General features: G+C 58.7%; 1 protein-coding gene across 3 annotated transcripts; it reads left to right on the top strand.

Annotated features, from left to right (window-relative positions):
- The first annotated feature begins 2,794 nt into the window (after positions 1-2,794).
- Positions 2,795-64,882, top strand: PLXNA1 (plexin A1). 3 transcript variants are annotated; one of them, XM_070360231.1, is made up of 33 exons: positions 2,795-3,006; positions 6,922-8,170; positions 9,373-9,555; positions 16,185-16,325; positions 16,956-17,056; positions 17,259-17,382; positions 17,511-17,664; positions 17,862-17,961; positions 19,317-19,431; positions 21,880-22,080; positions 23,608-23,704; positions 23,774-23,967; positions 24,055-24,206; positions 24,603-24,723; positions 24,979-25,115; positions 26,797-26,964; positions 27,268-27,361; positions 27,503-27,742; positions 27,822-27,965; positions 28,107-28,341; positions 29,995-30,137; positions 31,185-31,441; positions 31,925-31,991; positions 34,363-34,509; positions 34,733-34,892; positions 35,293-35,396; positions 35,575-35,671; positions 35,956-36,146; positions 36,255-36,424; positions 38,036-38,248; positions 38,483-38,633; positions 62,367-62,566; positions 64,254-64,882. In XM_070360231.1, exons 2-33 carry the CDS (start codon positions 6,935-6,937, stop codon positions 64,318-64,320), a joined length of 5,904 nt encoding a protein of 1,967 aa, XP_070216332.1. In that variant the 5' UTR covers positions 2,795-3,006; positions 6,922-6,934; the 3' UTR covers positions 64,321-64,882. The 3 variants fall into 3 exon arrangements, with proteins under 3 accessions (XP_070216332.1, XP_070216333.1, XP_070216334.1); XM_070360232.1 differs by having other exon boundaries at positions 62,367-62,531; positions 64,254-64,310; XM_070360233.1 differs by lacking the exons at positions 62,367-62,566; positions 64,254-64,882 and adding an exon at positions 39,531-42,545 and having other exon boundaries at positions 2,802-3,006.
- Positions 64,883-121,896: the final 57,014 nt, after the last annotated feature.

Here is a 121,896-nt window from a genome sequence, read left to right as displayed (position 1 = left end):
ACAGCGATTCTGAGCCCAGGCTCACCACCACTGGCCAAGAGTGGGCCAGGAAGCCCAAGGAAACTGCAGTCAGGAAGGCTTCCTGGAGGCAGAGGGCACTTTGGGCCTTGAGAGGTTGGCAGTAGTCGGGGCCCCCGGCCAAGGGCACAGCAGGGGCGCAGGCCCAGTGGACCCGGGCGGGGGAGGCCGGCGGCCGGCTGGGGCCCTGTCTGCCGCTTCCAGCAGCTTGTTGAATGCCTGCACCTGGGCTTTCTCTGGGGACTCCCTCCCCGAAGCTGCCCTCACTCGGAGAGCTCCCTGCGCCAGTATGGCCCTGAGAGGCTCTACTCCTGGCTGCAGTGACTGGTCCTTGGGGGCCTATGATCCAGCCCGCTCATGAGGGTCCATCCTGGGACTCCTCCCAGACCTGTTGGGCAAGGAGCACCCGGAGCTGCCAAGGCCATCAGGCACAGAGGCCACCGTGGGCGTGACCTCGGGCAGCAGAGCCCAGGGATGGGGGTCGGGGGGAGGATGTGCCCTGCCCCCTGCAGCTTCCCTGACCCCCTGGGAGCTCAGGTCAGGTGAGACCTGTCCGCTCGACCACGGGGCCTGCTGGGGAGGGAGGGTGGGGCGGGGGGCCTCCCTCAGGGCCTGCACCTGGGTGAGCCCTGCTTCTGCTCTGGGACATGGCTCGCTGTGCACCCCTCCATCTGCATCTCCTTGACGCTGCCCCCTGGCAGACCCCCATCCTCTCCCCACCCAGTGACCAGAGTAGGCTTCCCAGAGGCAATGGTGACTGCAGCCACCCTGCGTGCCCAGTGGCGGCCAGCGCTCACCCTTCATGGCGCTGCACACTCAGTAGCTCTGTGTGAGCGTGTGCACACACCGTGGGAGTGGGGTGGGAGGGTGTGAAGTGAGCCCCTGGAGGATCTGCCCAGGAGGGTCCCTCCCTCCTCCGACCCTTGCGGAGAGGCCCCCAGAGTTCCTTCTGCACAAAGCTCTGAGGTAGAGACACAGAAGCGGTTGCGAAGGAACGTGCGCATTTGGAAGCGCCCCCCCGCCATCTCCAGTGGATTTGATTCTGGCTCTTGCAATTGTTTCCCGCAGCCCCACACACTGCCTGCCCTCTCAAATGGCAACAGAAGCGAAACCCACACAGGAAACCCAAGGAGGAAGAGCCCAGTGCCCGCTGACTCATTTCCCTCCGTGTGAGGGGACGGGGCGGTGGTGGGGGGCTGCCTGGGCTGCAGCCTCCAGCCCACAAGGTCCCCTTCTCTGCTCCCCTCTCCATCTGCACCGGACTGGCCTCCCGGGGGCAGAGACCCTGTGCGGGGCTCTTGGGAGCAACAATTATTTGCCATTTTTGCTCCAACGCTGTGCGTGTTGGGGTTTCTTTTCTGGGTCCCTGATGGATTGTGGCCTTGTTGATTCTTGGGGATCCCTCCTAAATCCTGGCTACGCAGCTGTTGTCAAGTGTACAGGTGTTGTAAATATCTTGTCCTAAGGCCTGGCTTACCTTGGTATTTCCTCTGGTAACTTTTAGTGAACAAAAATAACCAACATGAAGGTAGTCAGATTGACCCCTATTTTCCTTTATTTTTGACAGGCTGAAGAACTCCTCTGGTGGCCAAGGGTCATAAAGACGACCAGCTCTGCTGTCTGGAGTGCCTTACCCACCGCCTGGAAGGATGGCCCTGCGTGATGCTGAGTATCATGTCAGGAGTTCTTCGGGGAGGGGCCCGCAGGTGACAGGAGTTGGGAGCAGGGAGTGGGGCTGGGGGCAGCCAGGGACATTCCGGAGGCTGAGCGGGAGGGGTGTGGTCCCAGGGCAGGCTCTGAGAACGGGTGGGCCTGCTGCGCGCAACCAGCCACGCTGGGATCCGCACACCTTCCGGTGACTCCGGCCACTGGGTTGGGCCCCCACCACGCAGACCGCGTCCCCACGTCCCCAGATGTCGCTCGGCGGGCAACATCTCGTGCTAGACCCACAGGAGATGGAGAACAGCAGCTCGGAATCCAGGACTCAGCCCCTGGAGGTGGGGAGGGTCAGAGGTCGCCCGAGCCTGCGGGGTCCCTCTCCTGCGGGTGACCGCCTGGCTCGCGGCCATCCGGCGGCCGCGGCTCCGCCCCAGCTGGTCTCCCCCCGCACTCCGGCCCCGGGCCCTTCAGCCGTCCCCACGGCTCCTGCCGCCTCGCCTAGCCCTGACCAGGTGCCCGCGCTCGGACCCACCTTCGGACGGCCCCGGGTCGCGCGCACTGCTGCGGGGGCGCGGCCACGGCGACCGCCCCTGCCCTGCCGACTCGTGAGCTCGGATTGGCGACCCCCGCCCGGCGCGCCCCGGACCTTCCCCAGCCAGCTCCTACGTCCCGACCCCCGCCTCGTGCGCCCCCAGCCTAGCCCCGTGACCCCCGCTCGGCGCGCCCTGGACCTGCCCCAGCCAGCTCCTACGTCCGGTCGCCCCCCGCCTCCTGCGGCCCCCTGCCCGGGGACCCCGCCCGGTGTGCCTCCCGGACCCCACTCGCCGCCCCCAGCGCCTCGCTCAAGTCCCCGCACCCAGCCCGCCGCCTCCTCCCGGACCGCGCGCCCGGCAGCCCTATGAGGATCCCGGGCCGAGACCGCCGTTCCGGATCGCGGCCGCATCTGGGTCCGGTTCCGGGGCAGCGGCTGCCGGCGGCTGCGTTGCCCTTTGCAGCGTGCGGTGGGCATAGGCCGGCGGCGGGGATCGAGCGCCCCCTGGAGGCCGCCGCCGGCCCCGCCCCCGCGCAGGCCCCGCCCCGGCCCGGCCCCCAGGGCGGCGCATGCGCGCGGCGCTCCGCGGGCGGCGAGAGCGAGGCCGGTCCGCATCCGCGCGCCTGGCGCCCCATTCATGCTGGGCAGCGGCGGCGGCCACGCAGCGGAGCCCGGGCGCGGCGGCCTCGGCCTGGGCGGCCTGCGCGGCTTCAGCGGCCCCGCGGCGGGGCAGGGGCGGGCGGCGGCGCGGGCGGCGAGCTGCGATGGCCGGCGGCGGGCGCGCCCCGGGGCAGCCTGTGAGTAGGGGCTCAACTTTCCCCGCGGCGGGGCGGGCGGGGGTCCGGCGATGGTCCAGCGGGGGTCCAGGCTCCGGGCGGCTCCGGGCCGGCCTCCTCGGGGCTGCGGCCGAGCGGCGGGGAGGGGGCATACGGGGGTGGGGGGGCTGCGGCGCGCGTGTCCGCGCCCTCGCGTGTCCCTGCGGCTCCCGCTGGGTTCACGCGTGTCCGGGCGCGGCCGCGGCGCCGGCGTTGAGCCCGCGCGTCCCCGCCCGGCCGGGATGGGACCCTGGCCGCCGAGCTCGCGGGCCGCGCCGCCTCCTCACAGCCAGGCGTGGAGAAAGTTCGCTGCAGCGCTGCCGGGAGGGCCCTTCGGCCGGCCCAGGTCACCGGAGCGCGCTGGACGTCCGGCGCCGGCAGGCCCGCGGGGTCGGAGTGGGCGCCGGTCCGCCCAGGCCCGCAGGCCCGCGCGGGCTGGGAGGGGCGGTGCGCCAGCCGCGCGCCCGGCCTCCTCGCCGCCCCGCGCGGGGCCTCTCCAGGGTCAGTCGCTTCCCGTGGCCGCTCCGAGGGCTCCTGCGCGGCCCTGGGCCTGGTGGGCGACGGGGCTGGCTGCCGCGGGGCGCGATCGGGCGGCCTCGGGGAGGGGATTGCGACTCCGCGGACCCACGCCCGTTCCGAGACCACAGGGACAGCCCAGGAAGGGGGCGAGAGGAGCTCCGGCGGCCGTCTAGGGCCTGGAGCTGCCCCTGGTTAATCTGTGGGGTGCTGGGGCCACGCCCCTTGAAAGAAAGAGGGGTGTGTGTTGGGGGACGTGGACCGAGCCTTCAGCCCCGGAGCCTGGAATCCGGTGGTGCGCCTCTCCGCGCTGCCCCACCTCTTTCCGAGCCAAGGCCGGTTCTCAGGGTCTGCGCGGGGTGGGCTGAGCCTCGCTCCTCGGGCCCTGGGGAGCTCGCCCAGGCAGGTCCCCTGGCGCCCTGCTGATTTGGGGTGTGCAGGGGAGACCAGGTGCTGCGCCAGGGGCGAACTGGGAAGCCAGTGATTTCTTTCAGGCCCGGCAGCAAGTCGGCCTGGGAGGGGGCCCGGGAGTCCCCAAGTGGGCATTTCAGGTAGAGGAGACGCCGCTGCAGAGGCCTGGCCAGCCCCGGTGTGGCTGAGGTTGTGTGCTTGGGGGTAGGGGACGGATGAGAGCTGGGAACCAAGCCGACTGCCCTTTGCCGGCTCTGCCGTGGTTGGTGTGTTATAAGCCCCTCCTCACGCCAAGGAACATCTCCGCATGTGAAATGGGGTCGGGAGGAGAGGATAACTCGGGGGAGCCCGGGAGCAGGCACTTTTCCTGAGGAGCAGGACTCGAGTGCCCCGGATCCCGGCCCCCGGCCCCCTCAGACAGGCCTGGAGGGGAGCAGGCGGCTTGGGACCACCTCCGGGAGCCTGTGTGGGGGAGGTGGGGTGACGGGGCAGCTCTTGGCTCCGGCTCTGACCGACAAGGCACCCCTGGGTAGGACGCCGTGTCTTCTACGTCCCCCATGCCTCAAGCTGTCCGAGTTCCGCCAGGGTCCAAATGTGGCTGGGGAGTTGGCCAGTGGGGTGGGGGAGATTGGGGCCGTCCCTCTGGGAAGAAGCCTCTGAGGGCCTTTGTTTCTCAGGGCGCGGAGCGGCGGTGGCCGCGGGCCGGCAGAGAAGCGGGCGGCGCGCTCTCCACGCCCTGGCGGATGGCTGAGCCGGTCCTGTGCGGGCGTGGAGGCCGCCGGGCCGCTCCCTGCCCTGCTCACCTCCCGTCGGCACACCCAGCCCTGTGCCCCAGGCAGCTTCTCCCTCCCGGCCTGGCTCTGATTGGTGCTGCGGGCACCCTCTCTGCCCTCTGCGCGGTCCAGCAGGTTCCACCCCGGCCTTTGCTCCTGCTGCTCTGCGCCCGGGGTGCCCCTCCCCCGCCAGCGTCGGGCCTGGTCCTTGACCAGCAGGTGGAAGGGCCTCCCCAGACCCCAGCGCGGGCCCAGAGCTCGCATCTGTCAGGGCTCCCCTCCCCCCGGCCGGCATGGCCCTCCCCAGCAGCCGCTCTGGAATGAATGCATTTTTTCCTGGGCAGAGCAGAGGCCCGTGGGAGTCCAGGTCTCCGTAGGAGTGTGCACAGCTAGCTGGGTGACCTTGGGTCTATCTGAGCCACGGCCCCGTTCCTCGCGGGTAGGGGGAGTCCCCAGCTGTCTTTAGTGGCCCCTGTGAGGGGGTGGTCTCGACGCCCCCTTTTGCTGGCTGCAGCCCCGTACCCCTGACTGGTCCTCTGGGCAGCCCTGCTGGGGGAGGGGCAGCAGGCCCCCAGCCAGGCTGGCGTTTGGATGGCGCTTCTTCAGCTGGGTCCCTCCTGTTTAATATAAAAAGTAGGGCCCGTAATTGCATTAGGACGTGTATAATTACCCGGAGGAGGGGAGAGCCCAGCCCCGGGTAATTGCAGGCCTGCTTTGAACTGATACACCGTGAGTGATTCATGTTTTCTTTGGAGTTCGTAAGCACTCAGCCCAGGCCCTGCCGAGTCCCGAGGAGCCTGTTCTCCAGTTCTGCTCTGCCCTGGGCTCCTGAGCTGGAGGCAGGGGCTGAGGAATCCTCTCCCTGCCGCCTGGGAGGTCCCTGGCGGCCATAGTTGTTGGGGATGTTTGGGCAGGGAGTGAGGGGGTAGCTCACAGCCTGTGGGCAGGGTCCTGCGGCAACAGTGCCTGGTGCCCTTCCTGTGGGACGCTGGCCAGAGCTCCCCCCCTTTCTGGGGGCTCAGCATCCCCCCTCAGGCCCCCACCCGTCACCCGTGGAGTGCTGACCAGCACCCCCACCCCTCAGTTCTCGAGGCTCAGCATCCCCGAAGGGAAGAGGGTGTGGGGAGTGAGGCTGGGGTGGGCAGCAGGGCCCAGTCACTCACTCACATGGGCGGGTCCTGGGCTGGCCTCTGGGGCTTAGGCAGCTCTCGTGCTGGTGGGGACAGTGTCTGGGGACAGCTCGGGCCTCAGACTACAGAGGTGACAGACAGCTGGAGAGCTCGTGGCTGCTGCCCTCAGCCCGCAGGTCCGGGGACAGCTGAGGCGGGACCCTGACTAGGCACCCTGGCCTGCTCGCTGTCACCCGGGAGAGGAGCCTCGTGGTCAGCACTGCACAGACGGGGAGACCCTGGCCGGCGACCCGGTCAACCACGTGGCTGCGGGCCCCAGAAGCTACACGTAACCTGGAGTGTGGCTGCCAGCTGCCGGGCTGTGGGGAGATGAGATTGTTTGCGAGGAGGCAGGGCCGGGGCATTGGCTGGGGATGGGAGGTGCGTGCCACCCCGCTGCTGGGGGAACCGTCTCAGAGAAGGGGGCGGGGCCGGGGACGGAGCCGGGCTCTTAGTGAGCAGGGCTGGGGGCGGGGCGAGGTTCGGGGGCGTGGTCTCTGAGAGCAGTGTGGGGGCGGGGCGGGGGTAGGTGGGCGGGGATGGGGCGGGGTCTCTGAGAGCAGGGCTGGGGGCGGGGCCAGGTGCGGGACGTGGCTGCGAGGAGCCTCGCCTTCTGCAGGGACCACACGAGTGTTCTCTACTACCTGTGAGCAGCACTGTCCAGCCCACAAGGCGCTTGGGCAGAGAGGTGGTCACCACCATGGGAGCTTGGAGCCAGGAGCCTTGCTCCCTGGGGGGCGTGGGCAAGCCCAGGTCTGTCACCCACCTCCTGGTCCTGGGTCCCTATATCTTCTCCGCCCGGCCACGGACCGGGCACCGGTGGAGTTCGCATGGCCCGCGCTGCCTGTTGGGGTGTGGGGCTCAGTATAGCTGCTCCCGGGGCTCCAGGCGGGGAAGGGCTCTCCCTTGCCCCTCTGGCGACTCCCGGAGGGTCAGGCCGCGCCCCACGAGTGGGACATCCCAGCGGAGGATGGGCACTGGAGCTCGGTGATGGCACAGGTGACACGCCCTATCCCTCGTCCCTGCAGGGCTGAGGCTCCTATGATGCGTGGCCCCGCAGGACCTGAGCGCCTTGGCCCGAGGCCCCGGCCCGTCATGCTGCTGCCACGTCTGAGCCCGCGGGCTCCGCTGCTGCTGCTGCTGATCCTGCTGCTGCTCCTCCTGGGGGGTGCACCCCAGGCGGGCGGGGGTCCGCAGCCCCCTTTCCGCACCTTCACTGCCAGCGACTGGGCACTGACCCACCTGGTGGTCCACGAGCAGACAGGCGAGGTGTACGTGGGCGCTGTGAACCGCATCTACAAGCTGTCGGGGAACCTGACGCTGCTGCGGGCGCACGTGACGGGCCCGGTGGAGGATAACGAGAAATGCTACCCCCCGCCCAGCGTGCAGTCCTGCCCGCACGGCCTGGGCAGCACCGACAACGTCAACAAGCTGCTGCTGCTCGACCAGCCCGCCAACCGCCTGCTGGCCTGCGGCAGCGCCTCCCAAGGCATCTGCCAGTTCCTGCGCCTGGACGACCTCTTCAAGCTGGGCGAGCCGCACCACCGCAAGGAGCACTACCTGTCGGGCGTGCGCGAGGCGGGCAGCATGGCCGGCGTGCTGATCGCTGGGCCGCCCGGCCAGGCGCAGGCCAAGCTCTTTGTGGGCACGCCCATCGACGGCAAGTCCGAGTACTTCCCCACGCTGTCCAGCCGCCGGCTCATGGCCAACGAGGAGGACGCGGAGATGTTTGGCTTCGTGTACCAGGACGAGTTTGTGTCCTCGCAGCTCAAGATCCCCTCGGACACGCTGTCCAAGTTCCCGGCCTTCGACATCTACTACGTGTACAGCTTCCGCAGCGAGCACTTTGTGTACTACCTCACGCTGCAGCTGGACACACAGCTGACCTCGCCCGACGCTGCTGGTGAGCACTTCTTCACGTCTAAGATCGTGCGGCTGTGCGTGGACGACCCCAAGTTCTACTCCTACGTGGAGTTCCCCATCGGCTGCGAGCAGGCGGGCGTGGAGTACCGCCTGGTGCAGGACGCCTACCTGAGCCGGCCGGGCCGGGCCCTGGCCCGCCAGCTGGGCCTGGCCGAGGACGAGGACGTGCTGTTCACCGTGTTCGCCCAGGGCCAGAAGAACCGCGTAAAGCCGCCGCGGGAGTCGGTGCTCTGCCTCTTCACGCTCAGGGCCATCAAGGAGAAGATCAAGGCGCGCATCCAGTCCTGCTATCGTGGTGAGGGCAAGCTCTCGCTGCCCTGGCTGCTCAACAAGGAGCTGGGCTGCATCAACTCGGTGAGCACCCCGCCCCGCTGGCCCGGAGCACGAAGCACGGCCGTCTCCCGGGTCGGTGCTGCGGCCGGCCCATCCCTTGAGAAAACAGGTGATGTGCCCGTGTCCGTGTGCCCTTGCGGCCGTGGACAGAGCCCCCGCCCTCGTGCCTAGCACTGTTCTGGGCTCTGGCTGGCCGGGCCTTGTCTCTTTTCACAGATGAGGTCACTGAGAAGTGAGGTGATGTCCAGGGTACGTGGCCAGTAAAGGGCGAGCTGGGGCCAGACCAGGGTCAGGCGGGCAGCAGGCACATCCCCTCTCAGGGTGCCGTCTGGAGGCTCTGCTCTCTGCTGCCCTGGTGCCTGGCTGTGCGCCTCACCTGGGAGGGCAAGAAGCTGGGGGCCGCTCAGTGCCCATTGGCCTGCACTGTATGTCCTGTCTCTAGGCCCTGACGGGGCCAGCTGCTTTTTGAGGAGTGTCTGTTGCCCTCCCCCAGAAAGGACGGTCTTCCACAGGAGACCCCAGACTCGTAGGGGGTAAGGGCTTGTTCGGAGGGCCTCCAGCGCCTCTGCTGCCCGGGGCTCCTGGTGGCCCCGGGAAAGCCCGCCCGTCTCTGGCCGGGGAGCGTCGGGCCTCCTCAGTGCGGCGGGAGACTGCTGGCGGGTGCCTCGCTGCGGCCCCTGTGTGCTCCACGTGCACCCCCTTCTTGGGCACGGCCCCCACCGCTCCTCCCATCTGCCCTGGTCCCTCCCACCTCGGCCCCCAGCCAGCATCCTGGACCCGCCCCGCCCCCACCCCCCACAAACCTCAGCCGGCCTGGAGCTGCCTGACCCGTCCCCTCGCCCGCCCTCCCCGCCTGGCTCCGGAACCTGCACCATCGATTGCTTCCTTCCCCTGCAGACGCCTCCTCGCAGCCGGCCCCTCCCGCTGCCTATTAGGTGTCACCCCGCATCCTGTCCTGAGTGAACCACCCCAGCTCCCCACGTGCCCCTGGCACGCACCTGTGTGCCCCTCACGGCTCCCTGTGCCCCCGTGGTGGGGGGCGGGGCCTGGGCCTGGTGGGCGTGAGAGGTGCCCTTCACCCCGGGCTCCTGCTACTTAAGCAGCTCCCAGGGCCTCCGTCTCCCCACGACCAACCGCAGCTGTGCCGGCTACCCCCAGCCCCGCACGGCCGCAGCGTCTCCCCGCGGGACGGCCTGGGCCTCACCCCCCGCCTCCTTCTCCAGCCCCTGCAGATTGACGACGACTTCTGCGGGCAGGACTTCAACCAGCCCCTGGGCGGCACGGTCACCATCGAGGGGACGCCCCTATTCGTGGACAAAGACGACGGCCTGACCGCCGTGGCCGCCTATGACTACCGGGGCCGCACAGTGGTGTTCGTGGGCACGCGCAGCGGCCGCATCCGCAAGGTCAGCACAGGGTCATTGCCGGGGCGCCAGCGCCTGTTCCACGTGTCCTGGTGCAGAGGGGGCCCCAGTCCCCGGGACCGTTGTCTCCTCGCGCTCCCTGGGCGCTCCTGTGTTCAGCACGTGTCGAGGTCCGGGCTGGGCGTGGGGGCCTGGGGGCGGGTCAGGCCTATGGCAGCTTAAGGCTGACAGGGCCTGTTGGCCTACAGGCCTGCCCACCCACGGAGGTGACCTCCAGAAGACCGTGGGGGCGGGGGCAGGGCCAGCCGGGCGGCCCCCTCCACCCCCGCCCCCCCTGGGATCGGGTGTCGCCGAGGCAGCACTCTGCCCAGAGACACAGGGCCAAGGGCAGGGTGAGGCTGGCTGCCCGCCCGCCCCTGGCTACAGTGAGCCTGTTGGGGTGCCCTATCGAGGGGGCAGCTCCCTGGCCCCTCCACGGGCCCAGCCTGGGGGTGCGCAGGGCGGGGGTGGGGGCGAGGGCCAGGCGGGGGTGGGCATCCTGGGGTGGCAGCAGCCCCGGCGTCAGCATTGGCTGGCTGGGTGGGTAGGGACCCGCCCGGGGAGGGCTGGCTGCCGTGGGCGTAGCTCCTGGGGGCCGGAGGGTGGGGGTGCCTGGAGCCCTGAGGGTCAGTGCAGGGGTGGGGCTGGTGGATGAAATAACAGCTGGCGGAGGCTGCCTGCTGACCCAGCTTGGCCCGGGGCTCCGGGTGGGGGCTGGGCCCTGACTCTGCTTGCTCAGCCCTGGTACCCAGGCCTAGGGGGCGGGCAGGTCCCTGGTCCCTACCACGTGCGGTCTGCTGGCTCTGTGGCCTCTGGGCAAGGCCCTCTCCCAGCGCCGGCTTTTCCACCCGTGGAAGGAGCCGTGGGCCTTGGGCCCTGGGGGCTGTGCCGAGGGCACCCCGTGCTGGGTGCTGCGGGGTCCTGCCTGTGGCACTGTGGGGTCGGTGCGGGGTGGCAGGCCCACCCCGTGACCCCCTGTCCTGGCCCTACCTGGGGGGGCCTCCAGCAGGGTTCTGCCTGCTGTCCTGGGCTGGGGGGTCAGCGGAGAGGGCCCACAGACCCCGTGGGGGCACCCTGGGGAGCCGTCTTTGCCCTCTGCCACAGGAGCCCAGCTGGTGTGGGGCTGTGGGTGAAGCCTCAGGAACTCATTCCTGCAGGGCCCTCAAGCTCATCGCCTGGCAGAAGGCTAGCATCTGGGGCAGAGGGGCCCCTCCTGGTGGCCGGTGAGCTGGTGGGCAGCTGGCCAGGCAGCGACTTTGCTCAAAGGCCACCCCGTGAGGCTGGGAGGACAGGTTGGTCCAGTCCTGCCTCCCTCTGCTGCGTCCCGGCCTCACCCCTTGCCCCCGTCCCGCTGAGGGAACCTGAGGCCCCGAGGTGGCTCTCAGAGCGGCAGGACCCCATAAGCAGGTCCCACGTCAGGAGCAAGGAGGTGATAGCTGAGGCCCCCGGCTGCACTCCCTCCCCGCCTTCCGGGGCCAGTTGCCCACTGTGGCCCTGCTGGCCTTGTGTTTCACGCGGGACGGATGGCGGCCTTCCTGAGGGTGTGGGGTCTGGCTGCACCCAGGGCTGCGAGTTGGGCTGGTCAGGGGGTCTGTCGTGGAGGCATGACCCCCACGTGCCCTGCGTGGACCAGCGTGCACCTTCGGGGGGCCTCTCTCTCAGCCTCCCCGTCCCCGCCGGGGCTGGGGCTGCCTGGGCATGGGGGAAGGGGCTTCTCGTCCCCATGCTGGGCCTGGCCCTCTGTCCCTGCACCCGCCGGCTCCTTGACCTGCAGTTCCCACCTGAGGCCTCCAGCCTCGACCCCCTCAAGGGGCTCTGTTCCCGGCCGCCCGCCTCTCGCTGACCTGGCCTTTGGCTGCACATTCCTAATTCCTGCCCCTGCCTGGCCCCTCCCGCGTCGTCCTGATCGGGCCTGGGGGTGGAGGTGGCTGTGGTCCAGGGCCCGTTGGCCAGCTGTGCCCGTCCCCACAGGCTCCCAGTTCCCTCCTCTGGGTCTGGGAGGGCCGGGCCTGGGGTTCAGTGCAGGCCTGGCCCCCTGCCCTGTCTCCCCGCATTCCCAGAGCCCGGGCCTGGGGCCCCTCCCCGCCTCTGCCCGGCCTGCTGCGCTGAGATGGACACGCCCCGTCCTCCCCACAGCTGGTCCTTCCTGGGCTTTAAACAGCGACTCCGGGAGCTCTGGGGACGCGGCTGGCTCCGGGCCACCTCCAAACGGCGTTGTGTAAAATTGCAGCCTATTAACTGAAGAGCTGCCAACAGGAGCTGCCATGGGCTGGCTGGGGTGCCCCTGGGTCCCCGCCCTCCCCGCGCCCTGCCTGCACCTGCCCCCACCCCCGACCCCGTCCCCTCCTGCTCATCTCCAGACCCACCAGGAGTCCTCGAGTTGGCCCAGGTGCCCGAGGCAGGTGGGGGGGCCTCCGGCCCTGGACTCCTGCCAGGGGTGCCCCCCACCCTCCCCAGCCACGATGTGGGCCTGGGGGGGGCACCTGTCCTCCCGGGGCTGTGGGGCCAGGGCCAGGCGGGGACACAGCCGAGCCCTGCTGCAGGGGTCCTTCAGGGTGGAGGGGCCACCGCTGCATCCCCTGGCAGCCCTGGCCCCTGCCCCACACCCCCGGGGAGAACCCACCGTGGGCCGCTGGGACAGGAACGCCCCTTCCTCTCCAGGGGCCTCGTCTCCAGAAGCTGCTCTGGGAAAGGTGGCGGCACCTGCTCCCCGCCCCAGCATGCTGCACCTGGGATACCCTGAAAGCTGGGTGGCTGTGGGGGGACCCTGCCTCCAGGGTGGTCCGGCAGCCCCTCCGCGGGGCCCCAGTGCAGGCCTTGCAGCCTTGTGCTGACCGTCTGTGAGCATCCGTGGGGCCCGTGCTCCTCATAGCCAGGCCTGTGCAGGATGGGGTGCGGGAGGTGTTCCGGGGGTGGGAACAGGGGGCTCACAGGTCAGAGGGGCCCTCGCCGTGCGGGAGGGATTGGGCCTGTCCTGCGCGTGGTAGACAGATCTCTGGGCACCCTGTGGTGGGCAGCATAGACCACAGAGGTCTGGTCTGGGGCTCCCAGTCGTTCTGGAAAGTAGGGTCACTGCGTCAGCTGCTGTTGCAAGGGGGGTGGGTGCAGGGCTTGCAGCAAGGACCTCTGGCCAGATGGTCACCGCTGCCTGCCCTTGGCATCCCTGGCCGTGGCCCCTGCCTGTGAGAGGAGGCCCAGCAACTTCTGCAGCCCCCATCCCAGCTCTGTGCAGCCTCCACAGCCGAGGGCGGACTCTGCGGGCAGCTGTCCCCTCCTCCCTTGCAGGGCTCAGCCTTGGGGGGCCCCCCTCCACGCGCCACCCCCGTCGGAGCTGTGAAGTTGTTACTTCTCAGTGCGGTGCGTGGGTCGTCTGCAGTCAGACGAGGAGACCGAGGATCAGGGAGGACCACTGCTTGTGGGCTGGTCTGTGTGTTGAGAATCGAGGACAGGAAGCATGAGATTCCTGGGCCCCCGCTCCCACCTCACCAGGTGTGTCTGGCCCAAGTACAGCCCTCAGGCCTCCTGCAAGTCCTGTTTTAATTACCTAATTACCACCAAGAGGAAATCGCTAATTGCTTTTTCAGTATCAGATTCCTTCTGGCCTTCCTGAGAACGGACCGGGACGGGGCCTGGAGCAGCCCCCAGCCAGAGCAGGGGGTGCCAAGGTGGCCCGTGAGGGGTGGGAAAGGTCCGGGAGCAGGCCTGTCGGGGGCCTCAGGCCTGACCAGCAGGGAGGTGGGGAGCAGGGGCCGCTGTCCCCTGGGGACAGGGAGCAGGCTGGGCTCCAGCGTCTACAGGAGGAGGGCACCCATGCGGTCTCAGCCCCGCGGCCCACTGCCTCTTCCTCTGCTTGGAGACCAGGAGGGGTCAGCCAGGGTGCCCCCGCTTCATAGCAGGAATCGGGTTGTCTTGGGTTGGGCGGGACAGGGCACTTTCCCCTCCTGAGAGGGCCAAGTCAGGCAGCCCCCTGCCTCCAGGCGGCGAGGGCGCGTGCCGGCCTTGGCAAGCAGCCTGCATGGCCCAGACGTCCTCCCAGGGCCCCCGCCCGCCCTTGGCCCGGAGAATGGACCCTTTGTTGGCTCTGGGCTGGACGGACAGCTGACCTGGCCGGGCCGTCAGCTGCCTGCCCGCAGCCGCTGGCCAGGGCCTCATGGCGAGGGGTGTGGGGTCAGCTGGCTGGAGGGGCCCCGGGGCCGGGGTCCCTGTGCAGGACCTGCCTGTGCTGTGCCCTGGGCTCCGGGGTCCTGTCGGCCGGGACGCTGGGATGGGGCCAGCCTGTGTGGCCGTCTCCCCCGAGCTCCTGCAGGCCTGCTGCCCCAGCGGGTGGCCCTCGGGTGGCAGCTGGAGGCAGGGGTGTGTGTGTCCTGCCGTCCTGCCAGCTGGCTGGCCCCGTGCCTGCCCCGCACGCCCCTTCTCCCTGGAATGCTCCCCTGGCGGCCGGCCACCCCCTCCCCTGCTTTGCCCCAGGTGCAACTGGCGGTCCCGGCTCCTGGCTTCTCGGGCAGGTCGGGGGACATGGGATTCCCTTTCTGTGGGCTCCAGGGCCCGGCAGCCCTAAAATCAGCCCTGGCGGCTCGTGCGGGCCCCAGGACTGGCCAGAAGCCCTGACTGGCACCCGTGGGCTGGGCCCCTGCTGAGCCTGGCCAGGGGGTTGCCCAGCACGCAGTGTGGGGGCACCTGCCTCCCCAGCACCCCCGGCGCTCTGCGCCCTCCAGAAACGGGGCAGCCTCGCGTGTGTAAGGGCCAGGGGCTGCCCCGTGCCGGCAGGTGGGTGGTGGACGGCGCCTGGCGGGTGGACAGCTGGACAGGCACGCTCCGGCCGCAGCTGTTGGCAGCCACCTGTTGGAGTCGGTCAGCCCGTGGCTGTGGGCCTGGGGGTGGTGGCATTCCGGAACCTGGCTGGCTGCGCCCCCACCCCCGCTCCAGCGTGCACCCCCCATGCGGGCCTTCCCTGCAGTGTCTCCCCCATCCCCCAGGGTGGGCGCCCCCAGGCCTCACCCACAGCCCGGCCGGTATTCTCTGCCCTGAGAGGGGAGGGTCAGGGCGTCTGCAGGGAGAGCCTGGGGCCCAACACTGGCCCGGTTCAGCACCCTCCCGAGGGCTCCCTGCCCAGGTCCGGGTGTGGTCAGTCAGGCCAGGCCCAGGCAGGCCTCCCCGGGGTCTGGGGGTGGGCGGTGCATCTGCAAGGGCCCTTTGCATCCCCGGCGCCCTGCCCTGCCTCCAGCCGGCAGTTCCCCACCGCCTGGCCGCATTCCAGCCTGGGCCTGTCAGCCTGGTTGGCTGGCTCTGGGGGTTTGCTGTGGGGCCTGCTCGCCCGGGCGCCATCTGCTGGGTCATTTAGTCCCTGAGTGGCTGTGGGGTGGGGGACAGGGGGATGCTGAGGGTGTGTGGAGGGGACACAGGGTATGTGGGGGGGACGCTGAGGGGGTCGAGGGGGGGATGCTGAGAGGTCGGGGGGGACACTGAGGGGGTCAGGGGGGACGCTGAGGGGTCGGGGGGGACACTGAGGGGGTGGGGGGACACTGAGGCAGAGTCCGCACAGTCAGGGCACGTCTGGGCTGGGCTGGGGCACAGGCCGGACTCCTGGCCTCCTTGGCCTGGGGCTGCCTGTGGGGTCCCCTCCAGGCCCAGCCTGGGGGATGAAGGCTGGGCTGCTGTGGCCCCCCGCCCTGGCTCCCCCAGGCTGTTTGGGCAGCTCTAGGCCCAGTCCGGCCCCCCAACCCCCCCACAGCCCAGCTGGACTCGCCTCTTCCGGGTCTGGTTTGACTTAAGCCCGCCCGCCTGGCGGGGCAGCAGCTGAGCGGATGTGGGGGGGCCGCGGGCCCTCAGGAATGCGGCACCCCCACCCCCATCCCTCCCTCCCCTCCCCCTGCCCCATAGCCTCCGCCCGGGGACGCCCGCCCCCGTGGGAGCTGGCCTGAGCCGGGGGTGTCTGCCGGCCAGTCAGGCCCGCCCCGCCGCATCCTGTGAATGAGGGGCAAGGAGCAGGGCTGCTGGGCCGCGGTGGAGGTGGGCCGAGGGCCCCACGCGGCCTGGGAGGAGCCCCCAGCCCGGAGCCAGCCCTGCGGGCTGGACCTAGCCGGCAGGACGCTGCCCCACGGGTCCTCTCTCTGGAAAGCCCCTTGGGTCTCTCGCTGTTAATTAAATACATTTGTTTGGTAAAAGCAGCTAAAAATACTTGCAGCCTTGCGAGCGGCAGGGAAGAGCTGGCTGATTAGCGCCCAGCTTGTTCGGGGCTTGGGATACCTTTCAGCGCCGGTGCCATGCCTGCCCCTCCTGCCTTCTAGCCGGGGTGCCCCCCTCTTGGAGCAGCCCCTCAGTCTCCTGCCCAAGGCGGGGGGCCCTCTATCTGCACCGGACATCCACGTGTCTCCTCCCCTCTGCACAAACAGCCCTTCCCCGGGACGCCGGCCTGGCCCGCGGCCCCTGCCTGGGCTGTGGCCCTGGAGACGGGGGTGGGGCGGTTGCCGGGCGGCACTGGTCTGCCCCTGGGGACCCCCGCGCCTGGGCTGTGGTCTGCGCCGCCTGACGAGGTGCTCCAGGTGCAGTGGTCCTGCCAGGCTCCTCCGGGAGGGGCTGGGGCAGGAAGACCCCCCCGACACACACGCACAGCGTGGGTCTCGTCCCCACAGATCCTGGTGGACCTCTCGAACCCTGGCGGCCGCCCGGCGCTGGCCTACGAGAGCGTGGTGGCCCAGGAGGGCAGCCCCATTCTGCGTGACCTGGTGCTCAGCCCTGACCGCCGGTACCTGTATGCCATGACAGAGAAGCAGGTGGGCGCCCCAGGAGCTGGGGGGGCTCACCAGCCCGCCGGACCTCCTCCCTGACCGACTGGGCACCCCTGGGGATGAACGCCCGATGAATGCCTCCAGGCTGGGGGCTGGCATTGGAGGGGGAGCGTCCGGGGTCCCTGGCTCCTGGCTCTGGCCTGGCCGCTTCCTCCAGGCCACGCGCTGTGCTGCTTCTGCCCAGCCTGCCTGGAGCCCGCCGCTGCCCTCTGCCCCGCCTGCTGACCCCTGGCAGCGGGAGCAGCAGGTGAGGCCAGGCCTCTGTCCCTCCTGGCAGCTGCCTCCTCCTTTGCCCCCCGGCCCTGGCCCCCGCCGTCACTCCGCCTTGGGAGCGGCCGAGGTCGGGGTGAGCAGGCCCACCCACCTCCCGGCTGAGGACTGGGGCCTGTGGCTCCCTCGGGAATGTCGGGGCGCAGCAGGGCAGGAGGGACCGGGTGACTCCCAGGACGGACAGAGCCGTCTCCCGGGCCCGCTACTGTCTGCAGAGAGGCAGGTCTGCGTGGCCTGACTTGGGCAGGACTGCGGTGACCCTCGAGTGGATGAGGCATAAGGAGGGCCTGAGACGGGGGCTCCCGGTGTCTGGGGGCGAGCCTGACTTCAAGGGTCCTCCGCCAGGTGACGCGGGTGCCCGTGGAGAGCTGTGTGCAGTACACGTCGTGTGAGCTGTGCCTGGGGTCCCGGGACCCCCACTGCGGCTGGTGTGTCCTGCACAGCATGTGAGTCTGGCCCGGGCAGCCTCGCGGAGAGTCTGGAGGCCCTGGCCTAGTGCTAACTCCCCTGGGTCCGGTTGGGGGCGGTGGGCATCCTGTGAGCTACCGAGTGTCGGAGGCCCAGCACCCCCGGGCCAGGACAGGGTGCAGGGTGGCCTGGAGCCCCTCTGGCCTCCTGCCCGAGCCCAGCCCACGCCCCCGCCTGCAGCTGCTCCCGCCAGGACGCCTGCGAGCGGGCCACGGAGCCCCAGCGCTTCGCCGCTGACCTGCTGCAGTGCGTGCAGCTAAGCGTGCAGCCTCGCAACGTGTCCGTGACTACATCTCAGGTTCCGGTGAGTGCGGCTGCCCGTGGTGGGGCGGGGCGGAGCCCTGGGTGGGCGGGGCCCTGGGTGGGGCGGGGCCCGGGGCGGGCTGGGGGTCCCCCTGGGCTGCTCACCCTGTCCCCTGCCCCACCCCCCAGCTCGTGCTGCAGGCCTGGAACGTGCCCGACCTCTCGGCCGGCATCAACTGCTCCTTCGAGGACTTCACTGAGTCTGAGGGCGTTCTGGAGGACGGCCGGATCCACTGCCGCACCCCCTCGGCCCGGGAGGTGGCGCCCATCACGCGGGGCCAGGGTGAGGCCGCGGGGCCCTCCAGTCGAGGCGGGGGGCCTTGGTCAGTGCAAGGTGGCAGGGGAAAGACTGCAGCCAGTCCCCGCCCACTGGGGTGGGCGCTGGGCCCCTGGTGGAGGGGAGGGTCCTCGGCAAGGCCCTGCGCTGGCTCCCGGGGCCAACGTGGGGCCCTGGTGACCCGGCTTGTGCTGCTTGCGCAGGAGACCAGCGGGTGGTCAAGCTCTACTTGAAGTCCAAGGAGACGGGCAAGAAATTCGCGTCCGTGGACTTCGTCTTCTACAACTGTAGCGTCCACCAGTCGTGAGTGTCCCACCCCACTCGCAGCTTCTCAGGCCTGACGCCCGGCGCTCAGGAGGCAGCGGGGGTGTGATGCAATGATTCACCCCCTGTGCGCCGTGGGCACCAGAGTGAGGCAGGGCACTAGGGTCGCTGCTGCTTTGTCTGGGCAGGAGACGGCCGGCCAGGGGTGGGCACTCAGGACCTGGCGCCTGGGGGCAGAAGGATCTGGTCCCCGGGGTTGGGGGGCCACTGGGGCGTGGCTGGCAGGCCATGGGTGCTCTCCTGGGGCTTCAGAGGAAGGATGGGAGACGCTGAGGGCCTGGCTGTGTGTCCCCCTGGGTCCGGGCACGTGGGGCAGGGTGCCCAGCCTGGGCGGGGTCAGCCTTGAGCCAAGGCCCTGGGTTTTCAGTTGTGTCTTTGCGGACTAACCCACAGGCTGACACCCATCTGGCGGCTCACGGGCGCCCACTGGGGGCCTAGGTGTTGCTCCTCCATCGAGGTCCGGCCTCCCCGTGCTGGGCAGGCTGGGATCTTTGGGGTGGGGGCTGTGTTCCAGAGGCTGGGAGGGGGCGAGGCGCTGTGTGGAGGCCGAGCCATGGGCTCCCTGGAGTTGCAGCTGAGGGTTCAGGGCGGGGCTCCGTGGCCTGTCCAGGCCCCCACCCGGCGAGCCTTGTTCCAGTCAGGGAGCCAACTTTCACTGGGGCTGTCCCACCTACGCTTAAATCTTAGTTTATTAGGAAGAGGTGGGATTTAAGACATGCCTCTCAGGACGCCCCTGGTAGTTCGGTGGTTAGCACCACGCTCTTAATGCAGGAGCCTGGGCTTGGTCCCTGGTCGGGGAACTAGACGCCGCATGCTGCCACACAAAGATCCCAAGTGGTGCGGCTGACACCCTGTGCAGCTGGGTGACGGGTAATCGAGAGAAGCCTCTAGTAGTTGCTCCGTCGTGTCCGACTCTCTGTGACCCCGTGGACTGTAGCCCACCAGGCTTCTCTGTCCATGGGATTCTCCAGGCAAAAGTACTGGAGTGGGTTGCCATGCCTTCCTCCAGGGGATCTTCCCGACCTAAGGATCACACCTGGATCTCCTACATTGCAGGCAGATTCTTTATCATCTGAGCCACCAGGGAAGCCCTAAAACTATATATTAAAAAAAAATTACACAAGAATGTGCCTCCCAGCTGCACTAAATACGTTTTCAGTGTTGATAGTTGAGTGGCCTGGTGCCGGCTTCAGAGGATTCTGTCCTTGAGAGGGTCTGACGGGGCTGTGGGGGGAGCGGGGTGGGGAGCCCCGGCAGGCAGTGAGCAGCTCTGGGCAGCGAGGCGCAGCCCCAGGGTGGGTGGGGCCCCGCCTCACCGCCCGCGTCTCCCGCAGCTGCCTGTCCTGCGTCAGCGGCTCCTTCCCCTGCCACTGGTGCAAGTACCGCCACGTGTGCACGCACAGCGCCGCCGACTGCTCCTTCCTAGAGGGCCGCGTCAACGTGTCCGAGGTACGGGGCTGTGGGCTGGCGCTGGAGGCACAGAGGAGCTGTGTGCGGGGTGCTGGCCAGAAGGGCTGTCCCGCCTGGGACTGTCGCCGGTGGCGTTGGCTGGGGGTCACCTCTTGGGGGCTACACGCCAAAGGCATGTCCATGCACAGTGGGGGCAGGGGCCGTCTGTCCAGCATGCTGGTGGGGGGAGGGAGTTCCATGAGGACGGGGGCTGGGCTGAGTTGCAGGTGTCTGGTGGTCTCCAGAGTCACCGTGAGGCCGCATGGTCCTTGACGGTCACTGGGGGTGATAGCTCTGGGGCTGGGCAGAGCCCTGACTTTGTTCCGGGCGGTGGGGCTGGACTTGCCCAGGGAGGAGGACGAGCCAGTGTGGACCCCTCACAGAACCTGCCCTGGCTGCCCTCGCCCACCCCGCGCCTCGTGGGCCTTGGCTTTTCCACTTCCCAGTGAGGATGCACGTCCAGGACAAGCTGGCAGCGGGTGGAAGGAGCCGGGAGCAGGCGGGCATCCGGTGGAGTGGGCGAGTGGATGCCCCAGATGTGCAGCCTGCCCTGGGGGCCGCCCGTGGGCTGAGCCAGCTGGCGGTGGCCGTATAATGACGTGTGAGGGGGGCCCTGGTCCTCACAGGCCGGCCCTGATCACACTGCCTGTCTGAGCTGTTCTGCAGAGGGTGCCCCCCAGGGGTCCCCCAGCAGGGCGCCTGTCTGGGCTTGGCCGTGGACACAGAGCAGCCGGTGTAGACCCTGCTCAGGCCGGGTGGGGGCAGGGGCAATCGGGGTCAAGGGGCCTGTTGGAGGTGGGCTGACTTCAGGGACGCCCCCTCTCAGCTGATCCCAGGTCACGTGGGGCTGTCCCTAAGGAGTGTCAGGTTGGCTTCCAGGGTGACCCCCCTCCCCTCAGCGCGTGCTCAGGTCATGGGGGCCTGGGTCCCAGCTCCCCAGCGCCTTCCTGCCTGCGATGGCGGCTCAGGGTCCTTGCACTTCCACATCTGCTCAGTTGTCTTCAAGGGGGCCACCAGTGCAAGGTGGGGAGGGGACGGCCTGGCGGGGGTCTCATGTGGAGCCCCTGACAGAGGGCCGCCATGCTGTGGGAGTGGCCCATGCCCAGGCCCGGGACTGCCCCCGTCCAGCCTCCGCAGCAGTGGGGCGTGGGGGGTTTCACACCAGGGTCATGTGCCCTGCCAAGGCCCGTGACTGTGGTGCCCCCAGCAGCAGGATGGAGGGCCATCGTCCGGACGCTCCCTTGGTCTGTGTGAGGGGACGGGCAGCAGCAGTCGTGGCCCCTCGTTCGCGTGTGGACCCGGACGGGGCTGGGGAGGGCTCGTGTCCACACCGCTCGCCTGCCCCCAGCCTGGCCTCAGCCGCTCAAAGGGCTTGCGCCAGGCCCGAGCCGACCCCTCTCTGGGGCCAGGGTCCTGAGAGGCCAAGGCCACAACGAGGCTCTGGCCTGATGGGGGTGGTCTGTGCCCTGAGACCCCCGGGGGACAGCAGCAGCACTTGGCTCCTGGCCGCAGAGGGGGTGAGGTAGGGGATGGTGGGAGCGGGGCCCTGGGGCTCCTGACAGCACTGGAGGGGCAGTGGGGGCCCCGGGCTGGGGGCTGGGCACTGCTGGCTGCTGTGGGCATGTGCCTGCTGGCCGCTGCTGTGGGGCTGTGGCCTGAGCTCCACACGCTCTGCCGGCCAGTGCCCGCGTGCCAGTGAGTGTGCCGTCAGCACCCACGTGCCGGCCAGTGCCTGTGTGCCTGTCTGCCCACGTGCTGGCCAGTGCCCATGTGCCAGCCAGTGTGCCAGTCAGTGCTCGTGTGCCAGTCAGTGTGCCCATCAGCGCGCACATGCCAGCCAGTGCCCGCGTGCGTGCCTGTCGGTGCCTGCGCGCCAGCCAGTGTGCCAGTCAGTGCCCACGTGCCGGCCAGTGCCCGTGTGCAGGTGGCCCCCGGGGCACCTGCAGACCCAGCCAGGGGTCAGCCTGCCAGGCCTGCCCTGCTCCCTCGGTGCCCACAGGGGCCCTGGGAACCTCTGCAAAGCCAGCCCTGCCGCCTCGGGAGCTGCCTGTTTTCAGCGTCTCTATTTAAAGCTCCTTCTGCGGGGCTCCCGCGGGCCGGCTCCGGCTCCTCCACGGCCTCGCCAGCGCTGCTGCAAGCAAGCCGGGCCGTTGCATCAGTTATTGTTGCTGAAACGCTGGCCCTGGGGGCCGGGCTGTTTTTCTGCCCGCTCTGACTATTTTTACCTACTCCCCGGGCCCCCGGCCGAGAGCTCGTGCCTGCTTCTGCCTCAGGGGCCTGTCGGCTGCTCCCAGATGGGGCCCCTCTGGTGAGGGTCCCAGGGGCAGGCCTGCCCAGGTCGTGGTGTGCCGCTGGCATGCCTGTGTGTGGGGTGGGCGTGCGATGCTAGATCGGGCCCCGTGCAGCCGCCCTCCGCCTCCAGCCTCAGCTGCAGCCTTGTACCCCCAGGACTGCCCACAGATCCTGCCCTCCACCCAGATCTACGTGCCGGTGGGCGTGGTGAAGCCCATCACCCTGACCGCCCGGAATCTGCCGCAGCCGCAGTCGGGCCAGCGGGGGTACGAGTGCCTGTTCCACCTCCCTGGGGGCCCGGCCCGCGTCGGCGCCGTGCGCTTCAACAGCTCCAGCCTGCAATGCCAGAACTCCTCAGTGAGTCCGCTCAGCGCCAGGGCGCCCGCGGGGACCCTGTGCTGTGGGTTTCTGCTTTAGCAAAAGGGCTCCGTGCAGGGAGCGCCCTGGTCACCCCCTCAGGCCACACCAGCCCCTCAGCTGGGAGGTCCCAGGTGAGCAGGCCGCAGGGGCCACTCCCAGAGCCGCCCTGATGCTCGGAGGGAGCTTGTCCATCTCAGACGTGGGTGAGGGGCCTGGGTGGGCTCAGGGCACAAGGGACATCCCTGGGGGCCGAGGTCAGGGAGACAGCACCAGCTCCTTTGAGGTGTCCTGTGTCAGGACGTGGCCGCCGTGCGTGGTGGCTGGTGTGGGCAGCCGCCCTTCAAGCCTCCCGTCTGACAGGGTGACCTTCCAAAGGCCTTGGATTGCATCCTGTGAGTTTAGTGATGGTGGTGTCCACAGAGCTAGAACCTCGTTGTGGGAGAGGGGAGAGGGCTGACTTGGCGGTCCTGAGGCGGTCTCCCCATCTGTTCAGGACGGCAGTGGGCCTCCTGGCACGGGTCAAGGCCCTGAGTGGTGGGTGGGTGCCTCTGGGTCATCTGCCAGGCCCCCAGAACCTAGGGGAGGGGCATGAGGTCCGAAGTCAGGGTCCATTTTTCTTGGCTCTGTCCTGGCCAGGTGGGCCTGGGGCCCAGGGGTCAGCATAGTCTCAGGGCAGGTTGGCCGTCGGCTGGCGCCTAGGGTCCCCACGCCTGCCTGCCTGCCTGGCCAGTCCCGTTTTCTGTCTGCCTCCTTGGCTTCTGTGGGCCCCGCCCTCCGCCTGTCTCTCACTCTGGCTCCCCTTCCTCCCTGTGCCTCCCCAAGCCCGCTGTCTCTTCTCCCCATCCCTGGGCCTCTGTCACCTCTGTCCACCACCCCCCCCCAACCCCTCCAGGCCCACATTTGTCTTTCCTGCAGCCCCATGTGAAGGGAAAAGAAAGCATCGGGGAGTTTGATAGGATCCAATTACATTCCTGCAGATAAGATGATGATGAATTGCCCTGGGACAGAGCGCAAGTCTTCAGCTGAGAAAGTGGGACACAGCTGGGCTCCCCGGGAGGGCTGTGTCCCTGAGCCCAGCCCAGCCTGGGGGCGCTTGGGGGGTGCAGCCCTCACGAGGGACACATATGTCACACTCAGGGCAGTCCCAGGGGAGGGCTTGTTGCGCCCGCCTGGAGATGAGGAAGTGTCCTTGACGTGTGCCCAGGGAGTGCGGGGGAGTCCTGGCGTCCTAGTGGGGGTCACCCTGGAGGCTGTGGTCCTGTGGCTGCTGGAGGGCGGGGGTGGCAGCCGCCTATGTGCAGAGGAGCGGCTGGATGGGGGCAGACACTTGGGCCCTCGGCTGGCTTGGGCGGGGGTGTGGTGGGGATGGATGCCGGGACGGGCGGGGGGATGTTGGGTGTCGGGGTGCAGATCGGCCCCCAGACCCTGTGCTGCCAGGCCTGCCACCAGTGGCTGGTGCTGGAGGTGGCCACGAGGGACACGCAGGCCCGGCTGCGTGGCCTGACCCTCTTCCTGCCGCTGCAGTACTCCTACGAGGGCAACGACGTCAGCGACCTGCCTGTGAACCTGTCCGTGGTGTGGAATGGCCACTTCGTCATCGACAACCCGCAGAATATCCAGGGTGAGCCGGGTGCAGGGCGGCCTGGGGGGCGGGCCTGCGGGCGGCCACTGACCCCTGTCCTCTCTGCAGCCCACCTGTACAAGTGTCCCGCCCTGCGGGAGAGCTGCGGCCTCTGCCTCAAGGCCGACCCTCGCTTCGAGTGCGGCTGGTGCGTGGCCGAGCGCCGCTGCTCCCTGCGTCCTCACTGCCCCGCAGACTCGCCTGCCGAATGGATGCACGCTCGCCACGGCAGCAGCCGCTGTGCCGATCCCAAGATCCTCAAGGTAGGCGCGCCCCCAAGCCTGTGGCCCGGGGTCGGTGGGGGGGCTCCGACACCCGGCCATCGCCCCAGCTGTCCCCTCTTCCCACAGATGTCCCCTGAGACGGGCCCGCGGCAGGGCGGCACGCGGCTCACCATCACGGGCGAGAACCTGGGGCTGCGCTTCGAGGATGTGCGGCTGGGCGTGCGCGTGGGCAAGGTGCTATGCAGCCCGGTGGAGAGCGAGTACATCAGCGCAGAGCAGTGAGTGGGGCGCGGCAAGAGGGTGGATGGGGCCTGCGGGGCGGGGCCTGCAGGGGTGGGGGCGTGCCCTGCGGGGCGTGCACGTCAAGGTGCTGTGCAGCCCAGTGGAGAGCAGAGTATGTCAGACCCAAGCAGCAAGTGGGGGCGGGGCCTGCGGGGCCATGGCAGAGTGGGTGGGGCCTGTATGGGCGGGCCGGACCTGTGGGGTGGGGCCAGATGGTGGGAGGGGTAGAGTGGGCGGGGCCTGTGTGGGCGGGGCAGGGGCAAGGTGCTGTGCAGCCCAGTGGGTAGCGAGTATGTTAGCGCCTAGCAGTGAGTGGGACGGGGCCTGTGGGACGCGGCCGGCGATTGGGTGGGGCTGGTGCTGCGGCTGCTGAGGCCCCCGCGTGCCCACAGGATCGTCTGTGAGATCGGGGACGCCAGCACCGTGCGGGCCCACGACGCCCTGGTGGAAGTGTGCGTGCGGGACTGCTCCCCTCGCTACCGCGCCCTGTCGCCCAAGCGCTTCACCTTTGTGGTAAGCCCGCCCTCCTGCCCTGCGACCTCTCCTCCCAGGCCCCAGGGGACAAGGGGCCCCCCCAACAACTCGTCCATGGAGGTGGCCCGGGGTTCAGGTGACCTCGAATGACGGCCCCAGCCCCGCGCTGCTCATCTCCAGGGCCTGACTCAGGGGCCCCTTTGCACATGGGACCCTGCCTGTGGGCGCCGTCCCAGACCCAGTGCGCACAGACCTGGGCTTCTCGGAGCCCCAGCCCGTCCCTTCTCTTCCCAGACGCCGACCTTCTACCGCGTGAGCCCTGCCCGCGGGCCCCTTTCGGGGGGCACCTGGATTGGCATCGAGGGCAGCCACCTGAACGCGGGCAGCGATGTGGCGGTGTCGGTCGGCGGCCGGCCCTGCTCCTTCTCCTGGTATGTGGGGACCCCAGGCTCGCCCCGCCTGCCCTGGGTGGCGGTTGGTTCAGATGGCTGGGCGCCCCCTCCGTTGCCTGGGAAACAAGGGGGACTGTGGCGAGCCTGGCTGGGGTAATCACTATGGAAACCTAGAGAGGAGAAGGTTACCATGGAGACAGGCTTCCTCCAGAGCAGGTGGGCGGGGCCTGGGTGGGCGGGGCCTGGCCTGAGGGGCGGCCGCCGAGCCCTACCCTGGGCTGATGCCCCCAGAGCACAGCCGTTTAGAGAAATTCTTAAGAGAGAGAAAGGGAATCTTAACAAAAGCCGGGAGCCTTGAAGTGGATAATTTTAGATTAGGGATGATAATGGAGCGAGCCTTTAAATATTTTCCTGCGGTAATTACCCGTTATCAGACTAATTATTGGTGTTTGCAGCCTGCCGCGTGCGGGCCTGGCGGCTGTGGTTGTAGGCACTGAGGGGACAGGCAGGTGCAGGCGGTGACCGGGCTGGCTGCCCCGTAGGGTGACCCAGCACCCCCACTTCAGCAGCCCGTTTCGCCAGCTCATGGCCCAGACTTGGGATTAGCCTGTTTTCAGATCAGAGACGATGGGGGTGGGGGAGTGAGTGCATCGTGTGTGTCCTTCCAGGAAGCAGGAGCCCTGAGCGTGGGGCTCTGACCCTGAGCGTGGGGCTCTGGCCCTGAGTGTGGTCCCTGAGTGTGAAGCTCTGACCCTGAGCATGGGCTCTGACCCTGGGTCTGAGCCTGAGCGTGAGGCTCTGGCCGTGAGCGTGGAGCTCTGGCCGTGAGCGTGGAGCTCTAACCCTGAGCGTGGGGCTCTGGCCATGAGCGTGGAGCTCTGACCCTGAGCGTGGGGCTCTGGCCATGAGCGTGAAGCTCTGACCCTGAGCGTGGGGCTCTGACCCTGAGCATGGGGCTCTGGCCCTGGGTCTGAGCCTGAGCGTGAGGCTCTGACCCTGAGCGTGGGGCTCTGGCCGTGAGTGTGGAGCTCTGACCCTGAGTGTGAAGCTCTGACCCTGAGCATGGGCTCTGACCCTGGGTCTGAGCCTGAGCGTGAGGCTCTGACCCTGAGCGTGGGGCTCTGACCCTGAGCGTGGGGCTCTGGCCGTGAACATGGAGCTCTGACCCTGAGCGTGGGGCTCTGACCCTGAGCATGGGGCTCTGGCCCTGAGCATGGGGTCTGGCCCCGTTGGTCGGACATTGAAACTGTGGGGTCCGTCCAGCTAGCCAGCCCTGGGCGATCGATGGGGCTGTCACAGGGCTGCCTTGAGGCCCAGTGAGCCCCTTCCTGCCCAGCAGGCCTGCTCCTGGTGCCTGTGGGCCTGGCTCTGTGGATCGAGACACAGCCAGATTCATCAGCTGACACCACAGAGGAGGCAGATGCGGGGGTGGGGGTGTCCCCTAGAGAGGGAGCTTGGATCCCAGACCCGCCTCTCAGCTGGGGACGTACCGCACAGGGGCACAGACAGCACCTGGCCCCTGGCAGGGGCTGACGGGGGAAGTGACTCCCACAGTCCTCAGCCGCCTGGAGGCAGGGCCCGCAGTGGCCTGTGTCACGGGGAGGCAGGTGAGGCCGGAGTGGGACGTGGCCAGTGACATGCCTGCAGCCTGTGGTGGTGGAGCCTGGATGCTCAGGCAGGTTGGAGGCGCCTCACTGCCCCCGCCCCGCCGCCCCTCCAGGAGGAATTCCCGGGAGATCCGGTGTCTGACGCCTCCGGGGCAGAGCCCGGGCAGCGTCCCCATAGTTGTCAACATCAACCGCGCTCAGCTCACCAACCCCGAGGTCAAGTACAACTACACCGAGGACCCCACCATCCTGAGGATTGACCCTGAGTGGAGCATCAACAGGTCAGGGCACCCCTGGGGGCCTCCCCCCTGCTCTAAGCCCCGCAGCCCTTGATCTGCCCACCCTGAGCCCCGCGACCCCAGTCCTGAGCCGCCAGAGACCAGCACGTGGCTCGGGGCCCCTGCTGCCGGCTCTCGGCTCAGCCCTCACGCCGTCCCGCCACCCAGCGCGGTGCCAAGAGGCTTTAGCCCTTGACCACCTCTTGGGAGGCCAGGTGGGGTGTCTGTGCCTCCCGTTTGTGCTGGGCCCTGGGGAAAGGGGCCCCGGGTGTCCCATCTGTGACTCCTACCACCCTCATCTTTTAGTGGAGGGACCCTTCTAACAGTCACGGGCACCAACCTGGCCACTGTCCGCGAACCGCGCATCCGAGCCAAGTACGGCGGCGTTGAGAGGGAAAATGTGAGTCCCTGCTGGGCCCTGCCCCCCACGCCTGCCATCGAGGCCGTGCTTGGGGGGTCCCAGGGAGGGTGGGTGTGCCGCTGCTGGCGCCTGGCCCCTCGTGGAGCAGCCAGCCCAGCGGCCCCTGCCCTGCATCCCCAGAGCTGCCTGGTGTACAACGACACCACCATGGTATGCCGGGCCCCGTCGGTGGACAATGGCGTGCGCAGCCCACCCGAGCTCGGGGAGCGGCCGGACGAGCTGGGCTTCGTCATGGACGACGTGCGCGCTCTGCTGGTGCTCAACACCTCGTCTTTCCTCTACTATCCGGACCCCGTGCTGGAGCCGCTCAGCCCCACCGGCCTGCTGGAGCTGAAGCCCAGCTCGCCGCTCATCCTCAAGGTGGGCCGCGCGGGGTCGGCGTCGGGGGCGGAGGCTGATTGGCGGCGGCTGCGGCTGGCTCACCCCATCCTGCCCGCAGGGCCGCAACCTGCTGCCGCCGGCGCCTGGCAACTCTCGCCTCAACTACACGGTGCTCATCGGCTCGACGCCGTGCGCCCTCACCGTGTCCGAGACGCAGCTGCTCTGCGAGTCGCCCAACCTCACCGGGCAGCACAAGGTCACGGTGGGTCCACGCCCCCGGCGCCCCACTCAGGGCCACCCACCCCGGAGGGAGCCCCCCAGCGCCTGCACGCCCCACCCTGCCAAGCTCTCGGGGCCCTGAGCCGTGGGCGCCGGGCACCCCCTGAGCGACCTGCGCCCCCAGGTCCGGGCCGGCGGCTTCGAGTTCTCGCCAGGGGTGCTGCAGATGTACTCGGACAGCCTGCTGACGCTGCCCGCCATCGTGGGCATCGGCGGGGGCGGGGGCCTCCTGCTGCTGGTCATCGTGGCCGTGCTCATCGCCTACAAGCGCAAGTCGCGGGACGCCGACCGCACCCTGAAGCGCCTGCAGCTGCAAATGGACAACCTGGAGTCTCGTGTGGCCCTGGAGTGCAAGGAAGGTGGGCGGGAGGCGGGGCTGGGGCGGGGACCGGGGCGGGCTCAGGGGGCAGGCTCGGGGGGCGGGGCTGGGCGGGGCTGGGCGGGGCTGGCCCTGCCGCTGAACTGGGCCGCGCTGCCCACCGAATCCACTCGTCTCCTACGCTCCCATAGGCCTTGCTGTGCCGGGCTTGGTCCAGGGAGGCAGGGGAGGTCCGAATGGGGCCTTTGTGGGGTGCTCCCTCAGACAGACCCCGCCAGAAGCCCCTGCTTGTGTCCCAGCCTGGCTGGAGGATGCCGGGTGGACACACGGTGTCTCAGTCTTCCTTGCGTGTGAACGGACACGCGTCCAGGTGCGGGGACACTGCGCCTGCTGCTGAGGGCGGCGTGGCGCCCTTTCCCCGGGCGTGGTGGGTGGTCAGTGATCCACGAGCCCGTGTACGTTGTTCCGTCGGGTGGCCGGGGGTGGCCCGGGGGCGGGGGGCCTCTCTGTGTGCACGGCCTTCTGCCTGGCCCCTGTTCTGAGTCACCCAGTGGAGCGGGAGTCTGTCCTGCCCTGGAGAGTGAGTGGGGAAAAGCCGGTCAGGCCGCGACCGCGTCCCCTGTGCTGTGTCCGGTGTCTGCAGCCCAGCCAGGCCTCCTGTCCCCAGAACCCGTCTTCTGGGACTCCTCCCTGTGCGGTGACAGGACGACCCCAGAGGGCAGGCTTGGTGTCCGTGCACCTGGTCACGTGCCCCCTGCCCGCAAGAGCCCCCAACCGGGAGGTGGACCCCAGGGGCGGGGGCGGCCTGAGAGTGGGAGGAGCTCTGCAGGCCGGAAATCTGAGAAGTGGCTTGGGGGTGGAGGCTCAGGGGGAGGGCCGAGGGCGTCCCCAGGGTGCCTGTGTGTCCAGGGGAGACCAGTGGCTCATCCCCACGGAGCAGAGGCTGCCCCTCCAGAGCTCAGTGCTAAGGGCATGACTGCTGTGGGACCAGTGGGTGGGCGTGAGGGGTGGGCACCCCGGCCGGGGCCACTGGGACCCTGGTGGGTTCAGCGCCTGTGTGCCCGTGTGGGCTCCGGGCAGCAGCCTGGACCTGCGCTGGCTGCCATCCAGCTGGCTGGCTTTTCTGGCCGGAGCCGTCAGCCAGCGGGAGAAGGGTGGGCGTCTACTCAGAGCCCAGCCCACGCGTGCCTCTCAGAGCCCTTTCGGTGCGGGGCACTCATGAGAACGAGGGGCCCCAGAGCAGATGCCCAGCAGCAGACAGGGAGGTGAGGACTGGCTCCTGTTCAGCGCCCCTGACATGCCCGGCGCCCTCTGGCTCCTGACCAGACAGTGCACACCTCACAGCTCTGGAATGTTCTGAGAACTGCGGAGCCGCCCCGAACGGGCGGGCATGTTGGGGGCCCGCTGGCCTGAGTGGTGGACAGCTCTGCTCCCTCCCAGGCAGCCAGAGCCAGGGCAGCCACAAGCACCCCGGCCTCTGGGACCGGGGCCCCCAGCCCAGCCCGATCTCTGCCCTCGTCTCGGTTACGTCTGCAGCAGCTCGGGGGTGGGGGACACAGCCGGGCAGGCCCAGCAAGACTCTGAGTGTCGGGTGGGCAGGGCTGGCGGGTGGGCAGGGCCGGGTGGGTCCCGCAGGACCCTGTGTGGGGTGGGTGGGGCCGGGCAACCACCTTGATGCCTCGTCTGGCCGCAGCCTTTGCCGAGCTGCAGACGGACATCCACGAGTTGACCAACGACCTGGACGGCGCCGGCATCCCCTTCCTGGACTACCGCACCTACGCCATGCGCGTGCTCTTCCCGGGGATCGAGGACCACCCAGTGCTCAAGGAGATGGAGGTGGGCTGCCGGCCCTCTCCGTGGGGGTCCTGGGGCCCTGGAGCAGCGGGGGCCTGGGGGCCAGCCCGAGCCTCCTGGGAGGGGGGCCTGGTGCCAGCAAACCACCCCTAGCCTGGGCTCCCGGGGCCCAGCAGTTTCTCTGGGCCTCTGGTCCACCATGCACCACCCACGCTGGCCAGCCTGCTGAAGGGGAGTGGGCTGGCTCCCACATCCTCCTGGGCGCCCCAGTGGCTGGCCAGGAGCCCACGCCCCGGTTCAGAACTGGCAGGACTCAGCAAGTCCAGTCTGTCATGCTTTGTGGGCAGGGCCATCCCTTCCCCGCACCCCTAGGATGTCGGGGCTCCGATCCCATCCCAGGTGGCTCTGTGGGTGGAGACCTCCTCTCTAGCGACACCTCAGCAGGCCTTCCCGTCACTGGCAGGGGCCCTGGGCTGCTCACTGCTGCTTGCTTCCCGGGGTGGCGCCGCGCGGGGGCTCCCTGTCCTGGCAGGTGTCTCTCCCGGGGTTGTGGTCCGCTGTGCTATGTGACGGGTCTTAGATGTGACTGTGTGTCCCGCCTGAGCTGGGAGCCTGTGTCCCTTCTGCTTCAGTAAGCTCTGGGGCAGAAAAGAGCGAACACGTGGGGCCCTGGAGCCAGCCATGCCTGCATCCCACCCCCGTGTCCCACCCCTGTGCTGGGAGACCCCAAAGAGCCACGCCCCTGTCCGGACTTCAGTGTCCGCTGTGCGGTGGGGAGAGGGGTTTCTGTGTTGGTGCTGGCGTCAGTGGCTGCGGACGGGCACTCCTGGTGCCAGTGGACACCAGGCTTCCTCTGAGCTGTTGGAGCCAGGCCGTGCAGAGGGAGGTGGGGCAGACACCTCACCGCTGTGCCCAGACCTCTGCCCACCATGGGCTTCTCATGTAGCTGCCAGGCCATAGCCATTCTGCGAGGACTTGGGGCTTGGGGTCCCGCCAGGGTGATGGGTGACTGGACGCCCAGGCCTGCACGGTCCCTCAGCCAGAAGGGGCTGGTGCTTCTTAGATCTGAGCAGGCCTGCGGTCCCCCAGGTGCAGGCCAATGTGGAGAAGTCGCTGACGCTGTTCGGCCAGCTGCTGACCAAGAAGCACTTCCTGCTGACCTTCATCCGCACGCTGGAGGCCCAGCGCAGCTTCTCCATGCGGGACCGCGGCAACGTGGCCTCGCTTATCATGACGGCCCTGCAGGGCGAGATGGAGTATGCCACGGGCGTGCTCAAGCAGCTGTTGTCCGACCTCATCGAGAAGAATCTGGAGAGCAAGAACCACCCCAAGCTGCTGCTGCGCCGGTGCGTCCCCGCCCCACCCCCGCCTGCCCCCCACCCTCCCCCCCTCCGTGTACCCCACCCGCCCCCGCCCCCGCCCCCTTGTGGCCCCACCCACCTGCACCCCTGTGTCCCTGCCCACTGCCCCCCTGTAGCCCCCACTTCCCTGTGCTCCTGCCCGCCCACGCCCCCTCCCTGCCTGCGTCCCTCTGCCCCATGCCTGTGTACCCCTGCCCACCTACAACCTGTCTGCCCACTGTGCCCTGGGCATTCCTGTGCCCACCCACAGCCTGGCTCACCCACACCCCTGCCCGCCCACCCCTGCGGCAGTGCGTCCACTGGCCCAGCCCAGGCACTGCTGAGGCGACTCTGGGGACCCACCTGGGGTATGCCCTGTCTGGGATCCTTGTCGCTGGGTGACACGTGCTCTGAGGCCAGGCCTGACCACTGGCCCTGAGGCAGTGGGGGTCGGGTGGGCCCGAGGTCACCCCACGTGCTCTGTTCCAGGACTGAGTCAGTGGCCGAGAAGATGCTAACCAACTGGTTCACTTTCCTTCTGTACAAGTTCCTCAAGGTGGGTGGCCGTGGGGGCCTGTGTGGGGGTGGGGGCTGCAGGTGCCTGCCACGGGTCCTCAACCTGGAGGCACGGAGGGGCCAAGACCCTGGTGTGACACCCCCGGGACACGCGTCTGTCCACTGGCGTCTCCAGAGGCCGTCCTGTCCTCCCTGAGCAGCCGAGGCAGGGTGCACGCCTGGCTCTCGTGGGGGTGGATGGCCGCACGTGGCTGAGCGGGCTGGAGGTCCAGGCCGTGTGGGGTTCATGTGGTCCCTGTGGCCCAGACCAAGGCTCACACGGAGCCCCTGGGCAGGGCGTCTGATTCAGCCCCTGTGCTGGCCCAGCCTGAGGAGGTGCCTGGTGGGGGGCACTCCCGTCGACCCCGTGCTGAGGAGGGGGCAGCCACCCGGGCTTCCTCCTGTTGTTGCCCAGACAGTTACCCCCAAGCCCTGGAGACCAGCCCTGGGGAGCCAGGCTATTGGAACGGGGTATATAGCCTGTGGGTGGCTGGACATGGGTGCAGATGGGCCTCACTGGGGCTGTGAGCAGCTCAGTGGGTCACCTGCGTTTTAGAGCTGGGAGGTTGTCCAACCCTGAGGTGTGTCTGACTTCCCTCGACAAACCCGAAGGCTTGGCAGGCGGGCCTAGTGTTCCCGCGGTCAGTGCTCCACAGTGGATGAGGAAGCGGCCATGCAGCCCCGTGACAGGCGGCCCGGATCTGGTCCTCTCTGTGTGACCCCGTGACGGGCAGCCCGGGTCTGGTCCTCTCTGTGTGCCCAGGTGACAGGCGGCCCGGGCCCGGTCCTCTCTGTGTGCCCGGGTGGCAGGCGGCCCGGGTCCGGTCCTCTCTGTGTGCCCGGGTGGATGTGGCCTTGGGCCTTGGTGGTGTCCCATGTCGGGGAAGATGGTGGGCCTTCCCGTCGTCTATGCTGGGGGCTGAGGCTGGCCGCTGCAGCTCAGCAGTCATGATAGCCCTGCTGGGCCGCAGGGCCGACGGGAAGGGGCAGCAGTGAGGGCATGGATAGGTCTGTGTAGGGTGAGCAGAGGCGTGGGGGTGGGGCAGGGGGTAGCCAGACGGAGACTGGAGGCCCAGGGGTGGACGCGAGGTCCAGAGAGGGGGGCCGGGCGGGCTGGTCTGGGGGAAGGTGGCTCAGCACACGGCCAGCTCATGCAGGAGGGCGGCAGGAACGGGGCTGGCTGCTGCTTGTAAAATATAGTGGTTTGCAGCCCATGTGATGTGCTCGTGTGTGTGTTACAGAGACTTCATGTTTTCGAGCTGTTTTATGTTTACGACGCTATGAAGCCAAGTTTACAGGCAAAACACCTTGAGAGATGGGCATGCTGTTGGATGGAGGGTTGAGGGGCGATCTGCACTCACAGCCACGCCTGGGCAGCCATCTCTTTAATCACACTGCCTGATTAAAGGCGGGAGCACCCAGTTCGAGGCCGTGTTCGGGGGGCCAGGGGCCAAGGAGCTGGAGCGGGCTGGGCAGCCGTCTGCCTGTGTCTCACTCACCCCCAAGCCCCAGGGCTGCCGAGACGGAGGCTACATGTCTGGCCCAGGCAGGGACTCAGTTGGAGCTAGGAGCCCTCCCCCAACAGCTGTTCCTTCATGGTGCCTGTTGTCCAGTGGTGTCCGCAGAGGCTCCCCTGACCCCCACCCTGCACTGGGGGTGTGACAGGAGCGCCACACTTGGCCTGGCCTTTGGGCGGCCTCCACCCCAGAGGGGAGACGGCAGGGAAGCATGCAAGACCAGTTACAGGGGCGTCAGACCCGCGGGCGCGGGCACCCCGGGACAGCAATGAGGCCCAGCGCCTTTCTGAGAGGCACCTTGGGTGGGGTCCGCAGTGGGGTCCTCTGGGGCGGGAAGACCCGAGGGGTGGAGCCCTGGTCACTGGTGGAGGCCCGGACGCGGGGCGCGCTGGGTGGCAGGGGAGCAGCGGGACGTGGGAGGGACGTGAGGTGGGGGTTGGGCAGCACAGAGGCGCCCAGGCGCACCAGGCAAGTGTCTGCTCCGGGACTGTGTTGACCGCATGCTCTGGAGCAGCGGACGGAGGGGCAGGGGGTCCCTGACTTCCCGCGGGCGACGGTCACACCCAGTGCTGGGGCCGGGCCTGGCCTCATCCGTGGGCGGCACCGGCGGCCCTGGGCAGGAGTGGAGCTGGGCCCGCAGTCCTCCCGACACCAGGCCGCCTGTCCCCCAGGGCCCCTGCTGAGCTTTCCTCTGGGAGTTTCAGACCCACCAGGGGGACGGTTTCCAGTCAAGGGCTTTGATCACTTCCTCCTTGCACTTTGGGAGCGGGGTTCTCGGGTGGGCCGAGTTGCCCTTCCGGCAGGGCCAGGGCCGGCGCCGGGCCAGAGCCTGACGCCCCCGGCCCATGCCCACAGGAGTGCGCAGGGGAGCCGCTCTTCATGCTCTACTGCGCCATCAAGCAGCAGATGGAGAAGGGCCCCATCGACGCCATCACGGGCGAGGCTCGCTACTCGCTGAGCGAGGACAAGCTCATCCGGCAGCAGATTGACTACAAGACACTGGTGCGAAAGGGGGAAGTCGGGGGCCAGCCACATGCCCCAAGCCCCGCCCTCCCGCCCGCCACTCACATAAACCCCACCCATCTGCCCACCCCCACCCCAAACCCCGCCCACCGGCCAGCCACTCCCCAAACCCCGCCTACCCGCCCGCCCGTGTCCACACACCCTTCCCCGCCCACTGCCCAGCGAGGCGCAGGGAGCTGATCTCGCGTTCTCCCATCCTCAGACCCTGAACTGCGTAAACCCCGAGAATGAGAACGCGCCAGAGGTGCCGGTAAAGGGGCTGAACTGTGACACGGTGACGCAGGTCAAGGAGAAGTTGCTGGATGCCGTGTACAAGGGCGTCCCCTACTCCCAACGGCCCAAGGCTGGGGACATGGACCTGGGTGAGTCCGGGAGGGGCGCTGGCCCGGACGGTGGGAGGGCAGGGCTGTGATCTTGGGTGGGCTCCCCAGACTCCTCCCCAGGGTGGTAGAAGCCGTCGAGGGTGGGGTCCCATTTGCATCTAAAGCTGGGGGCTCACTGGCTCACCAGGAGGATAAGTAGGGAGGGAAAGTAGAGAAGAGCTGGTCTGGGCCGGTCTGGTCCCGTGGTGGACAAGGCTGGGCAGTGGAGGGAGGCCTGAGCGCCAGGCTGGGAGGAGGGCACACACAGGGTCCCTGGGGCCGCCTGGGGTGGGATATAGGGCTGCAGCTCAGTGCAGACAGGACGTGGACTGGAGGCAGGGCCTGCCCCTCTGCTGCCCAGCGTCCACTCAGGGCGCCGGGACCCTCCCCTCCCCCGCAGAGTGGCGGCAGGGCCGCATGGCCCGTATCATCCTGCAGGACGAGGACGTCACCACCAAGATCGACAACGACTGGAAGAGGCTCAACACGCTGGCGCACTACCAGGTAAGCTGCCGCGGCTGCGCTCGCCGTGTGGGCCGCGCTCCCTGCCGCCCTGGCGCACTACCGGGTGAGCTGCCGCGCTCCCTGCCGCCCTGCAGGTCCTGGGCCCGGGAGGCTGAGGCCCAGGGGAGAGACCGGCTCCGGGTGGTGGTTCCCATGTCACCTGGTCCTCCGTCCGCAGGTGACAGATGGGTCCTCAGTGGCCCTGGTGCCCAAGCAGACGTCCGCCTACAACATCTCCAACTCCTCCACCTTCACCAAGTCCCTCAGCAGATATGGTGAGGACCGGCCGGCGGGGGCAGGGGCAGGCCACTGACCGGGACAGGACCCTTGACCCAGGCACCGTGGGGCTACCTGGGATGGCTTAGTCATGGCCTGTCCCTGGGCCACTTGGCCTTGCCCTGGGCAGCACGGGCTCCTCGAGGCCATCACATGTGTCATCCCAGGGCATGGCTCCCCCTAGGTTTCAGATGGGGACACCAAGGCTCAGCCAGGGTCCCCAGCCAGGCGGGCGGGCGGGTGAGGGTACTGGACGCCACGACTGATGGTGGGGTGCCCGCAGAGAGCATGCTGCGCACGGCCAGCAGCCCCGACAGCCTGCGCTCGCGCACGCCCATGATCACACCCGACCTGGAGAGCGGCACCAAGCTGTGGCATCTGGTCAAGAACCACGACCACCTGGACCAGCGCGAGGGTGACCGCGGCAGCAAGATGGTCTCAGAGATCTACCTGACACGGTTGCTGGCCACTAAGGTGGGGGGGCGGGCCGGGGGTGAGGAGTTCCTGGGGCGGGGGCCGGGCGGGGGCGCCTGGGAGGCGCGGGCAGCCCTGAGCTGTGCCCCGCCCCCGCCCCGCCCCCAGGGCACGCTGCAGAAGTTCGTGGACGACCTGTTCGAGACCATCTTCAGCACGGCACACCGCGGCTCGGCTCTGCCGCTGGCCATCAAGTACATGTTCGACTTCCTGGACGAGCAGGCCGACCAGCACCAGATCCACGACGCGGACGTGCGCCACACTTGGAAGAGCAACTGGTACGGTGGGGGGGGGGGGGCCAGTCCCCTCCACGCGGGCCCCGTGACTCACCCGCGAAGCTGCTGCCCGTGACGGGGGCGCGGGCCCGCCTCCACGCGGGCCCCGTGACTCACCCGGCACGAGAAGCTGCTGCCCAGCTTGTGGGGCGTGTGCGCACGGGGGCGCGGCCAGTCCCCTCCACGCGGGCCCCCGTGACTCACCCGGCACGAGAAGCTGCTGCTCAGCTTGTGGGGCGTGTGCGCACGGGGGCGCGGGCCCGGTCCCCTCCACGCGGGCCCCCCTGACTCACCCGGCACGAGAAGCTGCTGCCCAGCTTGGGGCGCGACGGGGGGCCGGCCCGTCCCTCCACGCGGGCCCCCGACTCACCCGCACTAGAAGCTGCTGCTCAGCTTGTGGGCGCGTGCGACGGGCGGCCCGTCCTCCACGCTGGCCCCCTGACTCACCCGGCACGAGAAGCTGCTGCCCAGCTTGCAGGGCATGTGCGCACGTGGGCGCACAGTCGGTCCCCTCCACGCGGGGCTCCCTGACTCACCCAGCACGAGAATCTGCTGCCCAGTTCGCAGGGCGTGTGCACACGGGGGCGCGGGGCTGGTCCCCTCCACGCGGGCCTCCCTGACTCACCTGGGACGAGAAGCTGCTGACCATCTTGCGGGGGCGTGTGCGCATAGGTGTATTCACTGGGCGTACAGGATGGTGTGCTGGTGTGACCTGTGTGAGATATGGCTCGGGGGCCCAGCCCGTGCTGCCTACAGCAGCGAGGGTGATGGGACAGCGACCCCCTCCTAGCCCAGGCCCCCAGGCCAGCAGCCACTACCGGTCGGGCTCTCACCTCCAGAGCGGGCGGGGCACCCCGGCAGGGTGGGCCTGGTCCTCAGGAGCTCTGTGCCTCTGGCCTCTCCCTCCTCGTCCCCTGACCCCTCCCAGTGCCCTGGCCTCTGTGTGTGCCGCTGCTGCCCGAGCCTCACTCCCTCTGAGTGAGCCCACCGGGGCCTTCATGTCCACCTCTGCTGCCCACAGACTTTGAGGGGGTCCACAGGGCATGGGGGGAGGCAGCGTCGTGCAGGTCAGCATCATCCTGGGGCATTCCTAGGATGACGGAAGTTTCCAGGTGTGTGCTGGCCACGTGGCCAGGTGCAGCTGGGAGTACCTGACGTAACTGGTGCAGCCAAGGACCTGAATTTTTAGCTTAGTGACACACGGCTAGAGCTTTTAGCCCGGCTAGTGGCTGTCAAACAGATTGGTGTTTGGGGTCGGAGGTCAGTTGTCTCCGGGAGCCCTTCCTGGTCTTGTTACCAAGACTCGCGTGGGCAGGAACAGGGGAGCTGAGTGGGCCCTGAACAGGCACTCAGGCCTGGAGGACCCCGGCTGCGCACACGAGTGACCCCAGGTGACAGCGCCTCTGGGTGTGCACCCTTCTCCCTGGGACTGTGGGCAGGGGTGCAGCCCTCACTGCCGGGCTGTCTGGGCCCGTCTCCCCGGCTGCGTGGAGCCCCACAGTCGCTGTGCAGACTGGAGGCAGGAGGACGGGGAGGCCACAGGTCAGCCCTTCCCGCTGCGCCCCGGGGGTGGCCGAGGCCCCTCTGACGCTGCCTGCGCCCGCCTGCCTGCAGCCTGCCCCTGCGCTTCTGGGTGAACGTGATCAAGAACCCTCAGTTCGTGTTCGACATCCACAAGAGCAGCATCACGGACGCCTGCCTGTCGGTGGTAGCCCAGACCTTCATGGACTCCTGCTCCACGTCGGAGCACAAGCTGGGCAAGGACTCACCCTCCAACAAGCTGCTCTACGCCAAGGACATCCCCAACTACAAGAGCTGGGTGGAGAGGTGGGCGGGGCCGGGGGGGGGGGAGACGCAAAGGGGGCGGGGCCGGGCCGGGCAGGGTACGCAGGGGGAGGGGCTTTGCGGGGGAGGCAGAGGGGGCTGGCAAGGGACGCACAGTGGGTGGGGGCGGGACTTGGGGGGGTGCAGATGGGAAGGGGCTGGGGGGCGGGGAACGTAGAGAGGGCGAGGCCGCAGAGGGGGCAGGCCTGTTCCTCGCTCACACGCCCACCGCTGCAGGTACTACGCAGACATTGCTAAGATGCCCGCCATCAGCGACCAGGATATGAGCGCCTACCTGGCCGAGCAGTCGCGGCTGCACCTAAGCCAGTTCAACAGCATGAGCGCCTTGCATGAGATCTACTCCTACATCACCAAGTACAAGGACGAGGTCAGTGCAGACTCGTCTCTGCCCCGGGCTGCTGGACAGGCCTCGTGTCCTCGGCCTTCACACCGGCTCTGCTGCTGGGGGCCGGCGCTGGGCCTCCCTGAGATGTTGGGGACGGAGGACTGCGCCACAGGCTGGAGAGGCCCACTGGGCATGGCTGGGGCCCAGTCCTGAAGCCAGGGCAGGCCCGCCACAGAGCGTCACGCGCAGGAGGAGGGTGGCGGTGGCTATGGGGTATGTGGGCGTCAGAGGTGCGGGCTTCTCCCTGGCACACAGAACCTGACTGCCAGGGGCTGGAGGGCAGGGCGGGCATGTCAAGAAGTGGGGTGGGGTGGGCGAGGGGGAGGGTCAGGAGCCTGGTTCCCTGGGTCGAGAGGGTGGAGCAGTCAGCTCCGGAGACTTGGCCACAGGGCCGGACTTAGGGGTGGCAGGGAACCAGGGGATGGTCAGCTGAGACTGGAGGAGGGGCTTGGGGAGGGAGCCCAGAGCAGAGAAGCGGCTGTGCTGAGCCTGGGGCCAGCGGGCAGGGGCTGCGGGGGCAGGAGGGCCCGCCATGACCTGGGGTGGGGCTCGGTGAGGGGCACACAGACAGGGGCTGCGGGGGGAGGGCGGGGATGGCAACATGGCCGCTGGCGAGGGGGCGGCGCTGCCTGCCCACAGGATACACAAGTGTGAGCAGGGGTCACAGAGGACCCCTGGGAGTTCAGAGACACTGCACCCCGGGGACCTGGAGGGCTAGCAGGGGACCCGAGCACCGTTTGGGTGGTTTCAGGAGAAGAGGGTGGGGAGGAGACCCTGGCGACCTGGGGTCCTGGATCCAAGCCCAGGTCCCTCAGGCTCCGGCAGCGGGCACCGTGTGTGGTCTTGGAGCCCGCCTGAGGCCTCTGCCCGCCCCTGCAGATCCTGACGGCCCTGGAGAAGGATGAGCAGGCACGGCGGCAGCGGCTCCGTGGCAGGCTGGAGCAGGTGGTAGACACCATGGCCCTGAGCAGCTGAGCCACCGGCCCAACTGTCCGGCCAGCGGCAGTGAGTGAGAGGGCCCTGGCGGCGGCCTCCGCCTGGCGGCCAGAGCTGGGAGGTCCACGGAAGCAGCCTCGCCCGCAATGCCAGGGTCTTGTGCTGGGGCCAGGTGTGCGGCCCTGGACCCCGGCCCCTGCGTCCCCTTCCTGCCTGTGGGGTCCCAGCTCTTCTTTGGTGTGGGTGAGGCGGTGACTGCAGCCCTCCCCACACCCAGAGCTGTTTGCAAGGGGCTGGGGAGCCCAGGTATGACCCGGCCCCCTCAGGACAGCAGGGGGACTGCCAGAGCCCTCCAGGAAGGAGAGGCGAGGCTGCGGAGGCCAGCGGGCCAGGCCCGGGGCTAGGCGGGCCAGTGTGCCCGCCTCCTGGGCAGAATCTGAAGGCTGGGCCTGGCTGGCAGCCTGGGAGGGGAGGCGGCACGCCCAGGGCCCCGCCGCAGGGAGCTGAAGTCGGCCTTGGCCAGCGCCACCCACCTGCCACATCCTGGCATCCCCACGCCCGCTGCCGCTGCCATCCTCCGATTCACCGCGTGCTCTCCGCGGTCGAGGCCGGAGCGCTGCGTCGACCTCGCCCAGAGAGAGGCCCCTGGCTCCCTCCTATGGAGGGGCTGCAGGACGGCTCCACGCGGGGCCCAGGTGACTTCCGGAAGGACTCGGGTCCCCTTTTGTCCTCAGGGCTGTGCCTCTGGGAGCCACTGGGGCCTGGGGCTCTGGGCTGTGAGTGCACGTTCCCCTTATTTATTCCCCCCCTACCCCCCTGAAACCCGCCCTGCCCCAGGCTGAGCTCTCTGCTGTGGAAGGCCCTGGAGCCTGGCTGATCAGCCTCCTGCCCACTCCCCAACCTCCCGCCCACCCCCCAGCCTCCCACCCACCTTCCTGGGGCTTTCGTCTGGCCCCTCAGCAGCGTGCTGGCCCCTTGGAGGGTGGGACGCTTGGGGGACGTTGCTCGTTTTTTAGGGGAACAAGGGAGTCCTTCTGTGCTTGGACAGCTGGAGCTGTGGGGCCTCGGACCCTACACAGTGGCCTGGCCGGCAGCAGGACGCAGTGACCAGAGGGCTTGGAGGTCGGGGCCGCCCACCCTGCCCTCAGCTAGCAAGAGTACACATTTTTAATTAAAAAACCTGTACATATATATACATATATATATATATATATGTGGCTCTGCCTGTCTCCAGCCCCAGTGGGGTCCTGTACAGTTAACTGGAGGAGGAGGAATTTTACAGTTCAGAGTAAGAGCCGAGGCACCGGGACAGCCAAACCAAATGGGCGTGGCTGGCGTGGCCAACGTTTCCCGCTGGAGCGCCTGGGCCTCCGAGTCCAGCTGCGGGGCAGCCTGTCTCCGTGTTGGCGTGAGGAGACTGCTCGGCTGAGAGCTTCCCGGAGGCGGGCGGTGGATTCCTGCATGACTGTGCTAGCGTTTAGTATGACTTGATCTTTTTAAAACTGCAAGTGTTGAATACTAGAGGTTGTTAGGCCCCTTTTTTTCATGTTTTTTAATTAATCAGTCACTTGTGAAGGCAGTGTCCCGTCCCCTTTTCAATTCACTTTTTCGACGGTACTACAGATCCCCGCGGACTTTTAAGGGACAGCTAACTGTGGCCGGCCCCGCGCCTTCCCCGACGCGGCGTGAGCCCGCCTGAGAGCCTCCATCAGCTGAGCAGCTGCTCCCCCGCGGGGAGGAGGGGTGAAGTCCGCCACCTCCTGACTCAGGAAGCTCCTGGAACTGGGGGTCAGAGGCCCCCAAGCCCCACGGGCGCTGAGTAGGGCTCGGGCCCCCACGCGGTGGGTGTCCAGCAGGAGCTCAGGCCAGGCAGGCGCCGGGTTCCTGTGTGTGGCCCTTTCCCCCCGAGTCTTCCCTGAAGCTGCTTCTGATCGAAGCCCCCGTTCTTCCAGCCCCACTCCGGCCAGGGGGCTCCTTGGCCCCCGGCACCGCCCTCTCCGGAATCCAGTCCCCACCCCTTTCCTGGGCCTCCCTGGTCCTCACGCCCGTCCTGTGGTTGGGTCGGCAGGTTGGGCGGTGGGGACGCAGAAGCGCGGAGCTGCCGGCCCTGCCCAGCGCGTGGCCTCACAGAGCACAGAGGCGGGTTGGGGCGAGCACTTTAGCGCTGCTTGTTTACACACGAGCCAGTCACGGACCTGAGCCTGCCGTCCACCCGGCAGCACGGCCGCATCTCCTTCCCGGGGCAGGAGTCAGGCCGAATCCTCATCACCCAGCCCCCAGCCTGTCTCGCCCTTCGCACCTCCGTATCCTCCTGCCTGGCACTCTGACCCAGAGCCCAGCTCTGGCCTGAGGGTGGCCGGAGCACGGAGTGGAGCCCTGCTCTGCAGTCCTGGGGCCGGGAGGCTGGGCCAGACTGCCCACCTGTCCGGACTCTGCTGCTACTGCCTGCTGCCCCTGGCTGCCTCCTTTGCTGTCGCCCGCACGCCTCTCAGGAGCGCCAGGGATGGCTCGGCCACGGTCGGGAGCCTGGCCTCTCCATATACCTCGAGCTTGCCCACACTCCTCGACCCGGGCCCGCCCCGTCCCACAGGAGAGGCCCCCCCACCCCCGCTTTGCCCTTGCCGAGCGAGCCCTACCTGGCTCTCCCCCAGTGCTGGAGCTGAGGGCTCACGCCGTTGGTGCTACACAAGCTAGAGTAGATATATTTAGAGAGAGAGATATTTTTAAGACGAAGCCCACAGTTAGCTGTCCTTTAACGCCGCAGAGCCCCCACCCAAAAGAAGAGCGATGGCTCGGCGGCCTGAGCAGCCCCTCGGTCGCTGCCTCTCCCAGGGGCGGCGTGGCTGAGGCGCTCGGCTTGCAGGTTGTGTAAATACACGGCTATTTCCTATTTTACTGTCTCAGATTTAGTACTTGTAAATACACACACATTAAGGAGAGTAAACATTTTTGCTAAAACTCAGGGCTCCGGGTTTTCCTTGCTGGGAGGGGTCTAGGGTGGAGCCACATGGGCACCACAACAGCCAGCCCATCCCACTCCCCCCCCCCCCCCCCCTGCCCCACCTCCCTCTGAGCAGCATTTCTCGGGGTGTCAAGGCTCCTGCCCTCAGGGGGTGACTGCAGCAGGGGCCCCCAGGACCACCACCTTTGTTCTTCGGTGGGCCCTGAGGGTGGGGGGCCCAGCATCACAACTGGCCCCAGGGCCACCGGGCATTTCAGCTGAGACTTAAACCGGGGCCTGAGCCCCATCCAGAGGGTCCTGTTGACCTGGGCCCCCGCCTATGTCAGAACAGGAAGGGTGTGACGGACCCCAGAGAGCGAGCTGCACCTCGGCCTATGCCTGCCCTGCAGGCCGAGCCAGGTGGTGACAGTGATGAGGCTGACGGTCCCCTCGTGGTTCAGCCACCGTTCTGGCCAAGCGAACTGGTGTGGAGCTCACAGCCACTCAGACACAGGAAAGCTGAGGGGCATGGTGGGGAGTAGCCTTGGGGGACTGAAAGCCGGCCACGCGGCAGGAGAGGTCCCCAGAGAAGCCGGTGGCGCTCCAGCCTGCCTGCAGCATCTCCACCCGGAGAGCGCTGACAGTGGCCCATAAATCATCATCAGTACCTCCTGCTCCAAAAACAGGCCCATCCTGACATCCGGTCTGCGGAGCGGCAGCTCAGCGCCAAGCTCAATCACCAGAGAAATCAGTGTAATCAGCATGAAATTGCATCGGAAACAAATTTAGCAAACACAGTCCCATTTGGGGGTGTGACGTGGCCTGTTCGCATAGCTCTGTCCCCTCCAGCTTTCCGGCGCAATCAGCCCTGCCGAGGGCCTCAGGCCCGCCGGCGGGCACGTCAAAGCAGGCACGGGTCTGTGGGCGCAATTAGCGCTCAAATCAAGCAGGATGGGGGTGGGGGTGGTGCCATCTGACTGTCACGCACATGGGAGCATCCAGGCTCTTAGCCCTTAATGACAAGGCCGGGCAGGCCTGCTGCGCAGGGCAGCACACGGTGTGGGGGTGTCCGGTGGCCAGAGTGAAGGCTCCAGGACGCTGGGCTGAGCCCTTCTGTGTGCCAAGCTCTGCACGAAGCCGTGGCGATGCGGAGGCAGGGTTCAGGTAACAGCGCCTGGGAACACCCTGGTGACTGCACATGGGGGCCTGTGGTAGCCGCCAGCTGGACAGACAGGAAGGGCCACCTGGAGAGGGGCAGTGCCCCTCGGGCCAGGGTGACTCGGGCGGCCGTGCTCCACCAGGGAGCACAGGCTGGGTCGGCAGCATGCGAGGCCAAAGGTGGCCCACGCTGAGGGGGACCCCGGGCCCCAAGAGAAGCAGAGGCTGTCCTAGGCCCCTTGGGAAGCAAAGCGCGGGCCCTCAATCACACCTGGAGGCCGCGGGACCCTTCCGAGGCTTCTCCAGGGCGCCGAAGTCACCACGCGCCGGGCCTAAGCCGCCGCCCCACCCCGCACTTCCGCTTCCGGGCGCGTGGCTTCCTTCCTGTCACGTGACCTCCTTCCGGTGGCGTGCCTCGGCCCTTCACTTCCGGCCGGGAGGAGGCCTCAGCGTTGCGGACTGCGGTGTGCGCCCCGAAGCCTCCACACTGTCCCCAGCCAGGCGTCTTCCCCGCCGCCCGCCGGCCCTTGCTGCCTCGTCCCTTAGGCCGGACGCTCCCCGGCTCCCCACCGCCCGCGCCCCCCTGAGGCCGGGTGTCTCCGGGACACCACTCCCAGGTGTGACGCTAAGGGGACGGGGTGCGAGGCGGGCCGCGGAGCAGCCTGTAATGCAAGGAGCAGCCCCTTTTCCCTTCCTTGTGTGAGGTGATTTTCTGAGGGACACGTTCCTCTCAAGTCTCTGGGGAAGGGCTCTCCCAGCTAGGAGTGCAGCCTTCGGACTCAGTACCCGCCTCCTGGGCCACACAGAGGGGACCAGCCCTAGGCGACCCTACGGGCTGACTGCCCTGGAGGGCGGAGCCGTCGGGAGGGCCGGGGTCCTAGAGCCCGGCTCAGGCTGCCCCCAGTGCCGGCAGCACTGGAGTTCCACCAGCGAGGACTCAGGCAAGGGGTTGGAGTCTGGCGAGGGAGGCCCCTGGCCTCCCTGGTGAGGAAGGGGCAGAATGAGGGGCTGGGGGATAGCGCCCCTGTCCAGCGAGGCCGGCCGAGGCACAGAGATACTGGTGGGGCCGCCAGCTGCAGGAAGGAGCCTGGGGTCCGGAAGAGGAAGCTGCTGAGCAGGGCGGGCTGCAGAGCGGCTTCCAGAGTCGCTGCAGAGGGGCTGCAGGTGCCCCCGAGCCGGGACGTTCAGTGAGGACCGAGGCTGAGGACCAGAGGTGAGCGGGATCGGGGCTGCTGCGCACACCACTCAGGGAAGACCTGTGTCCACTGTAGCCTGGGTTGATGGTACCCCTGTGGAGGTGTGCAGTGCACAACCTGTCCAGATGTACAGGACGTCCCTGAGTGGGTGAGGCACTTCCAGTGGAGGCCAAGAGAGGAGCAGACCTGCATTCGTAGTGTCAGGAAGCCTGGTCACCTTTGCCTCAGGCCCCACCGCCATCATGGGAAGAAGATAAAGGGAGCAAGAGCCCTGTTTGGGAGTTGAACTATGACCTGAAACTTAACATTTTCCCAAAGGAGACTGTTGATTTTATTTTTAATATTTATTTATTTGGCTACCTCTGGTCTAGGTTTAGTCACATGGCACATGGGCTTCAGCAGTTGTCACACAGGGGCTTAGTTGCTCCGCAGCATGTGGGATCGTAATTCCCCCCCCAGGCATCAAACTTGTGTCCCCTGCATTGCAGGGTGGAATCTTAACCAACGGACCACCACGAAAGTCCCCAGAGGAGACTACTTAAATACCACTAGATTAAGATATTTGAAAGTTTAAGGTTTGTTCCTACCTTTGGGCAGGGCAGAAGCTTGGAAGCAAGAGTAAATAAGCTGCAGACAATGAAGAAGTTACATTAACAACATTCGGTAGTGCTGTGTGCGTCTTCAACCCCAGAGGCCGTGCGGGCTAGGGTGCAGGTGCTGGGCTCTGTCTGTGGCCTGAGTCCCTGGTCCTGGGAGCTGCTCCCCCTCCACACCCAGGGGAGTGCGCCAGCAGGGCTGTGACCCCAGCTGACCAGTCAGAGCATCCGTGCCGATCAGGCTGAGCATGCCACGTCATCAGGAACAACTGTTTTCCCTGAAACTGCTGAAAAGAATGAATAGTCCTTAATGTGGGGTGCCTTGGGGGCAGCGGTGACACCAGCTCCGAAGTGTGGAGCTAAGAGATGAGGGGAAGAGAGAGACTAAACTGGACCCAGCCCCGCCAGTAGACAAGATCTCTTGTGGCCTTCAGTTAATCAGCCAACAGATTCCTTTTTCTGGCTTTGCTCAAACTGATCTGCCGTGGGGTGTAGAGTGAATCTCTCACTGCTGGAGGCTCTGCTGCTGGGAGAGTTAGATGGGCCACCTGAGCTGAGACTACTGCTGATGAAAAACAGGGTGTAAAATGGCTCATTAAAATTGTTTATGTTAGTGTTAGAAGTGATAATAATGGGGAAGACAGGCTTACCTAAGATGGTGTTAAATTTTACACATTCCTTTTAACTTTTTAAGTGTGCCCACTAGAAAATTTAAGACTATGTTTCTAGCTCATTTTCTGGACAGAGTGGGACTAGACCAGTTTTCTAGAGATGAAGAGCATGTATGTGTGTGTGCTGATGTCTGTCTGAACTGTTGCGTCTCTGGAGAGTGAGTTCTGCTAACAGAGGCTTTCTTGGTTTCCTGTGCTGCGGTGGGTCTCCCCGAGCTTGGGGAGAGAACCGGGGAAGAGAGGAAAGGCTCTGATTTGTGTTTCCTCAACAGCTTTGCTGAGCTGGGGTCATGTCGCATACAGTTCCCCACTCAGTGTACAACTCAGGCTCCTAGTCACACAGCGGTGCGACCGCCACTGCAGTCCCTTCAGAACCCAGTCATTACCCAGCAAAGCCCCCACACCTGGCAGCTTCCACTCTCGCCCTTTCTCCTGGTTCCTGCCCTGCTCGTCTGCTCACTGCCTCTGTAGATCTGCCTGCTCTGGACGCTTGATGCAAACGCAGGCACGCAATGTGCGGCCAGTGGTGTCTGGTTTCTCTTCCTTAGTATCATGTTTTCAGGGTTCGTGTCTGTGGTAGCCTGCATCACGCCTCACTCCCTTGACGTCTGAATGATACTCCCCTGCATGGATGTATTCATGCATCCATCAGTTGAAGGGCATTTGAGTTGTTTCTTGACTTAAGGACGGTACTGCTGTGCACGTCTGTGTACGGGTTTTCATGTGAACATACGCTCATTCTCGTAGGCACGTCCTAGGACTGGGGTTGCTAGGTCGCACGGTAACTCTATAGTTAGTGCTTTAAGGACCCGCCTGACTGGTGTCCACAGTGTCTGCACCATTTTACCTTCCCACTGTTAGTGCACCAGGGGCTTCCCTGGAGGCTACGGCAGCAGAGAAGCGGCCTTCAGTGCAGGAGACCTGGGTTCGATCCTTGGTTTGGGAACATTCCCTGCAGAAGGGAATGGCAACCCACTCCAGTATTCTTGCCTAGAAAATCCATGGGCAGAAAAGCCTGGCAGGCTACAGGCCTTGGGGTCGCAAAGAGCAGAGCATGGCTGGGCGACTAACACACACGTTACTGCACAAGGGCCCCCGTTCTGAATTCACACCGGCACTAGTGACCCTCCGCCTTTCTGACCACTGCCACCTTAGGGGTGTGAAGTCGTGTACCGTGGCTTTGAGTTGCGTTTCCCTGGCGGCTCGTGACACTGAGCATCTTTTCGTCTGCTTATTGGCCCCTTACTGGCTACGTATTTTCTTTGGAGAAACATCTACTCAGATTTTTGCCCGTTTGTCTTTTCATTATTTAATTTTAAGAGTTTTGTCTATATTACAGGTACACATCCGTTATCAGATACATGATTTGCAGAAATTCTTCTTCCATTCTGAGTTTTCTTTTCACTTTTTTGGTTTGTTTTTGGCCAGGCCAGGTGGCTTGTTTGAGGGATCACAGTTCCCCAAACAGCATTTGAACCCAGGCCACGACAGTGAAAGTGCCAAAATGTCAGGGAATTCCCTCTGTTCACTTTTTAAAATATTAAAAAAAATTTTATTTTCTCTTTCTTGATGTTGTGTTTTAAATGCTTAGCTTTTAATAAAAGAATGAGAAATCTGATATTGGGTTCAGGGTTAAAGGATGGAACCCAGGAAACAGAGGAAGCAGGCAGGATGGGGCCTGGGAAAGACAGAGGAGAAGGAACTCTGAAAAACAGAATACGGAACCCTTCCAAGACTTTCGCGTTGTGATAAACTGTTTCTTTTAACGTTTTCAAAATTGTGGTCAAATACATATAACAGACTTACGCCATCCTTACGTGTCAGGCTCCGCGGCATTAAGTACATTCACGCTGTTGTGCGCGATCACCACTACCGTCTCCAGAACTTTCTCATCTTCTGAAGCTCTGTCCCCGTTAAACACTCTCCTTCCCTCGGCCTCTGGCTCTCACCATGCTACTTTCTGTCTCTATGGATTTGACTCCTTTAGGGCCCTCATCTAAGTGGGTCATACAGTATTTCTACTTTTGTGACCAGCTTATATCACTGACTATGCCCTTAAGGTTCATCCATGTTGTCACATGAACCAGAATTTCTTTCCTTTTTAAGTCTCACTAGTTCTCCACTGTGTGGATGGACCATGTTTTATTTCTCCGTTCATCTGTGGATGGATAACTTGGAGTACTTCTGCCTTCAGCTGTTGTGAACACATCATGAACAGGAAAGTGCAGATACGGCTTTGAGACCCAGCTTTCAGTTCTCTTGGGTACATGCCCAGGAGTGGAACTGCTGGGTCATATGGTTATTCTGTAAATGTTTTAATTTTCTGAGGAACGGATACCCTGGTTTCCACAGTGGCTGCACCACTCTATGTTCCCACTAGCGAAGTGTTAGGGTTCTAATTCCTCCACATCCTTGTCAGCACTTGTGATTTCCTGTGTTTTCTTTTCTTGTCCTTGTAACAAGGTGGTATATCATTATGGTTTTATCATTTGCATTTCCTAATGATTAGTGATGTTGAGCATCTTTTTCATTTGCTTATTAACCATTTGCATATTTTTTTGAGAAACATATATTCAAATCCTTTGCTTCTTTTTAAAACTGGATTTTCGTTGTTGAGTTTCAGAGGTTCTTTGTATGTTCTAGGTATTCATCTGTTATCATTATGTGACTTGTAAATATTTTTTCCCATTCTATGAGTTGCCTGTTACTCTGTTGATACTGTTTTTTAATGCATAAAAATTTTCAATTTTCATGAGATCTGTTTTTTCTTTTGTTGCCAGTGCAAAGAAAAAACTATTTTTTTCCTGTAATTTGTTTCATTTCATCCTAGTCTTTGAAAGATAGGTTTTCCAGATATTCAATTCTGTTGAGTTATTTTCTCCCATTGTTATGGCCTCCATCATTCCTCTGAAGAAGTTGACTGTCTTTCCTCAAAAGCTCTTCACTGACTATTTTAGGATCTGCTTTGGTGTTCTGCATTTCCCATCCAGCGTCTGGCTGATCTTCACATCACATATATAGTGGAATGTTCTGGATGTTAGCATTTCCAACGGGGACCATCCAGAGGCCATTTCTTGGCCTCTCCAGCCAGGTGCTGGGACTTTGTTCCCCTCACTCAGCACCTTCTCATGAAATCATTGGTGTTTGTTTTGTGCAACAAGCCCTTATGGCCGCGGGCCTCGCCCTGACCACGCCGCCCTGACTAACTTTTGCCTTCTGTTTGAGCTCCCCAGCTCTGACCCAGCGCCTCCAGTGAAGCTCATGGGAGGTGGGGCCCATGCCTCCCAGGTGTGGGTGGGGGAGCCTGCCTCCCACCCATGTGTTTCCAGTTCTTTCCTTCCCTTGTTTCTCTAACCCCTTTACTCATGGAGCTTTGTGGGGGTGGCGAGGGGGCTCCGTGGTGCCCCGCCATGCACCACAGCTATCTCTGTGGGTGAGCTCAACCAGGCCAGAGTATTGTCCAGGAGTGTCACTGCCCCAGTCCCAGCCTCTGACAGTTCCTTACAAACCACCAGGGCTCCTTGCTGGCCCTTGTAGAAATCTGAGAGTCTTTTCAGCAGTCCGTTTCCCTGCCCCTGGCCCCTGATATCAGGTGCATCTGCCCAGAGCTGCTGTGACAGCTGAGAGGATGGAGTGTTTCTCAGCTTAACTCCCTGCCGGTTGAGACTGTTGCCTGTGCCTCCATCCACGGAAGTCAGCGGACAGCTGGGAGTCCTGCTCGGACGTCAGCAAGAAGTGTGTGAAGCCCGGGCACTTCCTCATGGCGGGCAGTCCTAGGTCGGAGCAGCCGCACAGCCACAGAGCCTCCATCATTGGAGCGAGTGCCCAGCGCGCCTATAAAGCCCATTAAATCTCGGGTGGGGGCCCTTGACGGCTGACAGGCAGCTGCTCTTGACTCTTGGATTCCTGCCAGCTGAAATACTTCCTGTGGTAATTGATTCTCAGAACCCCTTCTGCCAGGAGGCTGGTTTGGAGTCAGGAAAAGGGAAAGGGATGTACCAGCTCTGCATGGGGGCTCGCAGACCTGCCGGGCTGGCGGGTGTGAGGAGCAGATGGCCTGCTGCCCTGGCGTGGGCTCCTGGGTTGTGACCCCTGGATTCCAGAAACTGAACAAGAGTCGAGTCTAGTCAGGTGACAGGTAGCATTTTTTAGCAAGAAAGTATTTTTTTAATTAAGACCAGTACATTTTTTAGACGTAATGCTATTGTACCCTTAGGAGACTGTAGTGTAAACATGTCACATGCACTGGGAGACCGAAGACTTTATGTGACTTGACTTACTGAGATGTCTGCTGTACTGAGGTGGTCTGAAACCAGACTTGCAGTAGCGCCATGGTATGTATGCCTGTGATTAGTTGTGATTGATAACTGCCCATCTCAGCAGAATCTGCAGAGCAGGCTTTGGAGAAATCAAGGGCTCATCTACACTGAGGACCATTCCCACCACCCCCATGACTATGGCTCCCACTTTGCTCTATGTCCAAACTCCACCGTCCCGTGTGGAAGTCACCGTGGACTCGGTTCGGGTGGCTCCAAGGCTTCCAGGGTAGATTGACTGCAAGAGTGTCCCTGTTCCACCCCCAAAGACATTCTATGAAGCCACCATCACCCTGATACCAAAACCAAAGACACTACCAAAAAATAAAATGACCAGTATCATTGATGGATATAGGTATACGAATTGTCAACAAAGTATTAGCAAGCCAAATCCAGCAACACATAAAAAAGATCATATGCCAGAACCAATTTGGATTCATCTCAGGGTCAAAAGGAGGGTTCAGCATACACAAATCAATGTGATATACCACATCATTAAGAAGAAAAGATTACAGCCACTGATCATCTCAATAGATGCAGAAAATGCACTTGATAAAATTCAACATCCATTCATGATAAAAATCCTTGTGAAAGTGGGTCTCAAGGGAACATATCACAACATAGCGACAGCTATTTATGACAAACCCACAGCCAGTATAATACTCAGTGGTAAAAGCCTTCCCACTAAAATCTGGAACAAGATAAGGATGTCCACTCACCACTTCTATTCAGCATATTATTAGACATCCTAGACACACTGGTCAGACAAGAAAAAGAAAAGGTATTCAGAGTGGTAGGGAAGAGGTAAAATTGTCATCATATGCAGATGACATAGAAAAAACCCTAAAGACTCCACACAAAAATTACTAGAACTGATAAGTGAATTCAGCTAGGTAGCAGGATACAAGTTAACACAGAAATTAGTTGTGTTTCTTTACATTAACAATGAAGCATCATAAAGGGAATGTAAAGAAACAATTCCTTTTAAAACTGCATCAGAAAAGTACTTAGGAATAAAGGAGGTGAAAGACATATGCAGAGTACTATAAATACGAACAAAGAAAACTAAAGATGACTCAAGGAGATGAAAAGCCATCCCATGCTCTTGGGCTGGAAGAATTAATATCATTAAAATGGCCATGCTACCCAAAGCAATCTACAGATGTAATGAGTTTGCTGTTAAATTGATATTTTTCAAAGAACTAGTCAAATAATCCTAAAACTTATATGGAAACAGAAAAGACCCAGAATTGCCAAAACAATCCTGAGGGAAGAGAACAAAGCAGGAGGCACAACCCTCCTGGACTTGAGACAGTACTGCAAAGCTACAGTCATCAAATGGTGTGGTACTGGCACAAAGAGAGTCCTCTGGATTACTGGAGCAGAAGAGAGAACCCAGAAATAAACCCATACTTCTGTGGTCAATTAAGCTTCAACAAAGGAGGCAATGGGGAAAAGACAAGCTCTTCAGCAAGTGGGAAAGTTGGACAACTGTGTGCAAATCGATGAAGTCAGAATATTATCACACCGCACACAAAAATAAACTCAAAATGACTTAAAGACTTTAAGACAAGACACCATAAAACCCCCAGAAGAGATTGTGGCCAAACAGTTTTTGACATAAATCGTATCAATGTATTCTTAGGTTCCTCTTCCAAGGCAATAGAAATACAAACAAAAATAAACAGATTGGACCTAATCAAACTTCCTAGAAGCTTTTGCACAGCAAAGGAAACCATAAACAAAACAAAAAGACAACCTATGGACTGGGAGAAAATACTTGGAAATGATGCAACTGACAAGGGCTTAATTGCCAAGATATACAAACAGCTCATAGAACTCAGTAACAACAAAACCAATAAAAATGGGTGCAAGCCCTAAATAAGACATTTCTCCAAAGAAGACACACATATGGCCAATAGGCACAGGAAAAGATGCTCAACATCACTGTTAGAGAAACGCAAATCAAAACTTGAATGAGGTATCACCTCACACTACTAGGAATGATCATTAAAAGTCTATAACAAATGCTGGAGAGGGTGGAGAGAGAAGGGAACCCTCCTGCACTGTTGGTGGGAATGTGAACTGGTGCAGCCGCTGTGGAGAACAGTCTGGAGGTTCCTTAAAGAACTAAGAATAGAGTTGCCGTACGATCCAGGGATTCAACTCTTGGACGTACGTCTGGAGAAGACGAATCCAAAAAGATGGAGGCGCCCCTGTGTTCACAGCAGCACTGTTTATAGAAGCGAAGACAGAAGAAACCTGAATGTCCATCAGTGAGTGAATGGATAAAGAAGATGCGGTGCATATGCACAATGGACTGCTACTCAGCCATAAAAAAGAATGGAATAATGCCATTTGCAGCACCATGAATGCAACTAGAGATTATTACACAAGTCTGAAAGAGAAAAACAAATACCATAGGAGATCACTTATATGTTGAATTTGAAATAACAAACGAACATATCTAGGAAACAGAAGCAGATTCAGGCATAGAGAACAGACCTGGGGGGGAGGTTAGGTGAGGAGGGAAGGGGAGGTTGGGGTCAGCAAATAGAGCCATGATGCATAGGATATACCGTAAGGTCCTGCTGTATAGCACAGGGAACTATACTCAGTACCCTATGGTAAATCCTAATGGAGAAGATGCGTTGGAGTAGATGTACATACATGTGTGTGTAACTCAGTCGCTGTTGTACAGCAGAAGTTAACATTCTAAATCAACTATACTTCAATAAAATGGAAAAAAAGTGTCCCTGATCCTTACTCCTCCATGTTCCACATAAGACTGCCCCCCCAATGGGAAGAAGGGTCCCTCTCCCCACCCCTGGAGTCTGGGCTGACCCTGAGACTTGATCTGACCCACATCATGTGGCTGAAATGTTGGTGTTCCCGTTCTGAGGCAAGGCCTCCAGGGCCTTGCAGGGGTCACTTTCTCCTGGTTCACAAGAACAAACCTGGGCCAACCTGTTGGTGACAGACCCAGTGGAGGAGAGGCCAGCTGCCCAGGGAAAGGCTGGCCAAGACCAGCCTACAGCCAGCTGACCCCAAACGGCTGGCCTGCAGGCCTGTGAGCAGTAATTAGTGCTTGTGATTTTAAGCCACAGAATCTGGAGTGGTTTGTTAAGCATAAGGCTGCCAGAGAAAACACAGGACACTTAGTTAAATTTGAATCCCAGATAAACTGCAGAAATGTGTTGCTTCTCTGAAATTCAAGTTTAACTCGGTGTACTGTGTTTTTACTTGCTCAATCTGGCAACCCTAGTTAAACAGCATGTGACGGACTGGATTATGTCTCTGCTCAAATTCATATGTGAAAGTCCTAACCCCTTGTATTAGAATGAGGCTCTGATTTGGAGACCGGGCTTTAAAGAGGTGACTGACTGAAAATCAGTGTGGACCCTAATCCAGTCTGGAGTCCTTGTATGAGATCAGGACACAGACACGCACAGGGGTCGTCCATGTGCACGCACGGGGAGACCGTGCACTGGCCTAGGCGAGCGGCCTCTGGAGGAACCGGTCCTGCGGACGCCTGGGTCTTGGACATCCAGCGTCCAGCACGGACGGAAATAAATGTCTGTCGTTTAAGCCGCCCCTTGTGCGGCACTTGTCACGACCACGCAGCTGAGGAGTAGGGAGTGACTGCCTCAGGAGTTGGGGCTGCCGCCTGGGAACGTGGGTGCTCGGGCAGGCCTGTTGAGTGTGGTCCCCGCTCCCCACCCCAAGGAACGCCCCGAGGGGTGTCCCAAGGAGCCTGGGCAGCTCTGGGCCAGTGAAACGGGGAGGCCGAGTCCTGCTTCTGGAATATTCTCTACGAAATCTCCCTCTGTGGTAAAACCTGGCTCAGGGGACCCCCGTCAAGGCGCAGAGCAGCGTGTTCTCCAGGACCGGTGGTCCGCCTGGCCCCCGCCTTCCCAGCTGGGTCTCCAGGCGCCGTGAAGACGGCTGGACCCTGGGAGTCCCGAAGCGGTTCAAATCCCGGCACCTGGGTGCGACCTCCCGCGGCCCGGCCCCGCCCGCCCATGGTACCGCGCACGCGCGAGGATCCAGCTACCCGCAGCCCGCGCTGCAAGGCGCACACTCTGCCTGGAGCAAGGCGCTCGCTCCCGGGCGTGGACGCCTGGCCGGCTCTGGATCCCACGTGGAGCGGCTCCTCGCCCACCCGCACACCTGGGTTTGCGTCTAACTTGGGGCTGGGTTCCCCCAGAACCTCCTGGAGGCCGTGGAGCCACCGGTGAAGAAAACGGAGCGCTCACAGAACCTTCCAGAGCCCAGGGAGGAGAACGGACCCAGAACCTCGCAGAGTCCACAGAGGAGAACGGACCCAGAACCTCGCAGAGTCCACGGAGGAGAACGGACCCAGAACTCACCGGGAGGCCCTGGGCTCATGGAAGCTTCTGGAAGCCTCCCCGCTGGCCAGGTGCCCGCGTTGGGCTCCGGCTGTGCCTCTCCTCGCCGGGTCTCCACGTGGTGGCTTCGAGCTCCCGGGCCGAGTTGCAGTGGAGCGTGTGGCCGCCTCCCCGCGTGCAGTGCCGCGTGGCTAGTTGGCAGCGCCCGGGTCCCGAGCCCCAGGCCTTTGTGGGCAGCATGTTGGCGGGTCGCCTGTTGCAGCCCGACCGGCCACGCCAAGTCGGAGATGCCGGGAGCCTCGCTGGGCCGTTCCCACGTGGTCCTCCTCAGGCGGCAGGGACATGTGGCTGCGCGTGCCTGGCCAGCCCACGCTGGGGGGCCGGAGGGGACAGCTCCTCGTGGCCGTGCCTGTCCGGCTGCTGGTGGTCGGACCAAGTCCGGTCGGCTCAGCCCAGACAGGCCGCAGGCGCCGCCGGACCGCACCTGCTCCCCCTGCTCGGCGGGAAGGCTGGGCTGTAAGGTAAGACCCACCCTTCGCCAGAGCCGCTGGGGTCGTGTTGTCTGTGTAGGCTCCTGAGTGGGATCGCGCTGTCTCCAGTGTCCCCACGCCTGGCTCAGAGCGACTGAAACCTGGGGATGTCCACAGTGACGAGAGGGGTGGGGACGTCTCCACTCCTGAGCTGACCTGGAAAGCCGGCTGGTCCCGTAAGGGTGGCGGCGCCTCGCAGGGCTTTAGAGGGCTGGAATTACTCGGTTCCAGAGCCGCCCACCCTCCCGCCCCGAGGAGGGGGTGCAGAGGGGCCAGAGGTTGACATCAGTTCCACGTGGGCTGTCACTTGCTCAACCGGGCCCCCAAGAAAGCCGCAAGGAAAGGCTGCGGAGAGCTTCCTGGTGTGTGAGCACGTGGCCATCCGCGGAGAGTGGGGTGTGCTTGGGGAAGGTAGCCTGTGTCCCTTTCCTGGCAGAAAAGGGAATTCAGCTGAGCCCGTTTGAAAGCTCTGATGGGCCTCATTTTCCATTCCTGAGAACGGCGGCAGCCCGTTAGCAGCTGGAGAGGCCCTGGAGGGGCTGTGCCAGCCGAAAGGCTTCTAAGGGCAGCAGGGTGACGCCGGCGGAGAAGCGGGTTGCTTACTGCGAGGCCGTGGTCCTACAGCGGGGTCAGGAGCCTCCCCGGCAGGTGCGGGCGGTCTGGTTTGAGACCCCGTTTCTGGGCAAGCCGAGACTGGAGTCACGTCTCACTTTGCTGAGGTGGGGCTGGCCATTTGTCATCTTGTCTGTAACAACCCAGGCCTCGCCTGTGCCTCTCCTCCCTTCGGCTGTTCCTGAGTCATCTCCTGCAATAAATCCGTTATCTCGTAGGTGACACGTCTCTCTCAGCTCTTTGAGTCTCGCTGGCAAATTAACCGAACCCGAGGAGGGGGTCGTAGGAACATCCAGTCTACAGGGGGCAGGAGGGGAGCCCGGGGACAGTCTGGAGGTGTGACTGGGGGCGGGGCACAGAGGTGGGACATCTCGTGAGACTGAGCCTTTGACTTGATAGTCGTTCCGGGTAGTTTCAACCAGGTTGAATTGCAGCACCCCCCCTCCCAGCTGGTGTTGGAGAATCATTTGGTGGTGTTATAAAAACACATACACTGGAATTGGTATCAGAATTGTAGGAATATTTAATTCAATTATTTTCATTGCTGCAAGTTTATTAACATGAATATTTAAGGCTATGAATTTTTCTCTGAGGAGCATTAACTCCCCTGTACTGTTTTTAGTATATCTGGATATACCAAATGTGGGTTTTGATTTCTTTTTTAAACCGAATGTTGCTTAAGAGAGAGCTTTAAAATTTCCAGGTCAAGGGCCTTTATATTGGTTTACCTCATTTTATTGAATTGTGAATAGAGACTTTTTCTGTACTTATTTTTTAACATAATGAAATGTGTATAGTTTAAAAATTCAGATTATAGCCCACCAAGCCTAAAGCAAATATCCTGTGCCCTGTTCATAGTATCTCTGATCACATTGTTTCCTTATACATTTCCCCCCTGGAATAGCCCTATATTTGTTATTATTATTCAAACACAGTAGGTAATCTGCCAACTTAAATTGGGGCCCAGGGTGCTAGCCTAGTGGGTGCTGTGGTTTCCTTTGTCCTGAGTGCACCCCACATCTGGGGTTCCCATGGCCCTCCTTGATTTGTGCCCTCGTGTAATGGAGTGCATCCTCCAGCGGCTCCTTCACAGTGTGTGTGAGGCCGTGGTGCTCATAAATGCTGTGTTTTATGTTACCCTTTAAAATGCATGTTCTGCACTCATCCTTGATACTAACGTGGCTGGGTGCTGCATTCCAGGTGGGAGTCTTGCCCTCAGTATACGGGGCTCCTCCAGCTGCCATGTTGCTCTGAGAGGGCGGACGCCACTGGCCTCCCTACCTCATGTGCCCTGTGTTGGCCCCACACAAGCCTTTGTGGTGTGGGCGTGTCTCAGTTTGGGTCTGTTTTCACTCTTTGAGCCCTTCACCAGGCGTCTCAATGTGGTGTCTAAGGTTATTCAGTTCTGGAATGTTCTCTCTTATTGTTTTCTGTGCTGAGTTTTCTCTAGTCTCCCTGATTCCTGTTATTCAGACATTGGACATCTTGGATCCACAGCCTGGTTTTCTTTAATTTTCTTTGTCCATTTATCTTACTCTCTGGAAGATTTCCTCAAATTTGTCTTCCAATCATCCTGTGTCATTGTAAAATTTGTGTTCCGACAGATTTACTTTCTGAGCACTCCTTAGAAATTGTCCCCTGAATTCCCTTTGTTGTTTCCTTTATGGATCTTTCCACCTTGCTCAGAAGATATTCATTTTCGTTTCACTTTCAAGTTTTGCTCTGCTGCCTGTATTGGACGGAGAAGGCAATGGCAACCCACTCCAGTACTCTTGCCTGGAAAATCCCATGGATGGAGGAGCCTGGTGGGCTGCAGTCCGTGGGGTCTCGAAGAGTCGGACACGACTGAGCGACTTCACTTTCACTTTTCACTTTCATGCATTGTAGAAGGAAATGGCAGCCCACTCCAGTGTTCTTGCCTGGAGAATCCCAGGGACGGAAGCCTGGTGGGCTGCCGTCTATGGGGTCGCACAGAGTCGGACACGACTGCAGTGACTTAGCAGCAGCAGCAACCTGTATTGGAGGTCCTCTGAGACCCTCTGTTTTCCATGTTGGGTGATCCTTACCTGTCTATTCACATTTAAATGGCAACCTAGATAGCATATTCAAAAGCAGAGACATTGCTTTGCCAACAAAGGTTCGTCTAGTCAAGGCTATGGTTTTTCCAGTGGTCATGTATGGATGTGAGACTTGGACTGTGAAGAAGGCTGAGCGCTGAAGAATTGATGCTTTTGAACTGTGGTGTTGGAGAAGACTCTTGAGAGTCCCTTGGACTACAAGGAGATCCAACCAGTCCATTCTGAAGGAGATCAGCCCTGGGATTTCTTTGGAAGGAATGATGCTAAAGCTGAAACTCCAGTACTGTGGCCACCTCATGCGAAGAGTTGACTCATTGGAAAAGACTGATGCTGGGAGGGATTGGGGGCAGGAGGAGAAGGGGACGATAGAGGATGAGATGGCTGGATGGCATCACTGACTCGATGGACGTGAGTCTCAGTGAACTCCGGGTGTTGGTGATGGACAGGGAGGCCTGGCGTGCTGCGATTCATGGGGTCGCAAAGAGTTGGACACGACTGAGTGACTGATTTGATCTGAAAAGCTGATTAAACACAGGAGTATCTCAGAGCTAAACCTGGAAGTCACCCCAGCGCCCATGGACGGAAGGATGGTTGAAGCAGTGTATCCCACAGTGGACATTGTGTGGCAGTGACAGTGAGTGATCTGTACACATGTTTCTACAGGCAGTTCTCACAAATGTGATGTTATGCAGAGGCAGTGCACACGCGTGGTTCCACTTACAGAACCCTGAAAGCAGCAGAAGGGGTCTGTGTTACCAGACGTCAGCACCCGGGGCCAGCCGGGGAGCAGGGGCTGCCTGGACTTGGGGACAGGTGTGCTGAGTGAGTGAGAGTCTGTCCAGCCGGACACGGGTGGTTTGGGCACGTCTCCGTGCATGGATTACACTTCACATAGCTGAAAACATGCGTGAGACTGTGTTTGGGGTGGGTCTTGTGGATGGGTGTTCCTCCTGGTGGTGACCCCATGCTTTCCCCCTGGTGGGTGTGCTGTGAGTGCATGGCATGTGGGATCTGCAATCTCGTGACCCCGTGTGTAGACTTCCTGCTGCTCCCCACTCCCTCAGTTAGGAGCCTCACAGCTGCCCTTGGGAACCTTTGGCCTCTGTCATCTTCTACGGGTGGGGAATGGGGTGCCCTGGCTGCGCAGATGGGTGGGGAGCAAGGCCACCCAGCCCCAGCCCCGGGGAACCCAGAGTCTCTGATTCCCAGCCTTTCTGGGAGTCAGCACGAGCTGGCTCAGTTCTACGTGGCTTCCCCAATCCTGGCATCCAAACAGTTTTTATCCCCTTGTATCTTCTCTATTGTCTTTCTGGGCCTCTGGTTAAGAGACGAGGGGCCATCTGGACTAATTCTTGGAGACTTTTTCTCTCCCATTTTCCATCTCCTTTTCCTTTTGTCCTACTTCCTACGAGGTTTCTTCAACTTTCTCTTCCAGTGCTCACATAGATGATTTTTAAACAGCACTGTCATAGTTTATATTTTTAATTAAACTGTGTATCTTGAGATCAGTTCAGTCCAGTCGCTCAGTTGTGTCCGACTCTTTGCGACCCCATGGAATGCAGCACGCCAGGCTTCCCTGTCCATCAGAAACTCCCACAGCTTGCTTAAACTCATGTTCATCGAGTCGGTGATGCCATCCAACCATCTCATCCTCTCTCATCCCTTCTCCTCCTGCCTTCAATCTTTCCCAGCATCAGGGTCTTTTCCAGTGAGACTATCTTGAGATAGTCACGTGCAATTATAAGGAATAACGCAGAGAGACCTGTGTTTTTCACCCAGTTTCCCACTGGTGACGCAGGAAAGTATCACAACCAGGATGCTGACATTAATGCAGTCAGAACACAGAACATTCACCACCAGGATCCCTGCACCACCCTTTACAGCCTCCTCTCGCCCCTCCCTGGTCCTAGGCAGTCACTCATCTCTTCTGCAGTTGTGTAATTTTGTCATTTCAAGAGTGTATGTGAATGGAATCATGTAGTGTGAAGGCTCCTGTGACTGGCTTTCTTCCACTGAGTATAACCCCCCGGAGAGTCACCCTGGGTGTCCCGGTGTCCGTAGTCTGCTCTTTGTTGCTGAGCAGGATTCCATGGAACAGATGGACCACAGTCTGTTTAACCATTTACCTGTTGAAGGACATCTGAAATGTTTCAGTTTTGGGCTTGTAAATAAAGCTGCTCTGAATATTCAGATTGTTGCAGAAACATAAGTTTTCATTTCTCTGTGACAAATGCATGATGCATTTGATGATATTTACATGTTTGGTTTTATGAGGAACAGCCACTGTTTTCCTGAAAGACCACGCAGTTCACAGCCGTGTAAAAGTAATACAGTTTCGCTGCACTGACACCCGCATTCGGTTTTGTCATTGTTTAAAATGTCAGCTCTTGTGGTAGGTTCATTTCATTGCAGTTTTAACTTGCATTTTTCTAATGGTAATGCTGGTGAACATCTTGTGTTCTTTCTTGCCGTCTGTATGTCTTCCTCAGTGAACTATCTGTTTATGTCTTTTGCCCATTTTCTAATTGGGTTGTTTGGCTTTTTACTTGGGGAGTTCTTTATGTATTCTAGATAACTAGTTTTTTGTTGGACTGGTGGTTTGCAGCTATTTCTCCCAGTCTGTAGCCTTTCTTTTCATTCTGTTAATGTGGTCCTTTGTAAGCAAAAGTGTTTGATTTTAATGAATCCCAGTTTATCAATTTTTCCTTTTATGGATCATGCTTTTGGTGACATGTCTAAGCACTAGCTCTCGATACTGAAGATTTTCTTCTGTTTTTTTCCTGAAGTTTTATAGTTTTGCATTTATATTAAATTCCATGATCCATTTTGAGTTAATTTTTATATAACAGGTGAGGTTGAAGTTCATGTTTTTCCAGCTGTCATCTGAAAAAGTTAATAATTAAATTTATGTTTTTAGAACTTTTAGACTTATAGAAAAATTGAGTGAATTGTGTGGAGAGTCCCGTATAATCTGCCTTCTCATACTTTTCACGTGGGCTCAGTGGTGTCTGACTCTTTGTGATCCTGTGGACTGCGTGGCCCACCAGGCTCCTCTGTCCATGGGATTTTCCACCCAGGAACACTGGAGTGGGTTGCCATTTCCTCCTCCACAGGATCTCCCGACCCAGAAACTGAACCCACATCTGCTGCGTCTCCTGCACTGGCAGGCGAATTCTCTCCTACTGAGCCACCGGGGAAGCCCCTCTCACACTTAGTCTCTCTCATTATTAGCGTCTTGCATTCACGCGGTGCACGTGTTCCATTTCATGAGCCAGCGTTAGTGCGTTATGGTTAACTGAAGTCCACGGTTCATGTGTAGTGTACGTTCTGGGGTTTTGACAGCGCCTATAGGCCTGCGTCCAACCATTGTAGCCTCATGCAAAATAATTTCACCTAAAAACGTCAGCGCTTAGTGACCACCGGCCTTTGCACCGTCTCCGCAGTTCTGTCTTTTCCAGAACGTCGTAACTTTGAGATGATGTGGTGTGTGACCTTTTCACACCGGCCTCTTTCAGTTAGCAGTGGGCTCTTAGGGCCTGTCCGTGCACATGCGTGCTTGTGTCTGTGGCTCGATAGCTCGTTTCTTTTCCTAATCACTGAATATTCTGTTGTGTGCACGTACTGCAGTGTTTATCCATGCACTTATTAACAAATATTTTGAATGCTTCCAGTGTTTAACAGTTCTAAATATCGCAGTAGTTTTTGTCTGGACATTTGTTTTCAGCTCAGTTGGGTAAATATGTAGAGGCGTGATTGCTGGATTATACGGGAAGATTGTGTTGAGCTTTGTTAGAAATCTCTAGCTTTCAAAGCCAAAAAAGCTTTGCATTCCCACCACCACCAATTGAGAGTTCCTGCTGCTCCACATCGCCACCAGCATTCGGTACTGTTACTTTTTAAAGGAGCATAGTGTTGTTTTTGGACTGCATGTAGCATTTCTCGTGTCTCCGTGAGAATACTGGTTGGCATTTTGGGGGAAGGTCTCTGTCTGCTTCCTGCCTCGCTTTGGTTGCTTCACTTTCCTTTTCTGCGGTCACTGTGTTCTCTATCCTTCATGTTGGGCTTTCTGCATATGTCTGGTCATCCCTGGCACTCCGTTCACAATGGAGCTACCTGCATGCTCTGTGCGTCAGGCTGGGCTTTAATTGGTGAGCCGGCAGGAGCACTCTGGGGGAATACTGGATGTCTGGTCTTCCACTGGGTGGAGGAGGTGGATAGCCTGCCTCCTGCTGCCCGTATGTGGGCAGGGGAGTCTGAGGGTGGCCACTCTGCATCCGCCCCGGCCTCACCCTTGTGCCCCGGGCACTCACCTCCCCACTCTGCACCCCACAGAGCAAGTCTGCAGTCCTGTCCCGAGGGTGGCCTCCGCCAGGAGTCAGGGACTGGCTGGGATGCGTGGAGACTGTCCGCCCTCTTTCTTCCTGGCGCCCTCTCCTTTCCTGCTGGAGTCTCAGTGGCTCTCCTCACCAGCCCTTGGAGTCAAGACCTTCCTGGCCTGTAAGTCAGGTGTCCTTTTTCACATCTTCCAAAAGGTGAGAGAACCTCTGGCCACCGCATTGCCTCCGATGTTTCCTGTGTGGGTTCAAGTGTTTAAACGTCTTAAATTCTTTTACTGTGGTCTTGGGGGGAAAGCAGAAAGAAACTCATATGGTCAGTCTACCACCTTTATCCCAAATCCCTCAATTATTTTATAAATATAAAACTAGTAGATAGAAAACAACTCCTTTAAACGTCCCAGGAGCATGTCAAGTAAAAGGAAAAGGCGGTGCTTTCTCACCACCCTCTGCCACCTTCACTTCCCGGATGTCACTCTGGCGACTGGCAGGAGTGCATGCGTCTGGTGTTTGTGGATGCGTGTGGGTCATCACAGACCTAGAGCACACACGCGTGTGGGCACACTCCCCACCCAGAATGTGACCGCACCACGGGGGCAGACATGGGGCGTGCCTTGTGGATCCCTTTCTAGATCCCCACCCACAAGGAGAGTAAGCAGGTGGCATCAGGTTGTGAGGCAAGATCGTGTCTCTTGGGGAGCCAGTCCAGGAGTGCAGGCTTGCCCATCTCAGCTCCAGAGCTCCCACTGGGTGGCCAGGCTGTGGGGTTTGCATGGAGATGGGGGCCCACCTAGTCCTGCCTTCCCTGATGGTCGCCCTCACAGACCTGTAGCACCGCCCTGATGGGACCGCAGTGGCTGCAGGATGCAGCAGACCCGCTTTCTTCCTGACCCTGATATCCTCCCATGTCAGTCCTCGAAGGCCTGCCCCTTCCTTTCTGTTGTTGTTTTTTGAATTTTTGGCTACACCACGAGGCATGCGGATCTTAGTTCCCCGACCTGGGAGTGAACCCGTGCCCCCCGCAGTGGAAGCTCGCAGTCTTGACCACTTGACCTCCAGGGAAGTCCCATTGCCCCTTCCTTTAAAAAAAAAAAAATTCATTCATTTCAATTGGAGGCTAATTACTTGACAATACTGTGGTGGCTCTCGCCATACATCAACACGAATCAGCCGCGGGTGTCCACGTGTTCACCCTGAACCCCCCTCCAACCTTCCTCCCCATCCCATCCCTCAGGGTCGTCCCAGTGCACCAGCCCTGAGCGCCCTGTCTCATGCGTAGAACCTGGACTGGCGATCTGTTTCACATAGGATAATATACATGTTTCAGTGCTCTTCTCTCAGATCATCCCACCCTCCCCTCCTCCCACAGAGTTCATGCCTCTCCTTTTTAATAGCTGTATAGTACTTTATAACCTGGAAGTAGTGCGATCATTTCACTGTTCTGTTTTTGATGACACTTTAGAGCTCTCTCCTTTTACTAAAGACCCTGTGACGGTTTTAGGTCTGTAGATGCCAGCACCGCAGCCTGGTGCCCAAGCAGCATGTGCCTCTGCTGGTCTTCTCTCACCTTGCCTCACTCAGGACTCGTGCAAGCAGACCCAGACGCCGGTCCTGCCGGGCAGCCCTGTGCTCAGAGCAAGGGGCGGGGAGCTCTGCGGGCTGCTTACACGCAGACCACCCACGAGAGAACTGCATGCCCCTCTTGCCTGCTCATTAAACCCGCCCAAGAGACCCCTGCTAGACACTGCTGTCTTGGCTCTGTTTGAATTTCTACACAAATCGGAGACTTAAAAACACAGATTTTATTCTCCTCGAATGTCACAGTAGGATTTTGATAGGAATTTCTTACATTTTGATTCCTAAAGCTATTTTCCTGTCTCCACAGTGGTCGCTCACGGTTCTGTCGGTCATCGGGTCTCCCCCGTGACTCGGAGCTTCCCCCACGGCCCTGACTCCCCTCAGCATCCTGGCGGGGGCTCCACTCCCTGCAGATCAGCTCATGGCCTCTCCTCTTCCTCCCCAGCGTACCTAGGAGTGGGCGCTGGACAGGGTTTTCCCCACAGTCCAGCACCACCAGCCTCTTAGCTCAGTGAGTGCTGTGTGGAGAGTTGCTGAGAACAGTGGGACCGTCATGTCTGTAGGACGGGCGTGCATCCCAGAGGTCGCCAGCAGAGGCTCGTGGGCCACAGCAGACGCTGTAAGTGCACGGCCTGTGACATGGAGCTCAGGCCACGAGCATCAAGGGGCGGGAGGTGGGGGCACCCACTCCCCCGCCTCCTGCTCTGCGACGCCCTGCCGTCCGGGCTCCCTTCCCGCTGCTGGTGCTGGCGGCGCTGTAGGAGCACACACGCTGGCCCTCCTGGTGAGGCGGGAGCAAGTGTGCCCGCAGGCGTGACGTGTCCTAGGCCGCCACCCTCAGTGGCCAGTGGCAGCTGCGGGCTTCATCTGGAGGAGGACCAGAGGGCTGGGTGGGTGTCACCAGTGAGTGACCAACATGAGGAAGCCTCACAACATTCTTCTCCTGTGTATTCTCAAGCTGTATGATAGCAAATGCACGCTGCAGTCTCGTTTGCTTTCTGTTATGAACTTACGTGATACGACATCAACGTGTGTGTACAATGTGTCTACACTTAAATACCGTCCTGTCCTGCTGACGTGCAGCATCGCCTGGTTATAAACGGAGTTGCTGCGGACGTGTGGGGCTGTTTCTGGGTGCTCTTCTGCTCTCAGGGAACAACGTTCCTTCCCGGCCTGCCGTCCTTTGGCAGAATCCACCTCGGGGTTGTTGTGGTGGGAGGGGAGGCTGCCCCAAAGGGGAGGTGCACCTGCCCCTCCTCACTCCTGTGGGGTTTGCCGGGGCTGCTGCTTCAGACGCCTTGTCACAGCGTGTTCCGGACGGGTCTGCCTCCCAGCTTGCCTCCGGCCACTCAGGCAGGACCGCTGTGCCTCAGGGCCTCTGTACCTGCTGGGGCCCCGCCTGACACTGGCCCCAGGCACTCACACTACCTTCTTTGCTCCCTCACCTTTGTCTGGTCTTTACTCAGAGCTTCCTCTTCCAGCGAGACCTTCCCTTAGCACTCTGTTTAAAATTACAGTCCGCGTCCCCCTGATCACGCCCTCTGCCCACTTCCAGGTTTATTTATCGTCCCTGAACCATCACTAGCTGACATGCTGTATAACTACTTGTTTATTTTGTTCATTCTTTCCCATCTCCTGAATGCGACTGTCCCAATGCTGGACACACAGCAGGTGCTTCGTTGTGAGTCACTGAGGGAGGGAGTGAATGAGAAGATGAGGGGTCCCTGGGCCCTGCACAAAGCAGGCGCTGAGTGAGTGTGGAAGGAAGAACATGTCTGCTGGGATCAGTCATTCTCCTGATGCACTTGGGGACCACCTCCCCCAGGATCTCTCCCACCTGCAGCCTTGGATCTGCTCATCTTTCAAGTCAGAGAGTTTAGATGTAATCCCAGTTTGACAGGTGAGAACCTGACATTCAGAGGGGGTAATGGGACTTTCTCAAGCTTGCCCAGCCTGGCCAGAGGGCTGCCCACATGCTGGCCAGCCCAGCACCCGCTGACACTCATTTCCTCATCTCCACCACGCAGCAACCAACAAATTCTTTGAACATTTCTTTCTGAAGAGTTGTTGCTTGGCAATGGTTGCTAGGCAAAATTCATAATTAATGAAGAGTTCAGGGCTGTTGATCGGAAGCCCTCAGGAATGCCGAGACACCTGCAGGCTACAGCGGGCAGAATTCTGAGACGTCTCGGGACGGCTGTCCCCAGGGGCACACAGCCCAGGTGATCTCCTTCCCTTGAAAATGGGCAGAGCCTGTGGTTCAACAGGGAAGCTGCTCCCTTGATGGGGTTGCATTACATGGCAGAGGGGTGGTGGGGTAATCACTTCTCTGATCAGACCTGGTCACAGCAGCAGGAGGGTGTGTTCCTGGGCTGTGAGAAAGCGGGGCCATGAGGGAGGCCCCCATGGACAGCCAGAAAGGAGCCAGGGCCTCCGTCCACAGCAGCCAGCAGTGGTGAACCCAGAGGAGGACCCCAGCCTGGCTGGCACCTTGATCCGCCTGGGAAGCCCTCTGGCAGAGAATAAGCTGAGCCAGGCCAGCACCTGACTGGAGGAAGCTGAGAGATCGAGATGGCTGTTGCCTGAAGTCATTGCATCTGTGGTGACTGTGCACACAGGAAACTAACACGCGGGCCCCCGGGGCACGGGGTGGGCTTAGCTTTTAGGAACAGCTTGGTGCTGATGCTTCCTAAGGTCCACCTGCTGGCTTTGGACTCCAGGACGTCTGGCTGTAGGTGAGTGATCACACCATCGTGGTTATCTGGGTCACAAAGATCTTTTTTGTACAGTTCTTCCGTGTATTGTTGCCACCTCTTCTTAATATCTTCTCCTGTTAGGTTCATGCCGTTTCTGTCCCTTATTGTGCCCATCTTTGCATGAAATGTTTCCTTGGTATCTCTTAATTTTCTTGAAGTCCTTAGGAAGCATCACTACAAACAAAGCTAGTGGAGGTGATGGAATTCCTGCTGAGCTATTTCAAGTCCTAAAACATGATGCTGTGAAAGTGCTGCACTCAATACGCCAGCAAATTTGGAAAACTCAGCATTGGCCACAGGACTGGAAAAGGTCAGTTTCATTCCAATCCCAAAGAAAGGCAATGCCAAAGAATGTTAAAACTACCACACAATTGCACTCATCTCACACTCCAGCAAAGTAATGCTCAAAATTCTCCAAGTGGGGCTTCAACAGTACAAGAACTGAAAACTTCCAGATGTTCAAGCTGGATTTAGAAAGGCAGAGGAACCAGAGATCGAATTGCCAACATCCAACATTTGTTGAATCATCGAAAAAGCGAGAGAGTTCCAGAAAAACATCTACTTCTGCTTTATTGACTATGCCAAAGCCTTTGACTGTGTGGATCACAACAAACTGTGGAAAATTCTTAAAGAGACGGGAATACCAGACCACCTCACCTGCCTCCTGAGAAATCTGTATGCAGATCAGGAAACAACAGTTAAAACTGGACATGGAACAGCAGACTGGTTCCAAATAGGGAAAGAAGTACATCAAGGCTGTATATTGTCACCCTGCTTATTTAACTTATATGCAGAGTACATCATGAGAAATGCCAAGCTGGATGAAGCACAAGCTGGAATCAAGATTGCCAGGAGAAATATCAGTAACCTCAGATATACAGATGACACCACTGTTATGGCAGAAAGTGAAGAGGAACTAAAGAGCCTGTTGATGAAAGTGAAAGTGGAGAGTGAAAAAGCTGGCTTAAAACTCAACATTCAAAAAACTAAGATCATGGCATCCTGTCCCAACACTTCATGGGAAATAGATGGGGAAACAATGGAAACAGTGACAGACTTTATTTTGGGGGGCTCCCAAATCACTGCAGATGGTGACTGCAGCCATGAAATTAAAAGATGCTTGCTCCTTGAAAGGAAAGCTATGACCAACCTAGACAGCATATTAAAAAGCAGAGACATGCTGTTGCCGATAAAGGTCCATCTAGTCAAAGCTATGGTTTTTCCAGAAGTCATGTTTGGATGTGAGTTGGACCATAAGGAAAGCTGAAGGTGGAAAAATTAATGCTTTTGAACTGTGGTGTTGGAGAAGACTCTTGAGAACCCCTTGGTCAGCAAGGAGATGCAACCAGTCCATCCTACAGGAAATCAGTCCTGAATATTCATTGGAAGGACTGATGCTGAAGCTGAAACTCCAGTCCTTTGGCCACCTGATTCGAAGAACTGACTCATTGGAAAAGACCCTGATGCTGGGAAAGATTGAAGGTGGGAGGAGAAGGGGACTACAGAGGATGAGATGGTTGGATGGCATCACTGACTCAGTGGACAGGAGCTTGGGTAAACTCCGGGAGTTGGTGATGGACAGGGAGGCCTGGCGTGCTGCAGTCCATGGGGTCGCAAAGTCGGACACGACCGAGTGACTGAACTGAACTGAGCTTGGTGCTGATATTGGCCTCCAGCACCGTGAGGAGAGGAAGGATGGAGCCAGGACAACTGTACATAGTCGCGTGGATGTTTCCCCCGTTAGCCTGGCATGAGGGGGGGTGGTGCTCTGCAAAGCTGCATCGTCCTCTTCTGATGCGTGTGTCTAGCATTGGAATTTAGTGGTCCCCCTTTTCTGTCTTATTGTCCCAGTACATTAAAAGTGAAGCCTGGGGATGTTTCATTTTGATAAAATCTTGCCCTGAACCTTTAAAGAAAGATCCACGCAGAGGTCAGGGCGTGGGCACGCTGTGCTAAGACCCGGGTGGACTCAGGCCCCTGTCGGCGGGGTGTGGAGAACTCGGCACGCCCACCTCCCCACCCTACAGGCACATCTGAATGATGGGTGGCAAGCCGGGGCTTGAGGACGCACTCCCCTGTGTGCCCTCTGTGCGTGGCGGTGGAGGCCCCTCGGATCTGGAAAACCACCTCCCAGAGAGATGGGTTTGGCTCTGGAGCAAGTCCAGGAGCCACAGAGAGGATCCTGGTGTTGCTGAGGCTGGTGGAGGGAAAAGGGCCCTGCCCTCGCGGGGTGGCTCCGCCCGTAGCCCCGCCCCTGTCCCACAGCTCCACTCTGAACTTGCTGGCTCCACCCACCGCCCCGCCCCACCCACTCCCGCTGTGCTGGCTCCGCCTACATGGCCTCTACTGGATCCACCCATGCTTCCCCAACAGAGCCCCTCTCCCCGTGCTAGCCCCGCCCACCCCACCCCACCCCACCCCACCCCACTGTGGTGGCTCCGCCCACGGCCCTGCCCCATCCCTCTGCTGGCTCCGCCCATAGCCCCCACTCACCCCCTGTTTGGCTCCGCCCATGGCTCCACCCCATCCCTCTGGGCTGGCTCCGCCCACAGCGCCTCTACTAGCTCCACCCATGCCTCTCCCAGTGTAGCCCCGCCCCAACTGTGCTGGCTCCACTCACAGCCCCACCCCACCCATCCCTACACATGCATGCTAGCCCCGCCCCTGGCCCACAGCTCTGCACTGAGCTTGCTGGCTCCACCCATGGCCCCACCCCACCTATTCCCACCGTCCTGGCTCCACCCACAGAGCCTCTACTGGCTCCACCCATACCTCCCAACAGTGGCCTCTCCCCGTGCTAGCCCCGCCCACCTCATCCCCACGTGCTGGCTCCTCTCACAGCCCTGCCCCATCCCCTCTGGCTCCGCCCATAGCCTCACCTCAGCCCATCCCCTCTGGATTGGCTCCTCCCACAGCCCCGCCCACCACCTCCAGTATGCTGGCTCCGCCCACAGCCCCCTCTACCCTACTTAGCTGGCCCCACCCACACCCTCCCCGCTCACCCCATCCCTACCCGCCTTGCTAGCCCCGCTCACGCCCCACCCACCCCATCCCCACCCCTACCCCATCTGAGTCGCCTTTGCCCACAGCCCTGCTCCCCGCACCCAGTCCCAGGCGGAGCTGAGGTCGTAAGGAGGCCACCGAGGCACAGGGGTGGGTGAGAAGAGGGGCTGCAGACTTGGTGACTCACAGGGAGACTGCTGAGGGTAAAATATAGAATTAAGCGTAACAGTGAAAGAATGGATGTTATCAGAACGCCTGACACAAGATTTTGAAACAAGGGACTTAAACCTAACAAAGATGAGGTCTTTAGAATGTAAAAAATCATAAAAGATATGAAAATGAGATTCAGGGTGAAGAGATAATGGCAAGCAACCCGCGAGGTGCTGGAGCGAGGATGAGTGAGGACGGAGTTAACACCCACGACACAGTGTTTTAAGTATATGAAACCGCAGACTGAACATGAGAATTAAGAGCTGAGTTGTTATGAGTGAAAATGAACATAAAAGTAAAACAAAAGGACAGCACTTTATGTGACTCTACACCCCCCTCCCATCATAACACAGAAGAGACCCACCCTTTCTCAAGGTAAATAAAACCAGGAAAGAAGGTGGAAAAGAGCAGGTGAAGTAACATTTCAAGAAAGGTCAGTTCAAATCACAGACATCAGGAAAGTGACATGCAGATAATAAGCTTAAAAGTTGTGAGTAAAATCCCAGTTTCTTTCTCCAAAAGCCCACGCCTCCAAAAGGAGGGATTTCCAGAAACAAAGCCTCTTCTTGGGCCCAGCGCTGGGCCTGCCCTGGCCACGTCGTCATCCCTGCAGCCCCACGCCTCCCCCAGCTACAGCCACTGGGCTGTCTGGTGACCTTACACGTGGACAGACAGGCGGACAGAGTGAGGGGGGCTCCCAGCCAGCGGCCTGCAGCAGAATCGCCGGTGGCCTGTGGAAGCTGGGGCCTGGGAGGGGAAGGGTCAGCACTAAGGCCTGCAGCTGAGGTCACGCTGCTGCGAGGCCCGCATGTGAGAGTGCTGGGGCCGGCCTCAGCCTCCCAGGACGCAGGCACCGGGAGCTGGCCCTCTGCCTGCCCTCCGCCCGCGTTATGGGCTAGGGCCGGGCAGTGGGGAGCAGCCTCACCCTAGACCACCACAGGAGGGAGGCGGACGGCCGGGCTGCCTTGGCTGGTGTGCCTCTTACTTGGGGCCCACACCCCCGCCCAGGCCCAGCCCTTGCAGGGAGTGTCCAGGGAGCTTCCCATTCCACACTCGACTCCCCCTATCCTGTTCTCCTCCTGAAAAATGCATGGAGCTTGAAAATTTCATCAAAGCCTCCTGCTTCCTGGGCTCATGGGCAGGAGGGAGGAGCTGGGAGCCCTGGGGGGCCTCGGGCCGTGGTGCTGCTTGGCCAGCCCCGGACGCTGCTCTGGGTTTTCACAGGGCTCTGCGAGCAGCGGCCAAGGGAGGGGAGCCCCAGGTGTGCGTGCGTGCAAGTGGGGTGCAGCATGGGGCCAGCAGGAACAGGGCTCAGTGGGTGGGCAGGGGGTCCCCTGTCAGCGGACAGCAGGCATCCACTGTCCTCTGCAGCTGTTCTTGGTGTTAAATACAGATCTGTGCGTGCGTCTACGCATGGGTGTGAAAACGGGTGGACACGCGGGGCAGTTCCTGTCCTGTGGCTGCCGTGAGCATGGCAGGGACCGCCTTGCCCTGACGCTGTTGCAGGTGGGCAGGTGCGTCCACAGGCAGACCTGGAGGTGGGCTTGCAGGGTCTGCCCTGTGGGACCTCCGACTTCCTGCGCACAGCTGCCCCGTGAGGCAGCCCTGAGCAGTGTAGGTGGTGTGTTTCCTGTGTTCTCATCAACAGAGTGCTGTGCAAATACCTGGAGACTGGGACATTTCCCCAGCTCGATGGGGAACCATTTGGGAAAGTATAAAGAAGCCGGTTTGCCACATCCTCTTCAAGCTGCTTTCTTAGCACACGACAGCAGATGAGCTGTCTGGAGACCAGAGGAGGGCTGGTTTGGTGTCCCGTGTCGGTGATCCGTGTTGGTGTGTGTGCTTGCACATGGGCGTGCATGGGTGCACTCAGAGCATTCCCACCTCTGGATCTGCAGGGCTGGTCACAGAGCCCATTGCCTTCTGTGGGGAGGGGATGAGAGCTGCCAGCCCTGCTCCCCAAGAGAAGTGTGGGTGCCTGGCTGGTGGGTCCATGTCACGGACTAGGCGGGGCGGTGGGTGTTCATGCTGGGCCGTGGGGTTGGCTTGGCCCAGGCCGGGGGCATGCTGAGCCTGGAGCCTGAGGCAACCATGCCCGCTAGGGAGGGGGGCAGTGTGCCGCTGCGTCGGGGTGTCAGGCCGCCTCTGCACAGGGTGGTCCCAGCAGAACGTTGACTCTCTCTCCACATGGTGGTGGGCCGGTGTGTACTGGTGTGGGCTGGGCTGGGATTCCTCCAGCACCAGTGGTCAGCTGTGGGTCCACTGGGGCCGGCTGCTCTAGGGTAGCTCTGCTGGGACCACCAGCTCTCTTGCGCGGGGTCTTCCGTTTGCCAGTGCGCTGGCCGGGCTCGTCCTTCAGGAGAGACAGAAAGCTCAGCACTAGCAGGGTCACCGCCCACCTTAGGGCATGCACACAGGGAGGGGAGCCCCACAGCCAGCATGGGGACCCCTCTCCTGCAGCGGGACAGGTGTGCACAGGCCCTCTGTGCAAAGCTGACCACCAGCACTCGGCACGCAGCACGCAGTTGGGGACTGGGACCTGGTGACAGGCAGGACGAGGCCACTGCTCCTGGGAGGGGGCGAGCACGCGTGCGGACCCAGCAGCAGGAGCAAGTGGATCTGATGGGAGCCAGGGGAGGATCCCTGGGGAGAGGTTTGGGCTGGGGTTTGACGGGTACCTAGGAGTTCACCTATGGCCCTAGGGGCGGGCCCGCCTCCTGGCTCCCAGGATCCCTGCTGACCCCGGAGTCAGAAGGCAGAAAAACCTCACCCCAGAGCTGAGGAAGAGGGGACCCCCAGTCCTGCACGGACTGCCCCTGCCCAGGCAGCCCAAGGATTAAACAGACTGTTGGGATTACTGCTGCCAATCAAGTTCAAGTGCATTTTTAAGAGCTTAATTTGCGGCCCTGGGTTTCGAATAAAATCATCAAGTCCAGTCGATTAAACTCATTAAGGCGGCCGGACTGGCTGGTGTTCGCGCCACTGTCAGATTCGGAGAATTAATTAGGGGCCTGTTATCCTTTGTCGGGATTAGCAGGGCCGGCCCAGAGCCTCAGGGTTTCACTAAAAGACGGGCCGTAATCTCCTCAGTGGGGCCCCAGGAGACAGCTCTGGGAGGCGCCTGTGAATCGGAATTGCCATGCTGGGCATCTCTGATCCTCTCCCGCAGGCCCAGGAGCCCGTGGGAGGGAGTGGGAGGCTCCAGGGAGCCCGGCCTGGGTGGCGCTTCAGGTCACGTGCTGCACACTGTCCTGACCTCAGACCTGGGAGGAGGGAGGCCTGTGTGGAGGATGTCTCTGGGCTCCTTTGCTTTTCAAAAGTGCCCCGTACCCCAGAGGGTGGTATTTCAAGCTTCCATCTTCTTGTTAACTCGGCCACGTGACTAAACTTGGCCCCAGGAGCATCCTGATCCCGTGGGGGGCTGGATTCTGTGAAGAGCCCGTCAGAACACTCCAGGGACCCGGTCACTGCATTGCAGCTGACTCTGCGACCCTATGAACTGCAGCACACCAGGCCCTTCAGCCTTCCACTGTCTAACAGAGTCCGCCCAGACCCATGTCCATCGAGTCGGTGATGCCATCCAACCACCTCATCCTCTGTCGTCCCCTTCTCCTCCTGCTCTCAATCTTTCCCAGCATCAGGGTCTTTTCCAATGAGTCTGCTCTTCACATCAGGTGGCCAGATTATTCAAGTTTCAGCTTCAGCATCAGTCTTTCCAATGAATATTCAGGACTGATCTCCTTTAGGATGGACTGGCTGGATCTCCTTGCAGTCCAAGGGACTCTCAAGAGTCTTCTCCAACACCACAGTTCAAAAGCATCAGTGCTCCGGCACTCAGCCTTTATAGCCCGGGGTTACACCGTGGACTGGAAGTGCTGGGCCAGGCAGGCACTGCCTGACACGTGAGCCAGCCCGGAGGAGGGTGGTGACAGAGACACTGGGTGAGCACCTGGATCAAGCCATATCTGAAACTGTTTCTTGGACTTTTTGGTTACATGAGCCAGTCTGTTCCTCCTTTCCTGCTTAAGCCAGTTGAAACCAAATCAGCCCAGATCTCAGGTGTCTGGCCTTCCATGCATCAGAGCTGGGCAGGACTCGAGAGGAGCTTCAAAGGCCTCCCATTTGATTTGTGGGGAGACTGAGGGCAGAGAGCCGGACGTGACTGTGAGTGGGTGGAACTCGGTCACAGAGGCAGGAGTGCCAGTAAGCCGACTCAAAGTGGCCCCAGAAAGGGGGGCATTTACAGGGCCCCGGGGCAGAAAGGGGGCCTTGGGGGTGTCTGGAGCAACTGCTTCTGTCGGGCCCCCGGCCTCTCTGCATCCTTTGGCTCTGCTCTGGGAGGTGCCCCCTGCCTGCCCCCCACCCCCACCCGCCCCCCCCCCCAGCCAAGCCAGCGCCCAGCAGTGGTCTCTTGAGTCACTCCAGCAAATGAAGGAAGTGGGAAACTTTCTCTTTCCGACAGCTGCCACCAATGTGCCAGGATCGTGCCTTTTGGCTCTGACAGGTCCACGTCCCTGTGGTCAGATGCCCGCTCTACTCAAGAAAACACAGTCCCTGAGCAGCCAGGCTTGGTCACACCCAGGAACTGGGGGTGAAGGCCCGAGGGTTGGGGAAACCTACAAATGCCTGGGGCAGTTGCTCTGCATTCAGGGCAGGCAGAGACCATGGAAACTCTGAGAGCCACGTTGGGGGAGGGGGAGGGGAGTACCAGACACTTGGAGGAGCCGGAGAGGTCTTCTTAGCAAAGTGGGGGTGGGGCAGAGGGGGGTCCCTGGGGCAGGGGGCAGCTACAGAGGCTGAAGCATTGAGGGTCTTGGGCTGGAAAGCAAGCTCCCAACCATGAGGTCCTCCTTCAGTCAGGCCACCTCTGGGGCAGGTAGGCACCCTGGGGCCCTCTCTCTGCCAGGCACCCAGGCAGGACAGGGGCGCCCGCTGCAGTGAGCGAGGTGGGCCGTCAGGTGCATCACAAGGGCCGGGGTCGGGCAGGTGAGGGGCTGGCAGGAAGGACAGGCTGGCCTGAGAGTGGGCAGGTTGAGGTTGGCAGAGGGCCTGGGGACCCAGGATGCCGCTGAGCTGCAGGGGACGCTCCCACCCCTGGGGCCCCCGGACCTGGGGGGCAGACCGCAGAGGAGCCCAGCTGTGATCGGCCAGGGGCCCGGCTCCCTGGGCCCCGAGGAGGCCTGTTCTGCGCTCAGCAGTGCAAATGTCGCACGACCCCCAGTTCTCTGTGGAGCCAGCGGGTTCTCTCCCAGGCCTCGCGCTGGGTCCCTCCCCGCGAAATGGGTTGCATGTGTGCTCACATGTGCCCCTGCTGGATGCTCGATCGGGGTTCCTGCTTTGGCTTCCTGCTCACTCCGAGCCCCAAGCGCGGTCCTAGAACTCAGCTCAGCTGGGCGAGGCCCTTGCCCGATGCCCACATTCGAGTCCAGCTCTCAAGCATGTTCCCTTCGCTGCCTGGTCCGTCGTTGCCGCAGCGGGGCGTGGGGCTGGGCGTGGGCGAGGGCAGTGTCCCGTGGAGGCCGCCCCCACCCCAGCGGCTCCCCTCGCGCCCCTCCCTGGTTCTCGCCCAGGCCCTTTCCTCTCCACTGATCAATAGGCCTGGAACGGCTCCTCTGATGGTTTCCTTAGCAGCATTCCCACAGGCGACTGCCCTGGGTCAGCCTGCCTTCCCCTCCGAAACCCTCGAGGGCCAGCTCCTCAAAGGCCCTGTGGTCACCTCCCGTGCCGAGGTGAGGGCTGCAGGGTCCAGTCCACCCTCGGCCACGTGGGTGAGGCTGCCCCGCTGCCTGGGAGCCCAGCACTGTGGGCGGCCTGCGGGCAGAGTCCTGGCTTACAGGCTGCAGGGGTGTGGGGGACGCGGGCCTGACTGGGCTTCTGCACTGGGCCAGAGCAGGGGGGCGGCCCTGCTTAAGCCAGTTGAAACCAAATCAGCCCAGATCTCAGGTGTCTGGCCTTCCATGCATCAGAGTTGGGCAGGACCCAACACGCAGTCCCCGCTGACCGGGCACCGGCCAGTCCGCACAGGCACTGGCGGAGCCTGTGAAACGGCCCGAATCGTGCTCTGCCCACAGGCGCCCATCCAGGCGCGGAGCCCGGATCCCAGCCAGCCCCACCTGTGGGCTCTGACAGACCCCAGAGCCGCAGGCCCCCATTAGGCGGGGGTCGCCGTCCCTAGTCTCCCTTGGGGCCCTTCCCCTCTCCTGCAGTTATCTTTGCAGCCCAGGCTGGACACTGTGTCCTTCCTCCCGTGATTTGTCCGTCTCAGTTTGGGGCTCACAGCTGGACTTCTGTGTGAAAGTGAAAGTCACTCGGTCGTGTCCGACTCTTTGCGATCCAACGGACTGTGCAGCCCGTGGAATTCTCCAGGCCAGAATACTGGAGTGGATAGCCTTTTCTTACTCCAGGGGACCTTCCCAACCCAGGGATTGAACCCAGGTCTTCTGCATTACAGGTGGATTCTTTACCAGCTGAGCCACCAGGGAAATCCAAGAATACTAGAGTGGGTAGCCTATCCCTTCTCCAGTGGATCTTCCCCACCCAAGAATCGAACTGGGGTCTCCTGCATGGTAGGCGGATTCTTTACCAACTGAGCTGCCAGGGACTTCTGTGTAGTTTGCATAAAAATCCCAATTTCTGGCTTCCCCTGAGCCACGGGAAGCACTTGTTTAGCTTGGCGCTTGGGCACCAGGCATGGGTGGGGGAGCGGCCCTGCAGGGCTTCACCCTGACTGCACGGAGGCCTCTTGACCCTTCATGGCTGCGGGAGGTCCAGGGCCCTGGAGGGGAGTCCTGGGAGGGGAATCCCAGTGGGGGAGGCCCAGGAGGGGAGTCCTGGGGGGAGGCCCAGGGCCCTGGAGGGGAGTCCTGGGAGGGGAATCCCAGTGGGGGAGGCCCAGAAGGGGAGTCCTGGGGGGAGGCCCAGGGCCCTGGAGGGGAGTCCTGGGAGGGAATCCCAGTGGGAGGCCCAGGGCCCTGGAGGGGAGTCCTGGGAGGGGAATCCCAGTGGGGGAGGCCCAGGAGGGGAGGCCCAGGGGTGACCCGGGGGGGTGGGGCCCAGTACCTTGAGTGACGGTTGCTTTTCCTGACCCCCAGTCCCTGGGAAAGCCTCCTGCCGCACACCGAGCACCCAGCAAGGGGGGCTCAGGAAAGTTCCAGCTCCTTTCCCTCCACCTGCCCCAGAGGAGCGAGGTGCTGGGGGAGGTCGAGCTCTAAACTCACTGGGCCTCTGAGCCCAGGGGTCTGACCTGCCCTGCAGCGACCACTGCCCTGAACACCCTAGGCCGAGGCCCAGGGGGTGTCCCCGCCCCCCAGCCCTCACTCTGGGCAGCCGCTGGCCAGGTCAGGCAGGCAGTGGGAAGACCACCTCACGTCTGAAGGCTGAGGTTGCCCTCGTTGCTGAACCAAACCTACTGACCCTGTGCTGCAGCGAGGGAGAGGACCCCATTTTTCGCGAGGCCATGCAAGATCGGCCAGCCCACCTCCGAGGACACTCTCCCTGTTGCTTCTTGGGAGAGATTTTACAGGCAGGTGGGGGCGGGGGGCTGCAGGGGGTGTGGGCAGCCCGTGCACAGTCCTCCAGGCCGGCTGGCATCAGGGCCCAGCCTCAGTGTCTGCCAGTCCGGGTCTGTGTGCTTGCTGTCAGCACCTTTCATCTGGAGGGGGTCTCCTTCCTGTGAAGACCACTTAGGAATGTGTGTCAGGCCTTTATCTGTGCCTTTTGGGGAAACAGGAGTTTGGGAGGTGGGCCCCCACAGCTCAGCCCCGCCGTGGGTGGGGGTGGGTAGCCCTCCCTGCCCCCTCAGTGGAATATGTATCGAATTATTTCATTTGATAATTCCTCACTGGTAGGCAGGCCGCCTCCCAGGGTGCTTGGTGGGTCTTTCCTTGTCAGGAGCTTCCAGAGATGGCAACAGAGAGGTTTAATTACAACCTACCCTCAGCCCCCAGGGCACTGACCCACCCTGGCTACACCCCAGGCTTGGCAGGCTTTAATTAGGAGCAAAGAAGCGCTCCCCAGAGCCCCGCTCAGCCTGTCTGCCTCCCACTGGTGGGCAGAGCTGGCTGGCATGGCTGCCACCGGGTGGTCAGCTGACTGTCCAGGGCAGCAGGGGCCTGCGCCTTCGCGCTGATGGACAGAGGGTAGCAGTCAGCACGTGGGGGCAGAGCTGGCTGGCATGGCCGCCACCGGGTGGTCAGCTGACTGCCAGGGCGGCAGGGGCCTGCGCCTTTGTGCTGATGGACAGAGGGCAGCCGTCAGCACCTGGGGGCTGGTTTGGGCCAAGCTGCTGTGTGGTGGTTTTCTTTTTTAATAAGATACTTTTATGTGTTATTTTCTTTATTTTTGGCTGTCCTAATGATGCTAAAGCTGAAACTCCAGTACTTTGGCCACCTCATGCGAAGAGTTGACTCATTGGAAAAGACTCTGATGCTGGGAGGGATTGGGGGCAGGAGGAGAAGGGGACGAGGATGAGATGGCTGGATGGCATCACTGACTCGATGGACGTCAGTCTGAGTGAACTCCGGGAGTTGGTGATGGACAGGGAGGCCTGGCGTGCTGCGATTCATGGGGTCGCAAAGAGTCAGACACGACTGAGCGACTGATCTGATCTGAATATTATATTTGGTCTTTGTTCTCTGGTCGTGGTGAGCAGGGAGTCCCCTCTGGTTGCAGTGTGTGGGCTTCTCATGGCAGCGGCCTCTTTGGATGGGGAGCTGGGGCTGTAGGGTGCTGGGGGTTCAGTAGCTGTGGTGCACAGGCTTGGTTGCCCTGTGGCACATGGGATCTCCCCAGATCAGGGACTGAACCCGTGTCTCCTGCATTGGCAGGTCGATTCTTTACCACTGAGCCACCAGGGAGGCTCAGATGGCTGCTTTCTGTTCTGTCAATGGCACACAGAGCAGATGTGAGCCATGGAGGTGCCCTTTCCTGAAAACCTGCCTCCTTTCGGATGACCCGTCTTTGTTTCATCCTTGGCACACCGGTCCTGCCAGAGCTAGCTCTGGGGGTACCCGTGGTTGTCCTGAATGCCAGAGCCTGACCTGCTGGGCAGCTCAGAGTGGGAGTGGAGCCCACGAGCTCGTGACCGTGCTCTTGGGCAGGTCAGCCGGCCTCCCGGGCAGGGGTCGTCACCTGGACATCGGGAGAAGCAGGGCAGCCTCTCTTGAGGACTGACCACAGGGCGGTGTGGGAAACCCAGGGGTGCCCTCACCCCACCACCCTGCAGCCCCGGGGGTGGGCTGCACGCAGAATGCCCACTCCCCACGTGCCTGGCCCCTCTGCCCCTCTGCCTGAGACCCTCTCCTGTGTCACAGCCTGGAAGAACGGGAGGTAGAAGCTGAGCACACAGCTTCCTTGCCCTGCAGCCCGCCGTGGGCAGTTCTTTTTCTTTTCTTCATTAAAAAATAATCTTTTGCCCCCTCATCACCGCCCCACAGCATGTGGGATCTAGTTCCCCGACCATGGACCGAACCCAGGCCCCCTGCGTTGGCAGTGCTGACTCTAACCCCTGGGCAACCCGGAAAGTCCTGGCAGTTCTTTTTTAAAATTTGCTTGTATTACTTTTTTTTTTTTTTTGGTTTGAGTCTCTCTTATTACCTCTTTTAGTTCTTAGATTTATTTCACTAAGGATATACTGTCTAATTACTGTTTCTTTAAAAAAAATTTAATTGTAGTTAAATTCACATAATGTAAAATTTACCGACCTTGCTGTTTTTAAGTGTACCGTTCTCTAGTGTTAAGTGCATTCATATTATCATGTGGCCAATGTCTAGGACTCTTCGTCTTGTGAAACTGAAACTCTGGCCCTGTTAAACGCCAACTGCCCGCCCCTCTCCCAACCCCCGGCCCCATCTCTACCCCCTGTCTCTATGGATTGACTCATCTAGGGACCGCCTGTAAGCGGAATCAGACAGTATTTGTCCTTTTGAGAGAGGCTCATCTCACTGTTCAGTGTCCTCAGGGTTCATCCGTGTTGTCCATGTGTCAGAATGTCCTTCCTTTTAAAGGCTGAATAGTATTTTGTTGTTTGAATGGGCCACCCTTTGCTTATCCACTTATTCCTCCATGGACACTTGGCTTTTGTGAATAATGCCGCTCTATCAACATGGGTGTCTAAACATCTGGATCCAGTGTTCAGTTCTGGGCATGTGCTCAGAAGCTCTGGATCGTATGGTGATGCTGTGTTCAATTTTTGGGGACCCCTCGTATGGTTTTCCACAGCAGCTGTGCCCTTGCACGTTCCACCAGCAGTGCCCAGCGGTTCCAGTTTCTCCACGTCCTCCCCAGTGCTCACTCCCTCCTCCTCCCTCCCTGTCCTTCCTCCTCCCTCTATGTCGATAGTGCTCGTCTTAACGGTTGTGAGGTGACATCTCTTTATGGTTTTAATTTTCATTTCTCTAATGACTAGCACCTCTTCATGGGTCACAGCTTCGTCATGGCAAAGGGACTTGCAAAACTCAATGAAGCTATGAGCCACCCATGATAGGTCATAGTGGAGACTTCTAATAAAACGGTGTCCACTGCAGGAGGAAATGGGAAACCACTCCATTACTCTTGCCTCAAGAACCCATGGACAGTGTGAAAAGGTGAAAAGATGTGACACTGGAAGATGAGCCCCCCAGGTCAGAAAGTGTCCATGGTGCTACTAGGGAAGGGCGGGGGGCAATTACCAACAGCTCCAGAAAGAATGGAGTGGCTGGGCCAAAGCGGAAATGATGCCCAGTTTTGGACGTGTCTAGTCGGAGAAGGCAATGGCACCCCACTCCACTACTCTTGCCTGGAAAATCCCATGGATGGAGGAGCCTGGTGGGCTACAGTCCATGGGGTTGCTAAGAGTCAGACATGACTGAGCGACTTCACTTTCACTTTTCATTTTCATGCATTGGAGAAGGAAATGGCAACCCACTCCAGTGTTCTTGCCTGGAGAACCCCAGGGACAGCAGAGCCTGGTGGGCTGCTGTCTATGGGGTCGCACAGAGTCGGACACGACTGAAGCGACTTAGCAGCAGCAGCAGCAGCAGCTAAGTGAAAATAAAGTTTATTGCTGTAAAGAACAATATTTCATAGGAACCTGCAATGTTAGGTCCATGAATCTAGTAAATTGGACATGGTCAAGCAGGAGATGGCAAGACTGAACATCAGCATCTTAGGAATCAGTGAACTAAAATGGACAGAAACGTGAATTTAACTCAGATGGCCATTATATCTACTACTGTGGGCAAGAATCCCTTGGAAGAAATGGAGTAGCCATCACAGCCAACAAGAGTCCAAAATGCATTATGTGGGTACAACCTCAAAAACGACAGAGTGATCTCAGTTTTTTCCAAGACAAACCATTGAACATCATGGTATTCAAAGTCTGTGTGCCAACCATTGATGTTGAAGAAGCTGAAGTTGACTGAGTCTATGAAGACCTACTGACTCGATGGACGTGAGTCTGAGTGAACTCCGGGAGTTGGTGATGGACAGGGAGGCCTGGCGTGCTGCAATTCATGGGGTCGCAAAGAGTCGGACACAACTGAGCAACTGAACTGAACTGAACTGATGAAGACCTACAAGACTTTCTAGAACGAACACCAAAAAAAAAAAAAAAAGATGTCCTTTTCATCATGGGAGATTGAAATGCAAAAGTAAAAAGTCAAGAGATACCTGGAGTAATAGGCAAGTTTGGCCTTGGAGTACAAAATGAAGCAGGGCAAAGGCTAACAAAGTTTTGTCAAGAGAACACACTGGTCAGAGCAAACACTTTCCCCAACAACCCAAGAGATGACTCTACACATGGACATCACCAGAAGGTCAATACTGAAATCAGATTGATTATATTCTTTGTAACAGAAGATAGAGAAGCTCTATACAGTCAGCAAAAACAAGACCAGGAGCTGCCTCTGGCTCAGATCATAAGCTCCTTATTGCAAAATTCTAGCTTCAGTTGAAGAAATGATGGGAAACTAATAGGCCACTCAGGTGTGACTAAATCAAATCCCTTAGGATTATACAGTGGAGGTGATAGACTCAAGGGATTAGATCTGGTATACAGAGTTCCAGAAGAACTATTCAGTATTCTTGCCTTGAGAACCCCATAAACAGTATGAAAAGGCAAAAAGATAGGACACTGAAAGAGGAACTCCCCAGGTCAGTAGGTGCCCAATATGCTACTGCAGATCAGTGGAGAAATAACTCCAGGAAGAATGAAGAGATGGAGCCAAAGCAAAAACAACACCCAGTTGTGGATGTGACTGGTGATGGAAGCAAAGTCCGATGCTGTAAAGAGCAATATTACATAGGAACTGGAACATTAGGTCCATGAACCAAGGCAAATTGGAAGTGGAAGTGGTCAAACAGGAAATGGCAAGCGTGAACGTCGATGTTTTAGCAATCAGCGAACTAAAATGGACTGGAATGGGTGAATTTAACTCAGATGACCATAGAGTAGCCATCATGGTCAACAAAAGAGTCTGAAATGAAGTACTTGGGTGCATTCTCAAAAATGGCAGAATGACCTCTGTTCGTTTCCAAGGCAAACCATTCAGTATCACAGTAATCCAAGTCTATGCCCTGACCAGTAATGCGAAGAAGCTAAAGTTGTACAGTTCTGTGAAGACCTACAAGACCTTCTAGAACTAACACCCAAAAAAGATGTCCTTTTCATTATAGGGGACTGGAATGCAGACGTAGGAAGTCAAGAAACACCTGGAGTAACAGGCAAGTTTGGCCTTGGAGTACGGAATGAAGCAGGGCAAAGGCTAACAGAGTTCTGCCAAGAGAATGCACTGGTCATAGCAAACACCCTCTTCCAACGACACAAGAGAAGATTCTACACATGGACATCACCAGATTGTCAACACTGAAATCAGTTTGATTATATTATTTGCAGCCAAAGATGGAGAAGCTTTGTACAGTTAGCAAAAACAAGACCAGGAGCTGACTGTGGCTCAGATCATGAACTCCTTATTGCCAAATTCAGACTTAAATTGAAGAAAGTAGGGAAAACCGTTAGGCCATTCAGGTATGACCTAAATCAAATCCCTTATGATTCATACAGTGGGAGTGAGAAATAGATTTAAGGGATTAGATCTGATAGAGTGCCTGATGAACTATGGACAGAGGTTCATGACATTGTACAGGAGACAGGGAGCAAGACCATCCCCAGGAAAAAGAAATGCGAAAAAGCAAAATGACTGTCTGAGGAAGCCTTACAAATAGCTGTGAAAAGAAGAGAAGAAAAAAGCAAAGGAGAAAAGGAAAGATATACCCATTTCAATGCAGAGTTCCAAAGAATAGCAAGGAGAGATAAGAAAGCCTTCCTCAGTGATCAGTGCAAAGAAATAGAGGAAAACAATAGAATGGGAAAGACCAGAGATCTCTTCAAGAAAATTAGAGATACCAAGAGAACATTTCATGCAAAGATGGGCTCAATAAAGGACAGAAATGGTATGGACCTAACAGAAGCAGAAGATATTAAGAAGAGGTGGCAACAATACACAGGAAAACTGTGCAAAAAAGATCTTCACAACCCAGATGATCATGATGGTGTGATCACTGACCTAGAGCCAGACATCCTGGAATGTGAAGTCAAGTGGGCTTTAGAAAGCATCAATACGAACAAAGCTAGTGGAGGTGAGGGAATTCCAGTTGAGCTATTTCAAATCCTAAAAGATGATGCTGTGAAAGTGCTGCACTCAATATGCCAGCACATTTGGAAAACTCAGCAGTGGCCACAGGACTGGAAAAGGTCAGTTTTCATTCCAATCCCAAATAAGGGCAATGCCAAAGAATGCTCAACCTACCGCACAATTGCGGTCATCTCACATGCTTATAAAGTAATGCTCAAAATTCTCCAAGCCAGGCTTCAACAATACGTGAACCGTGAACTTCCAGATGTTCAAGCTGGCTTTAGAAAAGGCAGAGGAACCAGAGATCAAATTGGCAACATCTGCTGGATTATCAGAAAAGCAAGAGAGTTCCAGAGAAACAGCTGTTTCTGCTTATTGACTATGCCAAAGCCTTTAACTGTGTGGATCACAATAAACTGTGGAAGATTCCTAAAGAGACGGGAACACCAGACCACCTGACCTGCCTCTTGAGAAACCTGTATGCAGGTCGGGAAGCAACAGTTAGAACTGGACATGGAGCAACAGACTGATTCCAAATAGGAAAAGGACTATGTCAAGGCTGTATATTGTCACCGTGCTTATTTAAGTTATATGCAGAATACATCATGAGAAACGCTGGGCTGGTTGAAACACAGCTGAAATCAAGATTGCTGGGAGAAATATCAATAACCTCAGATATGCAGATGACATGACCCTTATGGCAGAAAGTGAAGAAGAACTAAAGGACCTCTTGATGAAGGTGAAAAAGGAGAATGACAAAGTTGGCTTAAAGCTCAACATTCAGAAAACTAAGATCACGGCATCTTTCCCCGTTACTTCATGGCAAATAGATGGGGAAACAATGGAAACAGTGTCAGACTTTATTTTTTGGGGGCTCCAAACTTACTGCAGATGGTGACTGCAGCCATGAAATTAAAAGACACTTACTCCTTGGAAGGAAAGTTATGACCAACCTAGACAACATATTAAAAAGTAGAGATGTTGCTTTGCCAACAAAAGTCCATCTAATCAAGGCTATGGTTTTTCCAGTAGTCTTGTATGGATGTGAGAGTTGGACTATTAAGAAAGCTGAGCACCAAAGAATTTATGCTTTTGAACTGTGGTGTTGGAGAAGACTCTTGAGAGTCCCTTGGACTGCAGGGAGATCCAACCAGTCCATCCTAAAGGAGATCAGCCCTGAATGTTCACTGGAAGGACTGATGCTGAAGCTGAAACTCCAATCCTTTGGCCACCTGATGTGAGGAATTGACACGTTGGAAAAGACCCTGATGCTGGGAAAAATTGAAGGCAGGAGGAGAATGGGATGAGAGAGGATGAGATGGATGGATGGCATCACCGACTCAATGGACATGAGTTTGGGTAAACTCCGGGACTTGGTGATGGACAGGGAGGCCTGGCTGCAGTCCATGGGGTCCCAAAGAGTCCGACACAACTGAACAATTGAACTGAACTGAATTGAAGAACTATGGATGAAGCTTTGTAACACTGTACAGGAGGCGGGGACCAAAACCATTCCCAAGAAAAAGAAATGCAAGAAGGCAAAATGGTTGTCTGAGACGGCTTTATAAATAGCTGAGGAAAGAGGAGAAGTGAAAGTCAAGGAAGAAAGGGAAAGATACCCAACTGTACGCAGAGTTCCAGAGAATAGCAAGGAGAGAAAAGAAGGCTTTCTTAAATGAACAATGCAAAGAAGTAGAGGAAAACAGCATAAAGTGAAGAGGAACTAAAGATCCACTTGATGAAGGAGAAAGAGGAGAGTGAAAAAGCTGGCTTAATCCTCAACATTCAAAACAGTAAGATCATGGCATCTGGCCCCAGTCACTTCCTGGCAAGTAGTTGGGGAAACAATGAAAACAGTGACAGACTTTATTTTCTTGGGCTCCAAAATCACTGCAGATGCTGACTGCAGCCATGAAACTAAAAGGCACTTGCTCCTTGGAAGGAAAGTTATGACCAACCTAGACAGCATATTAAAAAGCAGAGACATTACTTTGCCAACAAAGGTCCATCTAGTCAAAGCTATGGTTTTTCCCAGTAGTCATGTATGGATGTGAGAGTTGGACCATAAAGAAAGCTGAGCATAGAAGAATTGATGCTTTTGAACTGTGGTGTTGGAAAAGACACTTGAGAGTCCCTTGTCTACAAAGAGATAAAACCAGTCAATCCTAAAGAAAATCAGTCCTGAATATTCACTGGAAGGACTGATGCTGAAGCTGAAGCTCCAAACCTTTGGCCACCTGATGCGAAGAGCCGACTCATTGAAAAAGACCCCGACGCTGGGAAAGATTGGAGGCAGGAGGAGAAGGGGACGACAGAGCATGAGATGATTGGAAGGCATCACCGACTCGATGGACATGAGTTTGAGCAAGCTCCGGGAGTTGATGATGGACAGGGAAGCCTGGTGTGCTGCAGTCTGGGGTCACAGAGAGTCAGACATGACTGAGCAACTGAACTGAACTGAATAGAATGGGAAATAGAGATCTATTCAAGAAAATTGGAGATATCAAGGGAACATTTCATGCAAGGATGGGCTTGATAAAGGACAGAAATAGTAAGGACCTAACAGAAGCAGATGAGATTAAGAAAAGGTGGCAAGAATACACAGAAGAATTATACATAAAGGTCTTAATGACTCAGATAACCACGATTTTGTGGTCACTTACCTGAGCCAGACATCCCAGAGTGTGAAGTCAAGTGTGGGCCCTAGGAAGTATTATGACAAACAAAGCTAGTGGAGGTGATGGGATTCCAGCTGAGCTATTTCAAATCCTAAAAGATGATGCTGTGAAAGTGCTGCACTCAACATGTCAGCAAATTTGGAAAATTCAGCAGTGGCCACAGGACTGGAGAAGGTCAGTTTTCATTCCAATCCCAAAGAAAGGCATTGGCAAAGAATGTTCAAACAACTGTGAATTTGTGCTCATTTCACATGCTAGCAGGGTAATGCTCAAAATCCTTCAAGCTATGCTTCAGCAGTATGTGAGCCAAGAACTTCCAGATGTGCAAGCTGGTTTTAGAAAAGGCAGAGGAACCAGAGATCAAATTGCCAGCATTTGTTGGATCATAGAGAAAGCATAGGAAATTCCAGGGAAACGTCTAATTCTTCTTCATTGACTATAATAAAGCCCTGGACTGTGTGGATCACAACAAATTGTGGAAAATTCTAAGAGATGGAAGTACCAGACCACCTTACCTGTCAACAGAGAAATCTTAATGCAGGTCATGACGCAGCAGTTAGAACCTTACATGGGATAACTGACTCATTCCAAATTGAGAAAGGAATATGACAAGGCTGTATAATGTCACCCTGCTTATGTAACTTATATGCAGAGTGCATCATGTGAAATGTGGGCTGGATGAATCACAAGCTGGAATTAAGACTGCAAGGAGAAATATGAACAACCTCAGATATGCAGATGACACCACTCTAACGGCAGAAGTGAAAAGGAATTTAAGAGCCTCTTGATGAGGGTGAAAAAGGAGAGTACAAAAGCTGGTTCGAAACTTAACATTAAAAAAACTAAAATCATGGCATGCAGTCCCATCACTTCATGGCAAACGAAAGGGGAAAAAGTGGAAACACTGACAGATTTTCTTTGCTTGGGCTCCAAAATCACTGTGCATGGTGACTGCAGCCACAAAATTCAAAGATATTTGCTCCTTGGAAGGAAAGTTCTGACCAACCTAGACAGCATATTAAAAAGCATCTACATCACTTTGCTGACAAAGGTTTGTATAGTGAAAGCTAGGGTTTTTCCATTAGTCATGAATAGGTGTGAGAATTAGACCATAAAGTAGGCTGAGTGCTGAAAAATTGATGCTTTTGGAGTGTGGTGCAGGAGAAGACTCTTGAGAGTCCCTTGGACAGCAAGGAGATCAAACCAGTCAATCCTAAGGGAAATCAGCCCTGAATATTCATTGGAAGGACTGATGCTGAAGCGCCAATACTTTGGGCACCTGATACAAAGAGCTGACTCATTGGAACAGACCCTGATGTTGGGAAAGATTGAAGACAAAAGGAGAAAGGTACAGTAGATGATGAGATGATTAGATCACATCGCCAACTCAATGCATGACTCTGACCAAACTCCTGGAGTTGGTGTGTGAAGGGCAGGGAAGCCTGGCATGGTACAGTCCATGGGGACGCAAAGGGTCAGACATGGCTTAGCACTGGAACAACAGCAGTTAGGTCCTTCAGACTAAGTTTTTAGCAACTTAATCTAAACCATAGATAGGAGACTGTTGAAAGGCATAGCAACACCTATGAATACAGTTGGAGGACGACATGGCAACCTGCTCCAGTGTTCTGGCCTGGAGAATGCCATGGACAGAGGAGCCTGGCAGGCTACAGTCCATAGGGTCGCAAAGAGTCAGACACGACTGAAGCGACTTAGCACGCACGCATGAATAAAGTGGGAAGTCAAGAGATACCTGGCGTGACAACAAGTCTGGGCTTGCAGTACAAAGCGAAGCATTTTCCACGGAAGCCTGCTGTTCGGTCACCGCCTGCCTCTCGTTTTACCCGCTGAGGGTCAGGAGTCTCAGGTCTTGTGTGAGGTCCGACAGCGCCACCCGTCGCTTTGCCGTCCTCAGGCACATCGTCCAGACGGAGGCTCTTGGTTGGGGTGCGCAGAGGGGCCCGCGGTCTGCCGCACAGCCTTGGCCTGTGTTGGGGGAACTCGTTGGCCCAGGTGCGGTGCTGGGTCTGGACGATGCTGGACGGTTCTCAGGGTGCTCTAGCGTTTCGTTTGGGCCCTTTGCCATCCCAAAGCCGCTACCCGGGCCCAGGTCTCTGCCGCCCTCCTGGTTCTCAGCACGTGGTCTCTGCTGACAGACTGTCTCCAGGGCTGGGGGGCTGCACGGCTCACCACTAGCTGCTGTGGGTGGGTTCTGATGCGCACCTCTGTCAGCAGCTGGGCCTTGATGTTTGTAGATCTTAGTGAACGGTGAGTAACACGCTGAAGTTCAGGGCTTGGGAAACGTCAAGGTAGATTTAAAGGGGAAGTACTCGGCAGCACTCATTAAAGATGGTCTGTCTCGATGGGTGCAGGGATTCTACGGTGGGAAAGAAGACAGGGTCAGTTCTGAACCTGGGGGCCAGTGGGGTTCAGTGCCAAGGAGCAGGCTGTGTGCAGCTCAGGGACGAGGAGGCCTGTTGGGGTGGTTCTGGGTGAGCTGCTGCAGCGAGTCACACATCCTCTGGGATGATGAGGGGTGAGGAGCCCAGTCAGATATCTGGGGCAGCAGGCATCAGGGTGGGGCCTGCATAGACTGAGCTGCATTCTTTTCACAACTGGGTTTTACCAGGAGGAGCAGGACAGGCCCAGCTGGTATCAGGAGCCCGATGAGGCTGGCCAATGGTGCTCTTGTCAGGGACCGAGAGTGAGCATAAGCCATTCCGGCAGCGTGGATGGAGGGGCCCGCCCCGCCAGAGGGGGCCCTGCTCCTCTGGGGCTGTGGTCCCCAGGCCTGGACTCCTCATCCTGTGTCCTTGTCTTGGGCTCCAGGCAGCCCCCCGGATGGGCCCTGCATGTGGGGTAAAGAGGAGGGTCGTTCACTACGGCAAAGCCAGGTGTATGCGCTGCTCCTGCCCACCAGGGTCCCCTCTCCAGAGGGCAGTTTAGAGACCAGAGGCCCGGGCTGGCCCGGATCCTTGGTCACTTCACAGCTGCTCCAAGCCCCGGAGGAAACCAGCCTTTTGCAAAATCAAAACCCGAAGAGCATCCGTGTAACTTCAGGCGTTGGGGAGGAGGACATCTGTGCTGCTCATTTGAGAGAAGGAGCAGCCACGCGAGCAGGAAGCAGGTTGCTAAAGTCCAGGCAGCGGGCAGCTGATCGTCTGAATTGCCTCTGCCTGTTGAGCAGCAGAGGAGGAGCTGCCTGGGGAGAAGCCCAGGGAAGAGCCGCTGATCAAGGCCTGGGCCCACTGTTCCGAAGCCGGGACTGCCAGCCCCGGAGCAATGAGCTCTCAGACGCAGGAAGCCCAAGTTCTCCTGGGGAGACCAGGCCCGCTTGTGGCGGAGTCCCCGGAGAGTGATCACCTCTGTCTGAAGCTCCTTTTTCACATCTGCTCTCAGGATGGCCGCAGCTCCTGACCTCGGGCTGATTGTGAGGATTCAATGAGATTCTTGTCACCAGCAAGGCTGAGAAATAGGAGACGGACACACAGGAGGCTCTCCGCACGGCTGGTGGTCATGATGCTGAAGGCCCCAGGCGACGTGTCGATTCTCAGATACAAGGAATGGGGCTCCTGTCAGCGGGTCCAGTGTGGGGCTTCGGTTGGCAGGGGGACGGGGTCACAGCGGGGGCTGGAGCCAGGTGGGCCTGGCACCCTTTGCCCACTGAGAAGCCCTGGCTGTGCGTACAGTAACTGTCCAACATCAGGGAGGGGAGCACTTGGGTTAGCACGCAGGGCCGTGTGTCGGGGAAGCAGGCCTGGACTTGGGAGCACTGGAGCGAGCCGCCCGGTGGGCCGACAGCTGGCTGGCCACCATCAGATGACAGCGCCACGTCCTCGTCCCCCGGCTCCTCGCCTTGCTCTGGGAGAAGCAGGAATCTGTGCTCTGAACGGGGAAGGGGTGGGGCGTGGGGGCGCGCCCCTGCAGCAGGCGCCCTGGCTTCATACCCCAGGGGCTGGGCACATGGGCTCTGGGTGCTGGGCGGCCTGGGTCAGCTCCCCGTCCCCAGACATGCACTGCATGATTGTCTGGTCATTCCCCACGGCACTGTCCACGCTGCAGTGGCAAAGGCCGCGTCCTGGAGGAGTTGAAAGGACCAGAAGGCAGAATGGAGCGACCAGAGCCCTCATGCACAGTTCGACTTCAGCAGGAAGCACTGTCTCCCACGGGCCAGGGGCACTGAGCCGGGTGGAGGTTTCGAGAACAGTTGGGAGCAGCAGGAGATACCAAGTGTCAGCGGGCCTGAAATGGAGATCGTGGCCCACGCAACTGCGTGCCATGAGACCTACAGAGAAAACTGGTGGGTGTAGACCTTGGAGGAAATGTCTGTTCAAATCTTTGCCCATTTTAAGTTGAGCTATTTATCTTGTTGAATTTTAATAGCTCTTTTTATATTCTGGATTACTAGAACGCTATCAGAGATACGATTTGCAAATATTTTTCTGATTCTGTAGGTTATCTTTTTACTTTATTCTTTTGAAGCATAAACTTTAAAATTTTCATGACGTTCAATTCATCTATTTTTCTTTGGTTGCTTGAACCTTAAGGATCATACCTAAGAAACCATTGTCTAATCCAGGATCATAAAGATCTATCCCTAGGTTTTCTTCTAATCATCTTATGGTTTTAGCCCTTGCATTTAGGTCTGTCTTGGAACCTCCAGCCCACTCAGCATTCTGAGTTAATTTTTGGGTGTAGTGTGAGGTAGAGGTTCTCACTCTTTTAACTTATTTTTATCTTTGAATATAAAATGTGTCTCCTGTAGACATTATAGACTGAATCGTGTTTTTTAAAAATGTCCATTTTGCCCGTCTTTGCCTCTTAATTGCAGTCTTTTTTTACATCATGTAGTTTCTGACGAGGTCAGATTTATTTCTGCCACGTTGCCCTTTGTTTCTTCTTCCTCTGCTCCTCCACTCATGTCTTGTGTGTGTTTTAAATAGATGTTTTCCTGTGTCATTTTAGTTCCATTTGTTTTCCTGTATATTTTTTGGAGTTATTTTCTTAATCCCTTGTCTGGGGAACATAATATTATTAAGTTACCACAATCTAATTTGGGTTAATATCAGCTCATTTCAATAGTATACGAAGCCTTTGCTAAATGTAGCTCTGTTTCCTCTTCTTTCATACCATTATACCAACGATGTCTAGATACAGTTGACGCCATCAGCACACAATTGTTGCTTTCTGTATGCTAAGTTGCTTCAGTTGTGCCCAACTCTTTGCTACCCCATGGATTGTAGCCCACCAGGCTCCTCTGTCCATGGTGGGATTCTCCAGGCCAGAATACTGGATCGGGTTGCCATGCCCTCCTCCAGAGGATCTTCCTGACCCAGGGATTGAACCTGGGTTTTCTGCATTGCAGGTGGATTCTTCACTGGCTGAGCCATCAGGGAAGATTTTGTTAGCTTAATGGTCAGCTGACCAACCTATACAGCTAATTAAAAAGCAGAGACATTACTTTGCCAACAAAGGTCCGTCTAGTCAAGGCTATGGTTTTTCCAGTAGTCATGTATGGATGTGAGAGTTGGACTATGAAGAAAGCTGAGCGCCGAAGAACAGATGCTTTTGAACTGTGGTGTTGGAGAAGACTCTTGAGAGTCCTTTGGACTGCAAGGAGATCCAACCAGTCCATCCTAAAGGAAATCAGTCCTGAATGTTCATTGGAAGGACAGATGCTGAAGCTGAAGCTATAATACTTTGGCCACCTGGTGCGAAGAACTGAGTCATTTGAAAAGACCCTGATGCTGGGAAAGATTGAAGGTGGGAGGAGAAGGGGATGACAGAGGATGAGATGGTTGGATGGCATCAGAGACTTAATGGGTATGAGTTTCGGTAAACTCTGGGAGTTGGTGATGGACAGGGAGGCCTGGCATGCTGCAGTCCATGGGGTCACAAAGAGTCGGACACAACTGAGCGACTGAACCTGAACTGAACTGAACTGAAAGTTTGCGCAGAGACTCTCTAAATCCATGGAACCAACACCTCTCCCGCTCTCTACGGAGGGGCCGTGTGTGTGTTAGGGTATGCCTCAACTCTTGCCACCGCAGTCTACAACTCCATCTTAGGCTTCTGTGCCTGCGTGTGCAGATTCTGTGAGTTGGCGGGAGGTGAGAGCTTAGAGACACCTCGGGTCTTTTCTCTGCACCCGCCCGTCCTGCACAGTGGCATGGCCGTCTAGACTCCCAGGGCTCTGTAAGTTCAGTGTCCCTGCGGATAGTTCACCTCTCCCGCTTTCTCCTTCAGGCTTTTTGTTCCCCTGCCGTTTGCCCCAGCCGTCATCCAGGCATCTGCAGCATTCAGCAGTTGCCTTTGATTGTTTTTGCAGATAACTCTGGGAGACAGGCTGTTTGCACTGGGTGAACTCGGAGGCAGCTCACGTAAAGACAGTTTTGATAGTGGGGTTTTCAAAGTAGCCACCAGACAGGACAAACAATGATGGATCTCTGAGGGTGGGGCATCCTGCCCCCGCCCGCCCCCCGGCTGCCTGGCTTCTGGTTTGCACCATGACGCTGGGCTGTTGGTTTCCAAGGTCTCATGGGGCTGCAGGCAGTAGGGAATGGGTGGGTACATACTCTGAGGGCAAAACACTCACTGCTCTTATTGAAATCAGTAAAAATTAAACACTGTGCAGACTGCTGCACACTTCAGTTAAATCCCAGAATTCTGAAATGTTGACCCTGACCAGTTTTGACCAGAGTTCTCACTGCCTTTATGCAGGAGAGAAAGATCGGAGGCTCTTAGCCGTTTTTGCTGCTGTAACGTCTCTGACTGATTTCTGACTCTTCTTCTCACACAGTCGAAATCAATTTGGTTTCCTGCACACGGTGCCTAGGCAGCTGAACGCGGGAAGGAGATAAGGTGGGTGCTGTGTGGGGTCTTTGTGCTACGGTGGTGCAGTCTCTACCATGGTCAGATCCCTCCTTCCCATTTCTTCCCACGCCCGCGAGACCTGCTTGGATGTCAGAACCAGGATCGATCTGTGTTGGGCAGGGAGTGTCAGGGGGACCTGCCGGGTTCCTCATTTTCTATCCCCGCCCCATTTGATGAGTCCTATGCTCTGCAGCCCCCCTTCTGCAGGCCCAGGCCCCGTTCTGTGTTGGGCTTTGGCGAGTCTGCAGTCTGGCAATTAAGTGGCTGCGTCTCTATCTGCTCTGGAGGCCTCCCGGTGTAATCCCCCTCCTCTGACTGTCATCTTCCCATCTGGCACAGCTGGGTGGCAGGATAATGGCTTTATTAAGCACATCTTGCACTTAATTCCCCGAGGACATCAGTCCGCCAGGGAAGACCAAATCTCTCCCGCAGCCACGCAGCCGGCTCAGTGACATCTGTCCAGACCTGGGTGTGTCCAGGAAAGGCGCACACAGGCTGCTCTTCTGACCACCTGATTCTGGGGGTCTGGGGGCTGACCTGGGTGGGGGTTGTGTCCCCACATGGAGTTAGGTGAGCTCTGTGGGCCTGCCTGGGTGGGGTTAGCCCACTCTGAGTGGGATCTGGGGCCTGGGCATCAGTCAGCCTCCAGAGGCCTGGCAGGCGTCCAGCATAAGGACTCTCATCCCCTGAAGCCTCCACGTAGGGCTGTGGGTCTGAATACACTGCCTCATGCTGTCAGGGAGCCCAGTCTGCAGGTCATGTCTCAGCAGGGGTGAGGTCAGTGATGTGAAGCGGCCAGACAGAAACCTAACCGCCGTGGGCTTTGATGCAGGAATCCAGCAAACGGGAGGCTGCGTGTGCAGCAGATGTGCAAACACCCTTGTTGGTGGACTGGTGTTTTCCACACTGTTCTGCAGAAGTGGGTCCAGTTCTTGGAGAGTCACTTCTATGTTGGCTTGTTGAAGGCTCTGAGAAGTCCTGCAGCTAGGAACGCCCAGTGTTGATGGGCTGCTTCAGCGTACGGCCCCCAGCTGCCTTTCATCCAGTGACACTGCAGTGCCCTTGGGAGGAGGACGCGCTCAGTCCTGGACCTGCCAGCACACGAGGTGCAGGCGTCCTCTCTCGGATATCTCATCCCAGTGTCCTGACATTTCAGCCCCCGGGTCCCATGCACACTCACAGTGGACTTAATGTTTTAGATCGTAAATGTGGCAAGCACACAAAACATATTGAAAGTAAAATGATGAACCCTGGTGGATAACACACGCTTTGTCAGCATTCTGCCTGTGTGCTACCGTGTGTGCACGCATGTGTGTGTGCTCGTGTGTGTGCACGTGTGCAGTGTGTGCATGCACGTGTGTGTGTGCACGTGTGCGCGCGCATGAGTGAGTGTGCACATGTGTGCGTGTGCGTGCATGTGTACATGTGTGTGTGATTTAAAGCAGCGGGCCTCACCACAAGCCCCCAGTCTCTCCCCCACCCTCCTGCCCCAGCCTCAGCAGAAACCACTGCCCTGAGTTCTGCGCTTGTCTTTTCCCGGCACATCCTTGTTCCCTGCCTGCATGGGTTCGTGTCTCGCTAAATAATGTATATTCCATCTCACAGGTCTCCCGCCCTCTGTTCTAAGTGTGTGTCTGCTTTGACCCTGCAGTGCTGCACCCCATTCTGTGGAGAGCACAGACTGCAGCCGTGCTCGGCTACCGCTGGGGGCGTCTGGGCTGCCCCTCAGCTTTCTCTGTGGTAAAGGAAGCTTCGATGGTGAGTGCTGAGTGTCGCCTGGTTACAGGTGTGAGGGGCAGAGCGGCTGGGCTGTAGGGGAGGGGCCCCGGAGGGCCCCCCAACTCACGTCACAGAAGGGCTGCCACGCTGATGCTTGGTCTGCAGCAGAGGAGGGCTATGCTGTCTGGCACCATCGGCAGAGGCTGCATACCAGTCACCTAACTGGATGGGGTGGGAGGCCAGGCCTGGACCCAAGGCGGGCTTTGTGCACGAGCCTGCAGTGCGGCCTGCTTCCACGGAGGAGGGCTCTGGAACGTCAGGGAGCTGAATCCCCATGTTACTCCAACAGAGTGCCATTCTCAGGCAGGTCACCCTCGGACTCCTCAGGACAGATGACCCCACCTCCCAAAGTCTGAGACTTTCCCAGAAACCATAGCAGTTTCGACTGGAACTCGGCAGTTCCAAGTACTGGAGGTTGGGTACTGGGGTCATAGTTCAAAGGTTTGCTAAGGTCGTAGCACCGTCTGTCCCATCCTTTCACGCAGAGACACTCCAGTCTCACACTCAGAGGTCTACATTTGGGGTGTGGAATCAGTCACCCCACCTGATCTGAGAGGATCCTGAGGCCCCTTCTGTACTTATGTGTGCACCGCAGATCTGTGGTTCTGATTCACGGACACTGAAGCGCAGGGATGCGGTGGTCTGTTCTCACGTCTGGTCAGGGTTGGTGTGGAACGTGGATCTGTCTGGGAATCAGACTTCCAGGGGCAGGAAACGCCTTGCCATCTAGGTGCTCTGTACACACGCGAGAAAGGTCAAACACCCTTCAGAGCCCATCTCCTAGCCCTGACGCCCCCATTTCTCCTGCTTCCCGGCACCCTTCCCTCCTCTGCGAGCTCTGTGTGCCTGTCTTCTAATGTTCTCTGGGAGCTGTGTTCCTGTATTCTGCCTGTTCCCTGTGAGCTCTGTGTTCCTGTCTTCTGCCTGTTCCCTGTGAGCTGTGTTCCTATCTTCTGCCTGTTCCCTGTGAGCTGTGTTTCTATCTTCTGCCTGTTCCCTGTGAGCTGTGTTTCTATCTTCTGCCTGTTCCCAGTGAGCTGTGTTTCTATCTTCTGCCTGTTCCCTTTGAGCTCTGTGTTCCTGTCTTCTGCCTGTTCCCTGTGAGCTGTGTTCTTGTCTTCTGCCTGTTCCCAGTGAGCTCTGTGTTCCTGTCTTCTGCCTGTTCCCTTTGAGCTCTGTTCCTGTCTTCTGCCTGTTCCCTTTGAGCTCTGTGTTCCTGTCTTCTGCCTGTTCCCTGTGAGCTGTGTTCTTGTCTTCTGCCTGTTCCCAGTGAGCTCTGTGTTCTTGTCTTCTGCCTGTTCCCAGTGAGCTCTGTGTTCCTGTCTTCTGCCTGTTCCCTTTGAGCTCTGTGTTCCTGTCTTCTGCCTGTTCCCTGTGAGCTGTGTTCTTGTCTTCTGCCTGTTCCCTGTGAGCTCTGTGATCCTGTCTTCTGCCTGTTCTCTGTGAGCTGCATTCCTGTCTTCTGCCTGTTCCCTGTTAGCTCTGTGTTTCTGTCATCTGCCTGTTCCCTGAGAGCTGTGTTCCTGTCTTATGTCTGTTCCCTGTGAGCCTGTCTTCTGCCTGTTCCCTGTGAGCTGTTTTTTTGTCTTCTACCTGTTCCATGAGAGCTGTGTGTTTCTGTCTTCTGCCTGTTCCCTTTGAGCTCAGTGATCCTGTCTTCTGCCTGTTCTCTGTGAGCTGTGTTTCTATCTTCTGCCTGTTCCCTGTGAGCTCTGTGTTCCTGTCTTCTGCCTGTTCTCTGTGAGCTGTGTTTCTATCTTCTGCCTTTTCCCTGTGAGCTCTGTGTTCCTGTCTTCTGCCTGTTCTCTGTGAGCTGTGTTTCTGTCTTCTGCCTCTTCCCTGTGAGCTCTGTGTTCCTGTCTTCTGCCTGTTCCCTGTGAGCTGTGTTTCTGTCTTCTGCCTGTTCCCTGTGATCTCTGTGTCTATCTTCTGCCTGTTCTCTGTGAGCTGTGTTTCTGTCTTCTGCCTGTTCCCTGTGAGCTCTGTGTTCCTGTCTTCTGCCTGTTCCCTGTGAGCTGTGTTTCTGTCTTCTGCCTGTTCCCTGTGGGCTGTGTTCTTGTCTTCTGCCTGTTCCCTGTGAGCTCTGTGTTCCTGTCTTCTGCCTGTTCCCTGTGAGCTCTGTGTTCCTGTCTTCTGCCTGTTCCCTGTGAGCTCTGTGTTCCTGTCTTCTGCCTGTTCCCTGTGAGCTGTGTTTCTGTCTTCTGCCTGTTCCCTGCGATCTCTGTGTCTGTCTTCTGCCTGTTCTCTGTGAGCTGTGTTTCTATCTTCTGCCTTTTCCCTGTGAGCTCTGTGTTCCTGTCTTCTGCCTGTTCTCTGTGAGCTGTGTTTCTATCTTCTGCCTGTTCCCTGTGAGCTCTGTGTTCCTGTCTCCTGCCTGTTCTCTGTGAGCTGTGTTTCTATCTTCTGCCTGTTCCCTGTGAGCTCTGTGTTCCTGTCTTCTGCCTGTTCTCTGTGAGCTGTGTTTCTATCTTCTGCCTTTTCCCTGTGAGCAGCATTCCTGTCTTCTGCCTGTTCCCTGTGAGCTTTGTTTCTGTCTTCTGCCTGTTCCCTGTGAGCTGTGTTCCTGTCTTCTGCCTGTTCTCTGTGAGCTGTGTTTCTGTCTTCTGCCTTTTCCCTGTGAGCTCTGTGTCCTGTCTTCTGCCTGTTCTCTGGGCTGTTGGGTGTTTTCTTTCTGATTTGTAGCAGCTCCTCACATATTTTGAATCAAAATCTTTCCTCAAATACTTGATACCAAACGTCTTTCCCAGTTTGTCGCTTGTTCTTTTATTTTGTTTATTGTGCCTTTTGTCTTACAGCAGCTGTAAATTTTAGTTACTCAAAGTTCTCAATCTTTTCTTTTGTAGTTTGTTTATTTTGTGTCTTATTCCATAACACATGAAGATATGTTCCTGTTTTTTATAAGCCTTATAGTTGCTCTTCACCGTTTAATTCTATATTTTTAAAAAGTGCTCTGTGATTTGAGTTGATGATTTCCCTTTTTTCTGCAGGGATTTCTGTCTCCTGTGCCCTACCCTCTGGTCTGCAGGCTGTCTCCTCCTGTGAGTCTGCTTCTGGGTTCCCTGTTCTGTCCCTTTGGCCTCCTCCTTCTGGGCTGACATCTTGCGGTTTGGGGTGCTAAAGCTTCGTGGTCGATCTTAGTAACTTCTCTTGGAAGGTTCACACCCCTGTGCTCAGAGTGTCGTAGCTGCTCTTAGTCCTTTGTTCATCCACATAAATGTTAGGATTCGTGTGCATATTCTATAAAATTCCCTACTGGGATTTAATTGAGGTTAAATTAAATTTATAGATCAGTACAGGAGAACTGTCATTTTTATGACACTGAGTCTTCTCACCCAGCTTGTGGCATATCTGCCTGATTCACTTTGGTCTTCTTGTATATTTGTCAATGAAGTCATATAATTTTCTCCAGAAAGACCATGCACTGCTTTTGTTAGATTTCCTTCTGATCTTACAAACATATTGTTATTGTTCTTGGTGTCTTTCTAAATGAAATGTTCTGACTACCACGGCTGTGGCTCCTGTGGCCTGGCGACACGGTTTGTGTCTGTGCTTGGATCTCGGGTCCTTCCCTTCATAGCTTATTGTAGGTTCTCCAAGACTCTCAGTAGAGCTGAGCTTTTAATTTGTGTGTAGTGAAAATTTTCATTGCTTCCCTTCCAATCCTTATTCATTTCGTTTCCTTTTGTCTTACTGCACAAGCTGAGGCTTTCCATGCAACGTTGAGTAGCTGTGATGATACTGGTTGTCATTGTCGCCTTCCTGACTCTAAGTGGGTGATGCTCCTAATGTGTGTTAGTCACTCAGTTGTGTCCGACTCTTTGCCTCCCCCATGGGCTGTGGTTCCCCATGCAACCCATCAGGCTCCTCTGTCCATGGGATTCTCCAGGAAAGAATACTAGAGTGGGTTGCCATTTCCTTCTCCAGGGGATCTTCCCTGGCTCAGGAATCGAACCTGGGTCTCCTGCATTGCAGGCAGATTCTTTACTGACTGAGCCACCAGGGAAGCCCTAAGGGTTCATTGTTAATTGTGACTCTCTAGTACATTTTCATGTATACTTGGTATCACACTTAGGAGTTCCATTTTGTTCCTGTTTTATTAAGCATTTTTGTTGTGAATGGCCATTAAATCATATTAAAATGCCTATCATGCATATGCAAGGATGACTTATGGTTTCTCTTCAGCCATTGAGAATAAATGCGGTGACAGTCATGTCTAATGTGCACACCTGTACGCTGTTGGAGGGTGTTATCTGGGTCATTTCTTTGGAGATGATTATCAGAAGCGGTCAGCCTGTGGGGAGGTTTTGCTTCCATGGAAATCATGGAGGCTGTCTGAAGGAGAGGAAGCTGAGGCAGTTTGCGCAGAGGTTTCTGTCGTCGGGGAGAGGGCAGCACCGCTTGTGGGTCGGGGGGGGATTTAGAGGCAGGCCAGGGGGTTGGGGAGCCCCACGAGAAGCCGGGAGCCCGAGTCCCAGAGCGGCCAGGCGCGTACTTGGGCTCCCCGGCCGGCGCTCAGCTGGGAACAGGGCCAGGGTTGGACGCGGTCAGTTGCTGAGCCGTCTGGGTGGAGCCTCACAGGCTGCCATCTGACTCCCCTCCAGCATGACCTGCAGGAGGCAGGCCAGACACCTGGGCCCACGTCTGTAGGAGTCGGTCGCTCTCCTGGGCTGGTTCCTGCAGACTGTGGTGCGCGTCCTGTCTCTGCGTGTGGTCTGCCTGTTGTCTGTCTGTAGTTCAGTCTCTCCCCTCCGAGGGGTCTCCATTTCAGCCGGGGTCTGCACGGGGCCGTGACTTTCCCACCAGCCCCTGCAGCAGCATCGGGATCCGAGCCCCGCTCTCCTGAGAGCAGGTCGCCCCCACGCCCGGCCCAAGCCACCCCAGTGACGCGGTTTCCAGCTGCTCCCCTCTTGCTTGTGGCTGATCCATTTTTCCTCCGGGTCTAGATCCTGGCCCTCTCCCTGCCCCCGTTTCCTACCAGCTCCGCTTGCCTTCAGAAGAATATTTGTCGGATTTTTATCTACTCTTTCTGTGTGTTTGCAGCAGGGGATTGTCAAGGCTTGCTGTCTGCCAAGTTACTGGTACCAGAAGTCTCCAAGCATCTTTAAAGTGGGAAGCGTTTTCATTCATTTTTTGCTAAAAAACACTCATTAGCTGTGTCTTGCAGAGGGCTGGAGCTGGCAGCCCCGAGCAGGAGCTGGACCTCGCTCAGGTTTCTGTTTGTAATGAAGCCGAGGACGGTTCGTTAGAGCCCTGGTGCAGAGGCTCTGCAGAAGCACCCCCTTGATGTTCACCGGGTTTTGGGAATTTGTGGCTGATCGCTCACGAAGATGCCCTGGCCGCTCCCCACACCCTTGCCCTTCCGTGTGGTGCAGCCCCTCTGGTCAGGCCCCCTCCCCACCCCTGGGCCGCTGGACCCACCCTGGCCAGTGGACATCACCGAGATGACGGGGCTCTGGCTCCCCGTCCAGGTCTCAGGCAGCCTGTGCCGTCCACCGCGGCTCCTGCACGGCCCAGCTTCCACAGGGACAGGCCAGGCTGGCCTGCGGGGGCGAGACACATGGGGGCAAGGCTGTGCCCGGAGGGCCTCGTGCCCGGGGTGCCCTCAGCCGACGGGCGGCGGGGGTGCTCACAGTGGTCCCCACAGTATCTCCTTTACGTGTGAGCCTCTTGTTTGGGTGGCTGATGGTGCAGCAAAAGCCAGCGGGCCCGCCGTGTGCTGGGTTGGCCATCATGGCTGCTCGTGTCCCAGGCCTGGGGCTGGCTGGCCAACCTGGGAGAGCAGCAGGGAGCCCTCGGGTCAAGTGCGATCAGTGCTGGGGGGCCAGGGGTGCTGCAGCAGCCTTGGGTCTGCAGGGTGGAAAGGGCACGCAGGGCGGGAGTGGGCATGTGTGCAGAGAGAGGGAGAACAGGGCTGGGGGCAGCCAGTGGGGGGACCCTGCTTCCGCCACCCACTGGCCTTGTGACTTGGGAAGTCCTGATCTGAACCCAGCTCTGCTCATCTGACCACAGAGGGCTGAGATGAGACTCTGGTCTCTGCCCAAGGAGGCCTAGGAAGCCAGTGGTGTGGGGGGCGGGGGGTGGAGGGGCCCAGCTGAGTGTGTGTTCTGAGGTGCTTGCTCAGTGGCCAGTGGACAGGCCCTTCCGCCTCCCTCTCTCCTCTGCGCAGACCCCGTCCCTGAAACTTGGTGCCACGTGGCCGACAACCTGGAGTCCCTGGATTGCACGGAAATCCCGTGCATAGCTTCCTTCCACCGTCGGGGGCCGCAGCCTGTGTCCCCTTCCTGTGACTGATCCGGGGCTGCAGGGCACCCTGGAATTCCAAGGTTGAGGAGCCTGGTCCCAAGCCGCACTTTGGAACACGACCAGTGGGGCGCAGGGCTGGCGGGCAGCGGGAAGCCGCGGCCGCTTCGGGGGAGTGCTTTCACGCCGGTCGGTCTGAGTTACTCAGAGGCCGAGGTACGCTGCGCCAGGCCCAGGCATCGGAGGTGCTCTGCCACTCGGGATGTGCCCACCCTCACCTCCTCCCCAGCTCGCTCCGTGCGTCCTCTCCTGGGTCAGGCTCAGCCGGCCCTTGGCCGCTTTAGGCTCTCAGGACGAGGGCTTCTCCCCTACAAAGAGGACAGAGGAGCCGGGGGTTGGTGCACCACACCTCACCCCATCCCCGGGCTGGCGGAGGGGAAGGGCTTGAAGAGGAAATTTGGGTAGGCGCCACGGGGAGGGGCAGGGTGCTGGGCAGGTGAAACCACAGGGGTCTGCTCCTCAGGCGCCTCCTGGTTGGTCCTGTGTTTTCAGAAGGGAAGGGAGGGGGCCAGGGTGCAGTGTGTGGGTAAGGACACACGTCAGGGGAAGATGGCACCCGGGCGCCGGGAGAGGCTTCCTGCGTGGGGACAGGGCTCCGTGGCGGGGGTGGGGTGGGCCGGGGGGACACACTGCATCTCACTGTGCCTCTGCTTCCAGCGTGTCCCCTCAGACCCCCCAGGATCTCTGAAAACACACCTCTGAGCCCCGGTGGCTCAAACCCCTGGTGGCTGCCCAGAGCCCCTGCCTCCCATTAGGGGGAATTAGGCCCTCCATGGCCATCTCTTTAATTCCGAAAGAGATGGGAATACCAGACCACCTCACCTGCCTCCTGAGAAGTCTGTATGCAGGTCAAGAAGCAACAATTAGAGCTGGACATGGAACAATGGACTGGTTTCAAATCCAGAAAGGAGTACGTCAAGGCTGCATATTGTCACCCTGCTTGTTTATCTTATATGCAGAGTACATCGTGTGAAATGCCAGGCTGGATGAAGCACAAGCTGGAATCAACATTGCCGGGAGAAATATCAATAACCTCAGGTATGCAGATGACACCACCATTATGATAGAAAGTAAAGAGGAATTAAAGAGCCTGTTGATGAAAGTGAAAGAGGAGAATGAAAAAGCTGGCTTAAAACTCAACATTCAAAAAACTAAGATCATGGCATCCGGTCCCATCACGTCTTGGCAAATAGATGAGGAAACAATGGAAACAGTGACAGACTTTATTTTCTTGGGCTCCAAAATCACTGCAGATGATGACTGAGGCCATGAAATTAAAAGATGCTCCTTGGAAGAAAAGCTATGGCCGGCCTAGACAGCATATTAAAAAGCAGAGACATTACTCTGCTGACAAAGGTCCATCTAGTCAAAGCTATGTTTTTTCCAGTAGTCATGTATAGATGTGAGAGTTGGACCATGAAGAAGGCTGAGCGCCAAAGAATTGATGCTTTTGAACTGTGGTGTTGGAGAAGACACCTGAGAGTCCCTCGGACAGCAAGGAGATTCAACCAGTCCATCCTAAAGGAGATCAGTCCTGAATATTCATTGGAAGGACTGATGCTGAAGCTGAAACTCCAATCCTTTGGCCACCTGATGCGAAGAGCTGACTCATCTGAAAAGTTCCTGATGCTGGGAAAGATTGAAGGCGGGAGGAGAAGGAGACGAAAGAGGATGAGATGGTTGGATGGCATCACCGACTCAATGGACAGGAGTTTGGGTAAACTCCGGGAGTTGGTGATGGACAGGGAGGCCTGGTGTGCTGCAGTCCATGGGGTCACAAAGAGTCGGACACGACTGAGCGGCTGAACTGAATTGAACTGACCAGCTCTTGGCCGCCTTGCTTACTCACCCTGCATGGGGTTAGGCGGGGTTTGCTTTTCCCCCTGCACCTCTCCACTCCGGGTCCTTGAGGGCAGCCCCCACCATCCCTTACCTGGCCACACCTCTGCAGAGCAAGCAGGTAACAGCAGCACGTCCTGGGTGCCAGGCGTGTGCCCCCATGGCCACACCAGGCAGAAGCGGCAACACTGTCTTCTATTGTGCTCATTTTCAGAGCCAGGAAAAGGGCCAGCTGTTGGCTTTCAGCCGAAGAAGAGGGAGCCCAGACCTCTGTGCATCAGCGTGCTGACAGCGGGAAGCACCCTGTCCCCGTGAGGGCTGATCCTGGCTGACAGAAGCAGGTTAAGGGGGCCGGAGCCGGGGGGCAGAGGCGTGAATGTGGGAGGGCGGGAGCGGGGAGGGGGGGTGGGCAGAGGCGTGAATGTGGGGGAGCAGGAGGAGCGGGGTGGGGGGGGCAGAGGCATGAATGTGGGGGGCAGGGGCCAGGGGGCAGAGGCGTGAATGTGGGGGGCAGGGGCCACACAGAGGGGCCACTCAAGCAGCCCCAAGCCTGGAGACCTCCCTCAGCCCTAAACAGGAGACCTGCGGGCAGCTCGCTGCGTCAGACCAAGCAGCGGAGAAGGTTCAGAGTCACAACCAAAGTCCCTTAACCCTCCTCCTGCCGTTCCGTACTCCCGTCCCTGACAGAATCGTTTCTAAATGATCTGTTTCTGTCCTGACCTTTTTTAAAATGCACATACATATGCATATATAATTGTAGTTTAAAAAATAAATGGGATCCTGTTCTATTATTATTTGATTTTTTTCAGTTGACAATATGCTTCTGAGATCTTTCTGCATCTCCGTGGATCTGTTTTTTAAACATCCTTTTAAAGATGATGATGTAGTTTTCTAATAGTTCCCTAATCAACCAAGACACTGTTTCCAGCTCTTTCTTTCTTGTGTTTGTGTGCACGCAACACGTGTACAAGCGCGTGTGCGTGTGTTTGTGCATGCCCAGGCCTGCCTCTCCCCTCCTCCTCACCTAACAGGAACTCTGCCTCGGGGCCTGACCCGTCACAGCCCATCGGGTCATGTGCGGCCCGAGCCCTGGCCTCCAAGGTGGGGGCCTGTGACTTGACCCCACGTGCCTCCTCCGTGAGGGCTCCTGGAGGGCCTCGGACTCAGGACGGGCCAACCACAAGCCCCTGGGACTCTCCACATGGAAATGAACTCACTGCCTTTCGGGGACCCAGACGGCCACGCTGCTCCCTGGGCAGCAGCAGAGACCAGCGAGTGGTCCGGGGCTTCCTGGTTAAGTGAGCCCACATGGCCCAGCTCAGGGTGGGTTCTCACTGAGCGCCTACTGCGTACCTGGTGCCACTTTAGGGCAGAAGTGCCAGGCAGGGAGTCTGCTCTCTTGGGGCTCTCACTCTGTTGGAGGTGACAGAGGCTGTCCCCACAGCAGCACCTGCACCATGGGGTCATTCCGATGATGAGTGTGGTTCCGGGGTAAGGCCCCAGTTCTGGGAGACTATATCACTGTAGTGACTGGCCATGTGGGGGGTGTTGGTGCAAGAATTCCTCAATCGAGTCGGCTGGTGGCTTCCAATGGCTCAGGGAGGTTTGCAGGGTTTTAAAATCTCAGTTAAAGCTGCGTTGAGGAGTCAAAGAGCTGCTCTGTGCAGGTGTGGCCAGGTACGGGACGGTGGGGGCTGACCTCCTTGGCGTGGAGAGGTGTAGGGTATAAAACAAGCCCAACCTAACCCCGTGCAGGGCTAGTAGCAGCTCCCTGAAGCAGTCCCTTCTCCTTGTGGGCCCCAGGGCTGCCGGAGCCCAGACTAGCTCCAGGTTTGACCGTGGGGCCGCAGAACTACAGCCTCGAGCCAACAAGCAGCACGACGGACCTGCTGCACGAAAGCAGGGTGCTGGCTGCAAAGGGGGACCCGAGGAGGGGCCAGGCCCTTGCCTGAAAGCTGCTTCTGCTCCCTGTGTGAAGAGGCACGAAAGCAGGGTGCTGGCTGCAAAGGGGGACCCCGAGGAGGGGCCAGGCCCTTGCCTGAAAGCTGCTTCTGCTCCCTGTGTGAAAAGGCCAGGCTGCTCTTCTTGAAGCCCCTGGAACAACCCCCCGCACACCCCCATCCTCGTGAGAGGGTGCTGGCTCTCGTTGAGAATTAAGGCTACACCCCGCTGCCCGCAGAGCCCCGTGTATGCTGCGGACAAGCCCGGGGTCCGGCCAGATGATGCCAGGCGCTGGGGGTACAGCGTCCCCTTCAGCCAGCTTGTTGTGGGGCAGGAGTCGCCCCGTCTGTCTGCTTGCCTGCTCTCCCCTCCACGCCAGCCTCCTCCAGCCCCCGTGTGCGCTCACCTGAAGCTGTTTCCCAGCACCACAGCCCCGACACACACACACAGGTTCTGTGCACCATCTGAAGTCATGTCTGAAGTCACTCCACACAGCCCGCAGAGCTTTGCTTCCTCCTGTTCAGCAGGTTGTGTATGTTCTGAGGCTTTATTAGGCATTGCCTGCCCTCAGGCGTCTCTCCGCCTCCCAGACCCGTGTCTGTGTGGCGCAGGGTCGGAGGCTGAGATGCAGGGGGAAGAGAAAGGGGGTCTTTAGGTAGAGAGCTGCAGCGAGCGGGGAGGAGCCTGGGGCGGGGGTGGGGGCGAGTCTGAGAAGGCTGCAGGATTACCAGCTTTCCACGTGGGTCGGGATTTTCTGAGAGTGGCCCCCTGCAGAGACTCAGGACTTCGGGGGACGTTTGGTCCTTTACGCTGTAAAAGAGGAAATGGGGCTTGAGCCTCAGGCTCAGCACTGACTCTTGGGGGCCGATTGTTCTCTGGGGGCGTCTCGCACATTGTGGGGTGTCCCTGGCCTCCACCCGCTGAATGCCGGTGCCCTCCCGGGCCCAGGCCTCGCCAGCTCTGGGGACACAGTCTTCCTGAGTGAGGACGGCTGGTTGAAGGAAACTCAAGCGGGGAGGGGTGATTTCCTCCCTATTATGAACAAAAAGGCTTAGAATTATGGGATGCAAGGATGTAGCTATTTTCTTAAAAATTAATGTAATTTCTAATTATGAAATTACGGCACTACAGCTGCAGAAAATGTGGGGAATGCAGAAATGCACAGTGAAAACAAGAAGATGGCCCGTCCCCCTCCGGAGACACCATTCCTAGTGTTTCGTAGCGTAATTCCATGAATACAAATAGACATATTTCTGTTTTGAACAAAAGGAGACGGTGGTGTGCACACAGGTGTGTGACATGCTGTTTCCGTTTAACGATGTATGACGACCACCTTTTCATGTCAACGAATGTAATTCTGCCGCACAGACTTTCCCGGCCACGGCGTGACTGTGCGATGGTGTGATAATGTACTCAGTCCCCGTTCCTCCTGAAAACATTTATTTTTATTGCACAATTAGTGTATATTTATTGTAGGGGAATTTTTAAATGGAAATAACCACAGGTAGGAAGAACACAGCTCACCTACAACCTCCGCAGGTGGCTAATCGGTGTTTGTAGCATCCAGCCTTTCTTACTTTCCTTCCAAAAGTGGGCTTTGGGGAATGTACTGTTTTACCTCTTGTCTTTTGCGCGGTTTCCACACTGCTATACCTTTTCTTAGGATACCGTTATCGATGGCTGCACAGAACGCCATTGTGTGAAAACACGTGATTTTCTGTCGCCGGTGAGCGCTTATTAGTTGATATTTAGACTCCTTATTTGCCATTCAGCAGAGCGCCGCAATAAAGAGGCTTGTAGCAAATTATTTTGCAGGGCGAGTTTCTACAAGAAGAGTGGGTGGGTCAGCAGGTGCGCGCGGTAGGTGTGGAACGGCCGGTGGAATCGCCGTCTACAAGCCGCGCCACTTTCCCACCAAGAGGGCGTCAGCGCCCACGCTCCCACACGCCTGTAACACTGAACGTAACAGTAATAATCAAGTGCCGACTTTGTAGGTGAAAATGATAGCTGGTTGTTTTAATTTGCATGTACTTGAATACTAATGGGGCTGAGCAGAGTTTCAAATGCCTTTTGCTATTTGTATTTATTCTATTGAAAATTGTTCCTATTCTTCGCTCACTTTTCTATTTGTATGGTAATATTTCCTTGGTTATTTATATGTTACGGCCATTAACCCTTTCCCTGGACACATAATGTTGTGATTATTTCCCCCGATAGTCTTTCTCTCTTTCATCTCGTCCTCTTCATTCTGCGGATTTTGTCTGTTTAGTAGGAGTCTCAGATGCTGACGCAGTCAGACCCTCTCTTTTGTGATGCTGCTTCTGCTGTCACCCTCAGGAAAGCTTTCCCCGCTCATACACTCATCTGTACTTTGTGGTTTATTTTTACGTTAATTTTCCATTTTTCTTCCTGGAACTTCTTTCCTTTCAGGAACGTTATGGAGCAGAGCCGTGTTTTCTCGCCACCCTGGCCAGTTCCCCCTCTCCCAGGAGGATGGGGTGGCTCTGGTGCCCCGTGCCCTGCCCAGTGGGTCCACAGCTCAGCGTCCTCAGCTCCCCTGTTCTCGAGGCCTCTAGCGAGCTGTGACACCCAGAGACCCCCATCTCCTCTTTTCAGCACTTCGCCGTCCATCTGTGAACTAATGAAATCTTCCTGGGCTGCTTTGCAGTGATATTTTCCAAATCAAAAAGATAAAAATCCTGGTTTGGATCTTGAGTTGAATTGTGTCATCTTGAGAGGTTAGTTTGGGTTGCGTTTATATAAATGCCATAATTGGATTAAATCTTCCAAACAGGGGCCAGGCATGTCTCTATGTACCCAACTCTTCCTTGAACTTTTCCAAACGTCTTTTTAAAACTTTGTAAAAACAAACAAACAAAAAGAAATCTCCAGTTGTATTGCGTTGAGGACACAGAGCTGGACCGCTCCTCCATTTCTGCCTTTTGTTGAACGGGTTCATTCAGGTGTTTTGATGGTCAGACAGCCCACCAGGCTGTTCCAGCGCTTGCAGAGGAAGGGGTGCTTTCTGAGGTTCCAAGTTTTCTGCACCTGTCCCCCTACCCCACCCCGATTCTCTTCCCACAGAAAACACCCCTACTGCTGTTACTCTCAGTCTTTATTGCTTGCTTTTCTCTTGCGTACGTGGTCTCTCAGGATTGTAAAAAGGGAATTACAGCCTTTTTCAGTGGAGTGTTTTTGCCAGCTCCCTCCGGTTTGCCGGGCTTTTACTCTCTGTGTTTGACTGTGCTGTGACAGCTGGGCGCTCCTGGTCTGTGCAGTGCTTTTTGTCTTAAATTCGGCTGCATCTGAAGCCTGTAGTTGACCTGTGATTTCCTTCTGATTTTATATCCAGGTATGTTTTTATCTTTTGTGACTTTGCTTTGCAAATGTCTGCCATGAACAGCATTTAGCTTGATTTTGCTTTACTCAGTGTAAAAAGGTGGGCTCTTAAGTGCAGTCTGCTTTATACCTATTGTGAAACAGTAAGCTAAGCACGTGTTGTGATTAATAATTTCAGGCTAACTTCTGTCATCTTCTGTTTTTTTTTCCATTTTCCAATCTTTTAAAGATTCCATTGCCATTTTATTTGCTTTTTTATGAATTTCAAGGTTGTGGAAAATTCATGTGTTCTGTTTTTAGCTTAAGTCACCTCAGCTCTTCAGATACATTCTGTAGGCCCTGTTTTCCAGAGTCAGCAGTCAAGGACATGTTCGGGGGTCTACCCACGTAAGACAGCTATGAGGGTGTTTTTGGTTGTAAGAGGCAGAAATCCTGAAGAGACGGCCTTGGTTCCAGGTGGCAGGTGGGCAGCATTGGCCAGTGCAGGGGGGCGGCAGCTGCTGGCAAGACCAGCTCCCCGACAGCGCGGGCCCGTGCACGTTTGCTTTATAATTATCTGCCTGCAGGCCTGTCCCCGGCCGGGGCGCTGACGGGGTGGCTCTGTGAGGACTGATTCCGGCACCCGTGTGTGGTGGTCTCCTCCGCGGGGCCCCGAGCCCCGTGGTCTGAACGAAGGGCTGCTCCGGGCCACGGCTGCCCTCTGCCCTCGAGCACCTGTGTTCCCTAGAATCGCGCGAGTGGAGTCACGGCGCCTTCTCGCGTGTGGGCAGCTCCGGCTCAGGTGACGGCTCTGCAGGGCCCCACCATGTGCTCAGCGGGCTACAGTCCAGGGGGTCACAGCTGGACATGACTGGACACACACACAGACACACACAGACTCATACACACAGACACACAGACACACACACACACACACATGATGTGCTCGGTGGACTACAGTCCATGGGATCACAGTCAGACACGCCTGGACACGCACACAGACACACACAGACTCAGACTCATACACACACACAGAGACACACACACAGAGACACACACACAGACAGACACACAGACACAGACTCATACACAGACACACACAGAGAGACACACACACACACGATGTGCTCGGCGGGCTGCAGTCCGGGGGCTGCAGAGTCGGACATGACTGAACACACAGAGAGACACAGACACACATGTGGTCTTGGCGGGCTGCAGTCTGTGGGGCTGTGCACACACACAGACACGCACACAGACTCACACGCACACAGACACACACACTAAATGTGCTCAGCGGTTCCCGCTGCCTGGATGCAGCACACTCTGCCAACCCTCACGCCCCCCTTGAAGCACCTTCCACACTTGGCTGCAGGAGCACGCCCCTCACTCTGTCTGGCGCCCTCCTCTGACTCTTCGCGTGTCTCCTCTCCTGTGGCAGTCTTTGGACACCCCCAGCCTCCGCCTCCTGCTCCTGCTGGGCCCCTCCCCAGCCCCCGCACAGGCCTGTCTGTCAGCCCCTCCCCCCATGTGGAATTCGGCCAAGGGCCTGGGGGCTCAAGTGACGCGAGCGCTCTCACGGTTCTGGGCTTGGGGTCCTGGCATGGAGGCCCCGGAGACCTGGGTCCTGGCCTTTCCCAGTGTCCTGGGCTCAGCCACTTCCATCCTCTGCCTCTTTCGGGGAGTCTGCCAGCTGTCCCGGTAAGGACAGGTGACTCCCCGGTCCCCCCCGGGGGACCCAGGATCAGCGCCGCCCCGCCCCCTCCCACACCATCAACACCATCTCAGACTCCCCACCTGTGACCCACCTGGGGCTCGTGTCCACGTATGCAGGACCTGCTGTGGAGTGTGTCCAGTGTGACACGTGTATCCTTGGGTTGCTATGAGTGTTGAGTGTGTCTGTGAGCATGTCTGAGTGTGTTACTGGCCCCCAGGGGATGGCCCAGCTTCCATCCTGCGGGGGGTGTGTACACCCGTCCCTTCCGCCCTCAGCCTCCCCATGCGCTGGAGGAGGGGAGGCAGGTGAACGGGGTGCGTTCTCTCAGTGAGCGAGCGAGCCAGGCCCTCAGCCCCAGACACCCTGCCGGGGTGTGTTCTTCCCCAGTGGGCAAGCAAGCCAGCCCCCAGCTCCAGACGCCCTTTGCCCCCAGACGCCCTTTGCCCCCCACGGGCTCCGCTCTGGCCCGTCCTTCTGTGAAGATGGCAGCTTCACGCACGTCAGCTGCAGACGTCTGAGCTCCATGTGTCTCCTCCGTAAGGGTCATTGACTGATGATCGGCTAATTGACTGTGAAGCTGGCCACTGCTCCCTGCGATCCCTCGCCCACGCCCCTGCATGCACAGCCGGGGTCTCGTCCCAGCAAGGGGAGGACACGGCCGCTGCTCTGCCGCTTGGGCACCCCCTTCCCCTGCTGCCCTGGTGCTGCTGGCATCTGGGCTCTGTTCCCACACCCCCGAGGGGGTCTCCCAGCTCAGCGTCTCCGGCTCAGTTCAGGGCTGGCCTGCAGCCTCCCAGGCCTCAGGGCACTGCAGCTGGGAGCCGAGAGGCGAGGCCCCGGGGGGCGGACGGCAGGGGGGATGCTGGAGCGTGCCCTGCCCGGCAGCCCTAGGGGCCATTCTCACGCCCTCCAGACCGGCTGGCCTGCGACCTGTGCTGACCTCGTCCTGAATCCTTGGCCCGCAATGCTCAGATCAAAGTGCTCCAGCCTGGAAGTTTCTGCAGGCTCCTGGAGCCACTAAACGGCCCTCCCGGGCTCCACCAGGGCCGGGCGGCAGTTTCATTCGCCAAGCTTGTCTGTCGCTGGATCGTCTGCTCACCACGGCACCACCCCCTGGCCTGGCAAGTGCCTGGAGAGAGTGGCCAGGGGCCCAGATGCCCTGTGAGGGCTTCCAGTCTGGGGGCAGCGGGGAAGCCCCCCCTCCCCACCCTGCCAAGGCTGCTCTGACACGGATGCTGCACTGTGCCCGGGGCGGGAGACGGCAGCCAGGCAGAGGGGCCTGGAGTGACAACCGCGTCTCAGCTACAGGCGTGTCCCGGCCCAGGAGGCCCTGGTGCTCCCACGGGCCCTGTTTGCTGGGCTACCTGGGGAGGAGGGCGCCGGAGGGGGGACGCTGTATTCTGGGCTCAGACCAGAGGCGCTCAGAGCTCGCTCCTGACACTGGTGAGCCTGCACTCATGTGTGTGCACACGTGTGTGCATGTGTGTGTGTGTGTGGCGGGAGGGGGAGTGGAGGAGAGAGACAGAGATGCAGGAGCTTGTACACGCGTGCATGTGGCACATAGGTGTGTGTGTCTGGTCCACCTGGCTGCTGCGTGTGCATTTGTACTTGTGTGTGTGCTCCGTCTCTGGGTGAGTGTGTCCCTTTTTGTGAGCATGAGCACAGAGGCCGTGTGTGTTGTCCGAGGCTCGTGGGTGCTGTGCGCATTCTTGGTGCAGGTGTTGTCTGTGGCTCGTGGGTGGGGTCTCTGTGTTCACGGCCTGAACTGTGTGCGTAAATGGAACATGCGTGTGTGTGGCTGAGGTGTCCCTGGTCAGCAGCACTTGAAGCGTGTGTGTTTGTGTGTGCAGCAGTTTCCACATGGGGACGGAGGCCCCTCCCTGGCACCCCAGGCCCACCCCTGTCCTGGGCACGCTCGCAGCTTCTGCAGACCCTGTCAGACTGGGTGGTGAAGGTGCCTAGCAGAGCCTTCCCTGGGACCTTCTGGGTAGCCCCTACCCAAGTCCTCTCACCCATCGTGGGACCCCCAGGGCCACCCTGACATTTACGGTTCGCCCACTGCTGTGAATGAAGGTCACCACAGGGCGATCACACAGGGCGACGGGCACCAACCAAGGCGGTCTCGGGCACATGGGGTGACAGTCCCTGCTCTTCGTGCCCCCCGGGCCCCTGCCCCATCCCGGGATCGGCAGGAGCAGATGAGCTGGTACCTGCCCCTCTGGGTCTTTCCCTGGCCTCTCCCCTCCTCTGGAGGGTCCTGCCCCCAGCGAATGGCCAACACAGAACCCCGTGAGCTCAGCCCCCAGGAGAGCCGCCAGCCGCCCCCCCACCGTCGTTGCAGAGAGGAAGTAAGGAATGCGCGCACTGGGGAGGGGTCTTCCCTGCACGGCCTCTCCGTGAACTGCTGGGGGTGGCGGCGAGCCACGGCTGGGGTCCCTAGAACGGGGCTCACGAGAATTAGATGCAGGTTGGGCCTGGCTTCCACTTCCGGAGGGACGAGGGCTCGTACGCATGCGCACGCCGTAACTAGGGACTCGACTCGCGGGTTTGGCTCTAGGGTCCTTGCGGAGCCCGAGGCCCAGGTGCGAGGCCTTCTCCAAGGGCGCGGGCCCCGCCCCAAACATGGCGCCTGCCGCCAGCTCCGGAAGGACGGCACGGCCTCGAGCCCGCTGGGAGCTGTCAGGATCCTGCAGGCGTGCTGATGCCAAGGATGCCTCCTGCCGCCAGGCCGGCATGCGGAACAGACCACACGTGCCCGGGGCCAGCGGCCGCCGCCACGAGCAGAAACAGAGCAGACAGGGTCCTGGGGTGTGCTTGCTCAAGCCGCGTGGGCACAGACACAGATCGGGCGCAGAGCAGCAGCTCGCGGGCGTGGTCCCCAGCTGCCCCGGTTCTGCTGGGCCATCCTGGGCTAGAGTGCAGCCTGGAAGGAACTGGCCCGTGAGCTGATGTGTGAGGACATGGAGGGTGTGGACGCACGTGCATACAGGCACACCGCTGCCCCAGTCGGAGGAGCCAGCTGTCAGGCAGCGTGTTTTAAAATGTGCTGATTTATTTGGCTGGTTTGCGCCCTGTCTCCTCGGCTGACTTGATAAATATTTATCAATGTGGTTGCAGCATGTCCTGGGAGGAAGGGAGAGAGGGAGGGGCGGAAGGAATGGCAGAGGGGAGCTGACGGTCGAGGGCGCAGCGGTTGGGGAGGAGGAAGCCAGGCCCAGGAGAAGGGACGGGAGACCTGGCGCCAGACTCGGCAGTGTGGTTCGCAAGTGGACCAGGAGCAGGCAGGGCTGTGAAATGAGGTGCCTGCTGTGGAGTGACAAGGCCCTCACTGGCAACGTCCAGGCCACGTCATTGCTCTCAGTAACGTCTGAGTTTTTTGCAACCCCCTGGGTTGCAGCCCTCCACGCTCCTCTGTCCATGGAATTTTCGTGGCAAGAATACAGGAGTGGGTTGCCACTTCCTCCTCCACAAGATCTTCCTGGCCCAGGGATCAAACCTGCGTCTCCTGCAGTGGCAGGCAGACCTTTACCGCGGCGGCACCTGGGAATCCCTCACCATTCCCATAGTTACTTATTAAAGACCAACAGTTAGCTTTGGCTTAATGTATGCCAGGCTCTGTTCTGAGTACTCACTTATTTAATTCTTACAAACAACTCTCTGATGAAGGTACTCCTCTCCCCATTTTACAGACCAGGAAACCAAGGGCCTGGGATTGAGCCCTATGCCCAGGTCATGCTGTCGTGCACAGAGCTGGGATCTGAACATACTCGGCTGGTTGCAAAGCCCCAGCCCTCAGTCGCTGCTCTGTCCTCAGTACATGCAGTAAGCTCTCAAGAAATGTCTCCTGGATGGATGGATGGGTGGATGGATGATGGTGGATGATGGATGGATGAATGATGGATGTATGGATACATGATGGATGGATGATTGGGGGATGGGTGAATGATGGATGGATGGATGGATGGGTAATGAATGGATGATGGATGGATGGATGATAGATGATGGATGGATGAATGATGGATGGATGAATATATGATGGATGGATGATTGGGGGATGGGTGAATGATGGATGGATGGATGGATGGGTAATGAATGGATGATGGATGGATGGATGATAGATGATGGATGGATGAATGATGGATGGATGAATATATGATGGATGGATGATTGGGGGATGGGTGAATGATGGATGGATGGATGGATAATGAATGGATGATGGATGGATGGATGAATGGGTGATAGATGGATGGATGATTGGATGGATGGATGGTGGATGGATGAATGCATGATGGATGGGTGAATGCATGATGGATGAATTGATGGATAATTGATGGATGCTGGATGAATAGATGATTGATGGATCGTTGATGGGCGATTGACTGATAGATGATTGCTGAATGAATGGATGGATGGATGATGGATGGAGGGGTGGATAATTGATAGATTCTAGTTGGATAGATGCTTACATGCGACTTCTATGCAGAGAACATCATGCAAAATGCTGGGTTGGATGAAGCACAAGCTGGAATCAAGATTGTGGGAGAAATATTAATAACCTCAGAAATGCAGATGACACAACCCTTATGGTAGAAAGTGAAGATGAACTAAAGAGCTTCTTGATGAAAGTGAAAGAGGAGAGTGAAAAACTGGCTTAAAATTCAGCATTAAAAAAGCTACGATCATGGCATCTGGTCCCATCACTTCATGGCAAATATATGGGGAAACAGTGGAAACAGTGAGAGATTTTATTTTCTTGGGCTCTAAAATCACTGTGGATGGTGACTGCAGCCATGAAATTAAAAGATGCTTGCTCCTTGAAAGAAAAGTTATGACCAACCTAGACAGCATATTAAAAAGCAGAGACATTACTTTGCCAACAAAGGTCCATTTAGTCAAAGCTATGGTTTTTCCAGTGATCATGTATGGATGTGAGAGGTGGACCATAAAGAAAGCTGAACACTGAAGAATGGATGCTTTTGAACTGCGGTGTTGGAGAAGACTCTTGAGAGTCCCTTGGACTGCAAGGAGATCCAACCAGTCCATCCTAAAGGAGATCAGTCCTGAATATTCATTGGAAGGACTGATGCTGAAGCTGAAACTCCAATCCTTTGGCCATCTGATACAAAGAGCTGACTCATCTGAAAAGTTCCTGATGCTGGGAAAGATTGAAGGCGGGAGGAGGAGACGACAGAGGATGAGATGGTTGGATGGCATCACCAACTCGATGGACATACGTCTGAGCAAGCTCTGGGAGTTGGTGTTGGACAGGGAGGCCTGGCGTGCTGCGGTTCATAGGGTCACAGAGTCAGATAGGGCTGAGCGACTGAACTGAACGGGATGGCTAGATGATGGATGGGTGACGGATGGATGGACGGATGGTTGTAAGGTCCCAGTCATTCGCTGTTCACTGTGTGACTTTGGCCATGTTGGCCAACCCCTCTGCGTGCCCCTTGTTACCCAAGAGTGGCAGGGGACGGGCTGTAACATGGCAGCCTGTTAGCCCAGGCGTGGGTTTTGTTTGGCCCGTGCAGTGTTATAAACAGCATCGATGACCGGCCGAAATTGAAAAATATGGAGACTTCATGTAAAGACCCAGATTCCAGCCGTATGTGAGAGAAGATGGTCCTCTGGCTCTGAGGGGCTGCTGTCTGGCCGCAGCGAGGGGGCTGCTACCCCTCCCAGACCTCCCTGTCCCTGCTGGCCTGGGTGGGGGGGGAGCCCCTGCTCTGAAGAGTGTGCCCTCGAAGAGGCCTTTTCCTGAAGGTGAAGAGCAGACATTCACCGAGTGCTCCCCGTGAAGCTGAAGCTTTTGTTTCTTCACGCCTCTGGCCTGTCCATCAGTTTCCTGTGGTCAGCCAGGATGCCAGTGTCCCGGGTCAAGGGGCCAGTGACAGGCATGGCCTGCCAGTCCGGTAAGGGGTGCCCAGCGCAGGTACAGCTGGCCGAGATGGCCTCGCCTGTTTGTGGAGGGAGACGGTGAGGCCCTGCGGCTTACCCAGCTTCCCTGGGGTCACACTCATGAGTGGCAGGGCTGGGCCAGGGTCCAGGCTGGCCTGCCTCCCCACCCCCAGTATCAGCTCCGTCTGGTGAGGGTGCCACGCCCTTTGGGGAGTCCAGGCTGTCTCTGGCTCTGCACATGGGCCCCTGTGTCCTGCCGTCTACCAGAAGGCTCTGTGACTGGACTCCCTGTCACTGACCTTCATCAGGGGCGCTCTGAAACGTTTAAATGAGGTGTTACACGCAGGGAGCAAGTCCCCACGTGTGAGTGTGCGGCTCAGAGCCGCTCAGCCCGGTGGGCTCCGGCTCACACCTGAGTCACAGTGCTGAGCTGAGCACAGCTTACAGTGACGTCTGTGGCTTTGTCTTGTGTGTGTTTAGGGTCTTGGGCTGCATTCGGTCTTAGTTGAGGTGCGTGGGATCTTCAGTGGTGCACGTGGCATCTAGTTCCCAGGCCGGGTCTTGACCCCCGGCCCCCTGGATCAGCAGGGAGGCCCATGACCTTTGTGTTCGTATTACTCCTTTGGTTTGTGCGGGGTCCGAGGCCCATCTGTGCAGCTTTGTTTTATTCTACTTTTTGGCTGTGCTGGGTCTTCCTTGCAGTGCGTGGGTTTAGTTGCCCTGTGGCCTGTGGGATCAGACCATCCATGTCCCCCGCACTGGAAGGCAGATTCTTACCCACTGGACCACCAGGGGAGTCTCCTTTGTGTTATTTTTAAATGCTGTTGCCTAACGATAGTCCAGCTAGCTCCTTGTCCGCACCATGTCCCTGTCACCTTGGGGATGCCTGACCTCCTCTGAGAATGACCCCGAGTCCTATTTGAGCAAAGGTGTAGGAGCTCCCTTGGGGTCAGAGCAAGTCCCCAAGCATCTGTGGGATGGTCCAGGCTGGGGTGGACAGGGCCTGGGGTCTCTGATGGGGCTGCGGCAGGACCATTTCTTCCTTCAGTAGCTTCAACCAAACATGCTTGTCTTTGCCTGGACTTTAGGCATGGATGTGGTCACCTAACACTGAACCCCATCGGTTGTCGTCAAATCTGTGTTCAGAGCCTTCTCTGTGAACGGGGTGTGGGGGTACATCATCTGAAACAATCCCAGCCGCAAAGGCTGTAAGGTGCAGAAGGGGGTGAGTGTGTTGACATCAGCATATGGGCTTCCTTGCGTTAAAGGTCGCTGAGGAAGGTTCGCAGATGGGCAGGGTGCCTGTGACAGCTGTCCGATGGGTCCTCACGCCCAGCGGGGTGCAGGTGTGTGCAGGGTCCCTCAGGAGGTGGGAGGCCGAGCACACGAGGGGGTGTCGGGTAGTCAGACAGCAAGCCAGCCCCCTGATAACGTGGAACAGTCCTAAAGCCAGCGCTTGGTGTGAAAAAGACAGCCTGACTCACGCATAGGGCTGTTGGCATAAATTAAAATCCCCACGGACAGCAGCGCTCGCTTTAAAACCACACACACAAAGCACACCCACCGAGCCAGGTGGGTCATCTTGGGTGGAGGAAGAATGGTAGAGAGGAGTCTCCCAGGGCCAGACGGTGCCAGGGTCAGCTGCATGAAGACGGGTAGGGTTAACACAGGCCCCCTCTGCCAATGCCTGAGGTCCAATCCCTGAAACAAAATGATTCCCAGAGTTGCTGCAGGATTTTGTCATGAATTTAATAGACTTGCTCTAAAATTTGTGTGCAGAGTGCGGTCATTCAGTGATGCCTGTCTTCAGGAAGCAGAGCATAGGGGCCCAACTCGCTCCTCAGATTTTAGCCAGGGGATGGCAGGACCTCTGCCCAGGGAAGCTGCCTTCTGCACCCTGAAGCCTGGCTCTGCACCCCTTGGGCTTCAGCCCCGTCTAGCTGGGCTTGGTGTGGTGTGATGGTGATCACAGCTGACTGGTCTGTGCTTGGGGGCTCCTGGGACCAGGGAAGGGATAGCCACACACTAGCTTTCAAACCATAATAATGAGTCATGACGAGACAGTTGGGGGGCTTGGGGTGGGCAGCGGGGGAGGTGGTCCAGGAGGGCTTCCTGGAAGACGTGGCATTTTCTCTTGAGCTGAGTTGTGAGTCTGTATATGCTAGGTGGGGGGTGGGAGGTGGAGGTGTTCCCAGGACGAGAGGAGTGCACCGGTCTTGTGGAGTGGAGGGGTGGGGATGGGTGTGGGGGATGGGGTTGCCCCCACCTTGAGGAGGCCATGCCTGCATCTCGGGGAGGCATCCTGAGGGCTGTGATCCCCCGTGTCCTCGTTTAACCCCCTCGCCATCCTGTGGGGTGGACTTTCTCCCCACGGCTCCTCTCAGAACGGTCACAAACTCACAGGGTTTCGGAGCCGCAAGCCTGTATTCTGGAGGAGACGAGGCAGTTCCGTCAGGGGTGATGCTGTGCCCGGGGCCCCCGGGATTTCTGGCCCCTGATCACCCACTGAGCAGCTGGCAGGCGAGACCCCAGGCTCTTCCACACTCAGGAGGGGCTGCCAGTGTAAGCAATGCGGTCGGCTGTTTAAACGCCTTCACTGATTATTGTAGGTGGGCTTATGAGCCTTATCGGCCTAGATTTGTATCTGCGGGAGAGCTGTTCATCTTGAATAAATATGTTTTTAATAATCTCTGAGTATTTATGGAGCATAAAGCTGTCAGACGGAGTGGAGGCGGAGGTTCCAGAGCCGCTCTCTGGCTCCGCTCTGTGCTGAGCCGTCATCCAGACGCCCCAGCAGGGTCACCACCTCGGGCGTGGGGTCAGCCTGCTCCGCTGCTCTGACACTGCAGCGCAGCTGATTTCACTGCAGCGGCCGCTCCATGAACACAGCGAGTCGCCCCAGGTTCAGAAACAGTGCCCGCGCCCCGGCCCTCCCGGGACCGCCTGTGTTGCGAGCTTTAGACAGGAGGTCCCGGGAGGGTGTGCTGTTCCAGCCTGTGCCACAGTGGGCCTGGGTCGTCCAGGCCTCTGACCTGCGATGTGGGGGAGGTCCAGGGTCAGGACGGGGGCCTGGGCAGAGCAGGGCCGGCCCGGGGCCCTGCCCTGCTTTGGGTCTTGGACTGGGGTCTGCGCCCCCCTCCCAGTAGGAAGGCGAGGTGACATCCAGGACGGGGCTCGGTGGTCTGAGAGACCCACCCCGCCTCCTCCCTGGCTGAAGCTCCTGCCCACGCTTCCCTCCACTTCCCTCCTGCAGAGCGAGCTGTCCCCGCTGCACGCCCACCCCCTGGTCCTGGCCCAGACCCCGGTGATCTCAGAGAATGTCGTGTAATCAGTGTGAGGTCCCCGCTGCTCCTACACCCTCGCTGTCACCTGCCGTCACGATCCAGCCCCACTGAGGGTCTGCTGTGTGCCCAATGCCACCCTGAGCGCCCGACACAGGCCCACCCCACTATCCTCCTCACCGACTGTGACACGGTGGACAGCGTTCTCAGTCCCACCTTCCAGGTCAGAGCCTGGCGACCGGCTGGGACTGCACTCTGGCCTGAGCCTTCCGAGTCCATGCGGCCGCCCGCCTCTCGAGGCTAAAACGGGTCCCCAGGCCCTCTCCTCTGGCGACACTGCGTCTTCAGGAGAGCCCCAGTGGACCACTCAGGGGCCCCAAAGAGGCGCATGTCCACCCTGGAGCCCCCGGCAACCCATGAGGCTGCAGGAAGATAGCGTTAGAATCTTCTCATAAGGAGCAGCCTAAATTAAAAAGTGTACATAGACATTAACACGTATGCTGCTGCTCACGTACCGACAGGCATGCTCCGGTTTTTATTTGCTGGGGAAGTGACACCAAATGTAATAGCCAGGAAATGTCAATGAAAACTAATGAGACACTGCCGCACCCGGACTGTTACCACTGTTTAGTCGCTCGGTCGTGTCCGACTCTGTGACCCCAGGGCTGCAGCACCCCTGTGCCCTGTCCTTCACCAGCTCCCGGAGCTTGCTCAGTCTCACGCCCACCGAGTCGCTGATGCCACCCAGCCATCTCGTCCTCTGTTGTCCCCTTCTCCTCCCACCTTCAATCTTGCCCAGCATCAGGCTCTTTTCCAATGAGTTGGGTCTTCTCAGCAGGTGACCAAAGTATTTGAGCTTCAGCATCAGTACTTCCAATGAATATTCAAGGTTGATTTCCTGTAGGATTGACTGGTTTCATCTCCTTGCAAAGAATAGCAAGAAGAGATAAGAAAGCCTTCCTAAGTGAACAATGCAAAGAAATAGAGAAAAACAATAGAGTGGGAAAGACTAGAGATCTCTTCAAGAAAATTAGAGATACCAAGGGAAAATTTCATGCAAAGACGGGCACCATAAAGGACAGAAATGGTAGGGACCTAACAGAAGCAGAAGATATTAAGAAAAGGTAGCACAAATACACAGAAAAACTATACAAAAAAGATCTTGATGACCTGGATAATCACGTGGTGTGTTCACTCACCTAGAGCCAGACGTCCTAGAGTGTGAAGTCGAGTGGGCCTTAGGAAGCATTGCTACCCACAGAGCTAGTGGGGGTGATGGATTTCTAGCTGAGCTATCTCAAGTCCTAAAAGATGATGCTATGAAAGTGCTGCACTCAATATGCCATCAGTTTGGCAACCCACTCCAGTACTCTTGCCTGGAAAATCCCATGGATGGAGGAGCTTGGTGCAGGCTACTGTCCATGGGGTCACAAAGAGTCGGGCATGACCGAGCGACTTCACTTTCACTTTAGAAAACTCAGCAGTGGCCACAGGACTGTAAAAGGTCAGTTTTCACTCCAGTCCCAAAGAAAGGCAATGCCAAAGAATGCTCAAACTACCACACAATTGTGCTCATTACATATGGTAGCAAGGTAATGCTCAAAATCCTTAAAGCTAGGCTTCAACAGTACAGGAACCAAAAACTTCTAGATGTACAAGCTGGATTTAGAAAACGTAGGGGATCCAGAGATCAAATTGCCAACATCTGTTGGATCATAGAAAAAGCAGGAGAATTCAAAAAAAAACATCTACTTCTGCTTCATTGACTACTCTAATGCTTTTGACTGTGTGGATCATAGCAAACTGTGGAACATTCTTAAAGAGATGGGAATACCAGACCACCTTAGCTGTCTCCTGAGACAGGAGGAGGTCAAGAAGCAACAGTTAGAACCGAACATGGAACAACAGACTGGTTCCAACTTGGGAAAGGAGTGCTTCAGGGCTGTGTATTGTCTCCCTGCTTATTTCATTTACGTGCAGAGGACAGCATGTGCAATGCCACACCGCAGAAGGATGGCTCACAGTGGAAGGGTGTGTCTGCTCGCTCAGCTTTGGGTTGGAGGTTCTAGCCAGGGAAACAGGCAATAAAAACAAGAAAAGGAATCTAATTTGTAAAGGAAAAGCTAAAACTTCCTATTCACAGACAATGTGACCTCAGGTAGAGAAAACCCCAAGGAATGCCCAGAATGACTAGAGAAGTTCAGCACGGTTATGAGATACCAGATCAAATGTATTTTTCTTTGCTGCTGCTGCTGCTAAGTCACGTCAGTCGTGTCCGACTCTGTGCGACCCCATAGACGGCAGCCCACCAGGCTCCCCCGTCCATGGGATTCTCCAGGCAAGAACGCTGGAGTGGGTTGCCAGTGCCTTCTCCATTTTTCTTTGCTAGCAATGAACAATCCAAAAATGAAATTCATTAAATGACTTGTTACAGTACCATCAAAAAGAATAAAATGCTTAGGAATAAATTTAACTAAAGAAGTGCAAGTCCTGTACACTGAAAACTACCGAACATTGTTGAAACAAATTTATGAAGACCAAAATCAATGGAAGGACATCCCGTGCTCATGGCCTGAAGGACTTACTATTGTTCAGAGGGCAGTCCTCCCTAAATTGCTCTGTGGATCGAGCACATTCCTAAGGAAACCCTCGCTGCCTTTTTGGAAAAGTTTACAGGCTTGTCCTAAAAGTCCGTCTTAGTCTGGGTTCTCCAGAGACACAGAACCAATAGGGTGCGTATCTCTGTCTAG

This window comes from Bos mutus, chromosome 22 (assembly GCF_027580195.1).
Source record: "Bos mutus isolate GX-2022 chromosome 22, NWIPB_WYAK_1.1, whole genome shotgun sequence".
NCBI classification, from domain to species: Eukaryota; Metazoa; Chordata; class Mammalia; order Artiodactyla; family Bovidae; genus Bos; species Bos mutus.
The sequence above is the reverse complement of the archived record's forward strand: the minus strand, read 5'-3'. Positions and strand labels throughout refer to the sequence as shown.

Coding starts and splice junctions, on each gene's coding strand:
- PLXNA1 (XM_070360231.1), top strand. CDS start 6,935: ATGATGCGTGGCCCCGCAGGACCTGAGCGCCTTGGCCCGAGGCCCCGG. Junction 24,207..24,602: donor GAGTACATCAGCGCAGAGCA/GTGAGTGGGGCG, acceptor GCGTGCCCACAG/GATCGTCTGTGAGATCGGGG. Junction 28,342..29,994: donor GGCCCTGGAGTGCAAGGAAG/GTGGGCGGGAGG, acceptor GTCTGGCCGCAG/CCTTTGCCGAGCTGCAGACG.